The 144,179-nt window shown below is 37.4% G+C and overlaps 2 protein-coding genes across 15 annotated transcripts; one reads left to right on the plus strand and one right to left on the minus strand.

The window, feature by feature from the left end:
- Positions 1-5,251: 5,251 nt before the first annotated feature.
- On the minus strand, positions 5,252-38,539 carry LOC122740400 (zinc finger protein 184-like). Its single transcript, XM_043982532.1, has 8 exons — positions 38,460-38,539; positions 22,219-22,338; positions 21,359-21,444; positions 18,957-19,461; positions 17,653-17,729; positions 10,711-10,837; positions 10,130-10,225; positions 5,252-7,600 (listed from the first exon to the last, which is right to left on the minus strand). The coding sequence occupies exons 4-8, from the start codon at positions 18,970-18,972 to the stop codon at positions 6,354-6,356; spliced, it is 1,563 nt and encodes a 520-aa protein (XP_043838467.1). The 5' UTR covers positions 18,973-19,461; positions 21,359-21,444; positions 22,219-22,338; positions 38,460-38,539; the 3' UTR covers positions 5,252-6,353.
- A 38-nt stretch (positions 38,540-38,577) lies between these two features.
- LOC122744641 (zinc finger protein 215-like) lies at positions 38,578-95,701 on the plus strand. 14 transcript variants are annotated; one of them, XR_006355089.1, is made up of 7 exons: positions 38,578-38,710; positions 39,433-40,153; positions 55,384-55,593; positions 57,134-57,219; positions 80,259-80,387; positions 84,120-84,212; positions 94,305-95,701. XR_006355089.1 is itself a non-coding variant. In XM_043990217.1 (6 exons), exons 2-5 carry the CDS (start codon positions 55,518-55,520, stop codon positions 84,144-84,146), a joined length of 321 nt encoding a protein of 106 aa, XP_043846152.1. In that variant the 5' UTR covers positions 38,592-38,710; positions 55,384-55,517; the 3' UTR covers positions 84,147-84,212; positions 94,305-95,701. The 14 variants fall into 14 exon arrangements, 11 of the variants coding, with proteins under 11 accessions (XP_043846152.1, XP_043846157.1, XP_043846155.1 ...); XR_006355090.1 differs by having other exon boundaries at positions 38,618-38,766; XR_006355088.1 differs by lacking the exons at positions 38,578-38,710; positions 39,433-40,153 and adding exons at positions 51,446-51,584; positions 55,978-56,123.
- The last annotated feature ends 48,478 nt before the right edge of the window (positions 95,702-144,179 follow it).

Below are 144,179 nucleotides of genomic sequence, written 5' to 3' on the forward strand. Positions count from 1 at the left end.
GAGATTTTTAATCAAAGGATCAGACAGAGTAACATATAAAGCAATGTCTTTTATTATGGTTAAAGTTTCAACTCACACAAGAAGTTCAAAGACTAAAACAAAGCATACAGGGGCAGGGTTGTGAAAGTTGAGGGCAGAAGAAAGGAATTTAAAGTAAATGACACCAACATATCTCAGTTGCCAGAGATGGAAGGATAAACCAGGTCTCAGTAACTGGAGGGGATAGCTGGGTCTTGGGCATGATGGCCTTCAGGCCACAGCTAGAGGAGAAAGGGATCCAAACTGGTTTTGTTAGAGGCTGCCCATGGATTTGACAAACCTAAGTTACATCAAATTCTCATCACTCTTCCTTATTTATGGGCAGAGGTCCTCTGTTACTTCAAGGCTAGAACATTAATCCTTCCTACCATTGTAGTCATGGCTTTTGTAGAGATGGTAAATTATGTTTGCTTCAGGCATCAGAGCTAGGAGCCACCATCCTCTAACTTCCTAAGTAGAGAATAGTCCCCAAAAGGTTAAAAGTAAAAGCTAATGGGGTGATTATAGAAGTTTAATTTGCAAGAGCATCAGGGTCGAGGAAATGGATAGGACAATCAAGAGGATTTTAATGACTTGCAAATTCTGTCATTAGACAATTTAGAGCTACCACAGTTCCATTTAATTACATTAAAGTAATTCTGTAGATGGCATTTGAATTTCAGCCAAGTCCTACTATTTTTGTGGACAAGATTGATAAATGTAGTTGGTATCACAGTAGAGCCTGATGAATCTGAAACATTTTGAATGATCAGAATGAGAGTGTTTACTAATAGATGGATGTCAATCTGGAAGAAGTCTCTTGTGAGTTGTTGCAGGACTTCGTCCTAGCACCTGAGATCAACATTTTAACCAAAGATCAAGTGATAAGCAGTATACTTTTCAAATTTGTAGTTGACACAAACCTGGGAGGGATATGAGTATACATGAAAGAAATGTGATTGAAATATTTCAACAAGCTGGTATAGGCCACATTTAACAATATGAAATCCAATATGAATAAATGTGAAGTCCTGCATTTAGTTTCAAAAACAGGAAACAAACAAAAACCCATAACTACACAAATACAAGATATGAAAGACATAATTTGGCAACAATTTATATAAAAAAAAAGTAGAGGTCTTAGTTAACTGCAAGCTTAATACAAAGACACATGGCTGTCAAAAAAGCAGATGTAGTTTTAGAGCACATTAACAAAAGTATAGTAGCCATAATGGAGCTTTGTTGTATTCTGCACTAGTCATATCATATCAAGGGTGTTGTGCTCAGTTTTGAGCTACACATTTTAAAAAGGACAATGAAAAAATTGTAGTATATGTAGAGAAGGGTCACCAGAATAGTGAGGCAACAAAGCATATCAATAAGAATTGGTTGAAGGCACCAGGAATGTTTAACCTGGAAGGAAGAACATTTATTAAGTGTCTACTATGTGCCAGGGACTTATACTAAGCTTTTTACAAATATCTCATTTGATCCTCACAACAACCCTGGGAGGTAGGAGCTATTATTAACCCCATTTTACAATTGAGGAAATTGAGGCAGAGCTTGAGTTACCCAGGTTCACAGAGCTGGGAAGTGTCTGAGGCTGAATTTGAACTCAGATCTTCCTAACTCCAGGCCTAGTACTATATCTACAGCACCACCTAGCTGACTCAGATTTAGGGGATTCATAATGATTGTTTGCAAAAGTTTGAAGTGCTATCATATGGAAAAGATTAGAATTGTTCTTTTTGAGGGAAAGTTGGATTTAGATGGGAAAGAAATAGGATCAATGGGTGGAAATGACAGTGTGGTAAATTTTAATTTCTAAGAATTTTAAAGGTATCTGAATCATCTGCCTCATATCCCTTGGGTTGTTCATTTAAAGGCAGGATACTTTTTTAGAGATTTACAAAGGATTTATACATCAGATATAGAGCTGAAGTAGATAATTTGAAAGAATCCTTCCAACTGAGATTATATAACATTAGAAAAAAAATGACCTAATTGGATTAATCCACACTAAAGTAGGGTAAGACAATGGTAGTTTTGATAAGGGCAACAAGATATTATTTGGGGAATGGAGTGCTCTAGGGGATTACTAAGAGTTAGAGAGACCTATACTTTGGGACTTTAAGAAGAAGATATGGAGGAAAGTGTTAGTGGCCAAGAATACATGCCACTTAACTCTTTTTTTTTTTTTCAGGGCAATGGGGGTTAAGTGACTTGCCCAGGGTCACACAGCTAGTAAGTGTCAAGTGTCTGAGGCCGGATTTGAACTCAGGTACTTCTGAATCCAGGGCCGGTGCTTTATCTACTGCGCCACCTAGCCACCCCCACTTAACTCTTACTAGACCATTTTAATCCACCACCATTGTCTTTGGAAGAGAATATGGGGCCAATCTGAGCATCCTGTCATCCTTTCTACTGCAAAGTTATCCATATATGATACAACTCTAAGATCTATCATCATATATATTTAAAGCAAAGTTCTTGGATAAAATATAGAGATAATTCAAGATGTTTCAAAGTTCCAGGAGAACTAGCTTATTTATAAGAAATGAAAGATAGGAACAAGAATGTTTTCCATCTTTTGTAGGTCCATACCCTTGAAAGGTCCTGCCCTGGACCCTTGGGTCTCAATGAACCAACTCAACTTCATGGAATATGAACTCTTCCTTGGAACCCATTTTTGGATGGATTCTCATTAATCCAAATTTTAAATCCAAGAATCTTTGACTCTGGCCTCAAGGTCCTGAGTTTTAATTTTGTTCTAAAGGTTACAAACTCCTAGGACTCTGTGGTCCCTGAATTCAGAGATGACTCTCAATTCCTAATTCCCTTGTATCCCTTTTTCTGTCCCAGACACCACCAATAGATGGCTGGCTGTGGCATGTATTAATTTTCCCTTTTATCTTATAGCCACAGATCTCAGATCATTAATTTTTCTAGGTTTTATCTATAAGGAAAAAAATTATATACTTCCAGAATAATATGCCAGGATAGTGACTGGATCTAAGATTTCCTTAGTGTGAGGAACTTTGGTGAGGTAATTCCTGTAATGAACCAGGTTGACATTCTTTCTGTAATGATGTGAGAGAGGTGCCTGAAGGCATTAAAAGTTAAGTGATTTGCTTGGGGTCATATCAACAGTCTATGTCAGAGTCAGGACTTGAACTAAAATACTCCTGTCTTTTAGTATAAAGAAAAAGAAAGTGTAAAGAAAAGTGCCTAAGTTTCAGAGTATATGTTCATACTTTATGAGTGATCTAATTAAAGTGCAATGAGTATAGTTTGACTAATAAGATTCTCTCTTGACCTACCAAATATCTTGTCCCAGAATATCTCATGTTAATTAGTGATTGGTCCATCTGTTTTGTTCTGACTGTGGTCCTCATTACTGGCCCAAATTCACTCAATCAAAAAGTTTCCTTATCTCATGCCTCTAAATGTAGGCATTTTTCAAGATCCTGGCCTATGCCCTATTTTCTTCTCTCACTTATTTCCCACTCTCACTTAGGAACTGTCAACTCCTATGGATTTATCTTTATGCATATGACTCAGAAATATTTATAAACAGCCTTAGTCTTTCCTGAGCTCTAATTAATAATCAGCTTCCTGTTAGAGATTTCATTGGTCATCCCATAGACTTCCTTAAAAAAAAAAAGCTTTTTATTATGATTTTTAATTTACAAAGGGAAGGCTTAAAGCCTAAAATGAAATACCATAGGCAAGGAGCATGGGGGTACAAGGGCAATACAACAAGGATAGCTTCCAAGATCCCAGGTGGACTGGTCTTCAGGTCACAGAAGAGGGAAGGAAAGGAACTACATTCTTTAAGGATCAAGGATACTAAAATGAAATATTGCTATCATGAGATATGTATAGTTCCCATCATTTTACTTCTTTTCTTTATCATGCAAGTGTCATCTTATGTTTAAATAGAAATATTTATTAAATGGGGAAAAGTATAATTTCAGAAACATTAGGAAGAAAGTTCAGGTAATTGAAAGTGCATATAAATGAACATTACCCAGTATAGACTAGGTGGTTTCAAAAGTTCTCAATCTACCCTAACCTAAAAGTCTTAGCAGAGTCATTAGTACCCATGATTTCACTAGGTTCTAGAGCATCCTTTCCCCAGGTAATTCAAAATGAGAATGCTCTTTATGCTATATCTTAACCATATCTGGACTTCAGCCCTTACTGACCTGTGGTCAGGTTCCTCAATTATTAATTCCTTCTTTGGGAATTAATATAAGGAAAATGTATTCAGTCCTTAAGGATTTAATTTCTTATTAATTTCTGACCACTGATCTTCCAAAAAAAGAAAAATATTGGACATCTTGGACCTTCCTAGGCCCCTGATATGGCTTTGTTCTTTGAATTCCCAGAACTGTTCCACCTACTTACTTATTCTACCTCCTTAGCCACTATTACTATTTCCAAGTTCTTTGGTCTTAACAAGATTGCTCTTTTCCCCTTTTACTCCCTTCTTCACTCATTCCAGACCTCTTTAAATAACAATGGGAAAAGAAACATACAAATTCAGAAATATTATACCAAGGTATGGTAATTAGAAGTGCAAATAAAATCTACCCAGTACCAGACTAATTGTTGTTTAATTTTTCCAATCTAATCCTTAACTTTCTGAGTTCAAATTTGGCCTTAGACATTTACTAGTTGTGTGGCCCTGGGCAAGTCATTTAACCCTGTTTGCCTTAGTTTCCTTATCTGTAAAATGAGCTGGAGAAGGAAATAGCAAACCACTCCAGTATCTTTGCCACAAAAACTCCAAATGGTATCACAAACAGTTGGATACAACTTAAATGACTGAAGAACAATGATCTTTAACTAAAGTTATCTAAGACTACCCTGGCATATCTTGAGTCTCCTTAAGCTGAAGGCCTATTACAACTTTATGTCCCAAGAAAACAAAATGGTACCTTTCCTTTCAGACACACACAGGCTGATTTGGGGATTTATCCATGTGGGCTTTTTAAATTGAGTTCATTGCTTTACTCTTCGAGTGCCAGCTTCAATATCAGCCAGTCAGGAAACCTCTTAATACCATCAATAACATAGTAGACTTGAGATATGGCCCTCATATTTTTCCTAATACTTCTAATGAAGCCAATACTTGGCATTTTTAGAACAATAGGATTGCACACACATATGTACATGCCTACATACATGTATATATGTGTGTATACATATATGTGTGTGTGTATATATATGTAAACATACAATAAAATATATGCAATGATTTGGAAGGACCCTTAGAGATCACTGTATTCAACTTCCTAATATTACAGATGAAGAAACTGAGGCCCAGAGACGCTAAGTGACTTACCCAGTCACATATGCAGTAAATAGCAGAACCAAGACTTGAATTTAGAGTCTCTGATTCCAAGTCCAGCATTCTTCCCACTATAGCACTGCTTTACTCTTTGTTACTTGTTAAAATATCTGAAGACCAGGGAATCAGTTTGTTTTTTCAAAGTTTGAGAACTAGAAAGTGGAGTCTCTAGTGAAGTTGTCTGACCCCCTCAAATACACTTGAAAAAAAGGAAAAATAAGGAAATAGAAAATAAGATGTTCGTATTATTTAAAAAAAGGATCTTAATTAAGTCTAATAAACAAGTGCCCCTAAATTTCATGGAAGACAATTCTTTTAAACAATAAGCCAAGTGAATAGAAAATATGAAACCTTTTTGTTATTATTTTCATGTAGAAATGTTCATGTTCTTTGAGGTTTGTTAAGTTCATAACAAAAAAGAAAAAAACATTAAAAACAAAAAGCCAACTTGTCAGCAACAGGCCAGCTTTCCCATTTACTTTCAAGGATTCCAGAGTCCAGTTTCCCTCACACTAAAAAACACAATATATCTACTGGTTGGTAAGCATGGTTCACTCTCAATTCATTAGAACTACTTGAATTTGCAAGGCATTTCAGAAAAGCTAATCTAAGCTGAGAAATCAGGTTATACTAGTCATTAAATAATGACATTCTTCACCCAAATAAGAAAGAGAAAAGGGACATGATTGTCAAGAAAAAAATAGTTAAGGACAAATTTCCATGACCTCAATAATCTTAGAAAAATCCCCAAATTGCACAAACAGTCCCCTCACACCTTATTCTTCTCAATGTACATTTCCAGAAAAAGGTAAAGGGAAACTTTAAAAAAAGTCTCAAATGCTGAGCTGATTCCTTAACTCTCAAGTATTTAATAATTGCCACATCTGACTAAAGCTTTAACCCACATTATTACATTTCCATTGTTCTCTGATAGCTGAAGAAAAACTGAACTACACTTGAAAGATTTTCCATATTAATTTCATTTATGGGGTTTCTCCCCAGAATGAACTTTCTGATGCTTAATAAGAGAAGAACTGACACTGAAGGCTTTTCCACATTCATTACATTGATAGGGTTTCTCTCCAGTATGGATTCTCTGATGTTGAGTGAGGTGACCCTTCTGCCTAAAGGCTTTTCCACATTCATTGCATGCATAGGGTTTCTCTCCAGTATGGATTCTCTGATGTTGAGTAAGGTATGTGTTCCACCTGAAGGCCTTCCCACATTCATTACATTCATAGGGTTTCTCTCCGGTATGAATTCTCTGATGCTGAGTAAGGTCTGCACTCCAGCTGAAGGATTTTCCACATTCATTACATGTGTAGGGTTTTTCTCCAGTATGGATTCTGTGATGTTTAGTAAGATGTCCCATCTGGCTGAAGGATTTCCCACATTCATTACATTCATAGGGTTTCTCTCCAGTATGAATTCTCTGATGTTCAGTAAGTGATGAGCTGTGGTTAAAAGCTTTCCCACATACATTACATGCATAGGGTTTTCTTCCAGTATGGATTCTTTGATGTTCAAAAAATGATGAGCTATAGTTGAAGGCTTTCCCACATTCATTACATTTATAGGGCTTCTCTCCAGTATGAATTCTTTGATGGGCAGGAAGAGATGAGCTGTGCCTAAAAGTTTTCCCACATTCAGTACATTCATAGGTTTTTATTCCAGTATGAATTTTTTGATGTTGAACAAGATGTCTCTTCCAGTGGAAGACTTTCCCACATCTGTCACATTTGTATGGCAGCTCTCCAGAGGTTCTTTTTTGATATTCATTAAGGTCTGAGTGGGGAATAAACATTTTCTTGCATTCATTAAACGTAGAAGGTTTTTTTCCCAGTGTAGGGACTTGGTTACACTTAGTTAGTTTGAGCACAGAATACTGTTTTAAGTTTCTTAAGTGTGTATCATATTTATGGAGACTTTTTCCTGAAGAAATTCTCTCTTGGGGAGCAAGGATTTGTCCTAAACTTAAGTTTCTCCCAAATTTCTTATATTCATGGCTGCTCACCTTTTTAAATGGTTTCTTATGGACAACTGTTATTTGTTGGCAATGTTTCTTTTGGTTATCTTGTTGTTTTTCTAACTTGATTTCACACTTTCTAGGTGTTTCCAAATTGTAGACCCAGGAACCATCCCTTGTGAGTTGTTCTTGAGCTGATTCTTTCAAAGCAATATCTTGCTTTGGAATTAACTTCATGATTTCTGAAGCAGTCTCCCTATCTGGAAGGGGGAAAAAGAAGTAAATGTCCACTCTCCCTAATTTCATCTCTCTGTGGTAGGAGCAAGTCTCTGAATCTCTAGGCTTCAGTTTCCTTCCTTAAAACATATAGATAATAATATTTGTACTATTTATATTAGAAAAATATTGATAGAAGTGTTTAATGAATTATAAAGCACTTTATAGTTTTTGTGATGAAAGAATAGTAACATTAATAATGAACTTAAAAGAGAAAAATCCTTCCTACCAGACTTGATAGGAACAAGCTTATTATGCTTCTAGACAATGAGACAGATTCTTAGATAAACTTATTTTGAAAAAATGTGTGCCTACTGACCCAGGCTATATGGCTATAATAATCTAAAACTATCTTTTGAGACTTCTTATACTGAAATTCACACTCAGACCAGTGGGGTCCCAGAATAGGATCTGGCTCACCAGGGAAGATGGACAAACAACACTGTACTCAGTTTGTGAATGAGTTTATCATACTGGAAAGGGGACACAGGATTTGCACAAAAAATAGGGGTAAGTGGCCCAAAACTCCAAAGTTCTACAGTTGTGGTCCAAGTACATAATGAAACAGGAATCTAGTTTCAGTGCTATCACACTGAAAAGCCTCATTGAACTGAAAAATGGGCAGTTAGGAGGTTCACGGATAGAAGTTTGGTTCTGGAGTCAAGAAAATCTGAGACTGAATTGAGTATCAGACACTAGTTGTGTGATACAAGTCATTTAACCTCTGTTTGACTGAGTTTCCTCAATTGTAAAATGGGGATGATAATAGCAACTACCTCCCAGGGTTGTTGTGAGGATCAAATGAAATTGTATTTGTAAAAAATTTAGCTTTAGTACATAATGTTATATAATGCTATCATCATCAATTTCAATAATTTATTTAATTATTAATATAATAAAATAATAACAACAATAAATACAAATGGCATAACCAGCAAGGATGAAACCTATTTGCTGGTATTTCTGGGCAACATGTTTTTCTACACTGCTACATTGCTTGGTGTTGCTGTAAGGGTTATCTACCTCTTCTTGATGCTCCTCCCTTACAAGAATTGAAAGAACAATGTGTCCTATGCCTGGCTCAAAGCAATCTAATGTATTCTGAGTACCAACTAGGTTTTCAGAACTGGAGATGGGGGCAGCTAGGTGGCGCAGTGGATAAAGCACCGGCCCTGGATTCAGGAGTACCTGAGTTCAAATCCGGCCTCAGACACTTAACACTTACTATCTGTGTGACCCTGGGCAAGTCACTTAACCCCAATTGCCTTACCAAAAAAAAAAAAAACAAAAATAGAACTGGAGATGAAGAAGAATCAAAAGAAAGAGTCCCTTTTCTTCAGGAGCTATGACTTAAGTGGTGGTGGTATTGTTCTTGGGAAAAATATTAACATATAAAAAATGGACCAAGGAAAACATATTATCAAGTTGTGAGACTGTATGATACAGACTGCAAGTGGTCGAGAAGAGAAGAGAAGGGAGGATTCTGTAGTAGGCTGAAATTGTCAGGAAAAGGTAACAGAAAAGGTAGGACTTACTGTGGCCCTTAAGAGAAAAGTATCGTATAGATATATGGAGTAGAAGGGCTAGGGCTCTGCTGGCAGATGACATAGCATAATTAAAAGCATAGATAGAGGAAGTGAGATATAGGGTTCAATAACAGCACAAGAGAGACCATTTTGAGAAGCAGTAAACAAATAAGCTTATAAAGGGATTGTGTGAAGACTGAGGGTCATGATTTTCATGAGTTTTCCACATAAATCTTCATATCATTTGAAAATAGAGATGGGTTTTTGTCTCTTCTTTGCTCATACTTATATGATTTTTCTTATATTATTGCTGAAGGTAGCATTTTTAGTACTAAGTCCAATAATAATGGTGACGTTGGGCATCTTTGCTTCACACTTCATGGAAAATCCTCTAATTTTTCTCTGTTATAAATGATACTAGCTCTCAGTTTCTAAAAGATGCTTTCATTTCCATGTCTTTTAACTCAATTATTTTATTGAAAGTTTTTCTACATTTATTGATGCAAAACATGGCAAATGTTTTTGTGCATTTTGGACATATTTTGTTTTTCACATACTGGAGAAACTTGATGGTAGACAGCACAGGTAGCAAGGACAACACAAACTGTATACTTTAAAAAATATTAGGCAGGGCTACACATATTTGAAGGCAGAAGAAAAGAGGAAGAGACCATGAAGATTTCAGAGTGGAGACTAACCACAGGAGAAATTACACCTGAGGGCGGTAAGGAATTGAGTTCAAGGTAGAGGTCTAAGGACTACCTTTGGAAATAGGGGAGACAAATTTCTGTAACTTAAGACAAGCATGAAAGATTTAATCAGAAAGGTAATTTGTTAAAAAAAAATGTTGGAGGTCTACAAGATGTAATTCACAGTATCATTCCTTCTCCAACAAGCTGACAGACTTTGAGGAGAGTTCCCTGTCCTACTTTTTGAAAGGCATGTTCTCCTGATTATCCAGCCAATTTATTGCCCCAAGTCACTCACCTGAAAAGTTACATCTTGAGACTTCTTTCTCCAATATCACTGGTGCTTGTAATTGTTCCAACTGGGTGATGACATCTGGTTTGGAAACTGACAGCCCTACTCATAAAGAAAGAAATGGGAAAATGCTGGAGATGAAGAGTTATCATAGAATTCAATATTAGCCTATTCCACTTTGGGGAAGAAAGGACATATTTGGAAGGTCCAGATGGTGAGATAAAGGACATTTGCAGGACACCCTGTATTGTGCTCTCAGGAAGAGAAGGATGACGGATACATTTCATGTCTTCGAGCATTTGTGCCAGGACCTTGGGGAAAGTCTTTGATCTGGAAGGGGACAGCTAAGCCTCAGGAATAGTATAGTGAAGGTACTAATTTCCAATTCTACAAAGACTTTTCATCTGGGGATGAGGAGCCAAAGCATCCTGAATCTTGACTTAAAAAGGAGCGGGAAAAATCATACCCTGAATGACAAACTAAAACTCAACTAAGTATTTCACACATCTTATAGCATTTAGCAAGTGTGGAAGCAAAGTTATCTTAAAGAGCTATTTTATGGGTGGAGTAGGGGGGAAGATTCTTACCCAGGAAGACTAGGTTCCTATAGTTCTCCAGCATGACATCCCTGTATAGTTCCCTCTGAGCAAAGTGTAGTTGGTCCCATTCCTCCAAGGTGAAATCCACAGCTACATCCTTGAATTCCATTGATTTCTGAAATGCCAAAGACATTTCTGTTTAATCTGTATCTATCTACTAAAGTGGGCCTGGGAAGAGGTGGAATCATCATAGGAGGTGAGAAGCATTTAAAGGCAGTCGTTCTGACAATGTTCAGGGTTCTAGTATAATTCAGAGTTCACTTTATTGTGAAACATTTGCTGACTCCCTACTGAATATCTAACACTGTGCTGGATTTTGAGGGAAGTACAACACAGTAGACATAGTTCCTACCTTTGAGGAACAATTTTCTGAGGAACAAAACATATGCAAAATAATTAGAAAAGAATACAAAATAATATATAAGCAATCACTAAATCATATAAACCAGATAGTATGGTCATGAGGATTCAAAGAGCAATGATCAGTGAGGGTTCAGGTACTAAGGGAAGATTTTAAAGAGGAATCAGAGCATCTTCAACTCAAATGGGAAGTGAAGGAAGGAAGACATCAACTCAATTATAATAATTTTGTAAATAAATTTAATGGAAGAAAGTTAAGCACAATAATGAGAAGATCAAAAGAGACTAAAGATTTAGCCAGCAAACAACCTATTAGCCCATGAAGAAATGATAGTCAAGGACAATGCTGGATTAGGATACAAAATTATTTGTAAAATCTTATGAAGGACACTTCCAGAGGCAGAGCCAAGAAGGCAGAGGACAGGAAGCAGTAGAGCTGCCTACATGCATAAACATGCCCCTCCAAACAACTTTAAAATAATGCCTTAAGTCGAGTTCTGAAGCAGCAGAGACAAGAAAAAGTCAGAATGAGACATTTTTCTAGCCAAAGAAAACTTAGGAAGTCAGAAGGAGAGGTCTTATTTATATATTTAAATATGTATATGAATAAAAGAGAGAAAAAGCAGATCAATAACAAAAGAACTAGAAAAAAGAACAAATTTAAAATTCCCAATGAAACATAAAAATAGGAATTCTGAAAATAAAGATTTTAATATATTGAAAGTAAAACAAAAACATTCAACTAATCAATAAAATTAGGGGATGGTCTTTAAAAAAAGACCAATAAAACAGGTAAATCATTGGTTAATTTAATTTTTAAAAAAAGAAAGAAGAAAACCAAATTACTAGTTTCAAAAAGGAAAAAGGTGAATGCACCGCCAATGAAGATGAAATTAAAACAATTATTAGGCATTATTTTGTCCAATTACAAGCCAGTAAAATGGACAATTTAAGTGAAATGAATGAATATTTACAAAAATTAAATTGCCCAAATTAACAGAAGAGAATATCTAAATAATCCTATCTTAGAAAAAGAGGTTGAAGAAGCCGTAAATGAGCTCCCTAAGAAAAAAATTCCTAGGACCAGATGCCTATATAAGTGAATTCTACCAAACATTTAAGGAACATTTAATCATAATGCTATATAAACTATTTGAAAAGATAAGTAAAGAAAGTATTCTATCAAATTCCTTTTATGACACAAATATGGTTTTAATACCTAAACCAGGGAGAGCAAAAAAAATAGAGAATTAAACTACTAGTCAACTTCCTTTATAAATATTGATGCAAAAACATAAATAGGTAAAATATTAGCAAGGAGATCAGAGTAATATATCACAAAGATCATACAGTATGAACAGGTGGGACTTATACCAGAAATACAGGGCTAGTTCAATATTAGAAAAACTATAATCATAACTAATGATATCAATAGCAAATCCAACAGAAATCACATGACTGTCTCAATAGGTACAGAAAAAGCTTTAGACAAAGTACAACACCCATTTATGCTTAAAAAAAATAGTAGAAAACAAAGGAATAAATGAAACCTTTCTTAAAATGTCTATCTAAACCCAAGAGCAAGCGTTATCTGTAAAGGGAATAAGGTAGAAGCCTTCCCAATAAGATCAGTGATGAAGCAAGGATGCCCATTATCGCCACTAGTATCCAATATTGTATTAGAAATGCTAGACATATTAATAAGACAAGAAAAAATTGAAGGAATGAGAATAGGAAATAAAGAAACAAAATATGGCTCTTTCCAAGTGATATGATGGTATACTTATAGGACCAGAGAATCAACTGAAAAAACTACTTGAAACAATTAACAACTTTAGTGAAGTTGCATTTTACAAAATAAACCCACATAAATCATCAGTCTTTTTACATTTTTACCAACAAAATCAATCATTAAGAAATAAGATAATAAATTCCATTTAAAATAGCTACATACAGGGGAATGAATCCAGGGCCAGTGTTTTATCCACTGTACTATCTAGCTGCCCCCTTTTAATGCAATATTGACAGTTTAGTTTGGCTATAGTCTAGAGTATGACAGGATATACTTATTTTCCCCTTTTAACAAAATTTTTATAATTCATAGAATCATCTACCTATGTTACCCTTTGACAGAGGTATGAAAAGGGAATGGGCAGGTTTTCTCAAGAAACATTTCACAGAAAACTATATCTTTATTATAATATAACTGACAGATTAAAAATATAAGATATCATAATATTTATTATTTATGTGCTAGAAAAATATTTTATTTCATAGAACAAAAGTGTAAGGTCTTTATAGGCTCTCTTCCAACAAGGTTATTATGCATGATTTTTTGAAAAATAAAACTAGAGAGAATCTTGTTCGATGACTCTCTGTACATTGCTATCAAGCAAGAGATTAAATATAACGATGCATTCTTGCCAAAAGTGTTCACCATTGTCATGAAAGAAATTCAGCACAGAATGTAAGTTGAAGAGTTCCTTATAGATGATAAGGTCCTTCAGATGTTCTTGTTTGTGAATGATATGGTGCTGATTACATCATATCTATGTGATAGGATTATTGACCATGATGCGGGTTGGGTTATTTCTTTTCTGTAAAATATACTGAAACTGTCCTAGGGACTTCATTGGACCAAGGGACTAAACCAAATTGGATGCCCTCCTCTGAAAAATCTCCAGCACATCAAAATAATTCTTAAGCTGTAGAACTGAACACAGTGTTCCAGATGAGGTCTCATTAGTGCAGATAGACAATCATCTCCTTACTCCAAGAAACTCTACTTCTCTTAATCTAGCCTAAAATCAAACCAGATTTTTGGGCTGCAACATCATACTGCTGACTCATGTTGAGTGTTGTGATTGTTCAGCTTTTTTCAGTCATGCCCAACTCTTCCAGACCCCACTTGCTTTTTTTCTTAGCAAAGATACTGGAGTGGTTCACCATTTCCTTCTCTAGATCATTTTAAAGACAAGGAAACTGAGGCAAACAGGGTTAAGTGACTTGCCCGTAATCATACAGCTAGTGTCTGAAACTAGTTTTGAACTGGGGTCTTCCTAACTCCAGGGCCCATGCTACATCTCTATCCAAGATGTATGTTGATGGATGAGTTCAATAGATTGTCCATTTTCCACTTAACTATATATCATGGCATGGACAATAGAAATCCTACATTTTTTCCTTATGTATACACCTTAGCCAAACTCTTTTGAGTAATTATAGATCCCATTTATCAAATCTATGGCTTGAAACAGCACAATGTCATCCACAAACAGGAACTGGAGAACTTCCCTTCTATAGGGAAGTTCCCTTCAGTATGAACTCTGTGCTGGATTTCTATAAGAGTAGGAAATACTTGGGCATATATTTTCCTGTTTTATGTTTCACATGATAAAAAAAAAAAAGATCACATGGTCTAGGTTTACTTCTATGATATCTTTCAAGGACCCTAGGATAGTTTTAACATGTGGCTGAGTAGTACTTTTTTTGGAAGATAGCATTAAAGCAGCATTTTATTCTATTGAATCAAATACTTATTTATAGTTAAATAACAAGTCCCATGGAACCTTAATTTTTGTCCATTTTTCCATTATATGATGGCAAATATGTGGACCGCTGTGGTAGAGAGCTTTGGAGGGCCTAAATACCCTAAGAATATTTCTATCAAGAGTGACCTCAATATGTATGAAGATCATTCTTAAAATGTGTTTTCAAAGTTGGAAAGTAAGCATATGGTTCAGTTAATGATCATCTCACAGTCATCTTTGTTTACAATAATTTCTGAGATTTAAAAGGAAAACACCTTTGCTACCTCCTCTTCCTTTAGATGCCCCCAGAATTGATCTTTCAATGACCTAAAAATTTTGTCACCTCCAGCAGGGATCTCCTCAGTTTATACTTGCTCTAGTCCAGCTTCTTTCTTCCACTTTTGTTGTCTTCAATTTCACTTTTTTCTTCCTCTAGAAACATAGCTAGGAATGTGATGGTAGAGCTCAAATGGGGTAGCTTCACTGTCTTTGTTGGCAAAGAGAGTTTATTACAAAAAATTCTGTCTCTTTTCTCTCTTTTGTCTAATCATATCTTAAATCTTATTTATTTATTTGCTTGCCCATCTATCTATTTCTTTATTTTGGTGTCTGATCTGTCATTTCATTCATGCTGATATCTTCGTCAAGTAAGCGCCTTCTACCAATATAGATGTGCAACTTCTCTGCAATTTATTATCTTACAGAGTTGCCTTGGGGAAAGAGGAGTTAAATCATTTGCCCAGGGATACATAACTAGTGTAGGTCAGAAGCAACACCTGAATTTGGGTCATTTTAACTTATTCCATGCTTCCTTTTGCTTTGACTATTTTTACATCCTTCCAGCTTCTCTCAAGATGATTCTGCTTAGCTATGTCTCTCAGTTATTAGGCTGTTTTTCTTTCCAGCTTCCTGCTAGTTTAGAAGGAAATATAACTTATATTATTCCAACAGTATTTGTAAGATTTAATGAATTTATAGTCTAAATTGATTTTGCTATCAGCTATTATATGTCTCCATTAAATGAATCAATACAATGTTTAGTGGCTAAGAAAGTTTTAGGCTCCTTTGGTTTTCCTGTAATAGCAACTTATTTTCATCAGTGAAACTTGTGTATGAAATTCTAATAATAATGTCAATTTCCTTTCCCCATCTGATTCCCAATTTTTTGGTATCAAAAACATTTAAATGGGTCATACTGAAGTTTTAATTACATGCTATGTCTTTTTTCATTTTTATTTTTTTCTTCTTTGCATTAATTTTTATCTTTGCTCTAATAAGTTGGCTGTCTAACTTCATAGACAACTTATTTCAGAATGATTCCCACATAAAAATGAGTCATTTCCCATCAAAAATAATTAATTTCACTTTGGTGATATTCTCCAGAGCTTATAATGTCCAGTTTCTTCAATGTTTTTCTCAGAAGCTTTATGATATATAGGTATGAGGATTCTCTGTGGTCTACAAACCATTGGATTCTTTCAGTTCTTATTCTTGAACTATATTTTCCAAGATATTTTTTAACATTCTCATTTTAGCCCTGTCCTGAAGTTATCAATCAGGTATCAAGGCATATATTACATATATACTTCAAAGAATTGCTCAATCACTTTGTTCTTTGGAACAGGTATTTTATACATAAGGTAACTTATTTTTCATGGTGATTTTTTTTACAAATACTTTTTATGACTACTTTACTATAAGATGACCAAATGGCCTGGGAAATGATGTTTATTGTTGTCTTTGGTTGTAAATTCCTTTGCTTGCTTCTACAAGGAGAATCTGTAGAAATATCCTCCCATTTAACTGTAATTTCCTTTCTGTCTTCTGTTTTCATTTACAGTGAGAATGTCAAGATTAATATGTCAATTTCTCTAGTAAGTCTACTCTTTGTTCACTAGACAAACCAAATTAATAAGTCCTCCTAAATACTACATAATTCTTGGTATCCTCTACCCTTGTCCTTGTAAACACTGAAGCAGGGCACAACGCAATCCTGAGGACCCTTTTGTATATTTCTTTGTTCATTGGCTGCCAGCGCCAAAAATTTAATTACTATGTGGCCAGTACACTGAAGAGGAGACTCTGTACTTAGGTAGGAGAGTACTCAGAAAACATTCTGATGCAGGGACCAGGAAAGCCTTTCCATCTTGGTAGAGCCAGCCAGATTTTGTGCTCCATTGGCATAGACCTTGAGAATCCAGGATCACCTTGATACAATGATCAGATGAGTAAGACTTTGGGAATCCCTTAATGTTTTTCAAAAACCAAAAACCAAAACCCAAAACTGTCCATTTATTTCATCACTAGTTTTAGTTCATTCTGGCATTTAGAGTTTCTGAGGTTATCATTTTTAAATTCAGGAGTCTCTTTTGTCATCATTCTTTTCTACTTGGTTCTTGCTTCTATCTTCTCTGCATCTTTTACAAATCTGAGTTTATAATATTTATTCACATTGGCATCTTTAGAAAGATCTCTTTTCTTTCTTATTGGATTTATTTCTTTTTGTGTCTACAGAATTTAGTATTTTCAAACTCTTGTAGGATGACTTGTGCTGTAGGATTTTAGCCCATGGAATCTTACCTTTTTTGGAGCAGCTATTTGGAATTTGCTCTCCCCAAATCTAGCATGTGCATCAGACTATTCATGGAATGTCTCTCTTGCTCTATCACAGATTTTAACATGGTGTGGTCATTTGCCTTCAGGTTCTCATATTTCTACATCAGCAACCAATCCCTTACCTTACTGGTAAGAGTAAGGTCCAGAAGAGTTTTCTTTGTTGTATATTTACCTTTTTGAAGCATACAACTATCATCAAGGAAAAAAAAATAATTTTACCAACTTCTCTTTCCCATTCATAAATGAATGAATTCTGGGTAGATAGGAGAGGAACTCTGAAGGAGGGCACTAGACTAGGAAATCATTTTCTATGGAAGCTTTTGTTGACCTGGGTAGACCAAATTTCCTTTGTTCTGAAAGAAGGGAAGAAAAAAATTCACTCAAGCTCTAAGATTTCAAGAAAAAAAGGGAAACCCCAACTCACCTGAGAACTGACTGTCATGAATTCAAGGCCTATTCTCTCGTCTTCTTGGGGAAGGACAGAGTCCTGAGAAGGCAGAACTATGGAAGGAAAATGAAGATATGAGGGACACTAGTCCTGTGGGTCAAATTCCACACTAAAAGTCTCCATACACCATTAGCCCTTCTGATAGAACAAAAAAGTAACAAAATCCCAGAAATAGCCTTGATATTGCTAGCACAAGAACAAAGGACCCTGGACATCAATAACTACAGCACCAAATTCATTTCTGGGGTCACAGAACACTCTAGAGGATTTATGTATCAGGAAGCACTAACTGTTTGCAAAGCTCTATCTCCAAGTTGCTATGTGATATGAAGAATGCAATTCAAACTCTCTCTGCCATATTAGTTTCCTTAACTACTGAAGGAATATCTTCCAAGTCCCTATATTATTTTGTAGAATGTGAGAGATTAGTTTGTCAACTTCTTTACAAAAAGCATCTCCAAAGAAACAAAACATTGGCTTTAATATCAGAGTTAAGATGATTTAATGCAATTGACTCAACCCAAATAATACTGTGGATTTATAAAATATTTAAAGTCTTTGCCATGGGCCACTCTACTCTCTAAATTCTGGTATGGCAGATCAGGGGAAGGGGCTAGGCAGACACCAAGCACTAGGAGAAAAAAAAAAGGTTGAGCAGCGATGAAAGAAGAAGGGTATAGGAAAGAGTAGAATAAAGAGTGGAAATAGTTTTTAAGAAATAAAAGTTGTAAACGTTCTTTGAACTGGCATAAGTTTGCCACACAAAGATGGGCAGTTGAGGAACACTAATCAAAAAGACAAAGATGGAAGTAAGATTTGTGTCGTCCTCTTAATGTAGACACAAGCAAGACATGCAAAGACTTCTACAAGTCAAATGATCATTCTGGTTTTTCCCCCCATTTATAAGCTGCATGGCATTAACCTTTGGAAAGAAAAATCCCTTTGTAGAAAGTGTTCATGATGGCAGGCTGTGTATCACTGTCCCATATTACTAAAACCAAAACAGGAATATCAAGTGGAAAATGTTCTCTTATCTGTAGTTTTACACATGTTGTTGCTCTTAGAGGACCAAGAAGATACCTCGATCCCATTTGAAGTTTCAAATATTTTATTTATTTGTGTAGGTAGAATCTCTTAAGCACCTTTATCTACCATCTAGACATTTTCCTTTCCACTCTTCTCTTTCCAAGCACCTGCCACCCTAACCCATCCACCTTCTGGTGCATATTTCCATTTTTTTACATCCTCAGGTCTTCTCTCTGTGCTTTTGTAAGTCTTACCTTCCTCCTTAAGCATTTGGGTCAAATCCTCTATCAGGTTCACCACCTCTTCCCCATTCTTTGGATGATGTGACTTTACCCAAGTCCTGATCTCTGCAGGTAAGGACTGCCCAAAACTGCTCTACACCAGCATCTCCAGGATCTGCTCCTTGGTGTGAATATCTGGTCTCAGCCACTGATGGCAGAGCTCTCGAAGTTGGCCTAGGGCTTTATGGGGTCCATCCACTTCTGTGTATTGAAAGTGCCTGAAGTTATGATGAGAGACTGCAGCATCAAATGTGTTTCTTTTTAGAAGGGTTTCATTTTCCTCAGAAAAAGTCATTCTCAGAACCTCATCTTGTTCTTGTAAATGTGGACCATGAGTACTCCTAGAGGTGTCCATCTCCTTGTTCAGGGACAATTTCTCCTCATCTGGGATCTTTATTCTAGGGTTCAAATTTGCCTCCTTAGTAAGGAGCCAATCCATTCAAATTCAGGCAGAGAATCTATAGTCTACTAATTAGTGCTGTGGGCAAAGAGAGATGAGAATTAACAGGAAGATTCCAGAGGCTTCAGTCATATAAACAGTGTTTTGGGTCTTACAGATTGTAAAGAGATTGAGTAGTGGGGGGGGGGGTAGGGTGCTCTGAAATTAATATAAATGATGTTTTCAAATTTGGCTCAATCCTTACATGTAAATAATGGATAAAAGGACTGCTAGAGTGAATCCCTATCATTTTCTCTTTAGAGCTGTAAAATACAATGGCTTTGTCTGTAAATAAAAGCCATAAAAAGCAGGTGAAGGTGGGGGAAGGTGGGGTTTTAAGAGAGCATGGAAGAGAGGGACTTGGATCATGTCATTGACCAAAAACTGTAAGGAACTGCTTGTGAACTGACTTGTGAACTCTAAAGATCTCTAAAAATGTAAGGTACTAAGAAACAATCAATGCTATACCATGAGATTAATATATACTTGAGTAAAAGCCTTTAGAAGTCAAGGATAAACGTGATCCAGAGCCTCTGTCTCAGGGTCCAGCAGAAACTCCCCTTATCTGAAGGATAGAAGCCAGTGAGAGATGTAGTTACCAGTGATCATCCAACCAGAGTGTGAGTTGGCTGTTTCTGGATCGGCTGTCACTGGAATCTTTACTCGATTTCCAGTTTAAGAGATAGAAGTTTGCAATATGGGAATTTGTTTTGCTATATACTACACATATCTGTTACAAGAGATTTTTTTTCCCCTCTAATAGTGAAAAGAAGAGGGAAGTTAGCAATAAAATTGCCCAAGAAAGGAAGAAAGAAAGAAAGAAAGAAAGAAAAGAGGGTCATTGAAGTATTTGTAATGCATGAAGAGAAAAGAAGGCCCTGAAGGAAACATAAGGAGGATAGCTTTTAAAGTTACAAGTTGAATTTAGTATATACATAAAAAGGAGGGAAAAAACCCAAGCTTTATGTAAGAGATTTATAGTTTCATGAACCATCATCTTTTTTTCTCTTTTATTTGCTATATGCTGTTAATATGAATATATGGATAATCTGGATTTGATGGAGGTACCTTATTATCCAAGGGGAGTTTATAAATCCAAGGATTAATAGGTTTAATAGGAGCAAAATGTCCTTCAACTGAACTCCAAACCTGAACCCAGAAAGCTAGCAGATAAAAGACCTTACCTAGTGACTTCTTTTTCCTCAGGATAGTAAGTCCCTATCTTATGGTAACATCTGGGTGTCCTCATACTTGCCAAACCCTTTTTTTGGAATCCTTGTAGTCTTATCATGATGCTTCTGTATTTCCTCCATACTTGTAATACCTGAAATTGTTAAACTACTTTTTGGTTCTGTATCATAGTATTGGAACTGAAAATGTCCTGTAATCAGTGAACTAAAATGTTATATACCCTCAGAAATGGGGAGTCCTCTGAGCTTCTCTCTTAGGAGGGAAGTCTCCACATGATCATATCTTTTGTTAAACTTTCTTCTTGGGACAATAAAATATTAAATTGATATTATTTTTTTCTGTCTGTCTCTGAACTGTTTTCATAAGAGGACAGGTATGTTTTTTTCTGTCTGTCTCTGATTTGTAGGAGAAATTAAACATTTCTCTGATCTGTTTGTAGGAGACAGGCAGATATATCATGTTCTCTGATCTGGTTCATTGTAGGAAATATAAGATGTAATTTCTCTGGTCTGTTTATTAATTTGTAGAGAGATTAAACATTATTTCTGTGATCCGTTTGTAGGAGACAGGCAGATACAAAAGCTATATTTTAATATTTGACAATGCAAATGCTTATCTTATTTGATGTTTGTTAAGTTTGGAATTAAAATTAAATAAAAAAGATTTAGGTCCCTTCTCCCTTCCTCCTTACACTGTCCCTTATAGTCCCAACCTGCTTCCCTTTTTTCCTCCTAACCTTACTCACCTCAGGCTGGAGAAAAAACAATGAAAACACACTAGGGCCAACAAGTTCTTATCCCTCTGCTCCTCCAGAAATCTAGCAGGTAGTGCCTGTGGCAGAGTAAGAAGAAGTTAAGGAAGAGAGAGAAGTATGAATGAATATTGTCTCACTCTCCTGGGACATTCTCTGCCTAATCTTTATTCCACACACAAAAAAGAAAAACTAGGGATTCCAGCACAGAGATTGTAGCCATACAAACTCCCAACCTTCAATGTTCTCAATTGAATAGGTTGGCTTCAGAGAATTTCTGCTCTCCACTGGTAAAATATCTGGTGACTCTGTAGGAGTTACTTTCCTCCATCTAGTCATTAGGGCCTAGCATGACCTTAGGAGCTGGGCCCTAGAGGTTACAGCTAATAAGCATGATTCAATTTATGGCATAGTCTTAGTCTATGCAGGTCCTTAGTCGACACTCAGATTTCTATCTGCCTACGTTATGAACCTAAGGTACATGTGTTTTCATTTCCATTGAACCATAAAAACCCTAGGCTCACAGACACAAACCAGAAAGTCCAATGCAATAGTTCAGGTGTGTGAGGTGAAGAGCCTACATTAGGGTAGGAGCTATGTAAGTAGAGAGAAGATGCCAGAGATGTTGTAAAAGTACAAACAACAAGATTTGGTAAAAGATGTGATACATGGAGTGAGTGTAACTGAAATTGAGGGGATAATACTACACTAATTCTGAAATTTTATAACATGCTTTTATAAGAAGATATAAATAGAAATCTGATATTTGTACTGGGGAAAATAAACCATCTCAAAAATCAGGAGATGAGTACACCCAAAGGGATGATTCTGACACACATGAAAACCATCCTTACCTAAAGAGACCAGGTTCCTTTAGTTCCTCAGCATTATTCCCTTGTATAGTCTTGTTGAGAAGATTCCAGTTGCTCCTACTCCTGGTAAACTCCAGTCACATCTTTGAATGTTACTGATTCCTAAAGGAAAAAATACATTTTTGCTCACCTAGGGATCATATCTACTAAGAAGCAGTGGGAATAGGAAGAAGGAAAGGAGGATTCCAGAGTTATTTCAAAAAATAGAACCCACAGGACCAAATGGTTGATTGGATATGGAGAGAGAGAGGGGGGGGGGGATCCTGAGGTTTCTAGAGTCAAGTAACATAAATAGAAAACAGAAGGAAGGAAAAGAGGTGGTTTCATTGAGGGAAAATTGATTTCTGCTTTGGATATATTATATTGTATTGAAATCTGTCTCCCTTTAACTTCCATCCATTTGTCTTAATTCTCACCTTTGGTGTCAAATAGAATAGGCTTACTCTGTCTTCCACATAGAAACCATAGTGTTCCCCATGAGTTTTTTCCCTATATCTAGCCCTTCATATTCTGCACAAAGTAGGAAATGGGCAATGTCATCATGGTGACCAAGAGCCTGATGTTTTGGGAGATCTTTTACCTCTACATTGGAAGACTTTCAAGTATCTCCTTTCTTAGGACACAATTATATTCAAGTCAATAACATTGAGAACCTACTATACATATATAAACCACTGCACCAGATCCTGGGGATAAAAAGATGCAAAGAACAAGTACAGAGACCTTTTCATCAAGTAGCTTACAAACTATAAGATGAGGTGAAACAGACAAAACACAAAACAAAACAAAACAAAAAACCCCTGAAATCCAAATGAGTACAAAAGAGACTTCTACACAAAGAGCCATAGATGAAGAGGGAATTATCACTTCCATTATGGGGAGCTCAAATTAGCCTTCATTAAAGAAATGGCACATAAAGCCTTTCGGCACAGTGAGATAGGAGGGTAGGGGAGTAGAGAGTAGTGTCCATTATAAATACGGGAAATGGGATAAGGTAAGGCAGAGACAGAAAAAAACTATGAACAAGTCAGGGCAAAACACTGATTACTTTAATTGAGTTGTAGTAACTAGTATATTCTCCTTTATGGAGAACAGGATGAAATAAGGGTGGAAAGGTAGTGGAAAACTGGATTATGGAAGGACATGAATGTGAGGGTAAAGAATCAATATTTTATTTGGTACAGCTTTTAAAAGATTTTGAGGAAGAGGATCACTAGATAAGATCTGTGCATTATGAAAATTGATTTGACAACAATGTGAAAGATTGGTTAGTTTAAGGGAAATAATGTAGGAAGAAATCAGGTAAGAGTTCAAGAGTGAAATAGAGATAATCTTAGTGAGGATGGGGTCTGTGACAGTAAAAAGAAGAGGGATGCAAGTGATACTACATAAAAAGAACCAATAATTTTTATCAACTGATTGAATATGGGAGTAAAAGGAGAGGAAAGAGTTAACAATGTCCCTGGAATTTAGTCTGGCTAAGAACATGGTGCCATCATCAAAATCATTGGTAGAAGAGGCAATTTAGGTACAAGATGATGAGCTTTGTTTGGACATGTTAAATTTCAGCTGCCAGGGTGAAGCAAGTTGAGGTAATTAGCAGGCAGCTGGAAATGTGAGGCTAAAACATGCTGGGGTCAGGGATAGAGATTTGGGAGTCTTTTTTTATAAAGGTGCTAATTGAAGTTATGGGCTTAGTTAAGATTATCAAAGAAAATTATCAATATTGCCATGGACAAATCCTTCAGTGGGGGTAGGGTGTGATCAAATTTAGGAGGAGAGGAGGGTTGTTTTTGTTTGGTTATTTCAGTTGTGTCTGACTCTCCATGACCCCATTTGGGGTTTTCTTGGAATAGATCCTGGAGTGGTTTGCCATTTCTTTCTCCAGGTCTTTTTACAGATAAGGAACCTGATGAAAACATGGTTAAGTGACTTGCCCAGAATCACACAGCTATTAAGTATCTGAGTCCTGATTTGAATTTACAAAGATGAATCTTCATGATTCCAGGTCCAGCACTCTATCCACTGTGCCGTCCAGCACTCGATCCACTGTGCCACCCAGCTTTCTGGGAAGAGGAAGGAGACCACAGAAAAAAGCAGTCATAGAAGTAAGAGGGAGAACCAGCAGAAGTATTCTGGATGCTAAGGTATTTGAGACTATCCAGAGCATAGGCTCTCAACCTGGTTCCTTGTGTGTGTGTGTGTGTGTGTGTGTGTGTGTGTGTGTGTGTTTTAATATTTTGATAATTGTGTTTGAATGTAATTTATTTATTTTGAAATTCTTTGTTTTTTATTCATTTTATTTATTTATTTATTGGTTTCTTGTTTGTTTGTTTGTTTTTGTGGGGCAATGAGGCTTAAGTGACTTGCCCAGGGTCACACAGTCAAGTGTCTGAGGCCGGATTTGAATTCAGGTCCTCCTGAATCCAGGGCCGGTGCTTTATCCACTGTGCCACCTAGCTGTCCCCTGTGTTTTATTCATTTTAAAATGTTATTCTGAGAAGGGATCAACAGGCTTTACCAGAATGCCAGAGAGGTCCATCACAAAAAGACCAAGAACTCCTTGTCTAGAAGTAGAGTTTTTCACAAACACAGAAAAAAGACAGCTGGGCTCACTGAAAAGGAGGTTATTACTGACTTTAAAAAGAACAGTTTCAGTAAAGAGGACAGAAGTCTGATTACAAGCCATTGAGGAGTAGGAGAATGGTAAGTAAGCAGAGGCATCAAATGTAGTTTACTCTTTCTGGAAGTTTAGTAGTGAAGCATAGGTGAAAGGAAAGTTTTTGTTTTTCAAGGATAAGAGAGAACCAAAGTTGTTTGTAGGAAGTATAGGCTCCAGGAAAGGAGAGTGGAGATAAAGGTAAGGATATTGACTATGAACAAAAAGAGGATGATGCAGCAAAGCCAAGGAGGACATAGGAGAAGATGGGATCAAGCGCTAGGTAAAGGATCCAACTTTGAGAAAGAGGAGGAGAAAAAAACAAAAGGAAAATACATATTATAGATGTAAATAACAAGAAGTGTGGAAGAGGACTGAGAAACATCACCTGAGATGTATTTGGTCTTCTCAGTAATGTAGGAGAATGTCTATCTGCTGAGAATGAAGATAAATTTGATAGAATTTTATTGCAAATTTAAAGAGAACATATGGAACAACTAATATGGGGAATGTTATATTACATCATTAAAAGCAAAATAAAAGAATTATTGTGTACTAGTGAAAGGCTGGTTGGTGGTTAATGTTAATGCACAGTGGAACGAGTATGGTTTTATATGTTTCTCCAGCAGTGTTTGGCAATTTGGTAATAAGAGAACAGAAGGGTGATGGTGGGAATTCCTCAGGATTAGGGAGTTTTGAAGGATCAAAATAATGAATGTTCACAGCAATGAAAGATTACAGGATTGAAGACTTCATAATTGAATCAAGTATGGTTGAGAGTGAAATGAGGCCATAACAAGTGGCAGACTGGTAGAAGACATGGGTAAAGAACTGGCTGTCACAATAGATGTAAAGAGTGAGGTATAGTTGCATAAGTAGAAAGAAAAGACGACTAAGAAGAGACATGCTCCTCTAAGAGGAGGAGCAGTTTTCAATAACGGAGAATTCTGATGGGGCATCTTATTTCTCCAGGGAAGGTACTAGGGAGAAGGATAAAAGTCTGAAGCTCTCTCTTCTAATAAGTATGGAGATCAGGAATGATTTTGCAGTGACCTGCACAGAATGTACAATGTGAAGGCTGGTCTCATGCCCAGAAGAAAAGGTAACAAAAATAAAGGGACACTTCTCCACACTTAGAATTATTAGGAATAATGGAGTGCTACTTTTTTTTTTTTAAATGGAGGGGGTGTATTTTTGGCAATGATGGCTGTATGAAAGTTTTCAGACAATTCAAATTCCCTGAAGAATACTTGATCAAGGAGGAGAAAAAAGCACCAGATGAATTAAACCAAATAGAAATAGCAATAAGCTCTCCCATTCACTACAACCATGTGCAAGAATAAAGTCAAAAGCTTTCAGGTGATCTCATGGTGTGTGTGTGTGTGTGGGGGGGAGTCAGTGAGGTCTGAATCTTTCTCTATCTCGAGCAACATGAGCTTCAGATTAATGGAAGCTACAGCAGGGAACAAAACCAACTCCTAATAGAAAACTGACCAAGGAGACAGAGATGGGGCAGAGATGCTAGCAAGTAGCTCATACCTTGTGGCCCTCTAGGAGGCCTAAAGCTAAAGTGAGCTCTGATATCTGGTTAGAGTCTGTCAGAGGACAAAGCCAATTCTTGGTAGGCAATTGTAGAGTTAGGGCAGTGTACCTCCAAGAGATGAAGGCAAAAACCAAAGATTTAATCAGAGGGCTGGGCCCAGTGACCTATACCAAGCAAAGATGGGGGGCGGGGCAGGAGGAGGAGCCATCCCATCCAGAACTATGGCAAGGCTGTGGCAATGACAGCAGCAGTCAAACTGTAGCAATATAGAACCAGGGCCTAATTACCAAATGCAAGAATACAGCTGGGTGCAGAGCATGTGGCTAGATACATGAGTAAGAAGAAAATTCCCAATACATTCAAGAAATACTATGGGTTAATATAAGCTTAAGAGGTAAATCTAGGTTCTTTTTGTTTACATATTGTAGTAATGATATATTTTTCTCTTGGATTTTCTTCCCTTTGCATCTGTTCATAGAAGTCTTGCCAGGTTTATCTGAATTAGATAAAGTTATCAAGCACTTAGCACATACCACATACTGTGCTAAGTTCTGATAAGACAAATAAATGCAAGCTATTCCTGCTGTCAAAAAAAGCTTATATTCTAATGGAGGGGACAGCCTTTTTTTTTTCCTATAAGGAGCCATATGGTAAATATTTTAGGCTTTGAGGGCCAAGAGGCAAAATCAAGAATATACAGGTACTTAATATAACTAGAGAGAAAACCAATTTCTATAATTTTTATTGATGAAATTGAAAATATAACAAACTAATGACTATTTTTTTTTTTTTGGTAATACAGGTCTACTAGTGAGAGAAAATAATACATCACTTAAGTGGGGTTCAAAGTTAGTTTTCCCTATCATTAAAACCAATTGCAAGTGTTCATCTCTTTTTAAAATTTTTTTTTTTGGTGGGGCAATGAGGGTTAAGTGACTTGCCTAAGGTCACACAGCTAGTAAGTGTCAAGTTTCTGAGGCCGGATTTGAACTCCGTACTCCTGAATCCAGGGCTGGTGCTTTATTCAATGCACCACCTAGCTGCCTAAATGTTCATTTTAATGTTACTCTGTAAAGAGATTTTATGTATTTCATCTTTGAAAATGTCTTTTGAGACAACTAAGTACTGCCAAATACTGATATTAATCCATGAGCATATAATTCAACTGAATATATATATATATATATATATATATATATATATATATATATCACTTAGAAGGCATTATAGGATTAGATTCTTCTTTTGATGTTTGTCTTTTGTTTGCAGATTAATATTGTAGATTAATCACTTGCAATTGAAGGATCATCAAATGTACAGTGAAACTGATTTTGAAATATAAGTTCTTTTATAATTGCCTGAAGGTCCATGAAACACTGTTGAAACTGAAATGTGAGCTTGGAAAATGTATCTGCTGCAAATTAGTTTGGGAGTGGAGATCTTGCTTCTTGTTTTAACTTTTAACAGCATAGGAAGTAAATATGACAGTTTGATGTTATTTATGATTTAAAAAAACATTAGGTGTCAATAAATTGGCTGTTGTTAGTGGTGTTCAAATTTTTAGGTTGCATCTGACTCTTTGTGACTCCACAACTATTAAGTGACAGATAGTATTTGAACTCAGGTCTTCCTGACTCCAGGACCAGTCGACTGCTCAACCTGGCTGCCTGAATTAGCTTTTCCCCAGTGTGTTTCTCATACATACCCTGTTTTGCCTTGTAATATTAGGTTGAATTCATTAAGAAACATTATCAAGTCTGCAGAAAAAAACTCATTTCCAAAGCCAAAATGTGTTCCATAATAGTGGTTGAGGGTGGTTCTTCTTGTTCAGAAAAAAAAAATCAATTTTTGGCCTTGAGCTCAAAAAATCATAATAATGCCTCCTCCCGCAGCTTTCTCTCTCTCTTTGACATGCTGGGAATTCACTGGTAATAAATAAAATGTCACTGTATGGCAATGGGTTGAGCACTCAAAATGCTATTGAATTATGACTATCACTACAATTTGCTGAGCAGAACCTCAAAGTGATAAGACCATCATATATGATTCCTGTTGCAATTACTCACCTCTGTCATTGTAGTACAAAAGTGCCCATAGAAAATACATAAATGAATGAGTTGGGTATGTTTCAATAAAACTTAAGCCGTTCTTAGCTTGTGGGCTGTACAAAAATAGGTGGTGGGTTAGATTTAGCCCATGACCCATAATTTGTCTACTCAGGTTCTAATGGGGTTGGTACCTGTTGTCTTCCAACAAATAAAGAGCAGATAAAAAATAGGTGTCATGGTGTGAAAATGTTAAGAAGTAAATTCATTATATTTGTTATTTTTATGGTACAATAATATTCAATTTACACAGTTTGTTCAGCCACGCCTCAATTAATGGGTAACCACTTGATTTTCATTTATTTTTCTTTACACTAATAGTGCTATTATGAATATTTGTATATGTGTGGTTTTTTTTAAAGCCTTCTTGGTATATACGTCCAATAGTAAGGCCCATTGGGCCAAAGTATATAAACAGTTTGGTAAATTTTCTTGCATAATTCCAAGTTTTTTTCTAGAACAGTTTGACCAATTCACAATTCTAAGGAAAGCTCATTAACATGCCTGTCTTCCCATACAATGCTGCTTTAATTACCTACTATATATTTTTTCTCATTTTTATTCTTCCTTTTGGTCTTGTATTAATGTTAATCTTTTCTCTAAGAAACCACTGATCTGACTGTTCAAATAGAATCAATTTCATTTTTCTGTGATGTGATTCAGTGCTTGCCATGTCCAGTATCTTTCAGCTCTTTTCTCAAAGGAAATATCCATGATGTATATAGGTATGGGGTTTCTCTCATTCTTTATTCAAGGCATATTTTCTAACATTTTCCACTATCAATGTATATATTAGTTTAATTTGGAGGCCCTTATCAAGTTCTTCATATATCTTCATCCTTCATATAATTCTTCATCTTCTTATTATTTTCATGATGATCTTTTTGTAAGCACTCAACAAAAAGAGTATAATTTGAGAAGACCAAATGTTCCATAAAAGTTTCCTGTTGCATTTAGGTGTACTATAAAACTAACTCTTCCAACATCTTTATTTGCTTCTCGAAGGAGAATCTGTGAATAATTCTTCCATTTATCTTGCAATTTATTTGTTTTATTTTTGAAATGGTGAGAATGTAAATCTTGATAAAATTCAGGTCCTTCAGTAGTATATCTACTTATTTGTCATTAAACAAGTACTATTTATTTAGAATTCCAATAAGTTAGTCTGCTGGATACTTTGGTATGTGAAGCTGTTGGCATCGCTGATTTTCTTTTTCTTTTTCTTTTTTTTTTTTTGCAAGAGATATAGTATCTATAAAAGACAGTCTAAAAACTATGATTCTTAGCACCCTCTTCCCCATTCTACCACTCTGTCCAACTGGAAGGATGCTACACATTACAAATGTGTGTATCATATTTTTCATGTGGTAGAATGCTATGACCAAAGAAGTCATCACCAAGTGTCCAACCTACTGGTGTTGAATCTGTTTGTACTTACCAAAAGTTGCTCCTAAGAAACATGACATCTCTTCCCATCCCCATCTGGATTCAAAGCCTTTCTATCATGGTAGAATGTGCCCAAGCTTATATTCCACTGTATAGTCTTTCAGAATCCAAGATAGCTTCCATGCTACAATGAGGCATCAAAGTAGGATAAATGCACCCATTAATGAATACTCTTCTTACCTGGCCATTATACCAGTTCCAAATCCATTTAATTGTCCTATCATCCAGGCCACATCTCTCTACTTTTCCATAAGGATTTTATGACACAAAGTATTTTCTGAAATCTAGATAAACTTCACCTACCCTCTTCCCCCATTGTATAGCTATCATATCAAAAAGAAAGAAAGAAAGAAAGAAAGAAAGAAAGAAAGAAAGGAAGGAAGGAAGGAAGGAAGGAAGGAAGGAAGGAAGGAAGGAAGGAAGGAAGGAAGGAAGGAAGAAAGAAAGAAAGAAAGAAAGAAAGAAAGAGAAAGAAAGAAAGAAAGAAGAAAGAAAGAAAGAAGAAAGAAAGAAAGAAAAGAAAAGAAAGAAAGAAAGAAGAAAGAAAGAAAGAAGTTAGTGTGGCTTGATTTTTTCTTGAAGAAGTTATCTTATTGCCACTCCTTCTACGTACCATAGGATATTCCTGGCTCCATAATCATTCCTTGATTTGGGTAGTTCAGGGATGCCAACATGAGATTGGGGGTAGAAGCTCAACCAAGAATATCCAAAAGACTTTAAAGTTTTGATGTCAAAGGCCAGGAGGCATCATAATGCAGAGCTTTTAAGATAGATGAGTGTAGACATAGATAATTTCAGAAAGATATACAGTCAGGAGGAAGTATCATGTCTGAATGGACAGTCATGTCTAGAGCAGAGAAAAATGTATTACTAGAAAGACTAGGCCTTAAAAGTTTCAGATGACCACATCTCCATACTAGGAGACTTTAGTGTTTTGTCTATTTATTAGCAGTTTTCATTGCTAAACTTTGTGGCTAATTCCCATAGCAAGCTATTCATTTGCCATGCCCCTGTTCCCTGGGGTGTATGGGTTGTTTAGAAGGACTAACACCTCTGGTGTGAAGGCCTGCTGAACCCTTTTCAGGGATGATCTTTCACTTTTGTTGTCCACCTGATTTATCCAACTCTCACCTGTTGTTCCAAGAAACTGTAGCTTGCACAGTGTTCACATCCAGGTAAACCGTGTTGGCAAAAAGACTAAACTATGTGGAGGGTAACTGACAGGCCTCAAACCTGTCTGTGAGTTAGGGGGAAATGGACTTCTAGCATGTGAAGACTTTGGTGGAATGGATGATCAGAACAATGTGTTCCAATAGCCACAAAGGCAGCTGAAGCAGGCACTGTGGAGTACTTAGAGTTTGGTCAGGCATCAAAAATGCCATGGTTATCCACTGCATCCCAGGACATTGCCAATAGTCTTGACTTTTGCCCTGCCACTGAACTTTGATGACTCAGGACTTTGTACAACTCTATGTTACTTATATCCAATTCACTTGCAAGTCAAGACATCACTTGTGATGTCATTGGTCCTCTTTGAAAACAAAGGACAAACAACAACCTGTCAAAGAAATAAGGAGCTTGTGAGGGAGGTTTAATTTATATATGGTACATTTAAATTAATTATCTATGGTACATTTAGAGGACAGCTATGTGATGTAGTGGATAGAGTGCTAGGCCTAGAGTCAGGAAGACTCATCTTCATGAGTTCAAATCTGACCTCAGATACTTACTAGCTGTGTGACCTTGGACTGGTCACTTAACCCAGTTTGCCTTGATTTCCTGATCTATAAAATGAGCTGAAGAAGGAAATGGCAAACCACTCCAGCATCTTTCCCAAGAAAACTTCAAATGGAGTCATGAAGAGTTGGACATGACTGAACAAAATAATAATATTTAGAAGCTTTTTATCAGATCCTGGGCTTAGTTGCATTCCACTATCAAATAATATGTTCTTGTTCTTCAGAGTTGCTCTAGCTCTGTGAGGATCAAGCAAAGCTTAAACACCATCAAGGGTCTATCTAAAAACATATAACCATCTACCTTTTTCTCTTTACTTCAGAACTCCAGGTAATTCTTTATACTTCCTTAGTTGATTTCACACCCTATGTTTAAATATATTGATTCTATCTTTGTAACATAATTGCTATTTGTTCCCACCTCTTCATCCCTACTGTTACTAACCTGGTATAGGTTTTCATTACAAGTTGCCTGGACAAATATCTCCTAAGTAAACTTTCTGTTTCCACTCTTTTCCCAATTGCCAGACTCGTCTTCCTTATGCATATATCTGGTTAAGTCCCTTCTGCTCCCTACTTATTACCAGCTCACATAATCTAGTGTGACCTTGCCTTTCTGACCTTATCCACTTCTGTTCACACTTCTGTTCAGTTCCAGAAAAACTGGACTACTGCCAACCTCTATACACATCCTATATTCTTACCTTTGGATGTTTGCTCAAACCATTTTTTTCAGCTGTCATGCTCACTGAACTCTTAGCTAAGACCTTCAAAGTTCAACTAAGCTGTCTCCTACTTCAGGAAGCCTTCCCTAAATCCCTCCAGTTGAAAACCCATTCATACACATCTTATGCTTTATTTGAACTAGTTAAAAAAAATCTTGTATCACATTTTATAGTGCTCTGCAATCCATTCTATTCCTAGACTGTAAACTCAATGAAAGCATGTACTATGTCCAATCTAAACATTTTATCTGTTCCAGTTCCTAGTGTACAGAAAGCACTTAATAAATATTTGTTCAATTATGGGCAGCACAAAGCTTTTAGTTCAGAAAGGAAAACTTCTATTCATAAGTCATGGAATCTGAGGCTGTTCCTGCTATAAGAGCTTTTATGACTAATCATAAGGGATTGAATACAACTTCCTCATTTTACAGATTAGGAAACTGAGGCACAGAGCTATTAAGTCACTTGCTCAAGGTCATTCAGTTAATAAGGTTGTGCTGTCATAGGAACCTATGTATTTGGACCTTAGGTTACATTTAATCCAATTATCTCTCATTTTGGGGATGAGAAGTGGTCAAACCAAAATTCAAACCAGGTCTCTAATCTAGCACTCTTTATACACCTCTGGGGATTCAAGCTTTTCAGCTGTGTCTTGCCTCCCTATTTGAGAGGTAATTTTTTTTTAAAAGGCATTTATATAGTACCTAATATGTGCCAGGTGCTATGCTAAGTACTTTTTTGGGGTTTGTTTTGGTGGGGCAATGAGTGTTAAGTGACTTGCCCAAGGTCACACAGCTAGTAAGTGTCAAGTGTCTTGAGGCCGGATTTGAACTCAGGTCCTCCTGAATCCAGGGCCAGTGCTTTATCCACTGCCACCACCTAGCTGCCCCCCTATGCTACGCACTTTATAATATTATGTCTTTTGATCCTCACTGACAAGCCTGGGAGGTAGGTGATGTTATCTCTACTTACACCTGAGGAAACCAAGGCAAACAGAAGTTAAGTGACTTGCCCAAGGACACATAGCTAGGAAGTGTCTGAGACTGGGTTTGAATTCAGGTGAAATTTTGGCTTTCACTAGAATATAACTATGTCTTGGGAATAAAAAGAAGTTATGATGATTCATGCAGTTTATTATATGTAATATACTCTTTATGATTTTTAATCAATAGCACAGTCTGTATCCAGTGGAATAGATACAAAGGAATAGATTAGTCTGCTTGTTGGAAGCATTGGAAGTGATATTCAGAAAATGACAGTGACACCGAGTAAATTGATTTTATTTATCATGCCGATTTTTAAAAACACCATACTCTACATTGATAATTCAAAGATATAATTAGTATAATAAAAATAAGGCATTGCCTACTTTGAACATCCCCCACATGTCAGTTATTTGAACCTTTTAAAGAGTCTACATTTTATGAGATACATTATTTAGATCCAAACTCTTGTCCCTCTAGGGAGGACAATAGTTATTGCCTCATGAGACAGAACATTTCTACTCACTAGATGTCTTCAAACAGACATTAGTCAGTAATGGTGGGGGAGCTAGGTGGTACAGTTGGATAGAGCATTGGCCCTAAGGTTGGGAGGATCTGAATTCAAATCTCACCTTAGACACTTAGTCACTTACCCTACTTGCTTTAAACATCTGGGGCAAGCCATCATCCTGATATATATCTTGCCACTGGACCCAGATAGCTCTGGAGGAGAGAGTGAGGTTGATGATTTTGCACAACCCTCTCTTACATCTAATTCACTGCAAGTCATGACATCACTCTGATGTCATGGTCTTCAGCAGTCAGTAATTTTATAGAGGGATTCAAATATTGGTTGAATTAGAATTGAGGTTCCTTTCATCCATGACATTTTGTGATTTGCCTGTTTTAAAAATATTTTATTCAGTTTTTTACTAATATTACATAGGCTATTTTTATGTTCTTCAGAAAAAAAAAGCTGATGTCTTCAGTAAACACTGATAATTGACCCCTAAAAAAGATATTGTATTCCTTATGGATATATTGTTTCCTCTAATACAGTGAGGGAAGAGACACTTTCATCTTTACATTTTCAGTGCTTAAAATGGTGCTTGTTACATAGTAGGCACTTGAATATTCCCTACAAAAGATATGGTCATGCCTGCCTCTGATATTTTAGTTTTCCTGCATGGGAATGCCACTCCATTCCCCTCCTTGCCTTATATGTAAAATATTGCTAAGCATTTTTAAATTTAATTTTAAATGCTTGTTTTTACATTACGGGCCTTTCTGAATAGAGGTCTTCTGCTACTCCAACACTAAACCCTCCTATGTAACAAAGACATATATTTATTCAAAAATAATTGCTACAGTGATTGGGAGATACAATTAATATAATGTATACAATGTTCTTTCCTATGTACTTGCCTTTTTAAAGTACTACTCTTTTTTAAGCACAAAACCCACTTAGATCAGCATTTATCTTTCTATTGATCATTTTTAAAGTTCCAGGAACTTTTAAAACCTTTAGTACTATTCTCATATGCTACATGTCCTTGTTTTGTTAAAATATTTTCAGGAATCCCCATCTTATCTCCATAATGAGATAAAGTTTCTTGCAGGACAGAACCTGGGACTTTTTTTTTTTTAATTTCCCTGACAGCTCTGATGACATCACTGAGAAAAGAGCAGACATACATGACTGTTCTAGGGAAAAGAAAAAGAAACTGAAAGTTATATTCCTTATGAAAGCTATCTTGTACCAGAATGTGCCCATTCTTCCAGAAGAGAGCAGCTGGGATGAAGACACTCCATGATGTCAGAATGAAAGGGCTCCATACACTAAGAACCAAGTGATGAGATTTCAGGAGATAGATAGGAGACTGCAATCACTCAGGATCGAGCTGTCCAGGACCTATTGGTCATTCCCTCCTCTGTTCTTTGCTTTGGGGGATTATCAGAATCCTGAAAATATCAAGCTGAGAAAAAGACAAAAAAAAAAAAAACAACCAAAAAACCCATAGGAACAGCCAACTGGGGCAGGAGCAGGGGTATCCCTTCCTGCTATTGCTTCAGAGTGCTTTGCTGCACATAGTAACTCAAACACTTACAGAAAATCAGCCCTCAGGATATAATGGCCAACATGGTGACCACCAGGGAGAATGGGATACTATAGTCCTAAAAATCTAAGAGCCCCTGATATCCTCAGATAACCAAATGAACATAGGTGCCTATGCACAAAGCACTTCACAAAGATAAAGCAAAGAAGCACCAGGAGAAGAGCTGTCAAAGAAAATTCCGAAGAGACCCTTTGGAACTAGCCTGGAAGACTAGAAAGAGCACCATATCAGAAGATCTGGGAACAATTCCTGAGCCTGCCAGGATAGGACTTTCTCTAAGTCCTAAATTGTTACATTACCAAAATCTGCTTCTTCCTGACTAATTTGCCTCTTTCCTGATAGAGTCTGAGTTATAGACATTTCAGGTCAGGTGTGCCGTTTAGACGAGTTACTTACTTCATAAGAACTCTCTGTATTTCAACTCTCATCTCCCTCACACAGAACCCTTCCTCTGATACAAGTCACTTCCTTTCTCTAGGAATGATTCATTTTCTTCACCAGTAAAATAAAGTGATTGGACTAGATAATCTGTGCCATTCTATTGTCAGAAAATTATTAATAATAGGGGTTTGGGTACTCCCAGGGGCCCCCACTGAGAGAACCTGGCCTAACCTTTCTTAAGGTCAGCCCAGAGTCAGAAAGTTACCTCACTCAAAACCACACCTACCTGAAAGCCTAGTTCCCTCCAGAGGACCTGTTCTCTGGGCTCTGACATCAGCATGACTGCATGGAAACCCCTTCAAATCCAGTGAACCAATAGATTTGAGTGATGCTAGCCAATTAGCTTTGAACAATGTATGGGCAGGCTCTGCTCCTGCCTGCGGCAAGCTTGCACACACACCTGCTCTCTTTAGGCCTGGGAACTTGGTGAGAGGAGATGCAGCCCTCCAAAGTTCCCCATTTTCTCTCTTTTCTCTCTCTCCTATTTCCTAGCTAGACTTTCCTATCTTCCAGAGGCATGCATGCCATCTTTACTAATATTTAATATACTTTAATAAATGCTTAATGCCCCCAAACTGGTGCAGTAGCCTCTAATTTCTAAGTAACAAATATATAATAAACCCGAGCTAATTTTCCCTGCACTTGGGACAGTAATAGGGTGACCACATATAGTTTTACTTGCCACACTATGACTACTCAGGCACACACGTGTGCATGGGACTCTTATCAGATACACACTTCTCATTTTAACACCACCACCCACATACTCAGAACCAGGAAATATAGACAAACCTTCCTTCTTACTCTATCACCCTTCACAGTCAACAAGGTACTCAGTCACTGGAGTGTGCTTAACTAGTTATACACATGGTCAAACACAGTTAAAGAGATGGGTCATGCAATGGGAATAAATAGATCATCATACCTAAAGGGTTAGACCCACACTAGGGTCATGAACACTGTTATCTAACAAGATCACACCCCCAGACAAGCACGCACCTAGGCTCAAGCACGCAGCAACACATAAATAATGAAAATCACAAACATGGTCTCATTTATCAGACCCACTCACACACATGTGTGTGCATGGGCACACAGAGACAATTACATTGGCAAAAGTGACCACAAATAACCACACAAATGCATGAACACAGGCAACAACACACACAAGTTTACAACCATATACAAACACATATGGTCATACATACAAGTGATCGCCTACACACAAGGTAATGACCATAGAGGTGACACACACATAAAAGGTCACATACACATGTTGCCAAAAACACATAGCAAGAAAACACATGTAGTCATTCCTTCACAGCACAGTCAGGCATACAGAAGACCACATTCATGTACACACACAAAATTACACAAGGTAAACACACATACACAACATCACATATAGATGACCCCCCACAAGATCAATGCATGTGAGAGCATGTAAAAGTAATTACACAGAAGTAATCACACAGTCATGCACATATATGTAGTTGGATGTATGTAGGATGAATGATTTTGCATGCACGGTTTTCTATGTGTTTGTCTATACACATGGTAATTCACACAGCTAAGCACACAGATCATACACACAGGTAACCACACATACAAGGCCATCCACACAGGTTACCACACACATGGTCACACATAGGATTCACATACTGAGACCACAGAGTCGCCACATAAATGGTCATATAACAAACAGGGACACTTGTGGGAGACCACACAGGTCACACAACAGTCATGCATGTGGGCAACCACATATACACACAAAGTCGTACTTAGAAATTATTTCACTTAAGCATATAAGGTCACTTAGGCAACCAGATAAAAGGCCATGAATAAAGAAGACCCTCTCTTCCCTTTCTCTCCCCATGACATTCACCTCACGTGCTCACACAGCCCAGTCATTCAGAGAGGCGACCACACATAATGGTGACACTCAGCAGATAGCACATCAGACTGTCACACTGTCACATGGAGAATCGCACCACAGGTTCACTCAGGGAATTTCGCACGGGAATGGTCACTCGCATGGGATGAGATACACTTAGGCAGCATGGGGCAGTGGAAGAGTGCCCGACCCAGTGGGGCGGCGGTTGGGGATTCGAGCTGAGTTCTGACGTTTATCACCTGGGGGATGCCCCACAAGTCCCTTCCTTGTTCCTCAGTTTTCTCATATTTAAAGCCAGAGGTTTGGACGAGACGACCTCTGGGAGCCCCTCCGGGTCTCTAATTTTGCAAAACCGCCATGTGGGACGGGCTAGCTCAACCCAAGCCTCGGTCCGGTCCGGGAATCCCGGGCAGTTCGAGGAGCTGTGGTCGGAGCACGCGTGGCTGGACGGTCCCAGGAACCCCAGTGGCATAAGCTGCCGCAGCCTCGCACAGTGTTCTCCCAGCTGCCAGTTAGTCACCCGAGCTTTAGAGGACAGACTGGAGCAGGAGAAAAGGGATGGAGCAGGACTCACCTTGAACTTGGAGCTGACCTGATGGACAATGCACCAAACCAGGAGGAAATGAAACTGCGCAGAAGCCTGAGCAGCGCCACGCTTCTCAACTACCATTCCCAGAATTCCCCGGAATCCCCCGCCCCCTCCTCCCGGCATTCTATTCGCCTGTAGCCCACAATTATACTCTCCAGAGCCAGAGTTTCAGTCCCTGGTGTTGTGGTCCTCTTCTGTCATCATTCTGACTCTGATACCGCTTTTTCATTTATTCGGTGAGGAGAGGAAACCTGTACATGGACGCCTTTGTCTCCCTTTCACACTGGAGAGGGTGTGTGTGTGTGTGGGGGGGGTGTCTGTGTCTACCTGTTTTGCTTGAGGGAAAGCAAGAAGAGGCTTTCTGGATGGGGGAGAAAGAAGAGACAGGGAGCTAGAGAGAGGAGCTGCAGCAGTTCGCCCGAGGAGGTGCTGGGGGTCGGGAGTAGGGGCAGTGGGGCGTGTGTGTGTGGGGGGGGCGTACCAAACTGTTACCTGCGTAAAGCACCCCATGTGGAGAACTTGTTTGTAACCAAACTTCCCCCATTCCCGCCCCGCCTTCTTTGTCCCCTCCTACCTGCCTGGGTTAGTTCCTAATCCTAGGATGGTTCACAACACCTTAGGATCCTCACTATGAACTCCATTTTCCAGGCTCTGGTTTAGCTAGCCTTGGATGTGGCTACCCGGGCACAGTTTATTATGTTTTGAAGCGCATTTGAAGGATACCCCCTGTTTTTGGCTTAAGGCCAGGCATAGTGCAAACCAGAGTTCCTTTAGGGGTTGAGTCGGGATGAAGAAAGAAGTACTGTCTATGTGCAAAGCTCCGTGGACACAGATGGTAAAGCTAAAACAATCTCTCTTCTCTCCAAGAGCGGAGACACCACACGGGAGCTTTCAGTTTACGTATAATTTGGACAGCCACGGATTGTGAAGGTATTCTATGTTCTTATTGTTTGTGTAGGTCAGTGGTGTCAAATACAAATAGAAAACGCCCCTACGGGCCATGTAATCAGTGAAGATGAGGAGGGAGAACATTCCATGCATGGGGGACAGCCAGAGAAAATGTCCAGAGCCAAAAGATGGAGTGTCTCGTTCAAGGAACTAGCAAGAAGGAGTCTTTCAGAACAAACGAACAAACAAACAAAAAATGTGATCTGAAGCTAGTGTAAGAGAGACATAAAGTCCAGGACCAAGTAGCTCTACAGACCCAACTATGGTCTCTGCTCCGGTGGACTACATCTAGAATTTTTTAATTCTGGGAACTACATTTAAAGAGAGATATCGATCAACTAGAGAATGTCTACAGGAGGGAAGGATTATATAAAGAATGAACGAAGAAACTTTAGAAACTGGGGATATTTATACTGGAGAAGACAAGACAATGTAGATATGAGGGCTATATCTAAAGCACTGTTATGTGGAAGAGGAATTAAACTTGTTTTCCTGTATTTTGTGTTGCCATTCTCCTGCTCAAGAAACTTCATTGCCTCCCTGTTGTTGATAGGATAAAATGTAAAGCCCCTCTGGTGATATTTAAAACTACTATCTAGCTCCAACCTCCTCTTCCAGACTTACCTTCTAGGCAAATCAATCATGGGATTATGAATGCAGGCCAAACAGCTCATTTTACAAATGAGGAAATCAAGACCAGGAAGATTAAGTGTCTTAGCAGGGTCACACAGGTAGGTAGTATGCAGAGGTGAGATTTGAACTTAAGCCACCTGACTTCTTCTTTTAATGTATCATATTGCCATATAGACTATTTGTTGTTCAGTAGTGTTTGATTCTTAGTGACCCCATTTGGGGCTTTTTTGGTAAAGATACTAGTGTTTTGCCATTTCCTTCTCCAGTTCATTTTACAGATGAGGAAACAGGCAAAAAGGGTTAAGTGACTTGCCTAAGGTCACACAGCTTAGTGTCTAAGATCAGATTTGAACTCGAGTCCTCTTGATTCCAGGGCTGGTAATCTATTGTGCCACCCAACTGCTCTTGCTATGGATTGTTTGCTGTTTCCTTTACAAATCTGGTCTCTGGCTTTTTGCAGTCTGTTCTTTCTCTCTAGAATGTAGAAATCATTACCATGATTCTTAGAATCTTTAGGTTCCTTCAAGATTCACCTAAGGTAATGAGCCTGTTCGGTCTGAGCTGTGCTGCCTTAGCCTGCCTCAAAGGTCTTCAAGGACCCTAGCCACTTCTGCAAGCACCTGGCTGCCCACAAGGTGGCCTTCCTTTCCACTGCTCGGCCTGTGGGGGAGGGCTCTCCAGCACATAGGGCCTCTAAGAAGCACTGTCTGGTCCACGAGGCCTTGAGGCTGGGGGCTACAGCTGCTGGGGCCAAGGAGGCCAGAGGGCACAGACTGGAGGCAGTCAGCACCCCTACCTCCTCCTGCTGCTAGGCATCACCAAGGAGCTTGGAGGGGGTGCTGTCCACCTGCCAACCCCCCACCCTTTTACCAAAGCCTTCTGGGGGGCTTCACTCCATAGGTATCTGGCCACTCCTCTCATGAGGGATGGACTTAATCTTCACCTCTCTCTTCCCTGCCTTCCCCACATCCTGGGGACTCTAGGATCCACCCCCTCCCCAACACCACACTCTTTCTCCATTTGACCTTTGTAATCCTCCCTCTTACCCCCCCCCCCCGTGCCTGAACTGTATGAAATGAGGCTCATTCCAACCCACCCTGATCACCTATGACCACCACCACCATCTTGGAATCTGGCTAGAGTAAGGGAGGGGGAGGTGGGTGGGAGAGACATGGGGTAGGGGGGGCTGATTGCCATTTGGATGTGTGGAGAGGGCATGGTATGGGGCTTGGGGGGGGGGGAGAGATGCAGTTTTGTACAAAGCCAGGAATATCCTTGTGGCAAATATCCTTGAGACAAAAAAAAAAAATCACCTAAGGTGCCACCATCTGCTAAAAGACGCCTTTCTTGATCTAGCTATCAGTGCCTTCTCACTCCTCAAATTACATTGTATAACATATACACTTTGCATCCCCTTCTTGTAGTATAATGTAAGCTTCTTATGCTCCAAGTTCTCTTCTTTTGTTTTGATATCTCCAACACCTACCATAGAAATGCATCTTGAATTTAATTGTTTATACTAGGAGCAAAAGGTGGAAGTTCCAGAGAGGAAAATTTAAGCTTTATTAAAGAAAAACTTCCAATTAGAGCTATAGAAAAATGGAATGGATTACTTTATGAAATAAATTCTCCCTCACTAGAAACTTCAACAAAAGACTGCATGACTTTGTTGGGGATATTATAGGTGTTCTCTTCAAGTATGGATTAGAGTGGATGGTATCTGAGGTCTTGCCCAAAAAGAGATTCTTTGAATCTGTGACTACTACCATCCGATATAATACTTTTTAGAAACATTACTTTTATGATTATTGAAAAAGTGCAGAGGCATTGCAGAAAGCAGACAGCTTAAGCAAGTGACCATAGAAGCCATTCTGAGTCTGGAAGGTCATCTTTTATTTGTTTCCCTACATATCCAGGTCATGTAGCCTCCAGAATTCCATTTTGGTGGCTATCACTGCCATGGCAACTAGGTCCATCAGATTTTGTATCAAGGGTAGGGATTCTGGACAGTGATAGTGTTGTAGACAAACTCTCTTTAGAGCACCTACCCTCAAGTGAGCCATCAATTATCTGAGTAAGGACTATGGCCTTTGGCCTGTTGTTGAAATTTAATTACCCTATGTAAATAAGGGTTTACTCATACTTATGCTCAAGTTGCCTTCCAGCAATGTAAAGTATCCTATATTTTACCCTACACAGTATAAACATGAACAGTTAGTTTCTTATCAGTTACTAATACACACTATTCAATACACTCCAGCATCAAAGGATTCTTCCAAAGCGATAGCTACTCACATTTACTTTCTTTGGGTCTTGGTCCCCATCATGAACTATGTTGCCAAGTATTCTTAAACTAAGTTTGAAATATTAGACTTATATTATAAGTTATTGGTGTCTGTTTCATCAGCACTCTAATCTCCCAGTAAAAAACAAATGGCAAGGGGGCAGCTGGATGATGCAGGGGGTAAAGTACTGGTCCTGGCTTCAGGAGTACCTGAGTTCAAATCCGGGCTCAGACATTTGACACTAGCTGTGTGACCCTGGGCAAGTCACTTAACCCTCATTGCCCCGCCCCGCCCCACAAAAAAAGAAATAAAAAAAATATTCTTATGTTTGAAGAGTTAGAGATTATTAGATACGCCCTTGAGGAAGAATTCTCTTGCATTCAACATTTGGCATAGTTGGCAGGATTTCTTAATTATTTGAGTACTGAGAATCTGCTTCTATGTGAAAGGTACATGTCTAGTTGCTGAGGATAGATACAAAGACAGAAAAAAATCCTTTCCTTCAAAGAGCTTACTAGGGGAATTTGACAGCTTCACAAGCAAATAAGTACTACACATGCAAAATAATTTTGTATGGAATCAGTACTAAACATTGGTTTGTGTGACCATTCATGGTCTTGTGTAGGACACATGCACATGAGCTGAATCTTCAAAGGACTTAAGTAGTCCAAGAAGCAGAATTGAGGAGGGAGCCTTCTTTCTCCAAATAGTCTTATCACTTACTCAAAATAGTTTTGTTTCTTAAGTCTAAGCCTTTTCCCAGTTACCAACACATACCTCTGTTTAGGATGTATGACCTGACTCCTTTCATTAGCATTTCTGATTCAACCAGAATCTCAGGCCTGCTACTATCTGCTACTACTCTTCCCATATGGGAAACCCCATACAGGTTCTATCTCTGAACCTAACCCTGCCACAGTTGAGGTCATATCCCTTGTACATGAGGGCATTGCCCTGGGCATACAAATCAGGTCATTGCACCAACCTCACCTATATGCTATATATTCATGCAATTTTTTGTCATGCACCTTGGTACCTGGGCTATTTGTAACAGATTTCTGTTGTCACTTTGAAAGTCATCCTGTGCTGACAACCTGTTGGCTTACACATTCACAACTCTTCCAGGGTTATTGTTCCCATCATTGATTTCAACTGCAGTCTAAGTTAGCCCACTCCATTCTTCTGTAACTGAAAGAAAAATTTCTATATGTGTCAAAGTTTTCCTTTTTTTGCTGCTGTTGTTCAGTAGTTCCAATCATGTCTGATTCTGTGACCCCATCTGGTTTTTTGTTTGTTTGTTTGTTTTGGCAAAGATACTGGAGTGGTTGGCCATTTCCTTCTCCAGCTCATTTTTGGGGAGTGGGGCAATGAGGGTTAAGTGACTTGCCCAGGGTCACACAGTTAGTAAGTGCCAAATGTGTGAGGCAGGACCTGAACTGAGGTCCTCCTGAATCCAGGACCAGTGCTTTATCCACTGCACCACGTAGCTGCCTCCCTTCAGCTCATTTTTAAGGTGAGGAAACAGAGGCAGAAAAGGTGAAATGATTTGCCAGGATCACAGAGCTATTAAGTGTTTGAATCTGGTTTTGAACTCTGGTCTTCTGACTTAAGGCCCAGTGCTGTATCCACAGTGTTACCTAGCTGTTCTACTATTGCCTACTATATAATAATTACTTTTTTAAAAAAGGAAATAAAGTTATTCTATCATGATCTGTTCTTGATGTCATGTTAGCTCTTTGTAATCTCTGTTTCATTTCTACTTTTCTCACTTTGGGGGGGGGGGCAGGGAAATGAGGGTTGACTTGCCCAGGTCACACATCCAATAAGTGTCAAGTGTCTGAGGCTAGATTTGAACGCAGGTCCCCCTGAATCCAGAGCCGGTGCTTTATCTACTGTGTCACCTAGCTGCCCCCTCTCTGTTTCATTTCTGGTTGTTCACTAACTATGTCTTTAATCTATTCTAGAATTTTCCCATGAGTCTAATCAATTCCATTCATAATTTGCAGACACATTTCCTAGTTTTGAAAATCTATGTTTTTTTCCAGTTCTCTGGTACCTGTCCAACTCTCCAATATATTTGAAATATATTGCTGACAAAGTGGTTCAACAATAATATCTACCAGTTCTTTCAGATGCAAGGATGTACTTTCTCTGGGTGAGATGACTTGAATTCATCATGTAAAACTTGGTTATTTCTTACTACCTCTTTCCTTATCTGAAGTATCCAATCCCTGTTAGTTGTTTTTGTCCTGACATTTGCAGGGCAGAAGTCATTCTCCTTGACAGAGAATATAGAGGCAAGATATAAATTAAATAGCTCCACCTTCTCTCAGTTATTTTAGTCTCCTATTTCCTGAGCATTAGTTCTATCCTTTATTAATTTTTTAAATATAGCAAAACAAACACCCCCCCCTTTTTTTTTTGCTATCATCAACCTTAGTTCATACTTAGCTGTATCATCTTGACACTGTCTTAACAGGGAGATTCCATGCTACCTGCCATTAGTTCAGTTTTCCTAGCCTTTTTGGGATACTGTTTAAACCATTGGATAAAATTCATCTGGAAATCTGGCTACTCATGTTTCCCCTGTCCCCACCCTTTAGTAGTTGCTTTATGAAAGTTAGCATAGCATAGTGGATAGAGAGGCTACTTGGAGCCAGGAAGCCCAGGGTTTCAATGTTGCCTGTGATACATAATGGTTTTGCAACATTGCATTCATGCCAGACCCGAGCTACCCAAACAACTTGCAACAGTTATCATGTGTATGGACCTTTATTACAAAATTATCTTCTGAGTAGTTAACACTTGACTTAGGAAAACTATAACTCATGATTACCCATGAGGTATTCCTTCATAACTAAACACATCCATTTTTCAGGATAGGTAATCTCTTTTGTGTGCTCAGAAAAGGAAATATGAAGGCAGAAAAAGCAGTCAGAAATTGTGAAGTGTATAGACTAGTTCCAAGCTTACCCACAGAAGCACATGTCTTCCACTGCCATATGATTCTGTAAGTCACCTGGACTGCTAGGTGATGGGGAGAGGGAGGGGTTAGGATCTCAGAATCTCCTCTCCTGTTTTTACTGGAAGTGTAAGGGAGAGAAGGCCAAAAAGGGAGAAGGGACCAAAAGAAAGGGCAGAACCAAGTTTATATCTTTTATAAAACAGGGGAAGTCCCCTTTATCAGAATTTGTACCTCTGTAACTCCACCTAACACCCCCCACCTTCAGTTATTTTTGAGACAGCACCATTTGCTGGGAAGCAGTCAGGAATTCACTGTCCTCTCATCAAGGGACCAGAATTTATTCTAAGCAGGAGGTCAGGACAAGCATCCTATTTTGTGGGATTTATCCCTTTCTTAGACCTTTCCAAATTGATCAAGGGACTTCTGATTAATCATGCTACAAATCATGGAAATAGAACTTTATGATCCCTAAGTTCCTTTCCAACTCTAAATCTATAATCTTGTCTTTTTTTTGCATTGAAGTAATTTCTGAATGTACCCGCCTACTCTTATAAAATAAGCTTTTCTTTGTAGTAACAACAACAAAAAAAGAACAAAACCAGCTGATTGGGGAATTGTCTTCTGGTGCATGCAATGTTTTATACCTATAGTACTTCAGTTCTATTGGAGGAGGTATTTGTCTTCCTGGGGCAAGTTTCTCAGATCTAGCTTCATTTTTAATATTTTTTGTTAATTTTATTTTATATTAGGTTGTTTTGCCTGGATTTTGCTTTCCTTGTATCTGTGGCTTAGAAAGCAAAGCAGAGGACATTTTTTTCTCCCACTCCTTTCCTCCTTTTCACTCTTTCTGAGGGCTGAAAGGCTCAGGGAATTATTTGCTGTTTCTGATTAGTGAGGACCTCCAATGAACCACAGCAGGAATAGTCCGATGAAACTTGAAAAGGAAATCCATCTCTTATTTTTTGCCCTTTTCTTCCTAGATCTATTTTATTGCAGTTTGCAATCTACCATTTCTCCCCCAACTAGTCTACCTGGATTATATGTCTGTTCATATCATACATTTCCCTTCTGTGTATGTGTTCTTTTATTACTGTACTGTGTATGATTTGCTGTTGAAAATGATTAAAGCTAAGTTCCTGATGCCAAAGTAGTTATTTGATTGAGCCCAAATCTCATTTTGATGTGAATTTGGGGCGGCAAGGTTAGCACAGTGGATAGAGGGCTGGGCCTGGAGTCAGAAGGCCTGAGTTCAAATACAGCCTCAGATAATAGTTTTGGTGATCTTGAGCAACTCACAACCTCTGTTACTTCAATATCTTCATCTGTAAAATGGAGGTGATAATGGCATTCCACTTCCTAGTGTTGTTGTTAGGATCAAATAAGATAATCATCATAAAGTGCTAGCACAATGCCTGGCATGAAGTAAGCACTATATAAATATTGGTTATGGTAATGGTGATGGTGATTATGGCGATGGTGATGACTTATCTTTAGCTAGCTCAAGTTACTTTGCATGCTCAGGCCATAGCTGCCCCAATTGCATTTCCTAGGCTTCTATCTAGAAATATGACTAAACCTATAATTTATAATTTACTTGATTTGTCTTTACCTCCATCCCTAATCAGTTTCCCAGTGTAAGCATATTGAGAGAAGGGCCACTTCTTCATGTGAGACCAAACCAAAAAAAGAGACAATGGGGGAAGATGAGGAGTAGGGGCTAAGGGGATCTTTAAACACATGGCCTCAATTGTTTCATTGACGTGTGAGGTGAAGTCCTCATCTGAGATGGTAGCTGTAAGGGTGCAATGCAGAAACTGAATGATTGTGGTAGATAAAGAACCTAGAAGTGGTAATGGGAATTAAAGAATATTCCAGTCTCACCATCACTCAAAGTAAAACCAATACTGGAAAGGCTGGCCAGGGAAGAAATGACATTAGTTAGAGGCAGATCTCAGTAAATGCCAGGAGGCAGAATGATCCTACATTATAGGCTCTTAGTATAGCGACTGGCACATAATAAGTGCTTAATGAATGCTTGTTGAATTAAATTATAGTGGAGCAAATAGGTAGATCTAGAGAGGGATATGGGAGCAAATTTTGTGGAGGGTATGGGAAAAAAGGAGAAAGCATTTGAGGATGGAGAATTATCTTTGTTCAGGGGAAAGGGGAAGGCTGTTTCAGAATCACTGGGATGGGAAACATATGATAGCTGTGGAAAAAAGTGAAAGCTTTTAACAGTTGGTTAGCAATAAGTGAAGGATGCCAGTTTTTGAAGGACCACCCTTTGGGGGAGGAGACCGTGACAAATTGCCCGTGAGGCTGCTAAGCACTCCACTTCTGGGGTGCGAGCTTAAAGGCAAGGAGAGAACGGAAGTGGTGCCTTTTCTCTCCTCGCTCGTTCTGCACACACACACACACACACACACACACACACACACACTCTGACTCAAGTTTGACAGCGTGATCCTTGGTGATTGGCCTGGTCCTCCATAATAGCATGTGCTTGACGCGGTTCTCAGCCTCAGAGGTGGTTTTGGAATTTGGTGAGTTCTATATGGAATATAGACTAAGCTTAGACCTAAGACTATTTATTTGTATAATCAATATCACCTTGTTTGTTGGCTAATTAATTCCCAAACAATAAACGCTAAGTAATGCATCTGTAACTAAAGCTCAGAGGCTTCTTTCTCTTACTGGTCTGGGAGATATATAAGGGAAAGGTTAAAGGGGATTTTAATGCTCTTGTATCCAATTTTAAATCTCACATAGCCAATGAGGAATGAGTCCAGGAAGAGAATCTTTGGTTGGAGGAGAAGTTGATAGCAAATGATTAGACTGTTTAAAGCACTCCCTTGGTATCTAATCTCATGGCAAATGGTGATCCTGTATCCTGGGGGGGTCCTACTTTACAGCAGGTAGGAGCAAGCAAAGGTAAAGCCTGCGGAAATATGTTCAGGAGATGGGAGGTGGCATTGGGAGGTGGAACTCGACCTGGGATGGCATCTGGAACATGTGGAGGACTTCAGGTGAAGACTGGCTCCTTGGTTGATAAGGGAGAGTTCCCTGGGAATTCAATAAGGGAATACAGGAGGGCTGAGAATAGAGGGATGGATCTTGAGCTGACAAGATCCACTGGAAAAGCCCTGGAGGGAACACGTTCTTTATAGAAGCAACTAGGGAGATTAATTGAATATAGTTGTGCTATGCTATGCATAATAAAATGATAATACTATCTAAATTAATTTACAGATTCAGTGCTATATCAAACTACTAAAGAGTTGCTTTAGTAGTAGGCTTCCACTAGTTGCGGATGACTATGGATCAGTGCCTTGAAGAGCCATAGGCCACAGTGTGGCTGTGCAGTCCGATACGGGAGCTGTAGCTGCTGCCACAACAAGGACCTGGGAAAACTGCGCTCTCTGTTGCCCGCTGGTTCCTGCGTCTCATTCATTTTTCTTCCTCCGGAGCTTTAAGGCTCATCTCAGCTGCGCGCAAGCTGCTCCTGAGTACTGAACTCCATCGGGAGCTGTCCTTGGCCATCTCCTCCTAGCTGCCGATGTCTATTCCCAGAGCCCTCAAGTCTCGCTTGCATACATCTCTGTAGTGAAGCCGGGGTGTCCAGCAGGTCTTTGGCCTGAGGCTAACTCGCCATAGAGTAGGTCTTTAGGAATGGGCCCTGTTGCTTTATATCTCTAGATAAAATAATAAAAATAATTGGGAGGATCAAGAATCTCAGAGGAAATAATGAAACTTGAGAAGGAAGGGGGGCTGGTAATACTATATTTTGAACTCTACCATAAAGTAGGAAAACATCAAAACAATTTGCTACTGGTTTAAAAAAAAAAAATCTGGGGGCAGCTAGGTGGCACAGTGGATAGAGCACCGGCCCTGGATACCTGAGTTCAAATCTGACCTCAGACACTTAACACTTACTAGCTGTGTGACCCTGGACAAGTCACTTAACCCCAATTGCCTCACTAAAAAAATAAAAAATCTGACAACTTGAGTAAGTTATTGCTGCTGTTGTTCAAAGTTTCAGCTTCCCAATTCCTTTCCAGCTCAGTTTTCTCTACTTGTATGCTCTATTCTGTTTGCTTTTGTTTCCTGATGTTTTGGTTTATTTAAACCATACTCCATACTTAAATTAAGAATTCTTACATAGAGGTATTCATGGTGTTGATGCTGCCCATCAGCAGCTGACTGTAGGACTATAGCACATTGCCCTGTACAAAGAAGGTGCTTAATAAATGTTTATTGATTGACCCAGGATAGCCTTTAAAAAATCTCACTTCTCACTTCTCATTCTTCTACCAAGTGGTTCTCCTCTCCTATACTGCTAAACTTTTTGAAAAAGATAAATATGCTGCCTCCATTTCCTTATTATTCTTACTTTTTGTGGTCAGGCTTGATCATAACCCCTACTCTACTAAAGCAACTCATTCTTGGATCACCAGTGATTAGCTAATCTCCAAATTCTTCCCTTCCCTGTCACTGGAATTCTTCAAGTAGAAGGTTAGATAAGCACTTTTCTAGGATGTTGCCGATGGGATTGCTGGTCAGGTATGAGTTGGACTGAATGGATTTTGAAGTTCTACGTAGTTTTTAGATTTTCTTATTCTTCAAATGGTGAGCCAACAGGGAGGGTTGTTAACACATTCAAATAAGTACATATTTCAGAGCAAGAACCCACACTCCATTATAAAATGAATGGGTTGGACTAGACCTTATATTTATGGATTTAGAGCTGTAAGGAACCTTAGAGGACCTCCAGTTTAAGCCCCTCATTTCTGATGAATTAATGGAGGCCTAGAGAGCATCAGTGATTTGCTAAAAGTTATACAGGTAGTCCATGACAAAAGCAGCATCTCTGTAGGTCCATGCTCGGTCCATTGCACATAGTAACAGCTTTGTCAATCTGTTAGTCATTTAAACACTGGTTAAGTGCCAGGCCCTATACCTAGAGGGGAACCAAGTATAAGAAGATGAAAAGTAGGAAGAGAACAGATGGTGAATGGCTTTAAATGCCAAATAAAGCATTTTTGTTTTGATCCTAGCGGTGACGGAGCCAATGGAGTTAATTGAGGGAATGAGTAGGTTGAAAAGGGTCAGACTGGAGCTTCAAGAAAATAACTTTGACAACCAATTAGAAGATGTATTGGAGTGAGGAGAGAAGAGATGTGTAGACCAACCACAAGGCTATTACAGTAGTTCAGATGATAGATAACGAGGGCCCACACTAGCTAGGATGGTGGCTGTGTGAATGGTGAGAAGGAAATGTATATGAGAGATGATTTAAAGGTAGAAACAACAAGACAACAGCAGATTGGATATGTGAGGTGAATTCGAATGAGGAATTGAGATGACACTGAGGTTACAAATCTGACTGAATGGGAGACTTGCATCCTCAGCAGTAATAGGGAAGTTGGAAGTGGTGGAGGTGGGGGAAGACGATGAATTGTTTTGGACATAATCCAAAAATCAGTTGAGGACACAACAGTGGTCCTCAGGAGAGAAGTTAAGGCTGGATAAATTTAGTTGAAATGTGTGAGATCCCAAGCAAGATAGTATGGAAGGAAAAAAAGGTGGCCTAGGTCAGAGCCCTTTGGGACACCCACAGATAGCAGGCATGGAGTAGATGAAGAACCAGTAAATGAGTGAGAATGAGTCTATGATGTTATAATTCTGGAATTTGACTTAGAGCTACCTCAAGTCAGCCCCATAGTATTACAGGCTTCCTTGAATATGAAGAATGGACAGTACACATAGGCAGAAGTAAGGTCTAAACTACATTTCCCAGAATGCTGAGAATTCTTGTTGCCTAACTATTTTTTAGAAACCCTCCAGGACTCAGGGCCCCAGGGCCCTTTTTCTCTTTGTCATCTGGGAAATAGAATCTGGACATGAAGTGCTTTGACCAGAAGGCTTCTGGGAAGGGTAGTTCATCAGCTCTGCAGGTGTCAGAAACCTTAGTTTGGCTACGTGGCAGTTGCTGGCGCCTTTGTTATCTAGAGGCTCCTGAGTGGTGAGTCAGACCAGGCTCCTCCTTCTCATAAGGAGGCAGACACCAAGGGAGGGAGAGGTAGAAGTTGTTGGCTAAGGGTTAGAGGGGCTGGGGGAGGGATAGAAATCAGAGGGGCTGGAGGTAGGTGTGATCCTGTCATTGTCCTTGGGTCTGTGTATGAAAAGAAGAAAGGACCCTGAATCCATGGGTCTGTGTGTCTGTCCATGTGTCTGTATGTGAAGAGAGGGCAGAGGACCACATGCGTGCACGTGTTTGTGGTAAGAGAAAGATTGGAGGAGAAGAGTATTATGTCTTCCTGTATAACAGAGGAGGGAAAAGGAAGTGTGTGTGTGTGTGTGTGTGTGTGTGTGTGTGTGTGTGTGTGTGTGTGTGTGTGTGTGTGTGTGAGAGAGAGAGAGAGAGAGAGAGAGAGAGAGAGAGAGAGAGAGAGAGAGAGAGAGAGAGGAGAGGAGCCTAGTCTCTCTGCCTGTGTGTGTGAAAAGAGGAGGAGCGATTTGTGAACATTTGAGATGGAGATAGGGAGCATTTATTAAACACTTACTGTGTACCAAGCACTGTGCTAAGTTATGGACATACAAAGAAAAGTAAAAAATTATTCCTGCTCTCAAAGAGCTCACAGTCTAATGGGGGAGATAACATGTGAACAACTATACATACAAGACATAGAGGGTACATTGTAGGTCTCAGAGGAAGCACTGGGACTGACAGGGAGGGTAGAGAAGCCCCATATTTGTGTTTGGGTGTCGGTGGGGGAGCTGAGGAGCTATATGTATAAAAGATTAACTGTGTCAGTTGTCTCTGAGTAAAAAGGAGAGGACCCTTAAGGTGTGTGTGTGTGTGTGTGTGTGTGTGTGTGTGTGTGAGTGAGAAAAGGGGAGGAGCACTGTGTCTTTGTGTGAGTAAAGAGGAATAGATACTCTGAGAGTGTGTGTGTGTGTGTGTGTGTGTGTGTTTGGGTTGGGGGAAGGGTGTGTGTGTGAGAGAAGAGAGAGTGGTCCCTGTGTCTTGAAAACAGTGAGATTGGAGGGATAGGGAGGAGTTAGCACTGTTTTAGAGAAGCCCCTATGTATATGTGTGTGCATGTGTCCATATCGTGGTCTTTGTGTGTGAGAAGAGGAGGAACCTTGTATCTCTGTGTGAGAGAAGGGAAGAGGGGAGCCTGGTAAGTGTGTATTGTGTGTGTGTGTGTGTGTGTGTGTGCGCATACATGTATGTATATGCACGGTCTGCATATGAGTGACCCTGTGTTTGGATCAGAGGAAAGAAAATGTGTGTCAGTCAACTAGCATTTATTAAGCACTTACTATGTGCCAGGCATTGTGCTAAGGGCTGGGGATACAAAGAAAGACAAAAATCACACCCTGCTCTAAAGGAGCTCCCCAATTAATGGAGGCAACATGCAGAAATTATGTACATACAAACTATATTCAGGAGCAATTATATATAATTAATAGAGGGAAGGAACTGTCATCAAGGAATTATGAGAAAGGCATATAGAAAATGGGATTTAAGAGAGAAGAGAGGAAACATACAAACCTGTATGTGTGAGGAGAGAGGCACTCTGTATGTGAGTATGTATGCAAATATGTGAAACGGGAGGAGCTTCGTGTATGAGTGTGACCAGAGGGAAGAGGAATACTCTATGTGCATGTGTGTGTCTGAGAGAGCAAGAGCCATTGTCCTGGTCTTTGTGTGTGAAAAGGAAAAGAGCTTGGAGTCTATGTGTAAAAAGAAGAGGGTATCCATGTCTATGTGTGTGAAAGGAGTGTCCCTGTGTATGTGAGAGGAACCCTGTGTGTGTGTGTGTGTGTGTGTGTGTGTAAAGGCGAAGACCCCTGAATTCATGGATATACATATATGCCTGTGTCTCTCTGTGTGAGAGGGAGAAAATTCTTGTATATGTGTGCTTGGGAAGAGAGAGGAGCCCTGGGGGTGTGGGTTTGTAAAGAGAGAAGCCCTGTGTGTGCTCTTTGTGAGAGGATGGAAGAAGTACATTCTTGGTTGGGGGTGGTAATGTTTGTGTGAGAAGAGAGGAGCTATGTGTCAGTGTGTGGGGGTGGAGGGGGGGATAGGAGAGGTTCGCTTTATATGTGTAGATACATAAATTTATGTGAGAGAGAAAAGGAGCTCTTTGTGTAAAGACAAGCTCTGTGTACATATATATGTTGAAAAAGAGGAGAGGAGCCTGTGTGTCTCCATGTGTGAGAGGAGCCTTGTGTGTACAACTGAAGAGTGTGTAGGGCGGTGGAGTGGGGTGGAGGGAAGCAGTCTATTTGTGTGGGGAGATGAGGAGCCCTGGGTATCTCAGTTTTTGTCTGTGTGTGTGGTGTGTGTGTGTGTGTGTGAAGAGAGGGACCTCTGTATCCATGTCATTATATATGAAAAGAGGAATCCTGTATGTGTAGAAAAGGAGGGGATAAAAGCACTCTGTCTGTCTGTCTGTGTCTGGCAAGAGAGGAGCTATGCATAGCATAGGGAAGGAATAGGGACAGAAGCCTAGAGCTCTATTCCTGTGTCTGTGTCTCTCTTTGAAAAAAGGAAAGCAGACCCCTGCCTCTTTGTGTTTGAAATATGAAGAGGAGTCCTGTGTCTGTGAAGAGAAATCCTCTGTGTGGAGGGGGGGTGGAGAGGGGAGATGGACCCCTAGGGGTTTGTTATACATGAGAAAGACGGATGAAGGAGCCCTGTGTAGTTGTTGTGTCATGTACGTGTGTAGTAGAGAGATGGAGCCCTGTGTCACTGTATCCAGGGGTCTGTGTGCCCATGTGTCCATGCTTCAAATGTGAGAGGGGAAAGTGGTGGTGTCCTGTGTCTGTGAAAAAAGTATAGATAGCCCTTAGTCCCTGTGTCTGTCCATCTGCTCTCAGGAGGCATCCCATTTCAGTGCATCCCTGTTTCTGTTTAGGGATGAGAAAGAAGAGGAGCCCCATATATCTCTGTGTGAATGCTTCTCTCTTAATTAACACATTTAATTTGCAAGGGGAGGACTGAATGGTAGGGAGCAGGTTGGGATAAGCCTTTATGGAGAGAGTGGCATGGGAGTTGAACTTTGAAGAGAACTTAGGGAGTCGTAAGAGGTGGGAGTCAGCAAAGAACAGCAGGCATAAGGGATCATCAGTGCAAAGGCATAGGGAGAGATAGCATGATGGCTGATGAATAGTTTGGTGGAACTGGACTTCAAGTGAAGGAGAGAAATAATAGAATATGGCTGGAAAAGTCTCCTGGGGCTGGGGCTGGAAAAGACTCCAAGCCTCTCAGAGGACATTGTGTTTGATTTAGAAAGCACTAGGGAGCTGATGGAGTTAATGGGGTAGGGGGTATGACAGACTCAGACTTTTGTTTGAGGAAAGTCTATCTTGGCAGTAATGTTATGAAGGATGGATTGGCAAGGAAGGAGGAGAGACACTTAGGAGGCCATTTGCCTTAGTCCCGAGAAGATGATGAATGCCTGCCTGTCCCAGAAAAGGGGTGAGGAGATACACCCAAGAGGTGTTGTGGAGGCCAAATCCAGAAGCTTCAGCCACTGCTTGGCTGGGTTGGGGTGAGGGAGAGGCCAGGAAAGAGTTGAGGGTGACAGCAAGTTAGGGCCTGGGTAACTGGAAGGACTGTGATGTCTGTAGGAGGGGTGGGTTTGGAGATAAACAAAATAAAACAAAAACCAGTGAATAAAGGGCCCAGGTATGTGCTTATGTACATAACTTTTTGACTGTGGAGCTAACTGCAGATTTACTTACCTGATTGTAAGCCATTTGACAGCAAAAACTTTGCATTCTCCAGGCTTTCATCTCCCGTAAGACCTAGCCACTAAAGAGAGTTAATTGTGAAGTGAATGAAACTTACTGAGTTGGATTTATTTGTTATGTTTCTACCTGCCTCTGGAAAGCCCTGAAGTCAGTCAGGCTGAGGCTATTAGCCTCCTCCTTCGACTCAGCCCTTTGTTTACCTACAAAGGTCCTAGTAGTTTTAAAGGACACAGCCTGGGACATCAGGGGGTAGTGAGATATGAACCCCAGAGATAAGGTCCCATTTAAAGGGAGCTTAATTTTCCTTCTACAGATTCCTTCTCCAAAAGAACGTGAAGATAGAAGAGGCCACTCCTGAAGAACAGGATCTTTCTTTAGAACCTTTGTGTGGAGTTAGAGATTGCTGGAACAATTCCTGACCATCTTGCCCTAGGAGACATTACTTGGATGAAATCGGAGCATCCACTGAACAGCAAAGAAGGAATGACTATGGAAGAGCTGATGAACATGTTTGAGAAGAAAGGTGAGGATTACAAAATGTGGGAGGGGAGAAATCTCTGCAATGAGGGACAAAGGCAAACAGAACTTGGGGGAGGGTAGGTGGCTCAATAGGTCAGGAAGAACATGATCAAAAACCATAACTGACCCTAATTCCCATCGTCTACTTGGCTTTTTGTTCCCATTCTCCATTTTTCCCTTGGGTTCTCCCTCCCTCCCTCCCTCCCCCCCTCTTTCTTTCTCCCTCTCCATGCGAACCCTAACCCTAATTTCAGTCTTAGACTGATGTAGTCCCTTGGCTACTAATGAAAGGTATCTAGGGTATGCAGATTCCTCAATCTATCCTGCTTCCAAATGTGTGGGTGGGAAACCCAAAACAACAACAACAAAACACTGTCCTCTTATTCAGCCAAGACAGGTTGTAGTTTTTCCAAAAGGGACTTTCATTAAAAGAAAACGGAAGAGGAAAAAATATATATTGTGTACACAAGTATAAAAAAAATGAATTTCCTGAGTGGAGCTTTCTGATGCAGAAGAGAATGACTGCCCCAGCTTGTGAGTATGCCTGACCCTAGCTCCTTTCTATCTCCTAAATTCTACTTGGAAAACCTGCCCCAAAGTTCCATTCTCAGTCCTTTGATGGTCTACCCTCACAATCCCTCCTTCATGAACTGTAATATTCCTAGGAAAGTACTAGTTTAGGAACTTGGGTCCTCAATGATAATGCACTGTTAATTGGGTAATACTTACAGGGGAATTTTTTTTAGTAAGGACATATTAGAAATCATAGTTGTGGTATATGTAGCCAGGATTATGATATCATTGCACAGCCTTTCTGGTACTTTCGGAACAGTATAGGGAATTTTTTTTTTCTCTACTCAATAGCTCTGGTTCTATCAGAAATTGAGTAGAATTGGGGAGAGGAAGGTCTCCTTGGCTTTAAGGTATGATGTACTTGGTGAGTGAGTATATTAATAGTCTTAGTATGGCCTCCCTGAAGTATTTAACCCAGGTCTCCCCTTCTAACTCTTCTGTGAGGAAAAAGAAATACGTTGGAAGCCAACATTAGTATCTTAGGTCAACATGAAAAAGTGGAGGTAACATAGGTAAAAAACAAAACAAAACCCGACAACAACAAAAAAATTGGAGGTGAGATTTGATTATGTACTCTGAATCCAGGAGCCCATTCATTTTCCATTGGTTATTTCAATGGGAGGCAATAGCCCAATCACTCATCCTTTTATAAACCTTTTCCTTATATGGTTTCTGTGACATTTGCAGTGTATTTGAATTAAATATTTTACTTGACAAAAAGCTTTCTGTTTTATGATTATATTTTATCTTCACAAGAACAGGAGAGACTGGTAGAATAGATATTGTAATGCTTACTTTACAAACATGCAAATCATGATTGGAGAGGTAAAGAGAAAAAGATTCTACTGGTCCCCTTTGATCTGTGTATGCTTGGGGAAGTGGTCAAATCCAAATGCAACATTTCAATTTCTAGCCGTATAGGTTTGAGAGTTGTAGGATGGTCTCTCTTACAGTTCTTTTTTCTTTCCCAGCTCTGCCTGAGAAGTATGACTTTCTCCCCAAACAGAGCACAGAGGTGGAGGAAATGACCTCTGGGCTCCTGGCATCCAGATCCCAGGTGAGCTGGGGTTTCTTCTCTCTCCTTAAATACCATATCATCTTTCACAAGTATAAGTTTTTTTCTCTTGTTCTAAAGATTTCTTTTCCAACAATGTTAGACCTGAACTCAAATTATTCCTACTGAGGAGGCTGGTTGATGAAGGATACAAATTAGCATTCCTAACTTGTCTAGTGTCTTCTTTCAGTATTTTTTGTCTCCGCCCAATATTCCTGCCCAATTATTGAGGCCTGCATGTGCTCACTATTATGGCAAGGTCTATGAATAGAACAAAAGTAGAAGATACATATTATAAACTCCCTGGAGAATGGAAGCCCCTTGAGGGCAGAGGTTGTTTGGTTTTTGTCTTTATATAATCAGCACCTAGTATAGTACCTTACATTTAAAAGGTTCTTAATATAAATGCATGGGTGAAGATATAGTCCTTGCCCTCAGAGGAATTCTAATAAGGTGGGAGAATACTGTTTGTAAAAGTTTTTAAACATTCTCTGGTTTTAAATGGTTGTTTCTTATGTACATAGTCTCCCCTATGTGTGTGTATCTTAAGCTCCTTGAGGGTAAAGATTATATGTATAAAGTACATTCTGTGAGATGGAGTTTGTTGATTTTTGTTTTGTTTTGTTTTTTAAATTATGTGCTTTGTTTTTACATGGCAGACACTTCCCCAAAAAAACATGCAAATGACCCTTCTCCCACCCCTCCTTCCCCCATGAAGTTAATTTTACAGAACTTCATGAAAAAGGTTATTGATTGTTAAGAAAAGCAACATGGGTCCTTTAACTTTGACAGCATGTGTCTAACATTGACAATTGTATTTGACCATAATTTTGTTTCTTCTCCGTGTTAACTTTATCAACATTGTTGCAGATATTATATTCTTCAGGCTCTGCTTTCTTGCTTTCTTTATTTTTTTCTGCATCATTTCTTTCTTTTTTTGGTGAGACAATTGGGGTTAAGTAAGTTGCCCAAGGTCACACAGCTAGTAAGTGTCAAGTGTCTGAGGCCGAATTTGAACTCAGGTGCTCCTGACTCCAGGGCTGGTGCTCTATCCACTGTGCCACCTAGCTGCCCCTGAATCATTTCTTATAAGCATTCCCTTGTTTATTTTTTTTTCTTCTGGAATTCTTTATATTCCTCATTTCCTCTTGAATAAGTAATATTCCATTATATTTATATGCCAGAATTTTTCATCTATTCCTCATTCATTGGGTATATTTAATTATAGGTTTTTGTTGTGATGATTAAAATTATGAGAGACATAGTTCCTTGGTAATTTAATTATTTTATTAATAGGCTGGTGGGTTAATAAGGGATCATAGGCCCCTCATAGTAGTGGAGCCTCAGTTCATATACCCTTCCAAATATAGGAGGTCCATTACATAGCAATCAAATCTAATTGGTTGAAGTCTGGGATATATGAGGTCTGGGATATGTGACTCAGGTCACTCAACTCTTGGGGAAGATGACATCCCAGAAAAAAATGGAAGATCCCCCACTTTTTCCCCCCAAACAGTTTCCAATTAAATTTAGTTTAATCTCATCTGTCCTTCATTATCTAAGATAGATAAAAGGATCTGTCTCCACCCAAGATTCTTTGTAAGCTTGGGTTGGCTTTGACCAAGATGAACCTTGGAGTGCAGGATGAGAAATGAGTAAGAAAGAAGGGGAGATCACTAAGTCCCCCAAGATATCGATCATTAATAATTATTTCTCACACTGTTATTACACATAATGTTACCATGAACATTTCTGTACACACAGACTTTTGGGTAATTTTTTTTCATTATTCCAAAAGAAAAATCATTTTCATTATTCCAAAAGAAAGAGCATGCTACCTTTTACAAACCACCAAACAATGAGTTTTCCCAAATTTTTGCATATTTATTAGCTCAATGGATATTTAGAGATATCTCAGGGTTATTTTATTTATTTTAATAAGTTGTATGCATAGCTTTCTTTTAAATCAGTCAATCACCCACTGAACATTTTCCTGTAACAAAGGGGAAAAAGAAAAGTTTATTATAACCAACTGATAAACTAACCAGGTATGAAACAATCTGTACCCATAGGCCCTCTCTGCATCTATACCAAAAGGAGGGAGATACATTTGATTAGCCCTTCTCTTAGACTGATTAGGGTTGTTTTAATTTATATTTCTCATTGTTGAACATTTTTTTTTTCATGTGGCTATTGGTAGTTTGCATTTTTCTCTCTTGAAAATAATGTTCTCACAAATTCTGTCTATTGAGGAATGACTGTAATTTTACATGTTTCCCTGTAAATTTTTGTATATCACTGTTTACTAAACAAAGAATTTTTCCTAATTTTTCCACATCTTCTAATTCTTTTTTAATAAAGATTTTTATTTAAAATTTTGAGTTCCAAATTCTATCCTTCCTTTCAGCAATCAGATACAGGTTATACATGTGCAATTATGTAAAACATTATCATATTAGTCATTTTGTGTAAAAAATGCAAATAAAAGAAAAAAAAGAAAGAACGAAAGTGAAAAATACCATGCTACAGTCTGTGTTCAGTCAATATCAATTCTTTCTTTGGAGGTGGATAGTATGCTTTTTCATTAGTCCTTTGGGATTGTCATGGATCATTGTATTATTGAGAATAGTTAAGTCATTCAGTTTTTCATCAAACAATATTATTGTCAATATTGCCTTCTCCTGATTCTGCTCACTTCAGTATACAAGGGTTCATATAAATCTTTCCAGTCCTTTCTGAAATCATCTTGCTTGTCATTTCTTATACCACAATATTCCATTACAATCATATACCACAGTTTGTTCAGCCATTCCCCAATTGATGGGCATTCTTTTGATTTCTAATTTTTTTCTCTTCTCTTTCTCTTTCTTTCTTTCTTTCTTTCTTTCTTTCTTTCTTTCTTTCTTTCTTTCTTTCTTTCTTTCTTTCTTTCTTTCTTTCTTTCTTTCCTTCTTTCTTTTTCTGCGGGGCATTGAGGGGGTTAACTATCTTGCCCAGTGTCACACAGCTAATAAGTGTCAAGTGTTTGAGGCCAGATTTGAACTCAGGTCCTCTTGAATCCAGGACTGGTGCTTTATCAGCTGCACCACCTAGTTACCCTTGATTTCTAATTCTTAGCCACCACAAAAAAAGCTGCTATAAATTTTTTTGTACAAATAGTTCTTTTTCTCTTTTGGGGGATGTCTTTGGGATATAAATCTAGGAGTGGTATTGCTGGATGAAAGGGTATGCAGTTTTATAGCCCTTTGGTCTTAATTTTGAGTTGTTCTCAGAATAGTTGGATCAATTCATAACTCCACCAACAGTGGATTTGTGTCCCAGTTTTTCCACATACCCTCCAACATTCAACATTTTTGTTTTTTCTTATATTAGCCACTCTTATAGGTATGAGGTGGTACCCCAGAATTGTTTTAATTTGCTTTTCTCTGATCAATAGTGATTTAGAGCATTTTTTCATAGGACTATAAATAGCTTGATTTCTTCATCTGAAAACTGCCTGTTCATATCCTTTGACCACCTATCAGTTGGGGAATTACTTTTATTTTTATAAATTTGACTATATATTTGAGAAATTAGCTCTTCATCAAAGATACTTGTTGCAAAAATTCTTTCCCAGATTTTTGCTTTCTTTATAATTTTGGTTGCATTGGTTTTATTTATGTAAAACCTTTTTAATTTTATATAATCAAAATTATCTACTTTACATTTTGTATTGCTCTCTATATCTTCTTGGTCCTAAATTTTCCCCTGTCCATAAATCTGATAGATAAACTATTCCATGCTCTCTTAATTTGCTTATGGTATCACTCTTTATGTGTAAGTCATGTACCTATTTTGACCTTATATTAGTATAAGGTTTGAGATGTTGGTCTATATTTACTTTCTGCTATACTGTTTTCCAGTTTTCCCAGCAGTTTTTGTCTTTTCTTCTAATTCTAATTGTACTTTAAAATTTTTTCTTCAGATGCTTTTTAAATTTTATATAATCACAATGATTTAGTTTGCTTTTATGAGCTTTACTATCTTGGGTTTTGTTATGATTTTTCCCATATCCATAATTTTGAAATATATGACATTCATTTTTTCTCTCTCTCTCTCAACCTCCACTTCCCCCAGCATTACATTTAGATATTTTATCCATTTGAATTTATTGTGTTTCTGGCTTAAGCTATTGAACTAAACTTATTTTTTTTCCTACACTGATATGCAATTTTCCTCATAGTTCTTTTACATTAAAAAGTCTCTCAGTAGTTCATGTTCTGGATTTCTTGAACACTAGATCAAAATGCACATTTGTTGCTAGGTCTTTAATAAGTATATTGTTGAAATATTTGTCTAAGGAATTCATTATGTGTAGGGAAGCATGTGAAAAAAAAAAAGGGATTAATTGACTGGGAAAATAGGAGAGGTGACCAGGCAATATGGTCAAGTAAAGGAAGCAATACAGTTCAACTCTCTCCACAGTTACTCTGCTGATATTTAGGAAGATCCCCAACTCAATCCTGATAGAGAAATTCAAGTTAAAAATCACAAGGTCATTTTCTTTTTCAGCTCACGATGGCATAAGAAAAGGTCATCAGAAGTCTGGATAGGGGTCTAGGCAGGAAGGCACTTCAAGAACCTTCCAGGTGGCATCTGATTATAGTCATGGCTATGTATTAGCATAAGGAGCACCCCTGATCCCGCTGGGATGATTGATATTGGTCAAGTAGTAGGAATAGCTGCCTGAGGGCTGAGTGGAAGATCTGCTGTGGATTTAGGAGAAGACCTGACCTGGACATATGTGGTAATTGCCCAAGGATGAGGTTACTAGGCAAAAAACAGGAACAGAAGGGAACTAGTAAGGCGCAGCTAGGTGGCACAGGGATAAAGCACTGGCTTTGGATTTCGTGAAGATCTGAGTTCAATTGGCCTCAAGACATTTAACACTTACTACTGTGTGACCCCGGGCAGTCACCTAAACCTCATTTCCCTGCCAAAAAAAAAAAAAAAAGGAACTATTAGCTCTGTGGCTTTTACCCTGCACCAGGGGGCTCTGACTCACGTACATGCCCTATGTGAGCTCAATCAAGGAGGAGCCTGTCACTCTTAACCTGCAGAACCTGCCAATTAGCTGACAGGATTGGGGGGCCAACAGCACTCTACTGGAATTCCATTCAGGGACAAGGTTACAGTTCTATAGCCCATATACCAAACTAGAATTATAGCTTGTGGAACTCAGACCAGAAGGGCAGTGAACAGATTTTTCCCTAGATTAAAATATTTTGGGCATACTGAAAGCTTGCAATTCTCTAGCCTGAGCAGTCTAAGAGTTTCTTAAAGAACAAAGTACTCCATATCCATGGAAAGCAGCAACAGGACCAACCATCAAACAAACAAACAACCAAACAAAAAACAATTAAAATAGAACCCAGAAAAGCCTAGTCATTTCCATTCTCTGGCTCTAAGACGAAGTTCTAGTTTTGTAAGTAAGGCTGGGAGAAAAAGTAATTATTATAATATAAAAAGATCCCAACATAAAGAGATGTTAGAGATAGACACACACAAGACACAACCCCAGTGAAAGCAATGACTCCAAAACATATATAGTAAAGCCTCAAAGAATAACGCAATGTGAATACAAGTTCAACTAGAATTCCTGGTAGACATAAAGCAAGGGTAAAAAAAAGTTAAAAATAATTTCATAAGTGAAATCAGACCATTCAAAGCCATGGAGGGGAAAGAGAAGGAGAAGGAGAAGGGGGAAGGGAAAAGAGAAGGAGGGAGGAGGAGAAGGAAAGGGGAAGGGAAAAGAGAAGGAGGAGGGAGAGAAGGAGGAGGAGAGAAAGGAGGAGGAGAGAAGAGGGAGGAGGAGGAGGAGGAGGAGGAGAAGGAAGAGGAGGAGGAGGAGGGAGTATGAAGAGGGAAGAGGAGGAGGAGGAGGAGGAGGAGAAATAACAACAACAACAACTTAAAGACTGGATGTCATATCTCAAGAAACCAGAAAGAAAAGTTTCCAGATCTCATAGAACCAGAGGTCAGGGTTATGTAAAATTCTTATGGTCACCACCTGAAAACAACAATAACAACAAAAACTACCAAGAACATCAAAGCTGATATCCTGAATTTCCAGTTCAAAGGAAAAAAAAATACGGCAAATAGCCAGGACATAATTCACATAATGAAGAGTCACAGTCAAGACTACACAAAATTTAGCAACTCTCACAATAAAAGAATGGAGAACTTGAAATACAGTGGTCAAAAAGGGCAAAAGAATAGCTTATAACTAAGAAGAAAATTATCCAGGAAAGCTGAGTATAATCCTATAGGAACTTTTAAAGAAATAGAACTTCCAAGCATTCTTGATGAAAACTCCAGCGTGAAGAGAAACTTCGAAATACAAACACAGTAGTCAAGAGAAACCTAAATGGTAAATATGAGTGAACAGTCAGAAACAAGATGAAGTTTTACATTCAAGTAGTGGGGAGAAGATAAGAATTCCTCAGAATCAATGTCTTCAAGGGTCATAGAGGAAGTTAAATTAGATAGGGCTTGTGAGTTTTTGTTCTGTTTTTGGTGTTTTTAAAAGAGGGAAAGGGAGGCAGAAATGATGCACAAGCAAATGAGTGGGAAATTATTTCACATATTCATGGTGTACAATTAGAAGACAATACAAGCATGTAAGAATGGGTGGAGAAACAAGCAACACTTGAACCTCACTTTAATTTTCAGTTTGTCAAAGTAGATCAGAATACAGACACATACAGAGTTGGATAGAAAAATGTATTTCACTGAATGGGAAAACAGGAAGGGAATAGGGAGAAAAAGAGGGGGACTAAGAGGGAGGATAGAATCAGGGAGGGATTAATCATAAGCAAAACTGCAACATGGAGTGTAGATCACAAAAGGAAGGGTTTAAAAAGAAGAAGTGGTAAGAACCTCCAAATGGGCTCTGGGTAAAGAGATCAAGGAAGCAGAAAAAATTGCTTCAAACCTAGAATACTGATGCTGAGCATACTCCTTACTTAGTACCTTCTTGTAAAGTTGACTTGGGAACAGTGGGAAAAGTAAAAGAGAAGAAGCTGAAGAAAACCACAGTCAACAGTCATCTCTGTGAATATAATAAACTCATCCATAATACAGATCATAGAATGACTCTAAAAATATTGTTTGCAACAAACATGTTGATACTTAAAGATTTTACACAAAATTAAAATAAGGGACTTACTTAAAGTTAAGAAGACATGAGTCAGCAATATGGTCTCGGACAAAGCTATAGCAAAAATAATCTTAGTTAAGAGATAAACTTGGAACTTGCATTAAGGCCTGAAAGGGTACTATAAACAAAGGAATAAATTACATACTTAACATATGCACCAAATATAAGCATCTAAATATTAAATGTAAAAAAATAAGTTACCGAAAGAAGTAATTTGTCTCTTTTAAATATGGACAAATAATAAAAACAAGAATGAAATTAAGTACCTAAATGGAATAAAGGTAGGCATACCCACTGTTTAGCATAATGCCTCACATAGAAAACATTTAATAAGTGTTTATTGATTTTTGTTGTTTGTTTTTTTGGTGAGGCAATTGGGGTTAAGTGACGTGCCCAGCGTCACACAGCTAGTAAGTGTGTAAAGTGTCTGAGGCTGGATTTGAACTCAGGTCCTCCTGAATCCAGGGCCGGTGCTCTATCCACTGTGCCATCTAGCTGCCCCAGTGTTTATTGATTGACACCTATTTACATCACCCTCCAAATCAGTTACCTTTTATGGCAAACCTCTACCTTCCTCAATGACTTTAGCAACTTATTGGTTTCCTAATTAGTTTCATTCTTTGCCATACTCAGTAGTTTTAAGGGACTTTAGTTCAACTTTCTCATTTTTCACATAAGAAAACTGAGGTCCATGATCAGTTACTTTAAACAATTATATTTGATGACTTCAGACAATCTGGCCTGAACTTCATATTGTATATGTATGTAGTGCATTTCATTTGGATGTACATTTTAACACAGGCAATGCTATTTTTTATTGAATATTCTTTATTGACTATTCCAAAGAACTCATAGTGACATGCAAATAACTATGTTTAAATAAACTATATATAGGATATATTGCACATAAACATAGGGAAGGTATTAGAATTAAGGACTTGGAAAGGCTTCTTATAGAAGCTGAGATTTTAGCTGGGATTTGAAGGAAGGCAGGGAAGTCAGGAGGTAGAAATGAGGAAGGAGAGCATTCTAGGCATGGGGCACAGCCAGTGAAAATGCTTAGAATCAAAGGATGAAATGTCTCATTTAGAGTAATAGCAAAGAATGTCACTTCATTGAGGAGTCAGTTCTGGGGATGTAAGGTATAAAATTGTGAGTGGGTGGGTGGGAAGGCAGGTTAATAAGGGCTTTGAATCCTACACAGGACTTTATATTTGATTCTGGAGATGAGAGGGAGATGCTGGAATTTATTGAATGGGGGTTGGGGCTGACATGGTTAGATCTGTACTTTAGGAAGATAATTTTGAAGGCAGAATAGAGATGATGGACTGAGGAAGACTGTGTGGCATGCATCCAATCAGTAGGCTACTATAATAGTCCAATTGTTAGGTGATGTGGTTGTACCAGGCTGTGGCATCTATCAGAAAAAGAAGCATGTATATGTGAGAGATGTTATGAAGGCAAAATTGATAGGCCTAGGCAAAGGATTGGACATGGTGGGGTGGGGGAAACTGAGGAGTCAAGGAAAAAATCCAATTTGGGAACCTGGGTAAGTAGGAGCATGGTGATAATCCCAGCAGTGATAGGGAAGTTAGGAAGAGGGAAGGGTTGGGAAAAGATAATAAGTTCAGTTTTGGACATGTTGAGTTTAAGATGTCTATGGGTCACAGTTCAAGATGTCCAATAGGTAGTTGGAGATGCAAGAGTAGAGGGCAGTGGAGAGGTTAGAGATAGATAAGTAGATTTAAGAATCATTAGCATAGGGATGATAGTTGAATCCACGGGAGCTGATGAGATCACTGAATGAAACAATACATAGGGAAAAGAGAAGAAGGCACAGACAGTGCCTGTGGGACACTTCATTGTTAGTGGCCCTAAACGTAGGAGGAAGATCACAAAGACCTAGAAGAAATGGTCAGGTAGGTGAGAGGAGACCATAAGATAGTAGTGTTGAAAAATTCAAAGAGAACAGGTGACTTGAACTTCAAAGAGTAGATCTTTTTGAGTAGTAGAGGCAGAAAAAGCAGCTGGGAGAAAGTTTTCTGCCTATGAATTCCAAGTTTGTTTTCCTTTTGGTGAGTCCTACCTTCACTCTAGGGATGCATATAGGTCTTCAAATTTAGAGTACTACTCTGAGGGCTGAGACTTTATTTGTATGCTCAATGTACAATGCCTTGAATACAGAAGGTATTTAATAAATGCTTGTTGACTTATTGATTAAATAATTTCACTGTGAAAGGAAACCAAATTTGGGATTCCTAAAGACATAAGCCCCTTTATGTTAGACCCACATGTCTGAGTATTGGTTGTGATAAATGGTCCATCACATTGTGGTTTAATCCCTTCCTGATCTTCTAGCTCCAGGGTCATATGTTGCAGTGTCTAAAGGCATTGAAGTCATCCTTGTGCAACTTGCAGATAACATGGAGATAGGAGGGATATTCTATCATTGAATAATAGAATCAGTCTGTAAAAATGTCTTGATGAACTAGAAAATTGGACTGGATCTTAACACTATTGAAATATAAATCTAAATAAGATGAAGTCTAGAACCTAATATAACAACATGATATTTAACAGTGATAAATGTAAAGTTCAAGGAATTATCATCACAAATGCAATATGGTGGAACCATGGTTAGCAGTTTGAAAAAATTCTCGTGTTTTTGTGGACTGCCTCTTCAATATGAGTCAGCCATGTGATATGACATTCAAAAAACAAACAATGAAACATAAAACAAAAAGGAAAACAAAACCCCAAAACCAAAACACCCCTAATGGGATTGTGGACTACTTTGAATGGCATAGCTTCCTGAAATAAGGAGATGATATTATCTTTTTACTCTTCCCTATTTAGACCACATATTCTGGCCAATACATTTTAGAAAGGGTATTATTGAGCTGGACGGCATCTAGAGGACAACCAGGATAGTGAAATACCTTGAGTCTTCGCCATGCAGGGATAAATGGAAGGAACTGGAAATCTTTCACCTAAAAAAAAAAAGATCTAAGAAGTACATGATAGCTGTTTTCAACAATCTGAAGAAGGATTAAACTTGTTGTTTCACTCAAAAAGGCAGAGCAGTGAGAAAAAGTTTCAAAGAGAATAATTTAGGCTTGACTTCAGAAAGAATTTCCTAGCAAAAATGGGATGAGCTGTCTCAGAAAAGAGTGGGTTTATCCTCATTCCATGTCTTCAAGCAAAGGATGAATGTGTACTTGTTGGTTTATTGGAGTTTCTTTTTGATTTATGTGTTGAAGGACTTGGTTATTGAAGCTCTATCTGCCACCCATCGATGACATTTTGTAATTCTGATGAATTTTGGGTCAGCAGTCACTCTAAAAGATATCTATTACATCATAAAGGAGTTGCAGTGGGGAAGGATGTAACCCTGTAGTATAATCTTGAGGGCAGGGACTTTGTCACTTTTGTATTGGTGTTCCCCTTGCCTGGAATATAGTAGGTGATTAATAAATGTCTGTCAGCTGATTGATTCCTCTCTGCATCACTGTAGGGAGAATCTAAACCAGTGAAATTACAGGTCATACTAATGTTTTGGGGTTTTTTTGGTTTTTGTTTTTGTTTTTTGTGGTGAGGCAATTGGAGTTAAGTGACTTGCCTAGGGTCACACAGCTAGTAATTGTTAAGTGTCTGAGGCCGGATTTGAACTCAGGTCCTCCTGAATCCAGGGCCGGTACTCTACCCACTGCACCACCTAGCTGCCCCCTTGGTCATACTAATGTTAAAGAAGGGAATAGGTGGGAAGAAAATGGTGTGAATTCATATAATAAGAATTTATTTGTATAGTACTTTCAAGCTTTAAAATGAGGGAAACAATTTCTGAGAGATGAAGTGACTTGTTTAATGATCATTCAGTAAATAAGTGTCTAAGGTAAGATTCAAACCCAGGTTTCTGGCTCCAAATTCAGGGCTACATCTACTGTGCAACAGTATCTCTCCACAAAAATACTTGTTCCATGTTTCTTCATGGCATGGAAATGTTCTTTCTAGTTAATGCCATTAAAACAGTTATCAAGCAGCTTTTATAGTGTTGGAAAATTTTTGGCTATTGTCTCAGTGAGACGAAATTATTGGGAACTGATAGGGATGAAACAAAAGAACATCAATAAGAAATTTTAAAATAATAAGATCCTTTAAAGTTGGTCAATATGTGTTTTAGCAGTACTTCAGTACAAGGGTGAGTATGATAAAGGATAGTGAAAAGTGTGTGAAAACATGGATCAGGATTAATATAAAAAAAGGTCTGAAACACATATTTCACAAAAACCTCTAACCTAGATATCATAAGTACTTTCTTTCTTTTTTTTTTTGGTAGGACAATGAGGGTTAAGTGACTTGCCCAGGGTCACACAGCTAGTGTCAAGTGTCTGAGGCTGGATTTGAACTCAGGTCCTCCTGAATCCAAGGCCTGTGCTTTATCCACTGTGTCACCTGCCCCTCATAAACACTTTCTCAAATAGAGTTTAAAAGCATAGCATATGGTAAACATTAAAAAAAATTTAAAAATGAAGTTAATTTATCTTGACAAGAAACAACTGGTTAATTAGGGCAGGAACAATTTCACTCGGCAAATATTAAACACCTATTTTGTGCAGGTACTGGAGCTAGAAATAAAGCCACAAAAAAAAATGATCCCTGCTCAGAGCTTACAGTCTATTAGGGGAAAGAACATGCAAATAATTTTGTGCAAACAAAAGTATGACTTGGAGATAATCTCAGGGGGAAAGGCACTAAGCTTAAAAAGGACTAGGAAAGCCATCTTGTAGAAGGTGGGACTTTAGCTCAGACTTGAAGGAATCCAGGAGGCAGAGGAGAGGAAAGAGAGAGCTCCAGGCATGGTAATCAGCCAATGAAAATGTTCTGTCAGGAGATGGAGTATCTTGTTTGAGAAGCAGAAAGAAGGCCAGTGTTACTGTATCTCAGAGTACATAGAGGGGAGTCAAGTATAAGATTACAGGAGACATAGGAAGGGACTAAGTTTTAAAGAGTATTAAAAGCCAAAAAGGATTTTTTCTTTGATTCTGGAAGTAGTAAGGAGCCACGGAAGTTTATTGAGTAGGTGAATTACATGGTTAAAAACATGTTAAGGAAAGTCAATTTGACAGCTGAGAGGAGGATGGACTGAAATTTTGAGAGGCTTGAAGCAGAGAGACCAACTAGCAGGCTCTTGTAACAGTCCAGGCAGGAGGTGATGAGGGCCTGCCTGCACTAGTGTGATGGCCATCTCAAAGGAGAAAAGGGGGCAAATGTGAGAAGTGTGACAAAGGTAGATAGGAAAGAAAAAGGTAGATATGACAGGATTTGACAACTGATTATAAAGAGTGGTGTGTGTGAGAGAGTAAGGAGTCTAGGGTGACACTTAGGTTGTGAGCTTGGGTGACTGGGAGGACTTAGGGCTTGTATGTAGGAAGACCAGTGACTCAGTTAGGTAAAAATAAATGCCAAGTTATAATAAAGGATTAGAAGGTTATCTGTAATGCACTTACAACAGATCCAATCAAATTTATTCAAACAAGTGCTTTAGGTTTGTATAGCAGAAGCCTTAGGGCTATGAGGTCATTAACATTCTCTCCTGTTCTGAACCTCAACAATGAAGGTGGGCTTAATCCTGGGAGGTAGAGATCAGTGCAAGAACCCAAGGAACCCAAGATGAGAATGAACAGGGAAGACCACCCTATCCAAAAAGACTGCAAGGGATGGAGCCTGGCCCTGGCACAAAGCTCTAATTCAGGGAGTAAAACTAGAGACATGAGTAAATTCAAGAATACACTATCAGAAAACACTGAAAATCTAGAGATTCTCAAAAGGAGAGAGTTTTTCTATAGCAACTGCACGTAGACTCAACAGGAAAAAAATGCACTGCCACGGAATGCCTAGAAGCAACAAAGGAAGAGGAGGAAAATTAAATAAATAATTAGAAGAATTAGTTTAGATGAGAAAATGGTAAACCTTACCCAAGTAAAAGAATCCCTGAAAACTATAATACCCCCCCCAAATAAATGATTCCATGAGGCAGCAATAAATAATTAACACAAAATTATAACAGAAAAATAGAAGAAAATGCTGACTATGATACACACACACACACACACACACACACACACACACACACACATATATACATATATAGCAACTGACCTAAAAACAGGTAAAAGAAATATAATTTTAGAATCATTAGGCTTCTGAAACTATGATTTAAATAAATGCCTCAATGCTACCTATCAAAGCATCATTAAGAAAACTACCCAAATCTCTTAAATTCGGAAGACAAAGTAAAGATAGAATCTACTAATTAGCTCCTGAAAGAAACCTAAAAATTAAAAGTCCCAGGAATGTCATAGTCAAAATCTAAAGCACCCACATCAAAGGAAAAATAATACTGTAAACATTTAGAAAGAAGACATTCAAGTTCTAAGAATTCATAAATATCACACAGGACATGCCAGCTATTTGCTATAAATAACAGATCTTGGAATGTAGTATCCAAAAGGCAAAAGATAGAGGTCTTACCAAACAAGAAAAACTTACTCTGCAAAGTTGAAGGAAAAAGGTGGATCTTTATGGAAGATGACTTTTAAGCATTTCTGATGAAAGGACCAGAACTGAGTAGGGACTTGAGATATAAACACAATAGTCCCAGAACGTCCAAGATAAACAAGGTCAGTTTATTTGAGCGAATGAGCATTATGATGGAATAGTGCTAACATTCAATGGGGGAACATAATGTTCTCCCTTTAAGAACCTTAATTCTTTCAAAGTTATCTGGGGAGTTAAATATGAAAAACAGAGGTCCTGGGAGTAGATTAGTTTTGTTCTGAGAGATTAAAGAAGTGAAAGAAAGGGGTTGGGGAAAGTTGGTATAATGAAATATACTCATGCAGAAAGGAGGAAGAAGAATATGAAACTTGCTATTTCTCAAATTAGGTTCACTAGAAGAGTATACAGACATGCAGGAAGGTGGAAGGAATGGACAACAGATGAACCTCACTACTCATTTGAAATGACAAAAGATTTGATCACACATGCATATGAACAAACACACAATAGAAATACTTCAAACACATAAGGAAACAAGTGGGGATAGATTAGTGGAGGCTAAGCAGGAGAATAAGCTAGGAAGGAATAATCACAAGCAAACCACACATACTGATCCTGAAGCAAAGATTAAAGGGAGAGGAAAATGAAAAGAAAATATAACAGGCACCTCTATTGCCTCAGATAACTGGTGAATGGCTGGAAAAAAAAAACAACACCAACAACAACAACACAAAACTGTGGTATATGAATGTAATAGAGTATTATTGTGTTATAAGAAATACACAATAATATTTCATAGAATATAGGGTAGTATGAAGTGAGCTCAACCAGGAGAACAATTTATACAAATACACGCAATTTTGTAAAGAAAAACAGCTTTAAAAGACATAAGAACTCTTAAAGTTCAGTGACTAGCCAGGGTCTCCAGAGGATCTGTGATCAAGCATATTGACCACATACTGATAGAGAGGTGGTAGATATAGGGTAAAAAGGCATACATTTGGACATGGGCCACTGTATAGATTAATTTTGCTTGATTATGCTTATTTGTTACAAGGGCTTTTCTTCTTTCATTTTTTAAATTGGGAGATGATGAGGGGAAGTTAACAGTATTGGTGTCAAAATGGATGGGAGTGCTTTATAACATTTCAAAAAAATATACAGAAGGAAGTTTGGAAGGAAGCACAGATAAGTAAGATGCTTTTTAAGGTAACAGGTAGAATATACTATATACTTTAAAGAAGCAAATAGTAAGACATGGAGATACATAGTTTCACATAGAATTCTCTTTTTGTGCTATAGTCTGAAGGAAAATATAAATTTGGGGGTGCATTAGTTCAGAGAGATTTTTTTTCATACAAAACAACAGAAAGCTCACAGAGATTGAAAATGCAATGTTAGGTGTAATATCACCTCATAAAAAATCTAAAGCCATTGATTGGGATAAACATGAAAAAAGGTAAATAAGAGGACTCAGTAACTTCTGACCCTATATTCCTACTTTCTTCTCTTTATAAAACTTCATAAGAAATCATATTTTCATAAATTGTGTCTACTTAGTGAAAATATGAGAAGAGTAAGCAGTCAAAATAATACATTATATCACATTACACCTTCACATTTACATCGTTGACTGAAAGGTATACAGAGAAATTGATTCCATTTTTATCATTTGTTGATAATAAAACAACATGTTCTTATAACAAAGTGTAGCCTTAAAAACTCTTATTCAACCAGATGTTCCCCATACCATAGACTAAGGTCATGATTTGTGACAGATGAGAACAACCAGATGACAATGATAATGGCCATATAGTTTTCAATATCAAGTGAATATAGTCGGGACATGCTTATCAGTATCATTCAGGATGACTTATGCAGAGGGCAAAAGAAAAAATAATTCCCTTAAGATGGCAAGATCCTCCAGGAACTACTGTGTGTGGGTGCTAATGTGTTGATTTCTTCAAATTCCGGAATATTATGGAAGTTTCTCTTTTAAAAATATATTTATCCTTTTTATATTCTGCTTTTTTTCTGAAAATTTCTCTTCTCTTCTTTCCCCTACCCAATGGAGCGTTTCCCTTTGTAACAAAACATCATAATGAAGAGGGAAAAGCAGCAACCAGCTCACTGAATGTGTTTGACAATATATATAGCATTCTCCCCCCCACATTCCTCAGCTCTTAATGAAAGGAGGTAGTATATCTTTATCTCTTCTCTAGCACCATCTTGGTCATTATAATATTACAGAATTGAAATTTAATTGGGGGGGGGGGTTGCTGTTGCTGTAGTTATTATTTAAATTGATTTCTAGATTCTTCTTATTTTATTGTATTATTTTAAAAAGCTTAATTAATGATTACTAATTGGACATAGGCCTCCATGTGCCACCAGCTGTTTAGGTATTGCTCACCTACTTTGTTTCCAATTCTTTGCAAATGCAAAATAGTGTTGATTGAATATTTTGGTATATATGTGGGAAGCCTAAAATTCTAACTGTGATGTCTAAAAATCTAATGTGTGGTCTCCTTAAATTAGAAGCTTTAGCACCAGTCTTTGGGCATTAAGCATTTATTAAAGTATATTAGGGGTTAGCAAAGAGAGAGAGAGCAAAAGCTGCCTTCACCTAGCTATCGAAGAGCGAGAATGTCCTGCTGCCAACAGCCGGTTCCTGAAAAGGACGATTCCCAGTGGCTTCTCCCAGAAGCCCCTGTGAAACAGGAAGCAAGGCCATCTTCACACACAGCTCCAAGCTAATTGGCTGATAGCATTGATAGATAAGATCCACAGGTGGTATACATAACTTCCTGATGCCAATCTGACCTTTGAAACCCCAGAAAGGTCACCTCATGCTTTTTTCTCAGGGTGGAGCTGCCATGGTTCTCACAATGTTCCTTATTGTTTCTTAGTTCTTTTGGGTATACATGATTAGGATCTCTTAAGGTATAGACTTTTAAGTTGTTACTTTAGCATAATTCCAAGTTGCTTTTTGGAAGAGGCTGGACCAATTCATATTTTCACCAACAATGTATTAATGTGTCTGTCTTCTCTACAGTTCATTTAAGTTGACTATTCTATCTTTTGTCATTTTTGCTAATTTACTTAGGATGAAGTGAAACATCAGAGTTGTTTTGATTTGTGAATTCATTGAGATAAATAAACCACTTCTTTGAAGAGGTCAGGAACAAAAAAGAGGGGAAAAAAGAAATTAGACCCCTGGGAGGGGTTGCAGAGTAAATAATAACTTTTTTGGGGGGGGAGTTGTTATTTTTGTTCTGAGGAGAGGGTAAAAGGTTAAAGTTTGATCAAAACTTTAAAAAGTGAAGTTTAATGAAGACAAATTCACAGTAGCACTTATGTTCTAAACCTCAACTGAACAAGTACATGATGGGTATGATGGGGGAGATGTGTTGTACAGCAAGTTCATTTTCCTAAGGATTTCTGAGCTTTGTCATGTACCCATCTGCTGCCTGATAAATACCACTGGGCCTTTACATCTATCTTGCATCCAAACCTTCCTATTTGTGTTATCTCTCTAACTAGATTGTGAGTTCCTTGGGAGCATGAACTTTTTCTTTTCAATTTGTATCACCAGCACTTAGTACAATTTTAGAACAACGTAAGTGCTTAATGAGGGCTTTTCTATTTCATTCTATTTGATCCCAGCTTTTACTTTATCTCTAAACCCAGTATGATGGCATCAATGTGTTGGTCAGCCAAAATGCAGTTATAAATTGCATTGATCAATGTATAGTAAAGAACACTGCAGAGTTTGGGGGCAGTGACAAACCCCAGCACTCTACACTGATTAGACACACAGTTTTTGCATTCAGTTCTGAGCTTCCCATTTTAAGAGGGATGTTTGAAAAACTGGAATATGAAGGTATACCAAAGTTTCATAGTGGGAATGTTTGAAAGAACTAGGAGATCTTTATCAGGTAAAAAGTGTAGCCAATATAAACTCTAAGGATCCTTATCACAATTCCTGGTTTTACAGACAAGTATTGGGTCTCAGAGCAAGGCTACATCCTGCAGGGTTCTAGGGAGATCTTGGCTCAAGCCTAAACTTGTGCTTCCCTCCCCAAGATTATCAGTTGAGAATAATTTTTAGGAATATTTACTAGTTTGATACAACAAGAAACAAGTTAGTATAAAAGCATCTGTGATGGTACCACAAGTTCATACAAAGTCCAGGGGGAAATGGGATCAAACTTAGAGAACATAGATAACAAAGGGGTAGCTCACAGTTCTAGTTTCCTCAAGTCCTTTTCTCCTAATGTGTGGGATGCTCAAGAGGTTCTCTTCAGTCATGGTGTATTTTCTTTTACTCAGCTCATTGGTGGGGCCATGACATGTGTCCAGTCTGGCCTTAGATATTGATTCCAGACCCTGCCAAGAAGCTTATCTAGGGAGACTGCTAGGATTCCAATGGAAGATGGAAGTCCAGCATCCTCCATACCTCTGAACTCACAAAGTCCTCACCTGACCAAAGGTGGGTGGAGAAAATGGGGAGGAGACCCAGAAAAAGATGAAGCCTTGGGCTTCTTCTTCCCTCCAGATTGTAGTACAACTCCCTTCGAGTTTTACTAGAGTGCTACTCTTGCTCAGTTTCTCTAATGGCTCCTTTCTCCAATAACTTGAAAATTTACTATAGGATCGCCTGGGCGTGACAGTTTCTTCAATCTCTCTGAGAACCCTCCTTCCTGTGTTAAGACATTCCTGTTCGAAGGACTTTTCCCACATATTCTAATGCTTATGATTTTATTGTTTTCATCTAAGGTATTATATTTTATCAGCTAATTCAAGTATTGTGAGTTAACAGTGAATAACTCAATCGATCCACCCTTACTAGACAAGTTAGTAATTCTTGTCATCAAATAATTGAAGTGTTCTCCTTTAGAAGATGAGTATTTATTTTGTAACACTTCAGAGGCCATAGGAAATTACAATTAGATGCATTTCTGCTTGGCTAATGTCAGCAGGGGAATGAATGTTCTCCATAAAGTCATTTTTTATTTGGAAGCAGGTTACCACAGATTTGGAGAAACAAAGGCACACGGGACTCCTCTGTTTATCCATCTCTCTTGCCCAGCCTTTGAAGTTTTTGAGCATCTCGAAGGGCATTCAGGCTTCTGTTCATCTTTGGATTGACACTGACTCTTCCAAGATAAAAAAGATGTGCATAGATTCAACCCTGAGACACCATGGTGTAGCAGTCCATTCTATTAGGAGATGCCTATATTAGACCCTCACATACCTAAGTGCAAACAATCAGAGGACACAAATGCCTTTGCAAAAATGGCAACATATATATTCTTAGCATCACATGTTAGCTTTCCTACTTTCTCTTGGCCAGGGATAGGATTATTCTTTTTTCTTTATTCATGTTTTTGTCAATCTTTCTGATCTTGTTTACATTTTTCCTTCTCTTTGCCTGCCGAACTTTGTTTAAAAACAAAACAACCCCCCCAACCCCCCCCCAAAAAAACAAAAAATAATTACTGAATCTCTGTCACTTAAAGGCCTTTATTTGAAACTGTTTTCTCCATTTTATTTCATTTCCACATAATTAGGTTATCTGTTTTCACAAAGATATCACTATTGAGAAGTTATTTATTTATTTAAGTTGCAGAACTTAATGTGAAATGTAGAGAGATATGATGTGGACTTTTGTCCTAGCAAATCATATGTAACACACTCAGGATTATTTTTGAGGAAAGTGTTTTGTAAACCATTAAATACTATACATATATGAGCATTACTTTTTTTCATCAAAACAATTGTACTATTACAGTAGCTGTTCTTTTTAGTACTTTTAATCTTGGACTAAATTTTATCAATTTCATACTACATGGCTGCATGTTTTTATGGTTTAGTGTTCAATGGTGAAAGGTATGAGGAAATAGATTTCAGCTCACTTCAAGAAAGAATATTTGAAAATTAAAACTTTTTACATGAAGTGGATTCCCTTTTTTTTTTTTCCTTGTGAGGCAATTGTGGTTAAGTGACTTACCAGGGTCACACAGCTATTAAGTGTCAAGTGACTGAGGCTGGATTTGAACTCAGGTCCTCCTGAATCCAGGGCCAGTGCTCTATCCACTGCGCCACCTAGCTGCCCTGTGGATTCCCTTTTGAAGTAGATATTACTACTTCCAGAAGTGTTAGAACAGTGGCTAATATAACTACATATCTGTAATAATTTAGAAAACATTCTTACTCTCAGCTTTTGTAATTCTTCTGGCTGGTCTTCCCTTCCTATCCTAGCCTATCATGATCTCTTTTATCTATGAAATACTCCAGACAATCGGGTGTTCAGGGAGGACCAGCAACTCTGGAGTGAGGGTTCCCTGAGCCCTTTTCAGGGCTGATCATACACCTTTGGTGTCCATCTGTCACCTAACTCTCGCCTATGGATCAAGAAGTAATAGTATGCACAGCAGCCACATACTGGGAAAACTATTTTGGCAGATGGGCCTATACTAGATTGAAGGTAGCCAACAGGAATCAAACCATCTATGAATTGGGGGCATGTGCAACATGTAAGGACTTTCCCTTTCTGGAATGAGTGGATGAGAACAATTTGTTCCAATGGCCATGAAAGTAGCTTGAAGCAAGCCACCTATGTAGTGTTTAGCGCTTGGCCCTCCACTGCATCCTGGGCCATAGCCATTCATTTTGACTTCTGTCTTGCCAATGAATAGCAATGGCTCTGGAAGAGAGAGTGAGGGTGACAACTTGGTACAACTCTGCCTCACTTAACTCCATTCACATGAAAATCAAGACGTAACACTGATGTCATTAGTGCTCTTCAAAAATAAAGGATGAACAACAACTGCATTCTATGTACTGTACCATATAATTTAGGACTTGCCAATATTCTGTCTTGTATTGTTTTCTAAATCTTGCTATGGCTATGTTTTCCAACTAAGCAAAATTGCATGCTTTACAAGGATACAGACATATCTTATACTTCTTTCATATGTCCCACAATAGTCTAACATTACATTTTCTAATTGTCAGTCTTGGCATATATTTACCAATCCAGAGATCTTTTACTACTGGTTATCCTTACTTCCTTATAAAATGTTTTATTTGGTGTCTTTCATCTTCACATCATGGTCAGTTCTGGAAATCCTGCACCTACCTTTTCCTTCATCCTCCACTAAAACTTCCCTTGCATCAAGAAAATCAATTAAGCCAAAACTAGCACTTCTGACAATGTAAACAACATGGTTCCCTATGTAATGATTGGAATGATGCCACCTACTGGAGACTTACTATAGAAAGCTCGCCATGAAGTGAAGGTCTTTGAGGGCAAGACCAGGAGTCTTTTCTTTGGCTTCAGGAAGTGATGTTTGGCTTGTGGGAGGAAGAAGGGGGGAGCCTGGCGCTCTGACTGGGTCTCTTTTCCTGAGGATGCTGTAGAGAAGGGAGCTAGAAATGTGCTCTCCCTTAATAGATAGGAATCTAGGCCTTTTCTTCTCTCTTTACCAAATTTTCTTATCTCCTTAATAAATGCTCTAAAGGCCTAACCCTTGCTAAAGCTTATAATTTATTGGCGACCACTCATTAGATATTTTAGATAGTTTTAGCTAGAATTTTAGCCCTTAATACCTAATAATACCCCTCCATCAGACCTGTATGCAGTGAGGAGGGGGAGGTATCATTTATTATCTGTTCTCCAGAACCACTGCTGTTTTCAGTTACTCAGTTTGGTGTCCCTTTTAATGATCTTTTCTTTTAACATTATTGTAATCATTCTCATATACTGTTCTTTTGGTTTTGCCTTTTTTGCTTTGCATTAGTTCATAAAAAATCTTCCTATGGTTCTCTAAATTTTTCATATTTATCATCTCTAACTATACAGTAATTTAGATTATATTTATATGGCATATTTATTATTTCAAACATTCCTCAGTGTATACCTACAGTTTCCAGTTTCTTTGTTACTGCCAGAACATCCTGCTCTGAATATTTTTATTTTATCTTGGTCTAATTGTTGTTACTATTTAAAACATAAAGACCCTCCCCCCCAAAAAATGACTACTCTCTTAATCCTATTTATTTCCCCACTTTCTGCTTCCTTCTTAGGTTTTGCTCCTCACCCTACATTCCCACTCTGAGTTATTAGAAGCCACTGTGCTGAGGCTGCAAAGGGGTAGAGCAAATCTTTGATAGAGAATTTATATGTTATGTTGTTTCCCAATATAGCCTGTTGGTCTAAAATACTGCCATATATGGAATGCAACAAAGGTTTTATTTACTTGAAAAATTCAGTAATATGATGTTATCAGTTCCTATAATCTTGCTGATTTACTCTTACTCTCATTAGATTCTAGCTAGTCTTCTAAAGTCTGAGTAAATGAATCACCAGTAATGGGTCCTAGAGTACAGATAATAAAAAATGCTTTCCCCTCCTCACTGCATACAGGTTTGAAAGAGGGGGATTATTTAGGGAACCATTTGTTTTACATTTTCAGATGTTGTGGTTTTGCTTAGCTGGATTTCTTTATTACAAGGCAAGTTTTAGTGGGGTGGGGTTAGAGAGGTCATAGATGCTGAATTTCTAGAAATGGCTATGATGTTGGTATTTGTATCCCAGTTCTTAGCACAGTTCCTGGCACATAGTGGGTACATTATAAATGTTTATTGACTGACTGAATGTTGCCATCTCTCTCCAAGGTATATCAGGGTTTCCAAGATGGTGGTTCTAGTCTGGAACAAAAATATTTCTGAAAGAAATATGTACAAAACTATAGTAATTCTTTACAGAGTAGTAAAAAAATTGGGAAGTAAAAGGGCACTTACCTGTTAAAGAACAGATAAACAAGTTATTACATAAATATTATGAAATATTATTTTGTCATAATTAGCTCCTCAGACATAACTGAAAAGACCCTCTATTAACTGATGCAGAGTAAGGTAACCAGAACCAGGAGAATAATTTGTATATTCAATGTAGCAAACATCATAGAGAAACTTTGAAAGACCTTAGAACTTAGATTAATGTAATGATAATCATGAATCTAAGCCCAACAGTCTAAAGATAAAACATAGCCTGCCCTCTTGTCAGAGAGGGAAGGCACCTTAAATGCAGAATAAGACACATATTCTGAGACATGGCCAATTAAAAAATATATATTTTGCTGAACTATCCAGATTTGATGAGGCTTCCTCCTTCCCTCCCTCTCTCCTTCCTTCCTTCCTTCTTTTGATTGTAAGAGGGAGAGATAATACATGCTTGTAAGAATAAGTAAACAATTTTTTAAAATACTTGGTATTTCAGGAATCGCTGATGTTCAAGGAATATGCCTATGAGCTTCAACCCAAGATGGAATGGGGACATTTGGATTCTGCTCAGAAAGGTCTTTATAGAGATGTGATGCTGGAGAACTATAGTACCTGGCTTCATTGGGTAAGGGTTATTTCCCTATATGATTCATGGAATGATGTTGGGCAAGGTAGGTATAATAAGGGGGTCCAGGAACTTGATTTTTGAATATTTTTTATAACTTCTTTCCTATCTTTCTTCTTTCCTTCCTTCCTTCCTCCCTCCTCCCTCCCTTCCTTCCTTCCTCCCTTCCTCCTTCCCTTCCTTCCTCCCTTCCTCCCTTCCTTCCTTCCTTCCTTCCTTCCTTCCTTCCTTCCTTCCTTCCTTCCTTCCTTCCTTCCTTCCTTTCCTTCCTTCCTTCCTTTCTTCCTTCTTTTGTTCCCTCCTTTCACTCTCCCATAACCCCCAGGCATATTTTGTAGTATAAAGGAAGCTACAGTTCCATCATATTTTTATTTGATCAGATCATACTTGAAATATGTCCAGTTGTAAGTTCTGCATTTTAGGAAGAACATTAATAAAAGAACACATTCGGAGGATGGTGATCAGGATAGTGAGAGAAACTAAACAACTATTCTTACAAGGATTACTTGAAGGACCTGACATACCTACCCTGCAAGAGAGATGGCTGGGGGTGGAAGATAGGGTAAAAATGAGAGTTTTCTTTAGCAGACTATACTCCTTTGAGTTTTACTTTGATTCCTGAGAAAAGTCTAGAATGGATCATTAAGTCATGAATGATCATAATTAGTGAAACATTGTGCAGTGATCAACAGTGATAGAGTTAGCTCTTCTCTCAAACACAATTCCAAAGAATTCATGATGGAAAATGTTCACCACATCCAGAAAAAAAGAATTGTAGATTCTGTATACAGATTGAACATACTGTTTCTACTTTTGTTTTTTGTTTTTGAGGTTTTTCCCTTTTTTGATTCCTCTTTCACAATATGACTAATGCAGAAATAATGTTTAATGTGCTTGTACATGTATAACCTATATCATATTGCTTTTCTCTCTGGGGATGGGGGAGGGAAGGGAAGGAGGGAGAAAAACTTGGAATTAAAATCTTATGAAAACAAATGTTGAAAACTATCTTTACATGTAACTGGAAAATAATAAAATATTTTTAGATTAAAAAAAGAAATAATTAGTTGAAAATAAGAGGAAGCAATAAGCACAAGGAAGCAAATAAAGATGGCTTCATGAAAATAGATCATGCCATACTAACATGATTTCCTTTTAATAGGGTTACTAAAATGGTAGATCAGTAAAATGTTGTAGATACATTCTTCCTGGATTTTAGCAAAGAATTCAATAAATTATGTCATTTATTCTTTTGGAAAGGAATGTAGAAATGTGGACTAGACAATATAATGAGATAGATTCAGGTTGTATAGCCAAAGCCAAAGAATATTTGTCAATTATTAGCTCAGTGTTAACTTGGTTGGAGACTTCTAATGGAGTGTCCAGGTATACGCACACACACACACACACACGTATGTGTATATATGTATGTTTATACATATATAAGTACACATATATACACACACATATATGTATACAAACAATAGTTACACACATATATTTATAATCCATTGCTGTTTAATGTTTTTTTTTTGTTATGGCTTGGATAAATATCTAGATGACATGACCACTGATTTGCAGAAGATCCTAAAGGTGGGATAGATAACAGACTGGATAAAAGAGTCAAGATAAAAACAAATCTACATAGGGTTGAATCTAATAAGATGTGGAAATAAAGGTAAAGAGATATTTAGGATTAAAATCAACTTTACAAATATTGGATGGGAGAGATATATAGACAGCAGTTTATTTGAAAAAAAGAAATGCAGGTTTTGGTGTGCTGCAATCTCAATATAAGTTATCATTGTATTGTGACAGTAAACAAAAGTTATTCAGTCTTGGACTATATTAAGAGACACATAGCCTGCACAAATTAGGGGAGTAGGTGAAAGTCACTCTCTACTATGTACTAATCAGACCAAACCTAGAATATGTATTTAGTACTGACCGTTAGGATTTTAAAAAGACATCAAAAGTCTGGAGAAATATTCATAGGAAGGCAACAAGGATCTACATCAAAGGTCCTTGAATCCATGCTATATCAGAATTGGATGAAGGACCTATGGATATTTAGCCTAGAAAAGAGAAAATTCAGGGAAAACATGATAACTGTGTTCAAGCATTTGAAGGGCATTATGTGGAAGAGAAATTAGACTTTTTCTGTCAAGGAAACTGCATTGTTCCATGGAGAAAGTAATGAATTGGGGTCAGGAAGACCCAAGTTTTAATCCTGCCTCAGACACAACTAGCTGTATGACTCTAGGAATATAACTATTATCATTATCATCAACATGCATTTGTTAATCACTTATTATGTGCCAGACACTGTGCAGTTTTGCTATGGGAATACAAGAAAGGCAGAACCATGCTACCTGCCATTATTGGAGCCACGTTCTAGTTGAGAGGCAAGTTGGAAATAACTATCGATGTACAAGACATTTACAGTGTAAATGGGTGATCATCTTGAAGGTAAGGCCACTAGAGGGGGTAGGTGGGAAAGACTTACAGAAAGTGAGATCAGAACAGTCTTGAAGAAAGCCGTTATCTACCACAGTTTCTCATCTATGTAACTTAAGAGATGATAAGAGAGCCTACTCCACAAGTTTGTTGTGAAGTATGAATTGAGATAATGTGTAAAGAAATGCTTTGTAAACCTTAAATTGTTAGGCAAATGTTAGTTGTAATGATTATCATTATTGATGATGATGATAATAAATTTCTAACAATTAGAGTTGTTTAAAGTGGGCTGCCTAGGGAGGTAACGGGCCCCCTTTGCTTCCACACTGAAGGTCTTCAGAATCAGAATCAACTCTTGTCAGGTATGTTATACTGGAGGTTACTTTGGGTTATGGATTGGACTAGCTGGTCACTGAGGTCTCTTCTAACTCTCTCTCTCTTTTATTTATTTTTTTTTTTTTGCTGAGGCAATTGAGGTTAGGTGACTTGCCCAGGGTCACACAGCTAGTATGTATCAAATGTCTGAGGCTGGATTTCAACTCAGGTCCTCTTGACTCTAGGGCCGGCACTCTATCCACTGCGCCACATAGTTGCCCCTTGTCTCTTCTAACTCTTAATGTGTTACAATGAAGTATACCAAATTATGTTACTGTAATAATCACAATAGGTAGCATACATTGGCACTTTAAGGTTTACAAAGTGTTTTTTCATATATTATTTCATTTGATCTTCATTATCACCCTTGGAGTTTGGTGTTATTATAATCCCCATTTTATAAAAGAGGAAATTAAAGCACAGAGAGGTTAAGTGATAGGCTTAGGGCCACACACATACTGAGTTCTGAAGCAAGATTTGAATTCATGTCTTTCTTGACTCTCAATCCAGTAGTCTATCTACTACAATGCCTAGCTGCCACTATTATGAATTACAGAGAATTGAAAGAGTAGCTTCCATTGGAGAAAGTTGCAAAGGATACTAAACTGTCAGGGAAAATCTGGGTTTCAGAAAATATATTATGTCACAGAGGAAATGTTGTAGAATATAAGTGTGTTTGTTCAAAAGACTACGGTAGAGATCTGAATTCAAGCTGAGGTTTCTGGCCAGTTATAAACTGGGGGACCTTTTGCATGTTAGGTAACCATGGTAACCACTACAGTGTTGTAGAGTGCTCCTTTGTGTAGAGCTTCTCAGGAACAATAGGATGGCACTGATTTCTGGTGTGATTCTTTATCCTCTGGCACCAACACTCAAATCCTTCCTTTTACCTACAAGCAGGACATCCGGGTTCCAAGCCAGATGTGATTTCTCAGTTGGAGCATGGAAAAGGCCCATGGAACAAGAAGAAAATTCCAAAAAGCAACCGCCTAGGTGAGTATATGAGAACCCCCAGACAGAAAGACTATAAGTCATGCAGGGTGGAATTTTGGAAGTAATGACTAGGCAATTATCTTTAAATGTCCCATACCAATGGAAAGAACTGAGGCCATTTGCCTTGGACTCCCTTAGATACCTGAACTTCACCTAAACATTACACAGACGCTTGGAGCTGAAAATGATTTTTGAGGTTTTCTGGTCCTACTCCCAACCAGTACAGCAATTTCCTCTACAACATCTGTGACAAAGAGCCTCCTGCTTCTGATGCAGCATATTATAGTTTTGGTCAGTTATAGCAATTTTTAAATTCTTCCTTATATTGAAACGAATCTCCTAGCTTTATCTAGCCTAGATACTTTACTATTCCTATATTTTTGGCTACAGCATAGATCCACTTAGATATCCCACCATTAAGTATTTTTTTCATATTTTGAGTTTTTGCATGTGTATTCTGTGAAGCTTTCTTATGACCCTCACTCCTAAAAATATCAGCTTTTGAAGAAGACAATTAGGTGTAGTGGGAATCACAATCAAGAGGACTGATCCTATCTCTTACTTATGGACATTCCTCTCTCTCTCTTTTTTTTTGTGAAGCAATTGGGGTTAAGTGACTTGCCCAGGGTCACACAGCTAGAGTCAAGTGTCTGTGGCTGGATTTGAACTCAGGTCCTCCTGACTCCAGGGCCAGCTCTATCCACTGTGCCATCTAGCTGCCCTGACATTCTTCTCTTTTATAGTCAGTATATCCTCCTGCTGGAATTGTTTCTCCTCTGGCCATAGCCAAGAGCTTCATATCCCTTCTTTCCTGGGAATCATATCTCTTATTCAGAGAAGATCATCTCCTGGGGTCCTTTAAAAGACTTCTCTCCCAACCCCTCCATGGATGTGTTCCAGCTGTACCATATCACTCTCCCCTCTAGGCCTAAATTAGCTTTCTTGTCCCAGGCCCTACTACAGTCTTTCTCCTCTATTACTTCCTGGTCCCTAAATCTTGTCAAGAGGCTGTAGAAATTACTCTCCCTTCTCTGCTCACATGATGGCCAGGAGGATGTCCATCTCCAATTCTTGTGTCTCTTGATTCCCCGCTTTTCACTGGAGCTTCTTCCCACTGTTAGAGGCAGCTGGTGGCTTAGTGGACAGAGTGTTGGGCCTGTAATCAGGAAGACATGAGTTCAATTCTGGGCTTAGACATTTATTATCTGTGTGATTCTGGGCAAGTCACTTAACCTCTGTTTGCCTTAATCTACTGGAGAAAGAAATGGCAAACAACTCCAATATCTTTGCCAAGAAGATCCCACAGACAATATAATCAATGGAGTCATAAAGAGTAAGACAGGTTTGAACAACTTCCCATTGTATTTTCATTCCCACAGTAGATATTTATTCACTTATAGAGAAGCATGAAATTCAGTCCACAGAACATTAATCCAGTACTTCCTTCTTACCTTCTGCTCTTTCCACTATTTTTTTGGGGGGGGGTTGAACATGATTTCATTAGTATAGTGAGCTTCAGGTGAGTAGCTTTCTCTACCACTGTAGATTGGCTCTTTCAAGGCAACTTGTCATTTTAGAGAGTTGCCTGGGGTGTCTAGAGGTTGAGACTTGTTCAGGGACATACAACTGACATGTGTCAGAGACAGAGTTTGAAACTAGGCCTTCCTGATTCTGAAGCCAATTTTCTATCTACTATGCCAGTATCCTTCTTTTCTCTTTTTTCTATAGCCCTTTAGAACCTTTTGGCTCTTGCTTATCCCACTTTATTTATTTATTTTTTAAAGACAGCTTAGAAACAAGAGTGAAGTGATTTCATAGCTTAGTTTTTTTTTTCTTTTCTTGATAAATATGCTTATTTACCTTGCTTCTTAGTTTTGTTTGGATTGTTTGCAGATTGAATATTCTTCTCACCTCTTGTTTCCTTTGCAGGAATGACTCAAATGCCTCTCTTTTGTTGAAGTTCCATGTGTATCCATTGATAATATTAGGCTATTTTAACTTAGGGGTTCATCATGGTCCTTCTTTTCTTTATGGAAATATGTTATTCTAATGTCTCATTTCTAACTACTATGTATCCTAATATCCTCTTTTGTAAGTTTTATTTCTGTTTTCAACTATCTTGAAGGTTCTTGATGCTATTCCATGATTCCTAGGAGATCTATATGGTTTTTTCTCTTTTACTGGGGGTTTTGGATTTGCCTTCCTTTAAAGTAGGGGTTCTTAACTTGGGGTTCATAGACAGGTTCTATGAGTTAATTTCAGTGGGTCTGTGAACTTGAGGACTAGGAAAAAGAATAAGATATCCTCAAATTCAATTACATTTTCAGACTAGTCAGGGACATCAGACATATATATATATATGTGTGTGTGTGTGTGTGTGTATGTGTATGTATATATATGTATATGTGTATATGTATATATATGAACCCTTTTAATACAAGATAATTCAGATAGGGAATATCAATTTGTGCTGGCATGATCAGTCTTTTTGTGAGGGTGACATGATCTGGACCCTAAAAATGTTTGGAATTTGAATTTTCTTATACAAAATGACTAATATGGTAATGTTTTCCATAATCATACATGTGTAACCTATATCTAATTGCAAACCACCTCAGGGAAGGGGGAGGGGAGGGTGGGAAAGAGGGATAAGAATTAGAACCCCAAACCATAAATAAAAAGGTTAATTAATTTAAAAAATAGATAGAAAGAAAGGGGAATGATATTCCAGGCAGAGTTAACAGCATGAACAAAGGTTCAGAATTAGTCCATAGTCATACCAGGGGTAAGAAAGAGGAGAGACCAGAATGAACAGAGTATAAGGTAGAAATGGTATAGCAGGACCAGGTTGTAGAGGGCTTTGATTGACAGCCTGAGTTCTGTAAATTATATCCTCTAGGTAATAGAGTACTGGAGGAGGTCTTTCAGCAAGGGAAGAAAGAGTATTACCAAATCAGGGCATAGGTAACAGTACTGGGTCTATGAGGGCCAGCAACAGAAAAGAGTTGAGCAGTCAAGAACCCAAGAACAGAAAATTTGGTTTAAAGCTTTCTCCACCCTTATTTTTTTTCCTGATGGCAACTATCCTTATTTTAAGTATCAAAGTGATGTAAATGATGGACCCAACACGAGGAAATGGGTTATAAAAGAACGGGATTCTTCACTCATGAGAATAAATTGTTAAACACTAGGCCAAGCCTTTTTTCCCTTTTTTTCTCTGTGGATATAATGCTTCTATGATGGCAAATATAGCCAATTTGGAATATAGAATCTGCCATGTTGGAGAAGGTAGAAAACTGTTTGGGTAGGGGCATTTTATGGGGCCCTGGGGATACCAGGAAACATGGCACTGGTACAAAGAGGTTGGTTAGGGATGAAACAAAGAAGCTTTATTCTCTTTCTGCATAGGTAACAGGGTCTACTGTCCTTAGCATTCCATAATTCCCAAGTGACTTGTCATTCTATTTACTCTGAAACCAAAGGACTTCCCCCTTGAAATTCTATCTGTCCCTCAGTCTACTCCTTCACTTTTAACATCTTTAGGTCTGACCATAGCCTACTACAAGCTTTCATGTAATGCTTCTTAGAGGGAAGTCCAAATCTGCAGATCAATTTAGTTTAACACTTCAATGAGCATTTATTAAGCTCTTCCTCTAAGACACACATACTCAGGTACCAGTGAAGCAAAAACAACAATTTAACAGTCTTGTCCTCAAAACATACATTTCACTGGAAGTATTGAAAAGATCTGCATATATATATATATATATATATATATATATATATATATATATATATATATGTGTGTGTGTGTGTGTGTGTGTGTGTGTGTGTGTATGTATATATGTATACACACACATACAATAATTAGGTAAAGACACCAGAGGGAATTAGGAAAGACCTTGTGTCAGAGATGACACTTGAGCTGAGTTTTTAAGGTGAACTGTGGAGTCCATAAGGTAGAGATAAGGAAGGAGGATACTCCAAACTTGTACAAGGGCATGGAGGTGAGAGATTAAAATTTCACATAAAAGGAACATCTGACAGAACAGTTTGAATGGCAGGTAGTGTATAGGACAGAGATTAATGTGAAATCTGTCTGAAATGATAGATTTGAGGCAGATTATAAAGGACTTTAAGTGCCCAATAGAAGAGTTTATATTTTATCCTAGAGACAATGAGATGCAACTGGGATTTTATGAGAAGAGTGACATGATAAAATTTGTACTTTAAGAATATTAATTTGTCAGCTACATGGGGGATGGATTTGAGAAGGGAAAGGTTGGAAGTAGGGAGACTAATTAGGTATTATAATACTCCAGATGAGAGAAAAACAGGGGTGGAACAGAGCAAAGAGAAGGGGATGGAAGTCAGAGATGTTATGTAGATAGAACCAAGGAGGTCTTGGCAACTAATTGGATGGGAAGTCAGGAAGATTGAAGAGTTGAAGATCATTCCAAGGTTGAATGAGGGTCCAGAAGGCTGGTGTTGCCCTTTACACAAAGGATTTAGGAAGACTGGACAAGTTTAGAGAAAAGGTAATGAGTTTTGTTTTAGATAAACTGAATTTAAGATAATCTTAGGGCCATCCAAGTGGAGACATCCAGGAGATAGATAAAGGACTAGAACTTAAGCGAATTGAGGGCTGAATATGTACTTACTTATACATACATATATACATATGTGTATACATATTGGCTATATATTTGGGAATTATCTACATAGAGATAATTACACCCCTAGGAGTTGATGAAATGACCAGAAGTATATAGGAAATACAGAAAGGACTATAACATAGCTCTAGAATATCACCCATTCATAGTGGGACCAGGAAATAAATATAACAATCAGAAAGTCTAGCACCAGTGATCAGAGTGGGTTTTGATAGGTAGAATAGGTCAGAGCTCCCAGATCTAGAAGGAGCATTAGATATCACCCAGTCTGACTCCCTTATTTGAACACATGAAGAAAATGAGGCTTAGAGTTATTAAGTGATTTGCCTAAAGTCACATAGGTAGTAATCAGATAAATACTAATTTGAACCAAAGTCCTTTGACTCCATATCTAGTGCTTGTTCCATTGCACCAATTTTTGAGGATGAACCAATCAGACCACAAGAACAGGAATAGCACTAGTTATCAGAACTGGACCCAATACCCAGTAAAGATGATGTGTCCCCTGGCTTACTTAAACTTTCTCTTGAGTGTGGCAGATGGTTATCCTACAGATGTAGGCAGGGCATGATTGCATGTAGATGTAGGTAAGGCTCTGTGATTAAAAGAGTTATCTGAGTATAGTTAGATTGAGTGTAGGAGAGCTGTACAATAGGGAAATATGAAATTCTTGCTTGTGGAAGATTACTTTGTTAGTGCTAGATAAATAGCTGGGAGGGACACAAAGGATTATAAGTAGGTAGGCTAGGCATGAGGTGATTATATAAGCCTCAAGTTTTAGCCTAGGCTGTACCCTTTAATGTCAATTTATCTTAACTAGGACTAGTTCTTTCACTAATCTTTCATAAGTTTGCTTAACTTCCCTTTGTTCATCTTGCACAATATTTCAGCCCTCTTCCCTACCACCAACCTCTTTCACTTAAGGACTTATGTCCCTTTCTAACTGCTTTTCCCATTTTTGTCTACTATATGAGCAGAATGTGATATAACTTATTCATTGCTATTCAGGGCACATGTGCTTTGTGCTTCTTGTTAATTTCACTCTTCCATTCCCACACTTTAGTAATTTACTTTTTTCTAGGACAGGGAATAGGGACATATGCAGATTTTATTTCTTTCAGACTGGGAGACTAGGTTTGAAATCAAGGAGTCAACTCTAAACCAGGGCATTTTTGAAGAAGAATCATCCCAGAAAATTATAATGGAGCATGTTACAAAGGGTGGTCTCTTGAACTCTAATTTTAGAGAAGTTTCTTAATGTGATGCCCAGTTAGAGACACCATGGAGAATCCAGGATCAACATTTTAGGCAAATAATAATTTCACAAAATAATACCCTTTCTGGGAAGACAGGCATTAAGTGTAATGAATTTGGAAAAAACATTAGTCTAAGTTCATTTCTTGTTATACAACATAGAGTCCCTATGAGAGAGAGACCCCATAAATATGATACTTGTGGAAAAGTCTTCAAATAAGAAAATCTGTGTTACTCTATAGCATTAGATGAAATAAAAAATTACATAGGGAAACATATCTGAGAGTATTAATGTAAAATCACAGGTCTGGATGCCCCACTTCCCAAATCAATAGAAATGTTGAAGAAGAACAAAATATTAAAAAAAAAACAAACAAGAGTTAATTGAAGTATATTAACTGTGGTATAGCCAATCCAGAAATAGAACCAGGAATTTACAAGAGATTACTAGTATTGAATAAACACAGAATTAGAATGGAAACATTATTCACAAAAATTTTGAAAGAAAGAGAAATTAGATAGCATGGATGATAAAACGAGTTTAGATACACTCTAATAAAACAGACTTCAATAAATTCTGATAATAAAGAAAAATTTTCAAATGAGAAATTATAAATCTCAGTTGTGGAGAGGAAAAAAATGTACTGGAAAATAGAATAAATGATTGGAGATGAAAAAGGGGCTTTATATGAAAATGAACAATTTTGTATGACAATATTCAAAATAAAAATAGAATCAATAGAGCATTGGTGGGGCAGCTAGGTGGCCCAGTGGATAAAGCAACGGCCCTGGGTTCAGGAGGACCTGAGTTCAAATACAACCTCAGACACTTGACACTTACTAGCTGTGTGACCCTGGGCAAGTCACTTAACCCTCATTGTCCCACCAACAAAAAACAAACAAAAACAAACAAAAAAAATAGAGCATTGGTGAAATTATGGTAAATATACCAGCACATCAAGAAGCTGCGATTTTGTCAGTGTGCAAATGCCTTCCACAGATATAGCTTTCAAGACTATAACAGGACAACAATTTCTAAACCTTATGTTCTCAGGACCCCTTCACACCCTATCTTGTTTATATGGATATAGCTTACAATATGATAAAAAAATGAGGGGGCAGCTAGGTGGTACAGTGGATAGGGCACCGGCCCTGGAGTCAGGAGTACCTGGGTTCAAATCCAGCCTCAGACACTTAACACTTACTAGCTGTGTGACCCTGGGCAAGTCACTTAACCCCAATTGCCTCACTAAAAAATAAAATGAGTAAAAGTATCTATCATGTAAGAGTGAAAACAATCCCTTGTGATAGGAAAGTGTGTTATAATGAAAGGAGTCACAGGGCGGCTAATTGTCATGCCCTTTGCAGAAACAATGTCCTAACTAATTAATCAATCAATCAATCAATCAATTAATTAAGTTACTATTCTTAGAGAAAAGCATAGAAATGGGTGGGATACGCAGTACTGAAGCAGGGTACATAGCAAGATACCCAGGATGGATGGATGGATGCAATGTGAACCATGATCTAGGGCCAGCTAGATATAATGGGTTTGGTGGAAAGTCCACCAATTTTATCCTCAGGGTGGACTCTCAAAACTAAGTGGATTAGCAGTCTCCACGGAGAGGGGGATGTTCTCTATCTCATATCTGTCCAGCACTTCATAATTTACAAGTCATTTTGTGATCCTTCCTTCCTTTGATTCTCTCTGTAGCTATATGAGATACATAATTCAGGTTATTATGTTTCACAAATAAGGAAATTAGAGCTGGAGGAGCTGAAAGATTTGTCCAAGGTTAAGGTTAAACACCTACAGGTGATATTTGGCACATTTAAGTTATAGGATTGGTTCAAGTCCTTACTATAGTAGGCTCTTCAGTGTCTAGGCTTTAAACAAATTGGTCTTACTGGAGCTCCCAAGCACTCAGACTCTCCCACTTTCCCTTGCCAGGCAGTTAGATGGCATTCCTGGAGTCAAGACGACCCAAGTTCAAGTCCTGCCTTAGATGCTCACTAGGTACATGATCCTAGGCAAGTCATTTAACCTCTTTGTACCTCAGTTTCCTTATTTGTAAAATGACTTCTAATTAAGTTCGCTACTTGCTCTAAATTTTTGATCCTATGATCCTTCCTTGTGTAACGTTTGGAATGACGCCACCTGCTGGAGACTTACTGTAGAAGAGTTCTGCCCATGAAGCGAAGGTCTTTGAGGGCAAGACCAGGAGTCTTTTCTTTGGCATGAGGAAGTGACGCGGGCGAGTGGGAGGAGGAAGGAAGAGACTGGCGCGTTCAGTCTCGCGGTCTTTCCTTTGGACTCTGGCGGAGAAGGGAGCTAGAAATGTGCTCTCCCTTTAATAGATAGGAATCTAGGCCTTTCTCTCTCTTTACCAAATTCTTATTCTCCTTAATAAATGCTTAAAAGTCTAACTCTTCCTAAAGCTTATAATTTATTGGCGACCACTCATTAGATATTTTAGAGAGTTTAGCTAGAATTTTAGCCCTTAACACTTGCCTCTAGCCACAGTAACTACAGGCATTATTGTAGGCGAACGTGTTTAGTTTGATTTTGCCATACTTTATGACTGAAATTTTAACAGGGTTTCACCCATCTCTCTCCAGAATTGTCTCTATAGCCTAGAACTTTGGGTTTGGACTACTTTGCCCTTTTTGAGATTATCTCCTCTTTCTGGGTTTGAGATATAAAGGGAAGGGGGCAGCTAGGTGGCACAGTGGATAAAGCATCAGCCCTGGATTCAGGAGGACCTGAGTTCAAATCCAGCCTCAGATACTTGACACTTACTAGCTGTGCGACCCTGGGAAAGTCACTTAACCCTCATTGCCCCCCCCCCAAAAAAAAAACACCAAAAAAAGTGAATGAGATATAAAGGGATTGGGGTATGTGTGCAAGACAGAGACTTGGCCTGGGTCCCCTTCTCTCTAAGCACAAACTTGCTAATTTTGGATATGGTAGAGACACTCCAAATTCATTTTATTAATGCTAAAGCTCAGCCCTTTTGTCATTACCAATTGAAATAAACAACCTTCTTCCCTACTTCAAAGCAGGCATGTGATTAGTAACATTAAAGAATCCAGTATAGTTGAGTTTGGGGGATGGTAAAATAGTTGTGTTCAATAGCCCTGATGAAGCCTCCAGCTTCTCACTGATGTTGAAGATGCACAAGGCCAGCTCCTGAAAACTTATAGAAGTAAAGCTTGCAGGATAGTAGTCTAGTCATATTAATTACATTGCTATTTAAAGAGCTGATTGCCTCTGAAAGAAGGAAAGTGAGAGGGGATGGTTTTGTAATAACACAGCAGTGTATTTATATTCCTTTGTGCTATGCAAGTCCCTTGGGGAGTCTTGTATTCTGAGCTGGTCTGTGAACTGTGTGAGGCTTACATACAGCACATCCTGATGGGTTTGTGCAATGGTGCTTTGTGTAATAATAAACAACATCTGTACCTTGGCAACACAAGACTTTTCCTCTTTTCTTATGTATGGATGATTTCTTGCATCCTTTGGAATTGTTTTTCTAAAAATTATGATGGGGAATTTCTGAGAGAAAATGCTAACTCCTCTATCTACCCAAGATTGCAAGTACTGGCTCTGTTAACAGCCCAGGTTTCCATATTTCCAGCCTTAGGAAATAGACATTTTGAGGAGAAGGGCAGGGATGAGGCCTCTATTTAGAGTATGGCTGTTGAAAGACATGAAATTAAACACTCTGTCCCACCTACAAAAATCAAAGTCATTTTCCCAGTTTCTCTTTTGCTGTCCACATAAACACTTTGGCTTTATTGTGTTCTACCAAGGTTCAAAACTCATATGTATAGATTAGGGTGGTGCCTAGCTAGAGCTATTTTGTCTCAAATCTTAACAGATGCACTCATACCTACCCCAGTGAAAACCTGGTTCAGAATTGGCTCTGTAAAAATAGCCTTGGGGCTTGATAAAATTTGTTTTAGTTTCTTGTAATCTACCGACTTTGAGCATTTTAGCCTGCTTTTCCTCCTAGATTGGATGCCATCCTCAAAAAAAAAGTGACCTTAAGCAATTGTTATTGATGGAACTCAGGAGAGTCCTCCTCTCTGCCTCCCTCCTCCTCCTACTCCTTTCCCATCTATTTGAGATCCCATTGTTAACCCAAAGCTTTCTTACCCACAGGTACTTCTCTGACTAAACACCAGTTTGTCTTACCTAGAGTTTTCTGTCTGATGATATGCTGCTTCTCACGAGTTGCCAAACCTCGACCCATTTGAAGCATTCTACTCATCTCCAGCCCTTCTGATCTTTCTGGCTTAGAGAATCTCCTCTAAAAGCATCAGGACCATACTGTTTTTGGTAATTTTTGCTGATGCTTTTGGCTAGGTTGTTTCCATCCTGCCATTCATTATCACCACATATAAAAAGACTCACACTAAGCTATATCAGCTCAATTTCCCTTCTCTGAACTGATGGGGTAGGGCATGGGAAAGAAGGGAGCACTTTGGCATACTCTATAGCACGGGTCTTCAGACTCTGAGGAATAGGTGATCAACTAACTAGAGGGTGAGAATCCCAGCCCACCCTCCCTGCAGTAGCAAATATTGGGGCTTAATACAACCTACCCTTCATGTCTTATTTCTGGGCAACTCTTCATTCCACACCCTCCCATAACTGTGCAAGTCTTACCCCTTTGGTATGGGGGTAAGTCCTGGGTAGTTATAGCCCAAACCCTACCTGGTACCTACAGTAACATCTGAGCAAATGTCATTGGTAAAGAGCCACTGCAACTACGCAATATGCCCACTCGCTATCTCCCCAGATCAATTTGTGGCTGTGGTAATAGACTTCTAATTGGTTTCCCACCTCAAATCTTTCCCTTCTTTTTTTAAATAATAAAAGTATATTATTATTTTTTCAGTCACATGTAAAGATAGTTTTTAACATTTGTTTTTTATAAGATTTCTAGTTCAAAATTTTTCTCCCTCCTTCCTTTCCCTCCCCTCTCCCCAAGACAGAAAGCAATCTGGTATAGGTTATATATGTACAATCACATTAAACAGATTTCTGCATCTAATCCACTCTTGACAACCACCACAGTGATTTTCCTAAAGTAGATCTGACCATATTCACCCCCAATCAAGAAAGCTCAGTGGCTCTTTGTTCATTCTGGGATCAGACATAAACTTCAATGTTTGGCATGTGAAGACCTTCACAACCTGGTCCCAACCTACCTTTCCGACCTTCTTATACATTTCTGTCCTTCCTGCACTGTACAATCCAACCAAATTGGCCTTCTTACTATTCCTGAATCTTATAAAAACAGGCAAAATATCCAAATATGAATAGGAACTTAAACATCCATTAAGCAGAACCATGAAAAGAAAGAGGAATATGTTTATAGAAGAAACTTTCTGCTGAGTTGAATTCAGAGACAATTCACTTTTGCTTATCATTTTTCATTGTGTATTGTGATTGTTATCATGCAGAAAACGTGACTCCTGACATTATTATATTCACTGTTAAAACCTATTGTTTGTTGTAATTTGTATTTGTGAATGTTTAATAATATGTGTATAATAGAGCATGTATTTCACTTATAAATAAATTCATATACATGTATAAATAGGGGATGTGTTCAATAATTTTTTTTTACTGATAGGGTGTATAATCAGAAAGTTTGGAGATTACTGATTTTTTTCTTTTGAGGAATCATTATTATGCCATAGTCTCCAAATCGAACGAAACTTTTCTTAAGTATCCCAAGATCCCATTATCTTTTTTTTGGCTGTCACATTATACTGCTGATACATCAAAACCAATTAAATCTCTATATTCTGCCTCATGATTGTGGGCCTGAACCCCACAGAAATATCTGCCACCACCAAATCTGGATGTCTTGGGTAAAACATTTAATCTCTTTCTCACCTCTAATTTCACCAATTTAACTCCCCAGATTATAAAGCTGCTTTTCCTAGGGTCTTTGTTTATTAGGCACGAAAAAGTAATAGCAATCCATCAGTAGTCATTTATAAAACACTCCCTACTCTTTAATTTTTAGGCCATCAAAAAAGTCTCCCTCCTCCCCTACCTCCACTCGATGGCTTTGCTTGTTAACATGTTAGAGTTAACAAGAACTAAGAGATATGGTATCTAAGCACTATTATATATTCAGGGGTTTAAATAACCAGGAACAATCTAAAGGGTAAAGCTTTTTACCACATCCAAAGGCCAAGCAATAAAATGTAGGATCAAGTGAGACAGTGGATTCCCATAGCACAGATCCAGTAGAACAACATGAAGAAAGAAATATAGTACAAAAAAGCATGATGATTTGCTTCATTCCAAGTAGCAGCCTCAGAAAACATTGCTTCATGGTGGCATGTGCTTTATACACTCCCACCTCAGCTGAAGGCACCACAGCTGTGGGCTTGGATAGTAGTTCTGCTAAAATACCTCCCCATCTTTATAACAACTAGCTTACTATCAGTTTTATGTCTAAAAATACTTTGTATACACACAAGGGTTTGCTGGTAAATGTTTAACAACTGGCTTTCCAAAAAAAAACCAAACATACACATGGCATACTTTTAAGTTTAATTTGTATTCTTAACATTTTCTCTGTCACTTTCTTAATTTTAGAGAATCAACAAAACAAGAAATCAAGCCCCAATTTTTTTATATGCCAATTTCCAAGGTGTAAATGCTCTCACACTTAAAAGTTAACAAACATTTGGCTCTAGTGAGCTAATTTAATCTGCTTTAGCATGTGTGAGAACCAGGGAGCCACCCCCCTGCCAAGAAAGCCATAGTGAGATGACCTTGCTGTATGATGGTGAGTCATGGTAAGTCACAGTATCTAAAGAATTAATTAAGGGTTAACACAGGGCAATGGAGAAGTGCATGGTGGTTGAGAGTAGGTTGGAATCCATTATTAATCAACAGCTGTATGACTGGAAAATGAGGTGGCTAGACACATAGTAAGAGTTTCAAACAACATGAGTGGATTGTGTATGCATCTTTGTCAGAACTTACCCACGTTGAAAATATGCCCTTCGAATCAGTTTTCAAAGTTTTGTTTCAAATGGACCTTTCATAATGAAGACAAATTGAAAACTTGAGGTGCATGGATCAGGAAAGGTAATCATACTTAAGAAGACATGTGGATCACTGTGCAATTGAGAAGGGACTTAGCACCCTCTCTCCCAGTGTGGCAAGTAAAACTATCCTGGTCACCTTATTTCTGTCCCAAGTTTGGGGAAAATTAGCTGGGGTTTCTAATATATTGCTACTTATAAATTAGATGCTTTAGTACCAATTTTGGGGCATTAAGCATTTATTAAAGCATATAAGGTATTAATAAATATAGAGCTCATTGCCTTGAAAGTTAGGCAAGCCTTGCTAGGATCTAGGGAAGAAGAGAGAAAAAGGCACCTTCACCTATGAGTCTTAGGTCAAAGAAGGAAGTCTCTCTCTCTCCCTGTGTGACCAGAAGTTTCCTGCATGTCCCAACAACAGGCAGTCCTTAAACACTGCTTCAAGCTAATTTGTTAGCATCACCCAAATTCATTGGTTCATTGGACTTGAGAGTGGTCTATGAGCAGAATGTGCCTGAGGTCAGAGTTCAGAGAACACACCCTCTGAGGGCCGGGCCTTCAGGTAGGTGTGGTTCCAATAAAGTTAACTCCAAGTGAGTCAATCAGCAAAACCAATCCAATCAATCTTAATATAATGCGGGGGGGGGGGGGGGGGAGGCCCTCTAGGTGTCCCCAAACCCATTATTTTCTCACACCAGTTTCCTGAAGGGCTGCCTATGCACAGATTTGAAACAGCCATCCAGATGTGATCTTCAGCGGGTAAAGGTTCCTTAAGTGCAATACATCATATAATAGCAATTCATTTTTAAAATAGGGTTTGGCTGTGAGTTTCAACAAACCATTCTAAGCCACCTCGGTTTTACTGAAAGCCATTTACCTGAAATCTACTCTAAATTTTAGTGACACCACTTATGGGTGAGGTTTCAGCTTGCTTTTCTACTTATGGAGGTCCAAGCCCTGAGAGAAGAAATATAAGGTTCCAACTTATTAGAATGATAAGATCACAGTTATACCTAGCAACATGTGTGCCAGGGACAGCATAAACTACCATCAGAATAAGTGGCACAAAACATACCCTCAAATAAACTTTTTAAAGTTGGAATACAACAGGGTAAGCCAGGAGGTGTACTGGAGGAGTTCACTTGGGGCACTGACCCCCAGGGGAGAAGGAGCAAACTAATCCTTTTTACTTGTTAGGTGCTAAGTTTTTCTTATATTGATAAAGGACTCCTATTGTTTGTTTCTACTGCCCTGGGACAAAGCCTTGGTTGCTTTGTCCTAGGAGAGCTGGCTGGGAATATGAAGGCTAACTAAAGAACAGCTTCTCCAAAAAATCATCACTGAGCTACCCTCTTCCTTCGGATGGGGTCTGGATACCACTAAAGATGGGGTCCAGTGACTGCTCTAGTAGCATCCTCCCTCATTTTCTGCCTCTTTCCCTGTAACCCCAGTCCTAGGTGCCCCCTTAATCCTTCAGCTTTCCCTTCTGTGAATCAAAATATGTCAAATAAAAGCCTCTTGCTTTTAGAATTATTGGTTAGTTCATCTCTTTTGTAAAGGCCCTTTAAAGTGCCAAATTCTACAACAATGGCCAGAGCCAGTTTTCCAAAGTATTATTAACTATTGAAAACTAGTTTCACTGGTAAGGTTCAAGGGCCCTGGCATACAATTATGCAAAGGCTAAGAAACCCCCAAACTGGATATTAACCCTTTTCAGCTTCATGCTAGAACTATACTGTTGGGTTTCCTACTGCCATCGGGCTTTGTACAAAGCAAGTGCTTACTTAATAAACATCTGTTCAGTTGAACTCATAAATAATTTATTACTTATACCATTCCTCTTAGAAAATTTATCATATGCTATCTTGCACTCTTATTTAAATATGCAGTTTTTAAACATTTCATATGGGTTTGTTTAAATACCACCATCAATGAAGGGATGGGACCATTGCTTGAGATTAATAAGACCATATAAATACTGGTTCAAGGAATTGAGAATATTCAATTCTAAAGGTGAAATGACCAAGGCAAGAAGATGTGATCTCCAAGAATTTGAAGACCTATCATGTGGAACAAACTGTGGAACTTGTTCTGTTTGGTCATAGAAAGTAAAACTAGGAGAACTTGATACAAAGTACAAAGCTGCAGATGACCAATTATCAAGTGTGTTTTGAAGAAAATCCTTTTTCATTATATATTGTACTATATGACCATATAAAGTCCTTTCCAATTATTAAATTCTGTGATTCTGATATGCAAATAAATGAATACTTTTTAAAGATATCAGAATATGATGAATCATCAGGCGTACAAAACATCATCAAATGCAATGAGAAATCTCAATTCCAGCCTATGGCAGAAGGAGTATGGGGCTAATCATGAAACAAAGATCATTTGAGCCAAACTTTTTTTTTTTAATTAATAAAGTATTTTATTTTTTTTACGTTACATGTAAAGATAATTCTCAACTTTTGTTTATACAAGCTTTACAATTTCAGATTTTTCTCCCTCCCTCCCCTCCCTCCCCCCCTCCCCTAGACAGCAGGTAATCTGATATAGGTTATATATCTATATATCTATATATAGATATATACACATAATAACATTAAACATATTTCTGCATTAGTCATGTTATAAGAGAAAAAATCAGAGCAATGATGAAAAACCTCAAAATAGAAAAAAACAACAGCATCAAAAACAAAAGAAATAGTGTGGTTCATTCAGCATCTATACTCCGCAGTTCTTTTTTTTTTTTTTTCCCTTGGATTTGGAGATCCTCTTCCATCACAAGTTCCCTGGAACTCTTTTGTGCCATTGCATTGGTGAGAAGAATATAGTCCATCACAGTAGATCAACACTCAATGTTGATGATACTGTGTACAATGTTCTTCTGGTTCTGTTGAGCCAAACTTTTAAGGATGGGCAACTGGGAAAGATATCAATGAGCAAATATTCAAATAGAGAGATGAGAGAAGGAGAAGTCATCATGAGAAAAGGAACCAAGGCAGGAAAGCATGGGAGATAAATTTGAAGGGGAATTTCATACCACCAGGCTAGAAAGGTTGGCTAGGGACTGGATTGTGGAAACTTTAAATGCTAGCCTAAGGAATTTATATTTTATTTGATAAGTAATAAGAAACCAACGTAAGTGTCTGAGTACTAGATTAATGTGATCAAAACAATGGCTTAGAATCACAATATGGCAAAAAGTTTGTTTTCAATATTATTTCCTGAGTGGCTACACTATACTCAGTATGGGAGATATAAAGGTTCTATAAGATACAAGTCCTTTCTTTGAGGATCAAAGAATTTAAGTGGAAAGATAAGGGAAGCACAAAGGAATAAATTTTAAAAAAACTTTAAAAAGAGTATAATTCAATCTCTGATTAGTAAAAATTAAAATGGTTTTGCATATCAGAAAGTGGGGAGAAGCTTTACTCTCCTAACATATAGCACACTGCATGTATAAGGCTTTCACTAAAATTCATTGACTCAAACTCACACTGATTGAATATATTACTTTTTTTGTGTGTATGTGAGGCAATTGGGGTTAAGTGACTTGCTGAGGGTCACACAGCTAGTAAATATCAAGTGTCAGAGGTCGGATTTGAACTCAGGTCCTCCTGAATCCAGGGCCGGTGCTTTATCCACTGGACCACCTAGCTACTCTGACCAAATACATTTTTTTAAAAAATCCATGCTGGAGCCAAAACAATTCACAAAATATTGAGGAATCCAAGTTCAACTTGGTAAAAGGCACAAAAATATTAACAATAATACCTATAAAAACAGAATTGACCAGATAGAAAAAGATGCAAAAATTCTCTGATTAAAATAATTCCTTAAAAATTATAATTGGTCAAGAGGGAGCAAATGAATCCATAAGATATTAAGAAATGATTAAAATCAAAGGGAAGAAAAATTAGAAGATATACACATATACATATACAATATATTTCTCCTGGATCTATTTTCCTGGTTAGTTAGGATAGATAGATAGATAGATAGATAGATAGATAGATAGATAGATAGATAGATAGATAGATAGATATAGATAGACAGATAGATAGATTGATAGAGGAATCTATATATGTATAAATTTCAATCTTTATCTGTATAGATCTATAGTTCTAGATAAAGATATCTGTATAGAGCTCTTTCTCTCTCTGTCTCTCTCTCTGTCTCTCTCTCTGTCTCTCTCTCTCCCCCCTCCCCTCTCTCTCTCTCCCTCTCTCACTTGGGGTTGTGACTTGCCCAGGGTCACAGAGCTAGTACGAGTCTGAGGAAATATTTGAACTGAGGTCCTCCAAACTTCAGAGTGAGTGCCACACTGTGCCACCACTGACCTGTCCTGGAGGTGAATATGGGAGTAATGGTGATTTATTGCTTATTCTGCCAATTTGGCTCCTGGAAGTCTCTCTCACCAGTGTTCAAACATTCTACTCCAAAATTCTCTTTGGGATAGAAACCACACTCATTAGTCCATGTTTTTCAGAATCCATCTCTTTTTCCCCATAGTAGTTTGGAACCTATTCAAAATTCTTTGAAAGGTTTCAAGTGTTATTCCCTAATTAGAGAGTTAAATGCTATTAGTATTCTGGGATGTAATCGGTCTGGGCTTGAAAACTTATAGTCAAGGAAGACTGGAACTTTCTTATTCTCTCCTCATATGTATTAGGCTTTTAATTCATTTGTTAAAGGGGCAGCTAGGCGGTACAGTGGATAAAGCACTGGCCCTGGATTCAGGAGGACCTGAGATCAAATCTGGCCTCAGGCACTTGACACTTACTAGCTGTGTGATCCTGGGCAAGTCACTTAACCCTCATTGCCCCCCCCCCAAATGGTTTTAAAAATTAAATAAGTAAAAAATAAAATAATTATTTTGTCAAAAAAAAAACTTGCCAATTTATTAAAAATCCAAAGAAGCAGTGAAAAAAGTCCATAATAATTCTAAGCAGGCACAAAGATGTACATATGGATGTCATATTCTCTTGTCCTCCGAAAACATAACTGTCTGCTAAAATTCAATTATGTCCAGATGAGGGCAGAGTACAGTAAAAGTCTAGTCTAACTGACCTCCTTATTCCTGGAAACTATCTCCCTTCTTTATACAGTCCAAATTTGAATTAACTTTTTTGTCTGACATTTCACACTGCTGACACATATTGAGCAGCCCACTGAAACCCCCAGCCATTTTTGAAAACAATTCTTGTATGTCCTTTGCCTATGAGGGGCTAAAGAAACAAGGATTATTTATAAGTTAGAAAAGTAGTCTACTGGCAACCAAAAAATTCACATACCCTTTAAGAGTGGGAAGGGAAGGAAGAAAGCATGCTATATGGCCTACTATGTGCCAGGTACTTTGCTAAGCACATTTATAATTATTATCTCATGTGATCCTCACAACAACCCTGAGGGCTAGGTGCTATTATTTTCCCCATTTTACAGATGAAAAGTTAAACTGAGGTTAAGTGACTTGCCCACAGTGATACAGCTAGCCAGTAAGTGCCTGAAATTGAATTTGAACTCAGGTCTTCCTGACTCCAGGTCCATGGCTCTATATACTGTGTCACCAGTAGATTCTTTAACTTATGGATGCATTTCATTTTTGCACAGTCAAAAACCATCAGGTTTTTTTTTTTTCTGTATCTCTATGCTCCAGGAAGAATTTTAAGTTGGAGGAAAATTGAATGTAAAACAAGATTGAAGTTTCTCGTATTATTCTTTTCCTCATGGGCTTGTACCCATAATGACTAGAAGATTTGAGATAATTTGGAGGAAAGTAAATTAAAAAAAAATAGTCAATCTCATGCCATAGCATGAAATTACCACAGCAATTTCCTGATCACCAATAAAGATACTTTTGCGGAATTTGGATAAGATACACCTCTGTTAGGATAGTAGCATTTTAATCCTTAACAAGCCAATTTGCTTATAGAGCTATAATTACCTTTGTTTTAATCCAAAATAATAGTCAAGATACTTATTTTTTTTAAAGTCCCCAAATACTTAAAGTATATGATTATTGAAGTTGGAAGTAACTTTTAGCGTATTTACTAGGGCTATCTTGTCCAAAGAGAGGGTTAATTATCTTGTTTCTATAAAAGTGGGGCAATGGGGAAAAGGTGACTTCCTTATCTAGACAGACTCCTTTAATTCTTTTAAGAAAGGAATAGTGGAGGTTGGAAGGGGTTACTGATCCTGACTGAGACCACTCACATTTCAGGGGATTAACTATGGAACTTTAATCCCATAGTGTTTTCTATAAGTGTAGTGGGAAACTGTTGGCCAAGTATGCTTTCAGTTTTCATATGGACCTCTCCAAGGGGGATTATGCTTTCTGAGAAAAGATTATGAATGATTCTGCTCATTTCCTTATTCCTGAAGCTGATGCACACTCAGCCACAATGGTGCTATTGGAATGGTCATCTATTTCCTTAACATGTTCTCCTGGAGGCTTCTAATTACAACAACATATCAGGGAGTTGACAATCTCTTCCCTCTTCCATGAAATGCTTTGGGTATATTTCTGGTAGGGTCTGGTGTCTAATTGTAATGCAATCCTCCCACACAGCATATAATCCAGGATATGTCCATTTAATTAACATCTTTGTGGTAATATCAACCAAAATTATATGATAGCTAAGTTACTTCCTCATTATAAAATCTATCCTGGTGTTTGGACTTATTCGGTCTCTTATGATGTTATAAGCTTTTAATTTATGTTTCACAAAGCATGGTACCAATTAGAGAAGTAAACATAATTGCTAGAAATTAAGCAATTTTCCCTTTGGGTTTTGGGGGCAGGTTGAATAAAGCATTTCTAAGGCATTAACCTGGGGGTGGGGTGGGTATCAATGAAAATAAACTGGAAGTAAAAGGAATGTGGAAAGTAGGACCTGAAAAATCCAGTCATTTTCATTTTAAATCCATGGGCTAAAGATGATTATTTCAGATGAACCGGGCAAGAAATAACAACTCTATTCTTTAATATAGAATGAAGCAGAGGTTTTTAAAACAAAGAAAGCAAAATCTGAACATCTTTTGTTGTTGTTAGTTTTTATTTTTGTAAATCCCTTCAATAGGAGTTTACCTAGATTAATTTTAAGGAAATTACAGAAAATTAGTTACTGCCATAAATTAACAGCAGGTGGCAGCATCTATCAATTTTTGGGAAGTACTATTTGAAACACTGTTCTGGTTCTCTGGTCACCTCAAATTAATTATGGAAGAGTTTAGTCCATAGATGCTTTTTTACTTCTATGTTTCTCCCTATATCTATTCGTAAATTCTTCAGAATTATTTTGCTTAGCTATTTAGTCATTTTTCCGTTGTATCCAACTTTTCTTGGCATCTTTTGGGGTTTTCTTAGCAAAGATACTGGAGTGGTTTACCATTTTCTTCTCCAGCTCGTTTTACAGAAGAGGAAACTGAGGAAAACAGGGTAAAGTGACTTCTTGAGAGTCACACAGATAAGTGAGTATCTGAGGCCATATTTGAACTCATGTCTTCCTGCCTCTGGGACCAGCACTCTATTCCCTGAGCTATTTAGATGCCTCATCAGAATTCTCCTATACTTTTAAATATTCTTAGCATATTCTTCAGCTAGGTGAGGCAAGAGGATATTCAGGCTGTGGGGAGGGGAAAAAGTCCATAAACCAGAGCTTTGAGGGAATGGATTATTTGGTTATTTTTTATTATTGGTTTCTGGTTTTTAGCCTCATCTGCTTTGTTTTTTTCATAACATTAGGGTAATAGACATTTTTTAAATGTGAACTTGAGTAGCCTGAATGGATATTCTGCAAGAAAGCTGATTTATATTTTAATGATTTCCTGATCAGACAGAGGGCTGCCAGGAACAATAAGCCAATGCCAAATCAATAAACTGTCTTTATCAGCCTAGACACTATATATGATTTTAATTTCAGAGTTGCAGATTTCTTCCAGTCCATAAACTGGCCTCTTATTGGCTGTCATTTTGGGTCTGGTACTACTACTGTCCCATAATGCATTATAGCCCCCCCCCTTTTAATATACTTTCAAAGCATGCTTTGTTCTGCCCTTTCCTCTAAAGAGCATTTTCCTTGATATAAAAGACAGAAGGAAAGTAGGAGTTGAATACTTATGCTTTCTCTCTATCATATTTAGAATTTCATATTTCTTTTTTATCTACTACAGAGCAAGCAACTGGAATTGAATTAGTTTTATGATGGGTATCTCACATTTTAGGGATATCATGGAACTAATAGCACAAATAGCCAAGTCTCCCTTCTTTTTCCCCATAAACAGGTCCAAATCTGGTTCCTTACAGATACAGTAAGAGAATAGGGAGGAATCCAGGAAGATAAAGGTAGAAAAGTCCTATGAAGTAAAGGTATAGGTGTGTGAGAAATAGGCACAGAAGACTCCCTCATAATAGCACTCTTGTTCTACTGTGTGTGGGTGATGTAAAAGTTCTCTCGAAGATACTTGGCTCTGCAGAGAAGATAAGACATGAGGCCTGAGTTCCCTCAAATACTCACCTCAACTATAAAGACTCCCATATTTCATACCTGAATACTATTTCAGAAGAAGAAAAATGCATCTTCCTATATAATGTTAATAATTCCCACTGTACTCTGTATTACAACAATTCTCCTCCTCCTCTCATATCTTAGTCTCTAAAGTATTCCTTGCTTTTTTATTTTTTTTTGGGGGGGGCAATGATGGTTAAGTGACTTGCCCAGGGTAACACAGCTAGTACATGTCAAGTGGCTGAGGTCACATTTGAACTCAGGTCCTCCTGATTCCAGGGCTGGTGCTTTATCTACTGCACCACCTATCTGCCCCTTCCTTGCTTTTCTTATAATATTCTACCTTTTCCTTTTCATTAGATCTCCCTCCCTTTAGCCTGAACATAACTTTCATAATTAAAAATCAATACGAACATATTTTTCATCTTCCATTCATTTCTTTTATTCTCAAACAAGCTGTCTATACTCCCATCCCTTCATTTCCTTCCTAATTTCTTAAATCACTACAATCTCTACTTCCAGTACTTTACTAAAATTAATCTCTAGATGTCATTAGTGACTACTCTTCTAGTAAAATCCAATTACTTTTCCCAATAATTTGCAAATTCCCTTGGCACTGCTAACTATCCCTTTCCACCTTGAAGCTTATACTTCTTCTAGTCTACGCAAAATAATATCCTGGTTTTCCTTCTGCTTACATTGGTCATTTTCTAGTAGATTTACTCCTTACCTTTCATCTTTTTTTTCTTTCAGTTTTCTGATCTTATCAAATCTTCCTTTCTTATCACCTCTAAGGACATAACTTTCCTAATATGCTTATGAGCCCTTACTTGTTTTTCTAGTCCCTAGTTTTTACTTGTTGAAGGAAATGCTGCTTTCACCTCTAGCTCCATATATCCAAGCCCAAAGATTATTTTATTTCTCAAACTAATACTGATTCACAATTTACCCATCTCTGTTACTAGTAAATATAGTTAGAAAAAAACACAATAAATTCAGAATTCTAGGGCTACCATCTGAGGGAGAATTCAAATGTCCAAAAGTCCAAACACTTCATGTAAAACTTCCTAATAATCAAAACTATTTAAAAGTAAAATTGGCTACCTTTGGAAGTGATGGGTGTCAAAGAGATATTAAAACTCCATGGTATATGTGTAATAACTTGATTTATTATAGAAGAAAAGTACATGAATGTGGAAACTACTTTTATTAAGAATTCACAATCCAAACAGAAGCTTGCATATTTATAAAACTGCAACAAAGAGGGGAAGAGTGGACACCAATCCCCTCCTAAATGGGAGTGGCATGGCAGCATGAAAAGAGCAGTAGGGGTAGGAAAATAATTCCCTCCTGAAGGGGAAGAGAAAGTTGAGTGAAAGGGAGGCCGAAAATGAATAATTAAGATGGCAAAAGCAGCATTCTTTTCCCTTGGGAACTGCTAGACTATGAAGATAGGATGGTCTGCTTATCCACAACGGTCCCAACTGCAAAATAGTTTCTTAGTCTGGTACAGACTGACTGGCGCCTATCTTTGAAGCTGGTTCAACTCCCAAGGACACACAGGTAGTCCAGTTAGGGGTATATTGATTGTTACTTGATAGTTAAATTTGGATAAGAATATTCATTGCCTTCTGAATATACGGCATTCCTACCCATTTATTAGAGTTCTCCTTTTGTTTTGTCAGTAGAGCAACAACTTCCACTTTTATAGAACTTTGAGGCTTGTAGAGGATTTTCTTTAGAATAACCCTACAAAGTAAGCAGTGTGAATGTTAGTATTTCTATCTTATAATGAGGGAGAAAATGAGGCTCAAAGTTAAATGGTTTTGTTAGTGGTCACATAGCTAATAAATGCCCCCAGGAAAATTCAAAATTCACATCTCCAGTCTAAGTCCATCAGTCTTTCCACTATCCAAACTCAGCTCCCTAAAACACACACACACACACACACACACACACACACACACACATACACACACACACACACGCACACACACACACAAACCTGACCTTCTATCAGAGGAAAAGTGATTGACTTTCACCTTGGATAGAACAATAGAACAGATGCAGGGGATCAGTATGTTCCTAAAAATAAGGTATAGAGAGAGGTCCATGTGATTATGTGATTACTTCTCTCAAGAGCTGAGGAACAACCTGTGAAGGAAAGAAGAGCAAAGAGGGGGAGCATTGAGGGTCACCATTTTTTTTTGCTGGCCTATTTTCTTATGTCATACTCTGAGGTTTCTGCCTCTTTTATATGAATCAAGGTGATTCATTCATCCCTCTCCCAAACATATTCTCTTCACTGATCTTAATCACAGATCAGAAACCGTTTCAACACCAGAAAACCTCCAGATCTGCTCTTTCCTCTGTCAATAATCTCCATTCTGAAACTCTAGTGAAAGGTACCAGTTTAAGCTTCCTCCAGGATGGATACATGTTTTGTGGGAGGCATCTTCTCCCACTTTTACCTTCCTAGGGATCAGGAGCAGGATCCATGACTTTACTCTGTGGCTCAAGGTCTCTGTCCCTCTGGCATGGTCCATTCCTACTCATGGGTACTAAGAAGAGAGGTGGCCTAAGAAAACAGCAGTTTTAGTCATGGTCTGATCTCCGGGATGAATTTGCCTTTGGTCAAGCAAGTAATTTTACTCATTTAATGAATATTTTAAACCCAGAGAAGCCTGTGAAGGATGGCTAAGACATGGTATTTATGGTCAGGTGGCACTCAGTCCTATGGACAAATAAGCATAAAGAGAGATCCAGGGAGGAATCAAGTCAGTCACAAGAGGACAGAGATAAAAAGTAACCTGAAGTCTCAGGTCTCTCCCCATGCACCCACCTCCGACTTCACTGCCACAGAGCTGAGCCACTCTAGAAGGACTGGAGAGAGGGACTGACCACCCCAATCTCCTCCCCCCCCCCCACACTTCCCAGGCCACGTTTCGTCCCTGGCTAATCACTGTGATCACTTCCGGGAATGCCCACAGCCTTGACCCTGAACATAGCCCATAACTAGACTCACCCATGGGAGTTATGCGGCATAATAACTCAGTGGACAACTAGGACAACTACAAGGAATTACGGAGGTACAGAAACAACTTTCAAGGTCCCGTTCAGAGCATCCTTCCGGTAGGACTTCTTTCTGAGTCTGGACTCCGAATCCCACAAGGCATTGCGACCCAATCGGTTCCTAGATAATTGAGAGAGTCCTCTGCTGGTGCTGCTGGTCCAGGTTAGTACTATAAAGACTAGGAAAGCACAATATACAGAATATTTGAGCAAAGTAACAAAATGAGCAGAATAACACAAGCACCCTCCCTAATCCATCCAGTAATAGAGCAATAGGTATTTATTAAAAATCTAACAAGTGATTAGCCCCGGTTTGCGGCGCGGGACTGTTCTGACCCCTTTCCTTCGGCTTGGTCTCGGAGTCTGCATTCTTTCCGTTCACCTGAAAAACTTGAGTAGAACTCATCATTTACCAAATGCTATTCAGTTCCACAAAGTTCATTAAACACATTTTGCGTGCCTAGAACTGAGCTTGGTGCTGCTGCCACATATAGATGCCCTCCCCCCACCTTTCCTGGCACGTTAAGCTCCATCCCATGTTGAAGCCCCTAATTTCTCGAGCTGGTGAGTGTGAAGGGAAGATGTTTGGGATACAGTTCTCAGGCGCTCACCAATGTAATAGCATCACCTTTTTTGTTTGTTTTTTCTCACATTTATTCCATCAGTTAATATGGGGGGGGGTGGCGATTTGCGAAAGGCATGAAAAGTCATTTTTATGGGACATCATAATACTTCACATTTATATACTGTTTTAAGGTCCAAAAAAGTAAATAAAGTTGCCTTTCATTAGATGGTGAAAATAGCCTGCTCATTTTACATTTAACAAGGGAGAGAGCTAGAACCCCTCTTATTTCAACATCACTCTTTCTATTAGATTATATTGCTTCAAGACCCTCTTTTCTGCTACTCATGATTTCCATGGAACCTTCCTGTAGATCAGGCCTCTTAGGATAGGTTTGTAGGGATATAATTAAGGCTTTGCTCCCTAAGGAAGGCTATTCTCTGAGGGCAAATGAAGAGTGAGTTATACTGTCCTATCTCCCAGGGGTTCTCTAAATGGACATTTTCTTGTTGTTTGAGCAGGTATGAGCTTTAAGATCTCTCCTACATTCAGAATTTTAATCAACACATGAAGCATTTCTCAAATTCCCATGTTTCTGGATTAGAAACAGTACAATAATATTGATTAAACACAAACTATACATACATGTCTTGCTAAATACTGAGGCTAAAAGATTTTTTAAAATGGCAGGAGGTAGAAGAAAGATGGCTGAGTAGCAGGAAGCAAAATAACCAAATTCTTCCCTCCAAAACTCCTCCAAATAGACCTAGAAAACACACTTATGGGGAAATCCAATGAAAAAAATGCCATAGAGTCATTTTCCTATCCCAGATCAGCAAAAGGAGATAAGGATGGAAGTCTGGGGATACAGGGACACAATACATGGCTCAGGACAGGCTGAACTCCAGTGCAAGAAGTCTCAGACGAATAGCAGGGTACCTCCAAATCCATAAGAGGACTTTACACAGGAACAGCTGCCAAATGGCAGGTTTGTTGCTCACTACCCAGTTATAAGTCACAGATCTAGAGCAGCCTGGGGAGCAGGACCTTTGCCCAGGGGTGGCATTACAAAGTAAGGAGCTGCCACAGTTTCTAGACCAAGAGGAACATGTTCAGAAACAAATAGCAATAGTGTGACTCTGACCTGAGGAACAGAACAAGGTGTCAGTTCCAGCTTCTAGCCCAGCCTGAAGCCTACAGAGGAATAATAGTTGTTTGTCCTTCATTCTCAAGGAGGAACATGACAGATATGACTTACACTGAATCAGATTTATGTGAGGAAGGGCTATGCAAAGTCACCAGCCTCACTTTCTCCTCTGCATCCATCTGAGTCCAGTGGTAAGATACGTTATCAGGACGATTGGAGATAGCCCTGGATGTTTAAGACAATTGGGGTTAAGTAACTTTCTGTCTTATTGGGGAGAAAGCATGTAAAAACCTTTGTACAAACAAACAGGATAAGTTGGAAATACTCTTAGAGGGAAGGCACTAATATTAAGTAGGCTTCTTCTAGCAATTAGGACTTCAGCTGTAACCGAAGGAAGTCAAGGAAACCCAGAGGAGATGAGAGAGAGTTCCAGTGAAAATAGTCAAGAGATGGAGTGCCTTGTTTGAGGAGGCCATTGTCCTGCATCACAGAATTCACAGAGGCGTGTAAGTTGCAAGAAGACTAGACAATTAGGAAGGGTCCAGTTTATGAATGGTTTTCAAAGCCAAACAGAAGGTTTCATATCTGATTCTAGTGATGACTTAGAGCCACTAATGTTGACCAAATGGAGGATGACATGGTCAGACTTGAACTTTAGTCAAATCAGTTTGACAGTTGAGTGGAGGGTGTACTGAAGTGGAAAGAGACAAGAATAGGGAAACCCAATATCAGGATATTAAAATAGTCTATTAGTGAGTTAATGAGAGCCTGCACCAGGGTAGTGGCAGTGTCTGAGGAGACAGGAGGGTGTTTATGAGATAAGTTAAAAAGGTAGAAGTGACAGGCCTTGGCAACAGTTTGGATATGGCAGATGAGATAGGGGAGTCAAGGATGATACCCAGGTATTAAGCTCAGGTGAATAAAGTTTAGTGGTATCCTCAATATTAATAAAGATGTTAGGAAGAAGGGAGCATTTAGAGGAGAAATAGCTACCCTATGATGCCTTCTCTCCTCCCTCACCTCCCTAGTCTTCTCTTTTTCAGGCAAAGCATATTCTCATTCCCTCAGTCACTCATGATATGGCATGGACTCAAGGTCCTTGATCATCCTGATTGCTCTATGGATGCTACAGTTTATTAATATCCTTCTTAAATATGGCGACCATGGATGAACACAACTCTTCAGTGAGTTCACATGAGGGCAGAGTACATAGGACTGTCATCTCCCCATTCCTGGAAGTTTTCCCCTCCTAATGCATCCAAAGATTGAATTTTTTTTTTGACTGTCATGTCACACTCCTGACATATAGTGAACTTGTAGCCCACTAAAACTTCAGGATCTGTGTTTTTTTTTGGGGGGGGGCATCAGGGTTAAGTTACTTTCCTAGAATCACACAACTAATAAGTGTCTGAATCTGGATTTGAACTCAGGTCCTCCTGACTCCAGAGCTGGTGCACTATCCACTGTGCCACCTAGCTGTTACCTTTCAGGATCTTTTCAGGACGACTATAGACATCTATCCATGTTTCCTTCATCTCATACTTGTGGAGCTGACCTTTTGTATCCAAGTGGGAGATTTTTTTTGCATTTATCCTTACTGAATTTCATTTTACTATATTTAATATTTAACCCAATATTTCTACCTATTAAGATCATTTGGAATCCTAAATGTGTCAGCTACAATGAAAAAAGCTTTGTGTAATCATGAAATTTGGTGAGCATACCTATTCTTTCATTCAGTTCATTGATAAAAATGTTAAACTGCACAGGACCAAGCAGAGTTCCTTGATGTATTACATGGGAAACTTGCAGCCACAGTGACATCAGACCTTTGACAGATACTCTTTGAGTTCATACATCCAATTAGTTCTGAATCCATCTGATTGTACAATTACTTAACACATACCTTTTCATCTTCTCCATAAGAATATTAACATACTTAATAAAAATATTGCCAAAATCTATGTATAATAGTTCACAAACATTTCCCTTGTCTACTAGTTTATTAATCCTTTCAAGAAAAGGAAAATAGGTTGATTTGGCATGATCTGTTCCTGATGAAACCATGCTAGAATTTTGAAATCATCATTTCCTTTCTAGACTTTTGCCAATCAAAGATCTTGCCTTAATAATCTATTCTAGAATTTTATTACAAATCAGATTTGAGCTCCCTAGCCAAAGTTTGCAGACAGTTATCTTACCTTTTTTTGAAAATCAGAACTTACATTTGCCCTTCTCCAATCTTCTAGTAAGTCTCCTATTCTCCAAGATCTTTTAAATATCATTTGATAGTGGGTCAGCAACCACATCTACTAGTTCTTTCAGGATAGGAAGATACAATTCATCTGTGCAAGGTAACTTGAATTCATTAGGAATTGCTATATACTCTTACTATTATCTTACATATCTTGGATGTCAACTCCCTCCTAGTCATTTTATTCTGGCATTTTACATGTAAAGGTCATTCTCTTTGGCAGAGAAAAATAGAAACAAAATAACTGAGTAGCTCTTCCTTCTCTGAATTGTGTTACCATGGTTCTATCCATCCCAAACAAATATTCTTTCCTTTATTTGATCCTTGTTTTTTCTCAATCTTTCTTTCTTTCTTTCTTTCTTTCTTTCTTTCTTTCTTTCTTTCTTTCTTTCTTTCTTTCTTTCTTTCTTTCTTTCTTTTTTTGGGGCAATGGGGGTTAAGCGACTTGTCCAGGGTCACAAAGCTAATTATTGTCAAGTGTCTAAGGCCAGATTTGAACTTGGGTACTCCTGAATCCAAGGCTGGTGCTTAATCCACTGTGCCACCTAGCTGACCCCCTCAATCTATCTTTTAGAAATTTTTCCTCTTTTTACTATTTTTATAAGACTGTGCCATATTTTCATAATAGTATTCTGTTGCCTGGCTTAGCATCTATTTTCTGTACTTTCCTTTTTCTTTTTTCTTTTCTTTTCTATTCTTTTTTTTCAGGACAATGAGGGTTAAGTAACTTGCCCAGGGTTACACAGCTAGTATGTTTCAAGCGTCTAAGGCCGGATTTGAACTCAGGTCCTCCCGAATCCTGGACTGCTGCTTTATCCACTGTGCCACCTAGCTGCCCCCTGCACTTTTCTTTGTAATATCTCTGTTGATTGTATTCCCTCTGCATCCATGTTAGTATCTTTAGAAAATATAATTTTTTTCATTGGAATTATTTGCTCTTTGTTGTCTTCAGGACTGACTTCTTCTGCAGCATTTTAGACCATAGATTCCTATGTATCTTTTATCTTATTCAGATTGTGCCTTCTAACCATTTGTGTCCCCTAAAGTTCTCTCTTAGGTCCTTTCCTTTTCCTCTATACTATTCTCTTAATGATGGTACCATCTCTCATAAACTCAGTTTTTATCCTTATGCAAATGGCTCTCAGATCTCTTGGTCAAACCCTACCCTTTCTCTTTAGTTCTCACATCTTCAGTTGTCTGTTGGACATCCTATAGATATCTTAAATTCAACAAGTCTAAAGCTGAAATCATCATCCTTACCCTAATTACTTCCCTCCTTCTAAAATTAACCCTCTTAATGTTGAAGGTATCACCATCCTCTTTATTTATTTATTTATTTATTTATTTTTTAAATTTTATTTTTGAGGCAATTGGGGTTAAGTGACTTGCCCAGGGTCACACAGCTAGTTAAGTGTTAAGTGTCTGAGGCCGGATTTGAACTCAGGTCCTCCTGAATCCAAGGCCAGTGCTCTATTCACTGCGCCACCTAGCTGCCCCATCACCATCCTCTTTAAACAACATGGGCTCACCACCTAGGTGTCTTCCTTGACTCTTCACTTTTTCTCATTTCCCATATCCGGTCTATTGCCAAGTCCTATCTATTCTACCTTTGCAACATTTCTTAAATATGACTTCTTCCCTCCTCTGATATTTCCACCAATTTTGTGCAGGCCCACATCATGTCATGCTTGGTTTATTGCAGTAGCAGACTGGCTGGTCTCATTGCCTCAAATCCTCTTTCAATCCAACCTCCATCTAGGTGCCTTTACTATGACATTAGCTTCAATTTATTTTGTATTTTATTTGTTTATGGTTTTTTTTGGTTGTCTCCTCCATTAGACTATGAATTCCTTTTTGCCTGTTTTTTGTATACCTAACACTTAGATGAGTGCCTGGCACATGGGAAGTACTTAATAAATGCTTTTTGACTTTACTTAGAATTCTTTTCCATAATAAAGGCTTCATGTCAGACTGTACTCAGATTTCATCAATTTCTCTACCACAAACTCTAGCATATAATGGTCACTGGTGTGAGAAAATAATGGGTTTGGGGAATTCCAGAGGTTCCTGCTCTAGGGCCTAACCCAGAGAGCTTTGCCTTAGATTTCTTAAGGCAAACCCAGAGTCAGGAGAATTTCAAGGGAGATGTAGATTGACCTTGCTGACTACAGTGCCTCACTCAAACCCATACCTACCTGAAAGCTTTCCCCCGCCCTCCAGGGTCTGTCCTCTGTACTTTGACCTCAGCACATACTGCACCCGACCACCCTCAAGTCCAGTAAACCAAGAGATTTGAATGATGTGAGCCAATTAGATAGAAGCAGAGTGGAAGGGCTGCCTCTCCTCCTGACCTCAGGGAGCTTGCGCTTCAGCAGTGTCTCTTGGCCCTGGGACACAGAAGGAGCAGCAACATGGCCCATTCTCTCCCTCTCAATCCTAGATAGGCCTTCTGATGTTTCAGAGCCCTGTGCAGTCTCTTTGCTAATATTTAATATGCTTTAATAAATGCTTAATGCCCCAAACTGGTACTATTGCCTCTAATTTCTAAGTAGCAATATATTAGAAACCCCACCTAAGTTTCCCTAAAACTTGGGATAGAGATAAAGCACTCTCATAAATTTTTAAATCACACACTACCCTTTAAGGTTCACATCATTTCCACCTAGTCAATCACAACAGCAACCAGTTAATCCCTATTAGTGAGAACCCTATGCAGAATAAAATTTTTTCCTTGCTGGCAGGTTCCTCTACATTTTATTTTATTTTTTTTTTATTTTTTAATTTTTTTTTAGTGAGGCAGTTGGGGTTAAGTGACTTGCCCAGGGTCACACAGCTAGTAAGTGTTAAGTGTCTGAGGCCGGATTTGAACTCAGGTACTCCTGACTTCAGGGCCGATGCTCTATCCACTGTGCCATCTAGCTGCCCCTCCTCTACATTTTAAAGGATGAAATGATCACTAAGGCCAGTCAAGGAATTATTAGCTCTTCTACTTTTGGTGGAGAACTCTATCAGATGTCTGGATAATTGAAGTACCCCTACCTCTATATCATACTTCTGTGGTAGGCTTTTAATGTGTTTTCTCAGTTGAAGAAAAAAGCACCTAGTCCTTCTAAGAATGATGTAGTTGGGCCATAGAAACTGTGAAATGAAAGATTGTCCTATAAGAGCCAGAGCAAAAAGAGAATAGTAATAGTTTAGAGGCCTGTTTTCCTTCTAGAATATATATTGAAGACCTAACAGAGAACCTCCCCAAACCCGTCATATCTGATGACAACTACCCTACCTTTCTGATCCATTTTGGCACAAGTGATAGTGTCAGAAATAACTTAAAATGTATTGCGAACAATAATCAAGTCTTAGGTAAGAACCTGAAGACCATGAAGACCCAGATTATGTTCTTTTAACTCTTGCCCATTGAAGGCAAGAGATTCAGAAGGGAAAAATTAATTTGGGGAGTAAACTAAGAAGGCAGTGTATAAACATTGTATTTGGATTTCTGTATCATGACTCAACACATAGAGTTGACAGATTCCTTACCAAAGTTGTAGTTCAGCTAACAAAGCTTAGCAAGTATGTATTTGTGGGATGAAATCCATGTTCACTATGGTTCTTCTTGGGTATACTGTACTTTTTCAAAAGAAAAAGTAGAGTTGGGAGGGGGTAGTGGAGCATTGTGTATCAAGAAAGTATACAAATATACTTATATGCGGAAATCCAGTAACCAGAGAATCAAAATATTTAGTTAAAGGTTAAAAGAGAGAGAGTTACAGAAGTAATTTTTTTCATTGGAACATGCTACAGACTACCTGAACAGAAAGAGGAAATGAGTTTGGGAAACATCACAAATATGGCAGAGATATTCTATAGATATAGTGATGTTCTGGGCTGGTACTAATTCAGGCCAGTCTCCTAAGAGCCTAGTTTTGAGTTTGGAACAAAATTGGGTGCTCATAGGCCATCAAATAGTTGGTAAGAGATTTATGTGACTATAGAAAAAGTATATTCAATATGAATATGCATTTAGGACACTTCAAATTGATAAAGCTTAGTGAAAAAACTTTGGTTAAACTTCCCCTTGTGATCTTCTAAACATGAAAGAGAATGCCTAGAACTCCTTGAAGACATTTTTTACTCAGGAAAATAGGAAATGATATAAACACCCTGAGGCTTTAGTGTCCCAAGACAATCAAGTCTTGAAGATAGTTACAGTACTTTTTTTGGTTTTGTTTTTTTTGTTTTTTGGTAGGGCAATGAGGGTTAAGTGACTTGCCCAGGGTCACACAGCTAGTGAGTGTCTGAGGTTGATTTTGAACTCAAGTCCTCCTGAATCCAGGGCCAGTGCTTTATCCACTGCACTACCTAGCTGCCCGATTACAGTACTTTTTAAGGAAAAACTAGCCTAACTTGCAGAAGGAAGGGGTTTATGATATTGCTTCCACTATAAGTGGCAACTTGAATGTGTGCTCACTCAAACAGTGGAGATAGTCCAATCCCAATCTAGGAGTTCTAAAACTGAATTGATTGATTTACATATGGACTTGGTGTATTTTTCTGATAATCTAGTCCAAAAGTGTTGTTCAAAGTGAGGCAAAGTGATATAACAGATGTGAGGATGGTGAGATAGTTTGGGTGGACAGCTGGATGAGATGTGGAATAGATAATTTGATGTGGTACCATGTTTCCAAGACTACCTTGAAGTCTACTAGTTTTCCATCTATGACAGTGGTACTTTGAAAACTCACCACAGAGCTAAGGTAGTTTTGCAAAATAAGCAGGAACAGAGAAACAGATGTATATTTGTTTATTGAATACAGCGGAGATAATATGGTCAGGCCTCCATTGGTCACTGCTATCATTTTGTTCTAGGGGGTTAAGAGATAAAAGAGCTCTCCCTTATTTTATTTCTCTTTATTATACTCATGGCAGTCAATTATTAGTTAAGTTGTGCGAGTCCCAGTGGGAAATATGTAGGATAATAGTCATTATGCTTTCTAAGAAACGTAACTGTCTTTATTATATCTAAGGATATGTGTCCAAATTAATGGATAGAATTGGCTTAACCCTGTAAATATGAATTGCACTGACTGTATATAAATGAATTGAAAGCTACCGATATTCTTCCCATTAAATTTGGCTTTCTTGCCATGTTGTCTTCTCAAATTCTGCCTGTGACTTTGGTAAGAAATAAAATTGTCTCCCCTTATGCTAATATCAAGCTAAGCATATCCTGTAATTCAATCATCCTTACTCTTTTGGTTCTTTCCCCTTTCTGCTCTCCTGTCACAGTTTCTCATTCAAAGGGATTGTACTGCACATATAATACAAAGTATATATGAACATGTCCTCTACAACATACCCCCAAAAGTGATTATCCAGCTTCTACTTGAAGATTGTTGTGAGGAGGAGTCCATTACCAGATAAGGTAGCCATTATATTTTGGGATAACTCATTTTTTTAACTTACAATTTTTTTAATGAATTTAAACATCAACAATAGGAATATTTTAACTTACAAAGAAATAAAACAAAAAAGGAGAGTATATACAAAACTCTGAACTTCTATCATATGCAATTTTTTGAATGTATATGAAATTAAACATGAAGGGAATAAAACCATCTTGCTTATCTATATGTTCTTCTTTCTGTTCTCTTCTGTGTATTCTGTAATGTTTCATTTTGGCTTTTTTATTTTTCACTTTAAAAAAATCACTATGATTACAAATTTCTACCTACAACTTCTCCTACCCAGTTGAAACTCTTTATTTACTTATAAGAAATATTTAGAGTGAAGCAAAATAAATTCACATATTGGCCATGTCCAAAAATGTCTATCTCATTCTACATCTCTAGTCCATCATTTCTCTTTCAAGAGGCATGAAGCATGCTGCACTATTTTGTTTTTTGTTGTTGTTGTTGTTGTTGTTTGTTTGTTTTTTGCAGGGCAAGAGGGTGAAGTGACTTGCCCAGGGTCACATAGCTAGTAAGTGTCAAGTGACTACACTCTTAATATTCTGATGAAGCTGTCATTGGCTATTGTATTTATCAGAATGAAAAATAATTTATATTAATTGGTTAAATGATTATGGGGTGATTATTACTGTATCCAGAAAAGATAAAGAGGAGATACTCTATTTTTTATGTTTATGGGAGAGTTCTGTCTTTATGTATCATTGTGACTTGTTTCTTATTGAGAACAAGGAATCATGATTCAAGAATATTTAAGTAATGCATCTGAAGATAATCCTTCATTTAATATAAATGTAGGGTGATTCTTTACTATTAAGTATTTAATTTTGTATGAGGCTGAACTGCAGCTGAAGGCTTTCTCTACAAACTTCAAGGGGTTTCTCTCCACTCTGAAACCCCTGGTATTTAGTAGGGGATGATTTTTTGCTGAAGCTTTTCCATATTCATTACATTCATACGGTTTCTCAATAGTGTGAATTTTCTGAGCTGAAAATTATGTTCATAATATGTATTTCAGTATTAGTACTCTTATGTTGACTAAGGAATGTACTCAAACTAAACATTTTCCCATTTTAATTATTTTGATAGGACTTTGGATATTCTATCACTTATCAAATTTTCCCCTTAGAATGTAATACCAAGAACAGAGCCTAGTACTTTAGATAATCTGTGAGTAGTTCAAATTACAGTAGGTTCATATTTCTGTAAGAACAGCTAGTTGGCACAGTGGGTAGAGAACTAGGCCTGAAGTCAGGAAGACTCATCTTCCTAAGTTCAAATGTGGCCTCAGATGCTTACTATCTATGCCACCCTGGGAAAGTCACTTAACCCTGTTCAGTTGTTGCCCCAGTTCCTCATCTGCAAAATCAGATAGAGAAGGAAAATGCAAACCTCTCTAGTATCTCTGTCAATCACAGAATCAGAGTCAGACCTGACTCACTGAACAACAATTCACAGACCTGATGGCCATTAGAAATTTATTAATAGCAACCATGTCACAGAATTTTTCATACTGTTGGTAATCCTACAAAGGTTATGGTTAACAACTTACTAAGAACTCATCTCCCTTGTAATTTATTTCATCAGGTTTTTTTAATACTCTATTTTCCAAATAAGGATAGGTTTTAGTGAAGTAAAACATAGAATTTGTTTCGTGAGGTGATATGCATAAACATTAATTTAAAATAATTATAATCAATATATGGGTGAAAAAGAATTCATGTTACCCACCATACTCAGATTGGTCCAATAAAAAATTCAGATAATATGAAATAACATTGTTAATGTTAAACTTCCCTGTAAAATGCTTAGAGAACATTTTGGAGTTCCATCATACAGAGTAGTAGATCTGTGGAAAGAAAATGAGCTTATGCATAATTCAACCTGAAGGTAGGTAGTAGTAAATTCTTTTAAAAAAATTATTATTTTTTTCCTTTTCCATCACCTTAATTTCCTAATAAATAACTTCCCTGTCCTCACTCAGAAGAGCATATCATATATAACAAAGAAACAAAGAGAAAGAGGGAAAAAATTCAGCTAAAGTAAATGTCTTAACAACCAAGGCTGATGATATATGCTGTGTCCTACATCCACAGTATTTCATGTCTGGGGGAAAAAAGAAACATTATCCTCTCTCTCTCTCTCTCTCTCTCTCCTCTCTCTCTCTCTCTCTCTCTCTCTCTCTCTCTCTCTCTGCCTGAGGTGGGGAGTGGGGGACAAGCTTGGTCATAATTACACAGCATTTGATGTCAGTGGTTTGTTTGTTTTTTCCTTCTTTCCATTTATATTGTTGTAGTCATTGTTTATATTGTTTTTCTGATTTCTTTTTCTTTGCCTTAGTTCATGTAAATTTCCTATGTTTCTCTGTGTCTTTTATAGTAATAATTTTTTACAGTGCAATGCTATGAAGTTAGTAAAATTTCATGTTAAAATTCTGGTTCATCTTTTTTAGCCTTGTGATATTTTTTTAATGTTTATTTTAAATCCACATTACATCATCCAATGTATTTCCTACCAGATTCATGGCATCTTTAGTTTTGATAGGCATGCCTCATGAGTACCCCAACTGAATTCTGGAAGGTTATAACTGAAAGGTGCAGTATCTAGTAGGTTTTCCTAGAATAGAGAGGTTTTGAGTATGAGTCTGGTGATTAGAGATTATGTGTCTATTTTCTGACAAGATTCACTTAAGTTTTGAGAAACTTCTCACTAGAAGATTGGCTATCAGAAAATGCATTTGCTTATCTATCTATCTATCTATCTATCTATCTATCTATCTATCTATCTATCTATCTATCTATCTGTCTGTCTGTCTGTCTGTCTGTCTGTCTGTCTGTCTGTCTGTCTATCTATCTATCTATCTATTCATTCATTTATTCATGCATTCATCTACTCATTTATCTGACTTATCTTTCTATCCATCTATTTTGCCCATAAAAGATCATGAACATGATCAACTAAAGTGTTGTTATGATGAATATCAATGAGATTAGTCACAGTAATAAAAGCTCACTCCTCCTTTGAAATATTGAAATGTGTGAGTGTTATCTGTCCTTGTCAGATCACAAACTTTCCAAGGCTAGGAATGCTGTGTCATCTTTATATCTTTCCTATGTTGGCATGGTGTACTGCACATGATTAGCTTTCTCTGGCCCTTGTAGTAACTTTGAAACAATTAGAAATAATACACTTGCCTTTTCCTTGGTTCTGTCCATATACATAATCATACTTTCCTTGATGCTATACCTCTAAATATTTTTGAAGTTTTTATTTAGCTAGTAAGTGATTATGAAAGTGATAGGATTATTCTTCATAAAATGACAAATTTTCTTTCCCCCTCAAAGTAACAAATCTGGAGACTTAAATCTGTTTGGCTCTTTCCCAGAGATTTCTTTAGAAATATGAAAATCTCGAAGTTTACATAATGGGGATGGACTTTTCTACCACTAGCACATGTGTCACACTCTTTGAAGAGGTCCTAAAGGAAGACCAACGAGTCTTTTTATTGTTATAATTTATGTTCAGAAAATGTCACAATAAACATTCATATAATTTTAGAGCTGAAATATTCTTACAGATAATTTGGTCTAATGCTTCATTTTAAAGATGAGAAAATAAGGTGCAGAGAGTATGGAGACCTGTTTAAAATCATAGAAATTAATAGTGGCAATGCTGAAACAATAACTCAGGTCTCTTATATTCTTGCCACTATTCTATGTTTCCTCTATAATCTTAGTGAAGATAGAGTGTAGCTGTTTATACCAAGAAATAAGAATTATATACAAAAGGAATACAGGTAGAATCCATGGTGATGAACTCTAATACATTTTCAAATGCCATAGTTGAATTTTCCTCATTGCTAAAGATTATGGTCTCAGATTATAGGATCTAGAGATGAAATTGTTGAGGCCTCAGAAAGGAGAGAAATCTTACTAGTCTCATACCTTTTCTTCTCCGAAGTCCTATTGTTTAGCCCTTTGTTCATACTTGTACTCAAGAGTTAACAAATGCTGCACAGAGTTGAACATAATGTACTTCTTTTTATTCTAGTAAAGGCAAGTTCCACAGGTAGAGATGAAGATACCATAAATTTCTGTTTCAGATACCCAAATCTTGGAGAAAAAACACATCTCAGAGAAACTCATGCTATCATTAATAGTAGACACCATAAATGTCTTAGAAATTCATATTCCCTGCATAAATCATCAGCAGTACTATATATTACCAACAAAGTCCAGCAATAACAGATGGAAAGAGAAATTCCATTTAAAATAACTGTAAACAATAGGAGTCTACCTGACAAGAAAAACTCAGGAAATATATGACCAGAAATATAAAACACTTTTCATGCAAATAAAGTCAGATCTAAACAATTGGAAAATAGTAATTGTTCATGGGTAGGCCAAGTCAATATAATACCCTAGCTCTTATTCTATTTATTCCCATACAAAACTATCAAAAATAGATATAGAAAAAATAATAACAAAATAAATCTGGAAGAACAAAAGCTGAAAGATATCAAGGGAATAAATGAAAAAAATGCAAAAGAAGGTGATCTTGCAGTAGCAGATGTCAAGCTGTATTATAAAATGTTAATTATAAAAACAATCTGGTACTGCCTAAGAAACAGAGAAGTGGATCAGTGGAATAGAACAGATACAAATTACACTATAGCAAAAAATTATAATAATCTAGTACATAGTCCAAAGATCTAAGTTTTTGAGACATAAATTATTTGACAAAAACCACAGGTAAAACTTGAAAACAGTATGGCAGAAACCAGGTATAGACCAACATCTCACACCATATACTGAAACAAGGTCAAAATGGGTACATGATTTACCCATAAAAGGTAATACCACAAGCAAATGAAGAGATCATGGAAAACTATCAGTTGGATTTATGTACAGGGGAAAAATTTCAGACCAGAGAAGATGCAAAATGTAAAACAGATGATTTTGATTATATAACACTAAAAAGCTTCTGCACAAATAAAACCAATGCAACCAAGATTATAAGGAAAGCAGAAAACTGGGAAAGGATTTTTGAAACAAGTATCTCTGATAAAGGCTTCATTTCTCAAATATGTAGAAAACAGGGTTAAATTTATAAAAAAAATACAAGTCATTCCACAATTGATAAATGTTCAAAGGATATGAACAGGCATTTTCCAAACAGAGAAATTAAAACTATCTATGGCCATATAAAAATGCTCTAAATCACTATCAATCAGAGAAACACAAATTAAAACAACTCTGGAGTATCACCTAACACCTAACAAAAAAATGAAAATATTGGATATTGGAAGGGATGTGGGAAAACTGTCACAGTAATTCACTGTTGGTGGAGTTGTGAATGGATCCAACTATTCTGGAAAACAATTGGGACTATGCCCAAAGGGCTACAAAACTGTGTATACCCTTTGATCCAGTAATATTATTGCTAGGTTTATATCCTAAAGACATTCTGAAAAAGACCTATTTATACAAAAATATTTATAGCAGCTCTTTTTGTGGTAGTTAAGAATTGAAAAATCAAAGGAATGTCCATCCATTGGGGAATGGCTAAACAAGCTGTGGCATATGATAGTGATGGAACATTAATGTTCTATAAGAAATGACAAATAGGGATGATTTTAGAAAATGCCAAAAAGATGTATATGAACTTATGTATGGTGAAGTGAGCAGAATAAGGAGAATGTTGTGCACAGTGACAACAATATTGTTCAATGAAGAATTATAAGACTTAACTATTCTCAGCAATACAAAGATCCAAGACAATCGCAAAGGACTAATGATGAAGCATACTCTCCATCTCCAAAGAAAGAACTGATATTGATTGAACATAGACTAAAACATGCTATTTTAAGTTGTCTTTCATTTTTTCTTTTATTCAAGTTTTCTTATAAAAATTACTAATATGGTAATGTTTTACATAATTGCACATGTATAACCTATATCTGATTGCTTATTGCCTCAACGAGGGAGGAAAGGAGGGAGGGAAGAAGATATAGAATTTGGAACTCAAAACTTTAAATAAAAATGTTTATTATCAAAAAAGAAATTAATATTCTTCTGCAAAGAAAATGTCAGAGTAAGCTCTTAAAGTTTTAATTTGCTTTTATCAAGTTGTGAATATATTAACATCTGATTCACAATTACTCCATGAAGATCATGACCTTTCCATCTGACTTGAAGTTAAAATTTTCTATATTTGTTGTCTTTCCTATTAAAATGTGAACTGGAACTCTCTTTTCTACCTCCAGTCCTTAGCACATAGTATGTGCCTAACAAATGGCTTTTCACTTATTCTTTCATTCATTCATTGTTTTGTTAACAAGAGTTCAACATTCTTTCAATACACAACTTATTCCTCTCTTAGAGAACAATAATTACAAAAGAAAACTTTCCTTGGCTTATGAAGGAAAATGTCTTTCTGTGAATAGTTCTTTGTTTATACTCTTACTCTAGCTTCATTTGCCTTACCATAAAAAAAGATGACAAGATATAAAGATATGGACTCTAATAAAATATAATTATCTGGGAAAAAAATGGAGTCAAAACTAGAGTTAAGCTGACTCAAGCAATTTACAATCTGTACAACATCTGCATAATCTTGTGTTTCAAACAGAAAGTAGAGGCTGTATCCAATTAAAATCAAGTTAAGATACATAACAATGGAATAGACCAATTCTGAAAGCACAAGGACTATGGCAAATAGAATGTCAGTTTTATATATGTATGTGTGCATATATAAAAATATATGTGTATATATACACATACATGCACATATATACATTTATTTACACACATATAATTCCATTGAAGCAACATAAATGTACAAATTGAGTTATTAATAAAATCTAATCTATGTTAATTCTAGGTTTCAATATGGACAATAAGGTCATAAAAGCTTTTATTCTATACCTAACCTCACCTTGGAGATGCTACCCCTTGGTATTTTGTGGTTTTACCTAGAAAAGTATAAATATTCAGTTTTCAGGAATAAACCAACAAATGCCTGCTTCAGGTTTCTTAGACAGCTATGATCATACTATATCACATTCCTGGACAATTGGCCATCCCTTTGAGAAGAAGCTTTTAATTAATTCATGAATTCCCAGACAAAAGGTAATACTTGTTTTTGCTTTCAAGTTTATTTAGCATATTCCAAGATTGATTCACATGTTACAAGCTCACCATCTTGCCAGTCTCCCAGTGTGGAAAACCTGTGCTCATCTTTGACCCTCCACTCCTTTCATTCACTATTGCCTATGCAATTCTACCCAACCATTTTCTCTACTTTGATTCAACAAATAGGTATTAAACATCCCCTGCTATATATGACATTTTTTTCCCTCAGATACTAGCAAGTATTTCATGTTCCTCTCTTTCTTCTTCCTCACAAAACCAGGATAAATTCCAAACTCCTAAATCTAGCATAAAAAGCCCTCTACCATCTGGCCTGATTGTACTATCTGGGGTAGCCCATGTCTCAAATACTTTCTAGTAAGAAGTCCTTCTTCCATCATGGTTCCCAGACATGATTTATTACTTCCACTTCAAAGTATTTTTCCAAAATATGTTTGCTGCCTCGAATTACTCTGATCTCTTCTCCAACTCTCTAAACAAAAGGCCTGGTAAAATCCCTGGCTCCTCCTCCAAGAAACCTTTACATATATGCTCTAGAGTAAACCTCTTCATTTTCTGAATACTTTGACTAATATCTATATCACTAGTTTTATTCTTATTCACATAGTTCTTTGGATAGTTATTTATCTTTTTATGTACAAACAAAAATAATAATTATGAGTATTTCTTTATTATTTATCTACATCTGTTATTTCCTTGATGTAGGGAACTCCCAGTATGAAAACTCTGAAGGGATTGAAATTGGTGACTTCTATAACTAATAGTCCTATAGAGTCACCTAGAGCACTGAGATTTTAAGAAACTTAAGCATGATTATATGGCCAGTGTATTTCAGATGTAGAACTTGAAATCAGTTCTTCTTGACTCAAGATTAGCTCTTTCTCCACTATGACATGCTGCTTTGTTTATTAGTATTTCCCAAAGACATTGAAACTGCAAGCTCCTCAATGGACAGCAGTGTCATTTTTTTTTAGTTCTAGTAATAGATTCTAGCACAAAACTGAATATGTAGTAGGTCTGAATTACCTGCTGAATGAAAAAGCAAATGTTAGAGAGAGAAGAAAAGTATGCTGAATAGTGAATTACAAGTACAAAGGAACTTCCATAACAGACTAATCCTCTAAGGAAAACAACTGCGACTAAGGTCCCTGGATGGCACTTTCCTAGACTTTTGGCTATTCATCCACCCTTCCCCCCATCAGTGGTAAGGCTTCTTATTTTTCTTCATATCATCTCTCAATTTTCTCCCCTTTTCCCTAGTCACATAACTACCATCCTAGTTTAGGCCTTCCTTATTTTTCACTTGGACCATTACAATAGCCTTCTAATTGGTTACTCTGCTTCTAGTATCTCCATTCTCCAATCCATTCTTCTTTAAGTTGTATTGCTTTTTCTCTTGTTTTTTTGAAAATAGTATGCTTCAGGGTCAGAAGCAAGATGGCAGAGAGAAGCCAGCAAACTGCCTGAGCTCTCCTTCAGTTCCCTCAAAAAGAACATTAAATCAAGCCTCTAAACATATTTCTGAAACTGCAGAACCTACAAAAAGACAGAAAGACACAACCTTCCAACCTGAGATAAATTAAAACACTTCAGGAATGGTTGGTCTCACTTAGGCAGGGTGGAAGCGCAAAACAACTCAGCAGACCTTAGCATGGAGGGGGTTGGGGCAAGTCAGTGGGAAGCGATAGGCCACAGAAGAGCAACTGAGGCCCCTTGATCTTAGCTCAGTGGTCTGGTGATGCAGTAGGATGGTGCTGAAATCCACTAGCACCAACGGAAAGGGCAGGCTGCCAGCTAGGGGCACAACCATGGCCATCTCAGTGCATGCTGGGAGGAAGCACAGGGAGCAAGCCTAGGATGGTGAGAAATCTGCAAGCCATAGAGACCTCAGAGTAGAAAGCCAGCAACACAGCCCCTATCTCCCAGCACAAGAAGCTTGAAACACTGACTCTGGTGCACAAGGAGTGGACCTCATCTTTAAAAAAAATAATAAGCTGCAATATGAGTAAGAAACAAAAAAGAGCTCTCACCATTGAGAGCTTCTGTGTCAACAGGGAAGAACCAAACACAAACTCAGATGAGGACAATACTCTCAAATTGCCTTCGTGTGAAGCCTCAAGGAGAGAGATGAATTGGTCTCAAGACCAAAAAGCCTTCTTGGAAGAGCTCAAAAAGAATTTTAAAAATCAATTGAGAGAGGTAGAAGAAAAAATGGGGAGAGAAATGAAAGCAACACAAGAAAAATATGAAAAAAAGAATCAGCAGCTAGGAAAAGGAAGCACAAAGAATCAGCAGTTTGGAAAAGGAAGCACAAAGATAGACTGAAAAAACCCAATTCCTTAAAACATTCATTTAGCCCAATGGAAAAGGAGGTGCATAATCTCACTGAAGAAAACAATGGCTTAAAAATTCGAATTTGACAATTGGAAGCTAATGACTCCATGAGATACAAGGAATCAGTCAAACAAAATCAAAAGAAAGAAAAAAATAGAAGAAAATGTGAAATACCTCATTGGAAAGACAACTGACCTGGAAAACAGTTCCAGGAGAGACAATTTGAGAATTATTGGACTTCCTGAAAGCCATGATCAGAAAAAGAGTCTAGACACCATATTTCAGGAAATTATCAAGGAGAACTGTCCTGATATTATAGAATCAGAGGATAAAATCATCATTGAAAGAATCCATCAATCACCTCCTGAAAGGAAAACTCCAAGGAATTTTGTAGCTAAATTCCAGAATTATCAGGTGAAGGAAAAAATACTCCAAGCAGCCAGAAAGAAGCAGTTTAAATATCATGGAACCACATTCAGGATTGCTCTGGACCTGGCAGCTTCAACATTAAAGGACACAAGGCTTGGAACACAATATTCTGAAAGCAAAGGAGCTTGGTTTGCAGCCAAGAATCTATTTTCCAGCAAAACTGCAAAACTGATCGTTCTTTTTCAGAGTAAAGATGGACATTCAATAAATAGGGGACTTTCAAGGTTCCTGATGAAAAGACTAGAACTGATAGAAAAATTTGATCTAAACATACAAAACCCAAGAGAAGTGTAAAAAGGTGGGGGGAAGTTACTCAATAAGGGTTAAACTGTTTACATTCCTACATGGGAAAACTATACTTATACTCTTGAGAACTGTTGTCTATCTCTATCTCTATCTATCTCTATCTCTATCTCTATCTCTATCTCTATATCTCTATCTCTATATTTGGGCAGACAGAAGGATTATACACAGAGGGTATAATATAAATTGTCTTGATGTGATGATATATGAAGGGGTTTAAAAGTAGTTTATGGGGATAAGAGGAAAGGGGAAGTGGAATGGAGTGAATTCCATCATATGAAAAGGAGTAAAAAACCTATTACAATGGAGGGAAATGAGGGAGAGGTGAACATTGCTTCAACCTTACTCTCACTAGATTAGATTCAAACAGGGAATAACATATACATTCATTTGGATAAAGAAACTTAGTTTATTCTTTAGGGAAGTAAAAGGGAAAGGGGAAAAAGGGGAGACTGATTAAAAGGGGGTGATAAAAAGGAGGGCAGATTGGGGGAGGCAGGGGTAAGAACAAAACATTGATGAGGAGGAATGGGGGGGAAAGAAGGGGGGAAAGTACAAAGGGGGTAAACAGAATGGAGGGGAATAGAAAGCTAGTAATAATAATGTGAATGTGAATGGGATGAACTCTGCAATAACATGGAAGTGAAAAAATAGCAGAGTGGATTAAAAACCAGAATCCTACAATATGCTGTTTACAAGAAACACATTTGAAGCAGAGAAATACATGCAGAGTAAAGGTAAAAGGTTGGAGCAGAATATATTATGCTTCAGTTGAAGTAAAAAAAAAAAAAAAAGCAGGGTTAGCATTCTTTATCTCAGACAGAGCAAAGGCAAAAATAGATCTAATTAAAAGAGATAAGGTGGGGCAGCTAGGTGGCTCAATGGATAGAGCACTGGCTCTGGATTCAGGAGGACCTGAGTTCAAATCTGGCCTCAGACACTTAACACTTACTAGCTGTGTGACCCTGGGCAAGTCACTTAACCCCAATTGCCTCACCAAAAAAATAAAAAAAGAAAATTAAAAAAAAAAGAGATAAGGAAGGAATCTACATCTTGCTAAAGGTACTATAGATAATGAAGTAATATCAATACTAAACATGTATGTGCCAAGTGGTCTAGCATCCAAATTCTTAGAGGAGTAGTTAAATGAGTTACAAGAGGAAATAGACAGGGAAACTATACTAGTGGGGGATCTGAATCTTCCCCTCTCAGAATTACCTAGCCACAAAATAAATAAGAAAGAAGTTAAAGATGGGAATTGAATGTTAGAAAAGTTAGATATGATAGATGCCTGGAGAAAACTGAATGGGGAAAGAAAGGAATATACCATTTTCTCAGCAGTACATGGCACATATTCGAAAATTGACCATTTATTAGGGCACAAAAACTTCATAGTCAAATGTAGAAAGGCAGAAATAGTAAATGCATACTTCACAGATAATGATGCAATAAAAATTATATGTAATAAAGTGTCATGGAGAGGTAGACTGAAAATTAATTGGAAACTAAATAATTTGATTCTAAAGAATGAGTGGGTCAAACAACAAATCATAGAAACAATCAATAACTCCATCCAAGACAATGACAATAATGGGACAACATAACACTATCTATGGGATGTAGCCAAAGCAGTGCTTAGGGGAGATTTTATGCCTCTACAATGTTTACATCAATAGAAAAGATAAAGAGGAGACCAATGAATTGGGCATGGAACTTAAAAAGCTAGAAAAAGAACAAATTAAAAATCCTCTATTATATACTAAATTAGAAATCCTGAAAATTAAAGGAGAAATTAACAAAATTGAAAGCAAGAAAACTATAGAATTAATCAATAAAACTAATAGCTGGTTTTATGAAAAAAATAGATAAGCCTTTGGTTAATTTGATTAAAAAAAGAAGAAAACCAAATTAGCAGTATCAAAAATGAAAGGGGTGATTTCAGTACCCATGAAGTAGAAAATTAAAGCAATAATTAGGAACTATTTTGTCAAACTGTAGACCAATAAATTTGATGATCTAAATGAAATGGATAAATATTTACAAAAATACAGGAAATAAAATAATTAAATAAGGATATATCAGAAAAAGAAATTGAACAAGCCATGTGTGATCTCCCTAATAAAAAATCTCCAGGGTCAGATGGGTTTACAAGTTTAAATGTTTACCAAAAATTTAAAGAACCATTAATTCCAATATTATTCAAATTATTTGAAAAAATAGGTGAAGAAGAATTCTACCAAATTCCTTTTATGACACAAATATGGTATTGATGCCAAAACCAGGCAGATCCAGAACAGAGAAAGAAAATTATAGATCAATTTCCCTAATGAATATTGATGCAAAAATTTCAAATAAGATATGAGCAAGGAAATTGCAGCAAATGATCACCAGGATAATACACTATGGGCAGGTGGGATTTTTTTTTACCAGGAATGCAGGGCTGGTTCAACAATAGGGAAACTATTAACATAATCCACCACACCAATAAGAAAACTAACCAAAATCATATGATTATCTCAATAGATGCAGAGAAAGCTTTTGACAAAATACAGCACCCATTCCTAATTAAAACACTAGAGAGCTTAGGAATTGGTGGTGCTTTCCTTAGAATAATAAACAGTATCTACCTAAAACCATTAGCAAGCATTTTAAGAAATTGAGATAAATTAGAGGCCTTCCCAATAAGATCAGGGGTGAAACAGGGATGTCCATCATTGCCTCTATTCTTTAATATTATACTAGAAATGTTAGCATTAGCAATCAGAGCAGAAAAAGGAATTAAATGAAATAGAATAGGCAAGGAGGAAACAAAACTATCACTCTTTGCAGATGATTTGATGGTATACATAGAGAATCCTAGGGGATGAACTAAAAAATTACTTGAAACAACTTTAGCAAAGTAGCAGGATATAAAATAAATCCACATAAATCATCAGCATTTCTAGAAATGACCAACAAAGTCCAGCAGCAATAGATAGAAAGACAAATTCCATTTAAAGTAATGATAGACAATATAAAATACTTGGGAGTCTACTTGCCAAGACAAACCCAGGAACACTGTGAACACAATTACAAAACACTTTTCACACAAATAAAATCAGATCTAAATAACTGGAAAGATATCAACTGCTCATGCATAGGCCTAGCTAATACAATAAAAATGACATTTCTGTGTAAATTAATTTACTTGTTCAGTGCCATATCAATCAGACTACCTAAAACTTATTTTCTAGAGCTAGAAAAAATATTAACAAAATTCATCTGGAAAAACAAAAAGTCAAGAATATCAAGGGAAATAATGAAAAAAAAATGCACAGGAAGGTGGGTTAGCTGTACCAAATCTGAAGTTTTGCCATAAAGTGGCAGTCATCAAAACTATCTGCTACTGGTAAGAAATAGAGTGGAGGATCAATGGAATAGGTTAGGCACAGGAGACACAGTAGTAAATGACATTAGTAATGTAGTGTTTGATAAACCCAAAGACTCCAGCTTCTGGCATAGGAACTTAGTATTTGACAAAAACTACTGGGAAAACTGGAAGAGAGTATGGCAGAAATTAGGCATAGACCAACATCTTACACCTTATATTGAAATAAGGTCAAAATGGGTACATGATTTAGAGATAAAAGGTGATACCATAGGTAAATTAGGAGAGGAAGGAATAGTTTACGTCTCAGATCTTTGAAAAGGAGAACAGTTTATGACTAAACAAGAGATAGAGAATATTATGCAATGCAAAATTGATTATTTTGATTACATTCAATTAAAAAGTTTTTGTACAAACATAAGCAATGCATCCAAAATTAGATGGGGGACAGAAAACTGGGAAGCAATTTTTATAGCCAGTACTTCTAATATAGGCCTCATTTCTAAAGTATATTGAGAACTACATCAAATTTATAAGAATCCAAGTCATTCCCCACTTGAGAAATGGTCAAAGGATATGAAAAGGTAGTTTTCTGATAAAGAAATCAAAGCTATCTATTGCCATATGAAAAATGCTCTAAATCACTATTGATTAGAGAAATGCAAATTAAAACAACTCTGAGGTACCACCTGACACCACACTACCTGTGGAAAAAATTGGAACACTAATGCATTGTTGTTGGATCTGTGAACTAATCCAACCATTCTGGGGAGCAGTTTGGAACTATGCCCAAAGGGCTATAAAGCTGTGAATACTCTTTGACCCAGAAATACCACTATTAGGTCTTCTTCCCAAAGAGATCATAAAAAAAGGAAAAGGACCCACATGTAAAAAATATTTATAGCTGCTCTTTTTGTGGTGGCAAGGAATTGGAAATTGAGGTGTTGCCCATAAATTGGGGAATGGCTGAACAAGTCGTGGCATATGAATGTAATGGAATACTATTGTGCTGTAAGAAATTATGAACAGGCAGATTTCAGAGAAACCTGGAAGGACTTTTATGAACTGATGATGTGTGAGATGAGTAGAACCAGGAGAACATTGTACATGGTACCAACAACTTTGTGTGTTGATCAACTGTGATAGACTTGACTCTTCTCAGCAATACAATGGTCCAAGATAGTTCCATCGGACTCATGATGGAAAATGCTCTCCAAATCCAGAAAACAAAAAAAATTGTTGAATCTGGATGCATATTGAACCATACTTTTTCTATTGATTTTTGTTGTTTTTCTTTTTTGAGGTTTTTCCTTTTTGCTCTGTTTCTTCTCTCATAATATGACTAATGCAGAAATATGTTTAATGTGATTGTACATATATAACCTATATCAGATTACTTGCTGTCTTGGGGAGGGGGGAGGGAGTGGAGGGAGGGAGAAAAAATTGAAACTAGAAATCTTATAAAAACAAATGTCGAAAACTATCTCTAAATGTAACTGGAAAATAATAAAATATTTATACAGAAAAAAGAAAATAGTATGCTTCAGGGAGCAGCTAGGTGGCACATTGGATAAAGCCCCAGCTCTGGATTCAGTAGGACCTGAGTTTAAATCTGGCCTCAGACACTTGACACACACTAGCTCTGTGACACTGGGCTAGTCACTTAACTCTCATTGCCCCAGAAAAAAAAATAGTATGCTTCAATCTGCATTCAAACTCCATAGTTCTTTTCCTCAATGTGGAGAACATTTTCTATCATGATTCTTTTGGCATTGGATCATTGTACTGCTGAGATGAGTTAAGTCTATAACAGTTGATCATCACACAATGTTGTTGTTACTGTGTACAATGTTGTCCTGGTTCTGCTCACTTCTCTCAGCATCAGTCCACTCAAGTCTTTCCAGGTTTTTCTGAAATCCATCTGCTTATAATTCCATTACATTCATATGCCACAATTTGTTTAGCCATTCCCCAATTGATGGGCATCCTGTCAATTTTCAATTCTTTGCCACCACAAAAAGAGCGGCTATAAGTAATTTTGTGTAAGTGGGTAATTTTTCCTTTATTATGATCTCTTTGGGATATAAGCCTAGTAGTAGTATTGCTGGGTTAAAGAGTATGCACAGTTTTATAGATTTTGGGGCATGGTTCCAAATTGTTCTCCAGAATGGTTGGATCATTTCACAGTTCCACCATTAGTGTTCCAATTTTCCCATGTCTTCACCAACATTTATCATTTTCCTTTTTTGTCATTTTTGCCAATTGTATAGGTTTGAGGTAGTACCTCAGAGTAGTTTTAATTTGCATTTCTCTAATGAGTAGTGATTGAGAACATTTTATTTTTCATGACTGTAGATAGCTTTAATTTCTTTATCTGTATTGGTATTTCTAAAGCACAGATTTGACCACTTTATTCTCTTACTCAAACAGCACCAGTGACTACCCATTGATTCTATAATAAAATACAAACCTCTCTTGGATATGTAAAACCTTTCACAATCTGAATCCAGTCTGTAACTTCAAACTAATTTCACATTACTCCCTTTCATATCATCTACAATCAAGCCAAATTGGTGGACTTACTGTTCTCTATCAACAAAATCCTCTCTCCCCTTTCTCTGTCCTTGTACCATTCTGTACCAGGCTATCCCCTTATGTCTGGAAACCTCTCCATCCTTAGCTTGACCCTTTAGAATGACTAATTCTTTTCAAGGCCCAGTTCAAGTACTACATTCTCTTCAGTTTCCTCAGGATTAATGCCTTTCCATTTTCCCTTGAAAATATTTTGTAGTGATTTTGAATATATTTTGTATTTATTTATCTGTATACATGTTATTTCCTCTAGCAGAATGTAACCTCCTTCAGGGTAAGGGCTATTTATTTTTTATGTTTTCATTCCCTAAAACAATGCCTGGTAGCTGGTACCCCTTAATAATTGCTTTTTTAACGTATGAATGAAGAAGCTCCAAGAAAAGGAAGGAAAATGCTTCTATCCACTGAGATTATAATGGAAATTTCTAGAAAGGTAAAGGAAACTATAAGTCAATTTGAATCCAGGACCCATGTCAACATTTTTCTGTATGTTCCCTCTGAGGATCATCAGTATCTTGAGGAAACAAAAAGGAAGAGAAAAGAAGACAATTAGCCTTATATTACAACTTTCCAGACTAGAAATTCTCACATCAGTAGGATATGATTTTTGTGCTCCAATATTTGTAAATGAACCCAATAAAACCTAATCACCCATTTCCCAATACCTGATCAAAGAGAAAACCAATTGGGGATGCTAATTTAAAGCGTGAATAACAGAAATCTTTGGCGTGGCAGGCTTGCAAAGGGATGGGTTAATTATTGAAGAATGAGCCATGAATCCCAGTTTTGAATTAATTTTCTTTGGACCAAGCCAAAATAAAAGGAAGACTAGGCTTGATGATTCCCAAAGGGCTCTTAAGCTGAGGTTCTGAATGTTGTGACTCACCTAGACCTAATTTTCATCCAAAGACACCAATGACTCCTTATATGCCTCATATGAGGTCATGAAATCATAGCATCAGTATGTGTACTTTTATGACTTGACTTTGATAGAGTAGTATGGAGTTGTTGACACAGAATAAGTTGAACTTGACTGCTTTAGTCTAACATGGAGTAACCTGTCAGCCACTTATTCATTCTCCTATGATCCAAGCAAGGGGAGCAACATGGTACAATGGAAGGAGCACTGACTCTGGAAGCTGGGTTCAAATCCTACTTTGGCTATGTGGTACAATGGGTAGAGAACCAGGCTTAGATTTGGTAAGCATTGAGTTGAAATCCTGCCTAATAAACTTAATAGATGTGTGACTTGGGGAAGTAACTTCACCTGGGACACAATTTACTTACATATAAAATGGGGAGAATAGCACTACCTCACAGGTTGTTGTGAGGACTCAAGGAGATAATATACATAAAGTACTTTGCAAATCATAAAGCACTAAATAAGTGTCCATCTATTATTATTATATTTGTATGATATTGAATGAGTTCCTTAACCTCCCTCAGCTTTGCTTTGGTCATCTGTAAAATAAGGTCGTTGGACTAGATGGCATCTGAGGTCCCTTTCTGCTCTAAAGGAATGATTCTAATCTGCTAACCTAATATTTCCTTTGGAACAGAGTGGAACACCAAGGAAAGAATTAGAAGAAAATTGAAAATGGGGGATTTGAGATCAAGCTTCACAAAGAGACTCTATTTAGGTGAGGAAAAGGAACCCAATCCAGGCACCCTTAAGAGTCTCAATCACCTGGTCTTTTCTGGGCTACACTATAATTTATACACTTTAGATTAATAAAATAAACCCTGCAAATTCATCTATTCCTCTGTTTTTGTAGGTCAATTCATTTTTATGGGACCATAAAAAACAGGTCAAAGGCCTGACAGAGGCCCTAGAGCTGCAATCAGGTTTTTTGGTTTATATGTGTATATTAAGGAGTGGGAAGGCCAAATAGAATTGGGGCCAGTTGTGGGGTAATTCTCTACCAACCCATCAAATATTTAGGCTGAGTCTACCATGGAAACTCATTGGTGTTTCCTGTATGTTATCATCACCCAAGATCTGTTTCCTTAAGGGAATCTGGTGAGGAACTACCTCCGTACTAGCAACTTTGGGATCTGTTCTTCTAGATAAAGTCTTTAGCTTTTGTTTGACTTGAAGGTTTAATGAAAGGTTTCAAGTCAAGGATGAGTTGTCAGAGAATAAATTCCTTCTTCTAAGATAAGAAGCTGGAGTTTGAGAACCATTGTGATAATTTTATTTACATGTCCTTATCCTTTGCCTCCCACAGTCAATCAGTTGCTAAATCCTATGTCATTCACAACAGATCATCTTACAATATTGCTGTTATTTTGTATACAGTACATTTCACTTTGAATCAGCTCATCTAAGTCTTTCCAGGTTTTTCTGATAGCATCCTGCTCATCATTTCTTACAGCACAATAGTGTATCATCATAATCTCATCTCAAAATTTGTTCAGCCATTCCCCAATTCATGGGCATATCCCCAATACAACTCTTTTATTTAATCTCTTTTTGGATACCAACATAGAAGTGGTATTACTAGGTCAGCGTATGCATGGTTTTATAACCCTTTGGCCATTGGGTTTGCTCTACAGAATGTTTGAATCAGTTTACAGCTTTACCAAGAGTGTATTAATGTCTTACTTTCCCCATATCCCCTACAACATTTATCATTTTCCTCTGCTGTCCTATTATCCAATCCAATAGGTAAGAGGTAGTACCCAGAATTGGTTTGACCTGAATCTCTCCAATCAATAGTGAGTTAGAGCATTTTTTTCATATGGCTATAGGTAGCTTTGATTATTTCATCTGAAAACTTTATGTCTTTTGATCATTTATCAATTGGGGAATGGCTCTTATTTTAACAAATTTGACTCAGTTCTCTATGTGTTTGATAACTGAAGTCTGTCAAACAAACTTGTTTCATTTTTTTCCCACAGTTATTATTGCTAGCTGCATTTCCGTCTATACTATTCCCTCCCCATGAAATCTAATCTATTTTCTATCTTCTTTCACCCCATTCCTCCTCAAAAGTGTTTTGCTTCTGACTACCCCCTCCCCCAATCTGCCCTCCCTTTTTTCACTCTCTCTTCCTTATCCCTTTCCTGTCCTATTTCCCTGCAGAGTAAGATAGATTACTATACCCAATTGAGTGTATGTCAGATATGTCTTTCTTAATAGAGATCTGATCATGTTTCTTCTCTGTTCATAACTCTGTAAACTTCCATATTGCCCACCCAATGAAGACCAAATTCCCTAGACTGAAATTCAGGTCCTCCAAAAACTAGCATCAAATACTCCAGACTTATTGTATATTACTCTCTATTACAAACTGTACATTTCAACCAAACTGGGGATTCTGTTCTCTTAAAAGGCCTCAGGCTTTAATCTCTTTATGCTTTCACTCACACTTTTCCCAAGGGTTGGAATTCTTTCCTTCCTAGTGGTTAAATTTGCCAGATTTTAAAGTATAGCTGAAATGCCATCTCCTCCAATAAGCCTTCTCTAAAACCCTTACACCTTGGACTTAACATAGCACTTTGCTTTCATTTCTTGACACATTTATCATATATTCTTTTTAAATTGAATTTTGTTTTATTTTCAGATTCATATTATCTCCCTCTCACCTCTCCCAAACTGAAAAAGCAAGAAAGACAAAACCCATGTAACAAACATGTATAGATAATTAAAACAAATTGCCATGTTGGCCATGTTAAAAAAAAGTCTCAATCTGTACTCTGAGTCCATCAACTCTCCATAAGGAGGTAGGGACATAGCATATTCCATCTTGAGTTCTCTGGCATTGTGACTGGTCATTGTGTTGATCAGAGTTCCTAAGTCTTTCCAAAATCTTCTTTCTTTACAGTGTTGTTATAGGATAAATTGTTTTTTTTCTAGTTATTCCCATTTCACTTTGCATCATTTGGTAGAAGTCTTTTCATGTTTCTCCATAATCACCTCCTTCATCATTTCTTATATCAAAATAGTATTACATAACATACATATGCCACAACTTGTTCAGCTAGTCCTCAATTGATGGCAAATCCTTCAGTTTCAAATTCATTGCCACCATAAAATGAACTGCTATAAATGTTTTTTGAACATCTTGTTCATTTTCCTTTTCTTTTCATCTTTTTTTTTGGGGGGGGGGAGACTTAGTAATGCTGTTTCTAGGTAAAAGGGAATACAGAGCTCAATAGCTTTGATCATAGTTCTAAATCAATTTCCAGAAGGGCTGGGCCAGATCACAGCTTCACCAACAGTGTCTGTGTTTTGCATACCTCCTTCAGAATTTTCATTTTGGGAGGCCAACTTGGCTAACTTAATGCGTACAAGGGAACCTGAGTTGATTTAATTTGCACCCACATAATTATTAGTGGTTTAGAGCATTTTTCATATAGTTATTGATGACTTAGATTCTTCCTCTGAAAACTACAAATTCATATCCATTACCATTTATCAATTGGAGAGTGGTTCTTATGCATTTGAAATTGTTCCCTATATATGTAAGGAATGAGTCCTTCATCAAGAGAAACTTGATGCAATTTGTTTTGACAATGTGCTCACTTTAAAAATTTTTAGACAATGGTTTTATTTGTGCAAAATCTTTAACAAAATCAAAATTGTCTATTTTACCCCTGTTTGGTGAGGAATTCTTTCCCATTCATATATAGTAAAAGTAATGTCTTCCTTGTTGCTTTGTTTTTTTTTATAATGTCACCTTTTATATGTAAATTATATCATCATTTGGAGCTTATCTTGGTATAAGGTGTGAGACATTGGTCTTTACCTAGTTTCTGTCAGACTGATGACCAGTTTTACCAGGAATTTTTGTTGAATAGTGAGTTTTGGCCCCAATATCTGAGATCTTTGGATTCATCCAACACTATGTATACTTAATATGTTCCACTGATAAACCTCTGTATTTTTTTTATTTTTGGGTGGCTGGGCAGTGAGGGTTAGGTGACTTGCCCAGGGTCACACAGCTAGTAAGCATCAAGTGTCTAAGGCCGGATTTGAAATCAGGTCCTCCTAAATCCAGGGCCTGTGCTTTTTCCACTGCTCCACCTAGCTGCCCCCTGCCATATTTTTTAATGAGTATAAATGTGTGCAGATGATTATTCTTTTGTAATATAGTTTGAAATCTGATACTGCTAGGTCCCTTTCTTCCTACTTTTTCATGGATTCCCTTTATATTCTTGATTTTTTTGTTCCTCCAAATAAATTTTGTAATTATTTTTATAGTTCTATAAAGTAATCCTTTGGTAGTTTGCTATCATATGTAATAGATAAATTAGTTTAGGTGTATTGCCATTTCTATTACATTAGTTCTGCCTACATATGAGTAATTAATTCTTTTACATTTATTTAGTACTATATTTCTCTGTGACAAGTATATTGTAATTGTGTTCTTATAATTCTTATGTATATCTTGTTGGGTAGACATGTATTTTATACTTTCTATACTAATTTTAAAAGAAATTTCTCTTTCTGTTTCTGATAATTTTTTTGGAATTTATGTGAGTTTATTTTCTTTCCTAGAACTTTGTTGAGTTATTTGTTATTTCTAGGGTTCCTTAAGTAAACCATCATATCATTTGTAAAAAATGATAAATTTTATTTCGTCTTTGCTTATGCTTATTCCCCAATTTATTTTTTTCTATTGACATAGTTAGCATTTCTAGCAAAATATTGACTAATAATTATGATAATTGACATCCTTGATTTGCTCCTAATCTTATTTAAAAGGACTTGTTTGTGTCTGTTAAATGATAATACTTTATCTTGGTATTGATAATCATTACTTATTTTATGGGGATTATCATTTATTCCTATGCTTTCAAGTTTTATTTTTTAATGGGAATGGGTATTATATTTTATCAAAGCTTTTTTCTGCATCTATTGAAAACTATTATTTTGTTATGAATATTGTTAATTATGTTTATAGTTTTCTTAATATTGAACGAGCCCAATATTCCTGGCATAAATCCAACTTGGCCATAGGGTGTAATCTTTGTTATATGTTGCTATAGTCCTTTCATTAATATTTAATTAAGGTGTTTGAGCTGAGACTCATTAAGGATATTGATCCACAGTTTTCTTTCCTTTTTTAGATTCATTAATTTGCAAATCAAGATCATATTTGTATCATAGAAGAAATTTGATAGATAAGAGCCCTTCTTTTCCCATTTTTTCAAAGATTTTATGTAGTCTTAGAATTATTTGCTGCTTACATGTTTGATAGAGTACATTTATAAATCCATTTAATCCTGGCATTTTTTCTTTCAGAATTAATTTATGGTTTGTTCAATTCATTTTTCTAAGGTTGTGTTAAGAACTCTATTGACTATTTCGTTAGTCTGGCTATTTTGTATTGTTTTATAAAGTTACCTGTTTCATTTAGATTACAAGTTTTACTAGCATATTATTGGTTAAAGTATTTTCACATAATTTCTTTTATTTCTTCTTCGTTGGTTACAAATTCATTTGTTTCTTTTTGGATAATGGTAATTTGATTTTCTTCTTTCTTTTTTTTAAAAATCATGTTAGTGCTTGGATTATCTCTTGCTTCTCTCTCTTCACCCTATGTTAAACCAGGCCCTAATATTATTTGTTAATATAATTTGTTTCTTTGTTTTTTTCTTGTTTTGTTTTGCTTTCAACTTTTTAATGTCTTTTTTGATATTTTTATGATTTTTGTTTTGGTGTTTTTTAGGATTTTTTTAAAAAAGTACTGGTTTTCTTCTTTAGTTGCATGCCAAATTTGCTGAAGTGCTTGTTTTTATCCTGTATTGCAAAAAAATGTTTAGTGATATATAATTTATTCTAAATTCTATTTTGCCTGCATCTCTAAAATTCTGGTATGCTGTAATTATCTTTAATGAAATTATTGTTTGTTTCTAAGATTTGTTATTTTACCCATCCATTTTTAGAATCAAGTTATTTATTTTAAAATTAATGTTTACTATTCATTTAAATGCCCTTTATTAATATAATATAGGATAGTTTTGTTTAGTTGGATATTATGACAGACTTTCTTTAAACTAGTTTTACTCTTCATTTCTTTTCTCTGGTTTATAAAATGATACTGTTCATAATAATTCATTATTATGACACTTTCTAGGCTCTTTTAGTCTCTGTTGTGGCAAAAAAAATTCTTTGGCTAAATTGCTGCCTAAAATTATTATAGTCGGTGTCAATCTAATTTCTGTAGTCCATTGTTCATTTTGGTGTCTTATACCTGTCTGCAAAAAATCAAGTTCACAAGTCTAACATGGGTAAAGCATATTTAGCAGCTTTTCTGAAAAAGGTTTGGAGATTTTTGTGGAAGTAAGAGTTTGATATGAGTCAGTAGTGTGATATGACACTCTCTTCCCTTTCTGCTGGAAAAAACAATTTGATGCAATGGGAGAAGTATATCCCCATAGTGGGGATTGTCCCACTGTACTCTGCTCTCATCAGACCTCATTTAGAGTGTTGTGTTCATTTCTAGCCATCACAATTTAAGAAAAAAATGTTAATTCTTTGAGATCAAGGTACTGTGCACTTTGCATAGAAATAGATACATGGTAAACACTTAATAAATGTTTGCTTACTGACTAGAAAGTAATCCTTTGGTAGTTTGTTATCATACTCAATAAGAGAATGACTACTGGAAGGCCTTATGTCTATGTCATAAGAACAGTAGGAGGAACTGGGTATGTGTAGCCTGGAGATCATAAGACTCATGGGGAACATGATATTTGTCTTCAGGTATGTAAAAAGGCTACCACCTTTTGCATGAGGGTCTAGTTTTGTCCTACTTGTCCCAGGTAGGAAAATAAGGATTAATGTTTGGAAATTTAAAATGACAAAAATTTAGGCTTAATGACATTGAAAAAACTTCATATTAGAACTATATGAACATATAATGGGAATGCCTTGAATGGTGTTCAGTTTCACCTCCTTAGAGGTCTTCAAGAAGATGTTGGATGAACACTTGATTCTCAATTTATGATGAGAATCTTTTTCATGTATAATTTAGATTAGGTGAGTCCTATGGTTCCAACCCAAATTCTGTGATTTTGTGATATATATATTTCTCCCCACTCTCATCTTTATTCATCTTTGCATCAAAAGCAACAAGTATCAGCATGTACAATGATTTAATTTTGAGGTCATCATCAGGTTCTTTATTGCATTTTTTCCATCTCTTAATTCTCAGAAACCAATTAATCATTTTCATTGCAAATTTTACAAATATTTATTATTACCATGGCACATAATAACCAAAAACCTATGAAATAATTCTTCTTGATTTTGACTATATGATAAACTCACTACTCCAATTTCTTTCTTTGCCTCTTCAGGGAACAGCTTTGAGCTTTCCTTCTTTTAGCTGCAGATTCCTTTTTTGCCCTCATTTTATTTAAATTAAAAATTTCAAAATTTATGTGATTTAGATCCTCCAGCAACATGTCCACACAATCATTGGATATTTGGACATATTAACATTCAGGTAACAAGAGACAAATTAAAATTTATGGCCAGTTTTACAACTATATTATTCTTAATATCTTCTGCCTCTTGTCTTGCCACACTGTCACCATCACTACAGAAGTACAAGGAGACTCCTTAGGACTGAGAAACATTTTATATTTTGACTTGTTTCATTGCTTAGTAAAGAGATAGCTGGCCTTTGAGCTGGGAAGATCTGATTCAAGTCCATTTGTGAAATATTCTGACTGTTACACTGAGTTAGTTACTTAACTTCTCTTTGCTCTAGGTATACTTCAAAGACTATAAGTTGCAAATAAATTACTGGCCTGCAATGATAGATGATGATTCCTTATATGTGAGTTTCCTATACAATAGGTCATTTTATTTTCCTATCCCCATGGGTTTCAATGGCTAAAATATTCCCTTACCAATCGACAAATCCTAGTGATGATATTCCTCTCAGTACTCATCTTGCTCAATCCTTTGGAAATATATTCCATTTCTGGGGTTATACCTAAAGCTATTTCAACCTGGTAGAATCTTCCAGGGCTTATGATCCACTGTTCATAACAGTTGGAAGAGTTATCCCCACATCATGATGAAGAATTAGAGAAGGACTTTTGAATACTTTTATCCAGAATTTTAACCAATGAAAAATATTTGACAAAAGGAGACAAAAAAGAGTCCCGAAAGCTCTTTAGTCAGCAAATATCAGACTGACTTGCCAAACACATAGAGATAGACATTGGAGGCAACTGAAGATATCACTGGGTTAGAATTTAAATTTGTTTGTAAATTCATATGAAGAAGAATGACAGATGATTATGAACAATATCATCTTTAAAAAATTTTTTTTTACATATAAGGTATTTTATTTTTTTCCATTACATGTAAAGATAGTTCTCAACTTTTGTTTATACATGCTTTACCATTTCAGATTTTTCTCCCTCCCTCCCCTCCCTTCCCCCTCCCCTAGACAGCAGGTAATCTGATATAGGTTATATCTATATATCTATATACATATACATATATATACACACACATACATATCCATAATAACATTAATCCTATTTCTGCATTAATCCTGTTATAAGAGAAAAAATCAGGGCAGTAATGCAAAACCTCAAAATAGAAAAAAAAAAAAACAACAGCACCCAAAACAAAAGAAATAGTATGGTTCAATCAGCATCTATACTCCACAGTTCTTTTTTTTTTCTTGGATTTGGAGATCCTCTTCTATCATGAGTCCCCTGGAACCCTCTTGTACCATTGCATTAGTGAGAAGAATATAGTCCATCACAGTAGGTCAACACTCAATGTTGATGATACTG

Source organism: Dromiciops gliroides, chromosome 2 (assembly GCF_019393635.1).
Source record: "Dromiciops gliroides isolate mDroGli1 chromosome 2, mDroGli1.pri, whole genome shotgun sequence".
Taxonomy (NCBI): domain Eukaryota; kingdom Metazoa; phylum Chordata; class Mammalia; order Microbiotheria; family Microbiotheriidae; genus Dromiciops; species Dromiciops gliroides.

Bases quoted from the DNA above. Each gene is read 5' to 3' on its own strand.
- LOC122740400 (XM_043982532.1), bottom strand. The intron at 10,838-17,652 runs GTGAGTTGGGGT...TTGGCATTTCAG, and splicing joins TCATGACAGTCAGTTCTCAG to AAATCAATGGAATTCAAGGA. The intron at 10,226-10,710 runs GTAAGAATCTTC...CTTTATGAGTAG, and splicing joins TAGGAACCTAGTCTTCCTGG to GGCTGTCAGTTTCCAAACCA.
- LOC122744641 (XM_043990217.1), top strand. From the start codon at position 55,518: ATGAAATCGGAGCATCCACTGAACAGCAAAGAAGGAATGACTATGGAA. The intron at 55,594-57,133 runs GTGAGGATTACA...TTTCTTTCCCAG, and splicing joins GAACATGTTTGAGAAGAAAG to CTCTGCCTGAGAAGTATGAC. The intron at 57,220-80,258 runs GTGAGCTGGGGT...TTGGTATTTCAG, and splicing joins TCCTGGCATCCAGATCCCAG to GAATCGCTGATGTTCAAGGA.